Below are 144,179 nucleotides of genomic sequence, written 5' to 3'. Positions count from 1 at the left end.
GTCCCACATCGGGCTCCTTGCTCAGCGGGGAGCCTGCTTCTCCCTCTGCCTCTGCCTGACATTCTGTCTGCCTGTGCTCGCTCTCTCTCTCCCTCTCTCTCTCTGATAAATAAATAAAATCTTAAAAAAAAAGAGTTATTTTCATAGGGATTTCATTAAATGTGTAGATTACTTTGGGTGGTATAGACATTTTTAAAATATTTGTTCTTTTAGTCTATTAGGAAGGAATGTTTTTCCATGTCCTTGTGTCATCTTCAATTTCTTTCATAAATGTTCTATAGTTTTTCCAAGTATGGATCTTTTACCTCTTTGATTAAGTTTATTTCAAGTTACCTTAATAGGTTTGGGTACAATTGTAAATGGAAGTGATTCCTTGATTTCTCTTTCTGCTCCTTCATTATTGGTGTATAGAGATGCAACAGATTCCTGCAACTTTACTGAATTTATGTATCAGTTCTAGCAAGCTTTTAGTGGAGTCTTTCAGGTTTTCTACATAGAGTATCACGTCATCTCTGAAAACTGAAGGTGACTTCTTCTTTGCCAGCTTCGATACCTTTTATTTCTTTGTGTTGTCTGATTGCTGAGGCTAGTACTTCCAGTACTGTGTTTTTATCATTTTTTATTAACATATATATTATTTGTTTCAAGGGTGCAGGTCTGTGATTCATCAGTCTTACACAATTCACAGCATTCCAGGACTATGTTAAACAACCATGGTGAGTGTGGACTTCCCTGTCTTGTTTCTTTTTTTTTTTTTTAAAGATTTTATTCATTTATTTGACAGAGAGAAATCACAAGTAGGCAGAGAGGCAGGCAGAGAGAGAGAGAGGGAAGCAGGCTCCCTGCTGAGCAGAGAGCCGGATGTGGGACTCGATCCCAGGACTCTGAGATCATGACCTGAGCCGAAGGCAGCGGCTTAACCCACTGAGCCACCCAGGGGCCCCCCCTGTCTTGTTTCTGATTGCAGAGTAAAAGCTCTCAGTCCTTCCACATTAAGAATTAGGTTAGTGGTGGTTCTTTCACATATGGCCCTTATGATGTTAAGGTATGTTCTCTCTAACCTTCTTTGTTGAGGGTTTTTACCAAGAATGGATGCTTTACTTTGTCAAATGCTTTTTCTGCATCTATTGAGAGGATCATATGGTTCTTACCTGTTCTTTTATTGATATGTTGATTAATTTTTGAATATGGGACCACCCTTGCAACCCTTGCAACCCGGGAATATGGAACCACCCTTGCAACCCTTGCAACTTGGTTGTGCTGAATGCACTGTTGGATTAGATTTGTCAGTATTTTGTTGAGAATTTTTGCATCCATGTTCATTAGGAATATTGGCTTGTAATTCTCTTCTTTAGTGGGATCTTCATCTGGTTTTAGAATCAAGGTAATGCTAACCTCATAGAAGGAGTTTGGAAGTTTTCCTTCCATTTCTATTTTTTGGAATAGTTTTAGAAGAATAGGTATTATCTCTTCTTTAAATGTTTGGTAGAATTCCCCTGGGAAACCATCCAGCCCTGGACTGGTTACTGATTCAGTTTCTTTGCTAGGTTATCAGTTTGCTTAAGGTTTTTTTTTTTTTTTTTTTTTCCTTCCTGCTTCAGTTCTGCTAGTTTATATGTTCCTAGGAATTTTCCCATTCTCCCAGATTGCCTAATTTGTTGACATACAATTTTTCACAGTATCCTAATTGTTTGTACTTCTTTGGTGGTGATTGTAATCTCTACTCTTTCATTCATGATTTTATTTATTTGGGTCTATTTTCTTTTGAATAAGTCTGGCTAGGGATTTACAAATTTTATTAATTCTTAAAAAAAAAAAAAAAAACCAGCTCCTAGTTTCACCGATCTGTTCTAGTGTTTTTTTGTTTGTTTGCCTCTACATCATTCATTTCTGCTCTATTCTTTATTATTTCCCTTCTTCTGCTGGCTTTAGGCATCATTTCTTGTTCTTTTTCTAACTCCTTTTAGTGTAAGGTTAGGTTGCATATTTGAGACTTTTCTTGCTTTTTGAGATAGGCCTGTATTGGTATGTATTTCCCTCTTATGATGACTTTTGCTTCTTTCCAAATATTTCAGACTATCGTGTTTTCATTTTCATTTGCTTCTGTGTATTTTTTCTTCTTTCTTTAATTTCCTGGTTAACTCATTCATTCTTTAGTAGGATGTTTTTAACCGCCACTTATTTTTGGTCTGTCCAAATTTTTTCTTGTGGTTGACTTCAAGTTTCAAAGTGTGTGGTTGGAAAATATGCATGGTATGATCTCAATCTTCTTGTATTTGTTGGGGCCTGATTAATGACCCAGTACATGATCTATTCTGGAAAATGAGCACTCGAAAAGAATGTGGATTTTGCTTTAGGATGAAATGTTCTGAATAGATCTTTTAAGTCTCATCTGGTTCAGGGTGTCATTCAAAGCCATTGTTTCCTTGCTGATTTTCTACTTAGATGATCTGACCATTGCTGTGAGTAGGGTGTTAAAGTCCTCTATTATTATTGTGCTATTATCAATGAGTTCCTTTATGTTTGTTAATAATTGTTTTATATATTTGGGTTCTCCCAACTCGGGGACATATTTACAAATGTTAGATCTTCTTGCAGGATATACCCCTTTATTATATATAGTGCCCTTCTTCAGCTCTTGTTACAGTCTTTGGTTTAAAATCCAGTGTGTCTGATAAAAGTATGGCTGGCCCAGCTTTCTTTTGACATCTGTTTGCATGACAAATCGTTCTCCATTCTCTCACTTTCAATCTGCAGGTGTCTTTAGATCTAAAATGAGTCTCCTATGGGAAGCATATAGATGGGTCTTTTTTTTTTAATCCATTCTGATGCGCTATGTCTTTTCATTGGAGCATTTAGTCCATTTGGATTCAGAGTAATTATTGATAATATGAATTTAGTGCCATGTTATTACTTGTTTTGTCATTGTTTCTGGAGATTTTCTTTGTTTCTTCCTAGTCATTGTTGCTTTTCATCTTTCTTTCCCAAATATTCCTTCCACTTCATTTTTTTGTAATAGTTTAAGATGTGTAAGGACTACTCCTATTTAGATATTTAGTATAATTCACCTATGAAGCCATTTGTTCCTGAAATTTTGTTTGTGGGTAATTTTTTGATTTTTGGTTGAATTTTATTAATAATAATCAGTCTGTTCAGATTTTCTCTCTTTTAAAGATTTTATTAATTTAGTTGACACACAGAGAGAGGGAGAGCATGCACACACAAGCAAGGTCATCATCAGGCAGACTATGAGGGACAAGCAGGGTCTCAGCTGAGGAGGAAGCCCGTTGCGGGGCTCCATCCCAGGACCCCGGGACCATGACCTGAGCCAAGGCAGCCAGTTAACTGATTGAGCCACCCAGTGCCCCCCTGTTCAGATTTTTTTTACTTTCTCCATTTTGGAAGATTGTATGTTTCTAGGAATTATCTATTTTTTCTAGGCTGTTCCATTTGTTGACATATAATTATAATACCTTTGTATATCTGTGATATTGTTGTAACTTCTTTTCTTTCATTTCTGATTTTGTTTGGGCATGCTTTCCTTTTTTCTTGATAAGTCTTGCTAAAGGTATCTCAATTTTGTTTTTCTTTTCAAAGAACTAGCTCTTAGTTCCATTGATCTTTGTTGTCTGAGTGTGTGTGTTGTAAGTCTCCATTTCATTTATTTCTGCTCTGATCTTTCATATCTCCTTTTTTCTACTAACTTTGGATTTTGTTGTTCTTTTTCTAGCTCCCTTAGGGGTAAGTTTACATTGTTTGTCTGAGTTTTGTTTTCTCAAGTAGGTCTAGATTGCTATAAATTCCCCTCTTTGCACTGGTTTTGTTACATCCCGTAGATTTTGGAACATAGCATTCTCATTTTCATTTGTCTTTAAGATATTTTTTTATTCCCCCTTTGATTTCTTTGTTGACTTACTGGTCATTTAGCAATATATTGCTTAGCCTTCGTGTGTTTGTGGGTTTATTTTTAATTTTTTTCTTTAAAAAAAGGTTGGTTTTTTAAAATAAGATTTTATTTATTGGGGCATCTGAGTGGCTCAGTTGTTAAGCGTCTGCCTTCAGCTCAGGTCATGATTACAGGGTCCTGGGATGGAGCCCCACATCAGGCTCCCTGCTCAGGGGAAACTTGCTTCTCCCTCTCCCACCACCCCCTGCTTGTGTTCCCTCTCTCGATCTCTCTCTCTCTGTGTCAAATAAAGAAATAAAATCTTAATTACTTATTTTTAAAGATTTTATTTCTTTATTTGAGAGGGAAAGAGCACAGAGAGAGGGAGAGGGAGAGGCAGGCTCCCCGCTGCGCAGAGAGCCTGATATGGGGCTCAGTCCCAGGACCCTGAGATCACGACCTGAGCCAAAGGCACACGCTTAACCGACTGAACCACTCAGGTGCCCCTCCAAGTTTTTTTCTTGTAATTGATTTCTAATTTCATACTAGTTGGGTTGGAAAAGATGCTTGGCATGACTTCAGTCTTCTTAGACTTATTGAGTCTTGATTTGTGAGTTAATACGGGATCTGTCCTGGAGAATGTTGCATGTGCACTTGAGAAGAAAGTGTATTCTGCTGCTGTTGGATGGAATATTCTTTATATGTCTGTTAATTTCATCTGGTCTACTATATAATTTAAGTTTAATGTTTCCCTGATGAACACAAATGTAAAAATTCTCAACAACATATTGAAAAACCAAATTCAACAATACCTTGAGAGAAGGTCATACATCATGATCAAGTGGGATGTATTCCAGGAATTCAAAGGTCATTGAACATCTGCAAATCAGTAAATGTGATAACACCACATTAACAAAAGGTTAAAATAAATGAAAAAAAGCGCTTGACAAAATTTGATATCTGTTCCTGAAAACCATTCAACAAACTGGCTATATAGGGAATATACCTCAGCAGAAAAAGGCAACATCACATCTAACATTTCAAGCCCACAGCTAACATAGTTAATGTAGAAAGCTGAAGATTTTCCTTTCAGGCTAGGAATAAAGTAAAGATGTTCCACTCTTGCCACTTTTTGTATTGGAAGATTCGGCCAGTGTAATGAGGCAAGTAAAAGAACTAAATGCATCCAAATCAGAAAGAAAGAAGCAAAATTGTCTTTATTTGCAGATGATGTGATACAATATAGAAAAAAATCTTAAAGCTTCCACCAAAAAGCTATTATTAGAACTGATAAACTAGTTCAGTAATTGTAGGTACAAAAGAAGAAATTATAGCAGTTCCTGGGAAGCTCAGTGGGTTAGGCATCTGCCTTTGACTCAGGACATGATCTCAGGGTCCTGGGATTGATCCGCTGTTGGGTTCCCTGCTCAGCCTGCAGTCTGGTTCTCCCGCTCCCTCTGCCCCTCCCCCCAACTCATGCTCTTTCTCTCTCTCAAATAAATAAGTAAAGCTTTTTTAAAAAAAAAAAAAGAAGAAGAAGAAGAAGAAATCATAAAAACACTTTGATTTATAATAGCATCAAAAGAATAAAAAACTTAAACATAAATTTAGCCAAGGAGATGAAAGATGTGTGCATGGCGCATTGTAAGACTTTGATGAAAAAAAGTAGAGTACACAAATGCAAAGGTATTCTGTTTGTGGCTGAAAAATTAATACTGTTGAAATGTTCATACTGTGCAAAGCAGTCTACAGATTCAGTGCATCCTATCAGCATTCCAACAGCATTTTCCACAGGAATTTTTTTTTAAAGTCCTAAAATTTGTATGGAGCCAAAAGTAGCCAAAGCAATCTTGAGAAGAAACAGAGCTGGAGGCATCCATCACGCTTGCTGATTTCAAGCTATGTTACAAAGATATACCTATGAAAACAGTGTAGTATTGGCATAAAAAGAGCCACATGAATAAATGGAGCAGAAAAAGGAACGCAGAAATAAACCCAGGTATATATAGTCAGGGTTTTGTTTGTTTGTTTGTTTGTTTTAACAGAAGAGCCAAGAATATACAATGGGGAAGGAATTGTCCCTTTGATAATGGTTTTGAGAAAACCACATGAAAAGAATGAAAATGGACGCTGCTTTTTACACAAAACACAAAAAAATAAATTCAAAATGGATTAAAGACTTGAAGAGTAAGACCTGAAGCCATAAAATTTCTAGAAGAAAATATAGAAGGTAATCTTTTTGACGTTAGTCATATTAATGATTTTTTGCATGAGACAATGAAAACCAAAATTAACAGGTGGGACTATATAAAACTGAAAAGCTTCTGTATAACAAGTGAAACATTCAGCAAAATGAGAAAGCAACCTTCAGAGGGAGAAGTATTCACAAACCACATAACCAATAAGGGGTCAATATCCAAAATACTCAAGGAACTAATACAACTCCCTAGCAAAAAAAAACCCCAATTTAAAAATGGACAAAGGGCCTAAATAGACATTCTTACAAAGAAGATATACAAATGGCCAGTGAGTACAAGAAAAGGTGCTCAACATCACTAACCCTCAGAGAAATGAAAATCAAAATCATGAGATACTGCCCATATCTGTTAGGATGTTTATTATCAAAAAGACAAGAGATGAATGCTGCTAAGAATGTGGAGAAAAGAAACACTTGCAAAGTGGTGGTGAAAATGTAAATAGGTATATCCACTGCAGTATGGAGGTTCCTTAAGAAATGCACATATCAAGCAGCCTCAATTCTGGGAATATCGCCAAAGGAAATACAACTGTTGTCCTGAAGAAACATATCCTCTCCCACGTTTATTATAGCATTATTCACAATAGCCAAGGTTTGAAAACAACTTGAGGCATGTAGACAAAATAATGGTAAATTATATTATATTATATTATATTATATTATATATATGTGAATATAATTCACCCTAAAAAATAGGAAGTCCTGCCCTTTGCAATAACATGGAGGACATTATGCTAAATGAAATAAGCCAGAAAAAGAAATACTGAATGCTATCACCTACATGTGATATCTAAAACAAAGAAATAAAAAAACCAAAACCCTTGAAGTTATAGAAACAGAGAGTAGAAGCTTGGTTGGCAGGGGCTCAAAAGTTAGGGGAAATAGGGAGAGATTAGTAAAGGGTACAGATTTTCAGTTATTAGATGAATAAGGTCTGAGAATCGGATGTATAGCATGGTGATTAAGTTGGTAACACTGTATTGAATAATTGAAATTCGCTAAAAGGGTAGGACTTAAATATCCTCACAGAAAAAAGGAAATATATGAGGTAATGGATGTGTCCATTAACTTGATGGTTGGAATTCTTCCCCGATGTACATGTATATCAAATCATCATGTTGTACACTTTCTTTATTTTTAAAGATTACACTTATTTATTTGAGAGAGAGAAAGGGAGAGACTAGGGAGGGGTAGAGGGAGAAGGAGAAGCAGACACCCACTGACCAGGAGGCCCAGTGTGGGCCTCGATCCAGGACCCTGGGGTCATGAGCTGAGCCGAAAGGCAGATGCTTAACCAACTGAGCCACCCAGGTACCCCTATGTTGTACACTTTTAATCTTATAATTTATCAATTATACCTCAATAAATTTGGAAGCAAAATTTTCCCCTTTATTTAGCAGAGAACTCCCTAAGACTACGTGAACTTTTTAGAGTCATGATGTTTTCATGATAGGATGGGAGAAAAACCCCCAAAACCTTTCTTATTCCTTGCCCAACGTATGTGACAAAGCTCTGACTTTGGAGTCTGGAGTCTGTATGAGACCACAAGTACTATGACATTATCTGACATTTATTCTTTATGGTATTTTTTTAAAAATTATAATAACACATGTTTTCCATAGAAGAGATGAAACGGCTTTTTGTTTTTGTTTTTTTTAATTAAAGAAAAGAAAATCTGAGACACCTGGGTGGCTCAGTCAGTGAAGTATCCAGCTTTGATATGGGCACAGGTCATGATCTCAGGGTCATGGAGCCAAGCCCATGGTCAGCTCCAAGATCCATGGGGAGTCGCTTGAAATTCTCGCCCTCTCCTTCTGCTCCTCCGCCCTCTCTTTCTCTCGTTCTCTCTAATAAACAAATAAATAAATAAATCTTAAGAGAGAGAGGAAGGAAGGAAGGGAGGGAGAGAAGGTCAATCTTACATCAGCCCACCACTCAGAAAAGATTTCTATTCATATTTTGGTGCAATGTCTTCCAGTCTTCACTCAGTATAATTCTTTTCTAAACATGTGACCATACCATACAAACAAAAAGTACTATTTTTTAACGCATAAAAATGATTACATACTATTACAATTACAAAAACAAATATACCATTTTTATTGAGGTATGATTTGTATGCCATATGGTTTATCATTTTAAAGTGTACATTCAATAAATCTCAGGATATTTGCAAAGTTGTACAACTATTACCACAATCTAGTTTTAGAAGAGTTTCATCATCCCAAAAAGAAACCTGTACCCGTTAACAGTTATTCTCCATTGCCCCCTTCCTAGCCTTTAACAACTACTAATCTTTGTCTTTGTGAACTGCCCTGTATATTTCATATAAATAGAATCATAGAATCATGTAAATAGAATCACTTCTGTCACGTAGCATAATTTTTCAAAGTTCATCCATCTTATAAGATGGATCAATACTTTATTCCTTTTTACAACAGAATAATATTTAATGTAAAACTATACCACATTGTGTTTATCCATTTTTGAGCTAATAGACATTGGGCTTTTACTTTGGGGCCACTATAAATAATGTAGCTATGAATATTCATGCACAAGTTTTTGTGTGAACACGAGTTTTCAGTTCTCCTATGAGTGGAACTGCTGAGTCATATGGTAACTTTATGTTTAACATTTTGAGGAACTGCCATTTGAGAATGTTTTCCAAAGTGGGTGCCCCATTGTATGTTTCCATCAGCAATGTATGAGTGTTCCAACTTCACATCCTTGCCAATGCCTGTTGTTATCAGTCTTTTTAATTAATGGCATCTAGTGGGTATGAAGTGCTAAGTACCTAATTGTAATTTTGATTTACATTTCCATAAAGGCTATGATGTTGATCATCTTTTCATATGTTTCTTGGCCTTTACCTTCTTTACAGAAGTGTCTATTCAAATCCAATGCTCATTTTTAAAGCTGCATTACTGTACTTTGTTTTTGATTTATAAGTTTTATAAAATATATTCTTTATACCAGATCCTTAAATATACAAATATTTTCTCCTATTCTGGGGTCCTCTTTTAACTTTCTTGATAGTGTCTTTTCTTTTTGGTACTTTTACAAGAAGGAGGGCTTGAATGTCACTTTCCAACAATGTTTTTCTTGTTTCCTCTAAATCTTCACTATTATTCTCTACTGATAGAGACTAAAGGGACCCAGCCTGCAAAGCTGAGTTCTGGCCCAACATCACAATGCAGAGTATTGAAGGGTGGACTTGAATCAGTAAACAACAGCTTAATAAGTGGCACACAGGAAAGTAATTCTTCTAATGGGTTTGTCAATTATATGTGGTTTTGGTTTTTTACCAGAACAATTTTTTTTTTCATTGAGCTTATCTGTTAAATGGTTGTTTTCCATTTTATTGATATCAGTTCTTTGTTATTTCCAGCTTTGTAATCTCTTTGAATTTTTTTTTTGTTATTTCTTGAAATGTATAGATCAATATTTTCAGGTTTTTTTCATCTCTAGTATATGCATTTAAATTTAATATTGCAAAAGAAAGTTAAAATTGCCCTCTAAATATGATTTTAGCTATATCTCACTTGTTTTGATTTTTTTTAAAAATTTTATCTATTTATTTGATAGAGAGGGAGAGAGATCACAGGTAGGCAGAGAGGCAGGCAGAGAGAGGAGGAAGCAGGCTCCCCGGTGAGCAGAGAGCCCCATGTAGGGCTTGATCCCAGAACCCTGAGATCATGACCTGAGTCGAAGGCAGAAGCTTAACCCACTGAGCCAGCCAAGTGCCCCTTGATGCGTATTTTAAGCTGATAAGAACAGATACTATACTTGATCTTAGCCAAAAGGCCAAGAGGTGATTGACACATATTTTAAAATTATTATTCAGTTCAAAATATTTCCTAATTTTCATTGTGATTATTTTCTTTTATCTATGAGCTATTTCCTCATGGGCTATCCATGTATTAACGCATTTCCAAATATGTGGGGTTTTTAAGTTACATTTTGCCATTAATAAGTATATAATGATGTTATATATAATAATTAATGTACAAAATATTATAGTATTCTTATCTTTTTATATCAGGATGTAAAATAGTAATTATATATATATACACACATATGGATAGATAAATAGAAATGTATAAATATATGAAATATATAGATAATTTCATATGGGCATACATATTTGAAATTGCTATATCTTCTTCATAGATTACAGATTGTATTATTATGAAATGTCCTACCATCTTCTCATCTTCTGTTAAAATTTACTTTGTCTGATATTAAAATAGTTACATCAGTCTATTTTGGTTAGTACTTATATAGTGCATCATTTTCCAAATATTTACTTTTAACTTTTCTTTAAATTTATATATGTTTGTCTATAGTAATCATCATGTAGCAAGTGTTGGTGTTTATTAATCCAGTCTGTCAATTATTGTCTTTTTTTTAAAAGATTTTATTTATTTGACAGACAAGGGATCACAAGTAGGCAGAGAGGCAGGCAGAGAGAGAGAGGGGGAAACAGGCTCCCCGCTGAGCAGAGAGCCCGATACAGGGCTCAATCCCAGGATCCTGAGATCATGACCTGAGCCGAAGGCAGAAGCTTAACCCACTGAGCAACCCAGGTGCCCCAATTATTGTCTTTTTAAATGAATAATTTGGTCAATTTACATTTAAATAGTTATCATATTTGGTTTTAAATCTACCATCTTACTATATTTCTCTATTTTTTTCACCTGCTTTGTTTATCTTTCTCTCTTTCCTTCTTCTGGATTCTTTTTCAATGTTCAATTTCCCTCCTCTATTAGCTTTTAATATTGATTTTAGTAGTTACCCAGAGATCATAACAAACATCTTCAAGTTATTTAAGTTATATATGAATTAGAACTTTTTAACATATGCTGGACAACACAAGATTTGAGAATCTCTTAATTCCATTCAGTATATCTTGCCTTTTATGTTATTATTTTGTTAATCCCAAATTATTATTATTACTGCTTTCAGAGTCAATATTTATTTACATGTATTCATGTTGTTCTTTATTCTTTTTTTTATTACTTTAGTTCCTCTATGATCATTTTTTTCTTTGCCTTAGAAAAGGCAAAAAATACTCCATTTGGTATTTCTGTAACTATGAGTCTATAGCTAATCAATTCTTTCAAGATTGGTTTACTCCAGTTTTTATTTCCCTTCTTATGTGAAGGGTTTATTCACCAGGTATATAATTCTAGCTTGCCAATTATTTTATGTTAGCATCAATAAGATGTGAAGATGTCTTTTGGATTCTAAGTTTGCCGTTGAGAAGTCAGCTTTTGGTCTAATTTTGCTCTGATAATGCCAATACCTTTTTTATAGTTGTTCTGGATTCTTTTGAGATTTCTCTTTTTCATTATCTGATTTTCATCACTTTCAATATGACATGTCCAATTTTCTTTTTTTCTTTTTTACTTATCCTGCACGAGTTCCTAGTGTTTCTTGAATGTCTCACTTGATCTTTTTCATTAGTGGGAATTTCTCACCCACTATCTTTTAAAATATTGACTCCTCTTCATTCTCATTTTCCTCTCATTCTGTGGTTTTATTAAGATTTACGTTAGTCTATTCATGTTTCACTTTTATGTTCTCTTTTCTGTATTATCCATTCTTGGTCTCTGTGTTTTATTTCGGAGATTTCTTCTGATTTATCTTTAGCTCAATGGTTTCTCTTTAGCTCTTTTTAATCTCAAGTTAAATTCATTAATTGTTTTTAATTTCATCATTTGTCTTTTCCTATTCTAGAATTTCTGTTTAATTTCCATTTCTTAGTTGGAATCTTCAATATTGTCTGTCAATTTCTTGAACATATTGCTCACAGTGTCTTTGTTGTTGTTGTCTTGGTCCAGTTAGTTCATTTTCTTGATCTCCTGTGGAACTGTTTTGTCTACTTGTTCGTTTTGTCCCTTCCTTTCTTGGAAATACCCTTTTCTGTCTATGTGTTTGATTTGATGCTGGATATTGTATATTAAAAATTAACAAGTTAAGTGTAGAAGATGTCATTTTAATTGAAATAGGATTTAGTTTTGCTTCTGATCAACAGCTAAGCTGAGAGAAGAAACAATCCCAGATTGCCTTTCTCAAATAAGGAACAAAAATATTAAGGACTTTAGTCTTGTGATTTTGACTATTTCAGGTACATTTTTTACTCACAGGTCAGGCTTTTTAGGGTCCCAGCTGAAAACAAGAAATGTTTATTAAGATCCTTCATTTTTTTGTGATCCTTAAATTTCAGTTTTTATTTCCTTGCTTCATGAGTCAAACTTCTCTCATCTTATCAGCTTTTCAGTTGTTTTTCAACAAGTGACTGCTTTGAGGGAGAAGCTCCCCCATGTGACAGGATCATCTCTAGGCTTCTTTTTCTTGCTGATCCTGACATCATAGTTCCCTAAACACAACTTCAGTAGCTATCACATGCATTCAAAACAGAAACTTTGGTTAAAACAGCATTTTGAGCCAAACTGTGGAAGGAGCTGAGATGCCCTTCAACAGATGAATGGATAAAGAAGATGTGGTCCATATATACAATTGAATGTTACTCAGCCATCAGAAAGGATAGATACCCACTGTTTGCATCAACATGAATGCAACTGGATTGAACTGGAGGGGATTATGCTAAGTGAAGTAAGTCAAACAGAGAAAGACAATTATCATATGGTTTCATTCATATGTGGAACATAAGCAATAGCAGGAGTACCAAAGGAGAAGAGAGGGAAATCTGAAGGGGGAGAAACTGGAGAGGGAGACAAACCATGAGAGACTATGGATGCCGGGAAACAAACTGAGGATTTCAGAGGAGAGGGGGAAGAAAGGAGGGGGTAACAAGGTGATGGGTATTAAGGAGATCACATGATGTGATGAGCCCTGAGTGTTTCATGTAAGTAATGAATCACTGAACACTACATTAAAAGCTAATGCTGTACTATGCAGCAGTTAACCAAACATAATTAAAAAAAAGAAAGAAAACCCCCAGCATTTTGACCTAGCAGTTCACAGCAGGAGAACTGGTTTGAGCTACTTAATATATCATTACTAATACTAGAACAACTCCCTGCAAATTTTAAGTTTATGTGGCTAATTTAATAATTTTATCCTTTAATTACTTCTGAATTCTGATTCATGTTTAGAGTGACCCTTCCCTTGCAGTTTGTGTTTTGTTATAGTACTTTTACGGTTTCAGTCTTCACTTTGAAACTTTTGATCTATTTGGAATTTATTTTGATCTGCTGATCAAAATATATATACAACTTTTATTTTTGATGCCCACCTCTTTATCTATTCTCATTTACTTGACAGTCTATCTTTTTTCATAGACTTGAAATTTTACTTTTTTATATACTAAATTCATCTGTGAATCTGAACCTGTGGGTTTTCTGTTTTTCTATTGCTTATTTGTATATCTCTATTCATGTGTCTGACATTACTTGTTTTTTTAATAACTTTATTTATGATTAATTATCATGCAATACTCTGCATGCCTGTAAAGTATATTTTGGTCTGTTATAACACTAGTGAAACCATCACTACAATCAAAATAATGAACAAAATTTTTCTTTTTGTCCTATTTTAATCTAGCACAAACTGACCCCATTTGCTGTAACCAAGCAACAAAGTGATTGGCTTTCTGTCTTTATAATTTACAGTTCCTAGAATTTTGAAAAATGGAATTCTACAGACTTCATTCATTTTGTCTTTTATTCAGTGTAGTTACTTTCAGACTCATCTATGTTAACTTTATCATAAGTTTGTTCTTTTTTATTGTAAAGTAATAGTATTCTATATTTTGAATATATAACTTGTTTATGAAGTCACCTACTGTTGGGCATTTGGGTTAATTCCAGTTTTTGTTAAATTTTGATTCCACTGTAGTTGACATACAGTGTTATATTAGTTTCAGGTGTACAATACAGTGATTCAATAATTATATATATTTCTCAGTGCTCATCATGATAAGTGCACTGTTAATCCCCTTCATGTAATTCACCCGTCCTTTCACTCACCTCCCTTCTGGTAACCATCAGTTTATTCTTTGTAGTTAAGCGTCTGTCTCTTTTTTCTTTGTACATTTTTTTTTTGTTTCTTAAATTCCACATAAGTGAAATCATACTACATTTGTCTTTTTCTGACTGACTGACTTCACTTAGCATTATACTCTCTAGATCCATTCATGTTGTTGCAGATAGCAAGATCTCCTTCTTTTTTATGACTGAGTGAAGTTCCATTGTATTTACATACTACTATTTTATCCATTCATCAGTGGACAGTTGAGCTGTTTTCATAATTTGGCAATTGTAAATAATGCTGCAATAAATATTGGGGTGCATATACATTTTTGAATTAATGTTTCGATTTTCTTGGGATAAACACCCTGTAGTAGAATTTACTGGATCATATGGTAGTTCTATTTATAATTTTTTGAGGAACCTCCATACTGTGTTCCACAGTGGCTGCAGCAATTTGAATCCTACCAACAGTGCATGAGGGTTTTTTTTTTTTCCCACATCCTCACCAACACTTGCTTTTTCTTGTGTTTTTGAAATGAGCCATTCCGACAGGCAGGTGTGAGGTGATATTTCATTGTGGTTTTGATTTGTATTTCCTTGAGGATGACTGATGTTGAACATTTTTTCATGTGTCTATTGACCTTCGGATGTCTTTGAAGAAATGTTTAGTCATGCCTTTAGCCCACTTTTTAATTGGATTATTTATGTTGTCTTTTTTGTTGTTGTTGTTGTTCAGTTATATAACTTCTTTATATATTTTGCATACTAACCCTTTATCATATATGTTATTTGCAAGTATCTTCTCCAATTCAGTAGATTCTCCTTTAGTTTTGTATTGTTTCTTTTGTTGTGCAGAAGCTTTTTATTTTGATGTAGTCTCAATAGTTTACTTTTGTTTCTGTTTCCCTTGCTCAGGAGACATATCTAGAAAAATGTTTCTGTGGCCAGTGTCAGAGACCTTACTGCCTGTGCTCTCTAGCAGGAGTTTTATGGTTCAGGTCTCAGTTTTAGTTCTTTAATCCATTTTGAGTTTAATTTTGTGTATGATATAATAAAGAGGTCCAGTTTCATTCTTTTGTGTGTAGCTATCCAGTTTTTCCAGCACCATTTGTTTGAAGAGTTTGTCTTTTTCCCATTGTATATTCTTGCATCATTTGTCAAAGAATTATTGACCATATAAGTGAGGGTATATTTCTGGGAGCTCTTTTCTGTTTTATTGATATATTTGTCTATTTTTGTGCCAGTATCACACTGTTTTGATTACTACAACTTTGTAGTATGTCTTGATATCTGGGATTGTGACACCTCTTGTTTTGTTCTTTCTCAAGATTACTTTGGCTATTTTAGGTCTGTTGGGTACCACACAAATTTTAGGATTATTTCTTTTGATTCTGTGAAAATTGCTGTTTGTGTGTTTTTTAAAAGATTTTATTTATTCATTTGAAAGAGAGAGAGAGAGCACAAGCAAGGGGAGAGGCGGAGGGGAGGGTAAAGCAGACTCCCCACTGAGCTGGGAGCCTGACATGGGACTCAATCCCAGGACCTGGAGATCATGACCTGAGGGGAAGGCAGACACTTGACTATCTGAGCCACGCAGATGCCCCTTATTGTTGGTATTTTGATAGAGATTGCATTAAGTCTGTAGATTGTTCTGGTTAGTGTGGACATACTAACAATATTTGTTCTTTCAATTGATGAGCATGGAGTGGTTTTCTTTTTCTTTATGCTTTCTTCATTTTCTTTCATCAGTGTTTTATAGTTTTCAGAGTACAAATCTTTTACCTCTTTGGTTAACTTTATTCCTACATATTTCATTATTTTTGATATAATTGTAATTGAGATTATTTTCTTAATTTCTCATTCTGCTACCTCATTATTTATGTATAGAAATGTAACAGATTTCTGTGTATTGATTTTGTATCCTGTGACCTTACTGAATTCATTTATCAATGCTAGTAATTCTCTGGTAGAAACTTAGGGTTTTCTGTGTAGTATCATGTCAACTGCAAATAGTGAAGAGTTTACTTCTTCCTTACCATTTGGATGCCTTTAGTTCTTTTTCTTGTTTGATTGCTATGGCCAGGACTTACAGTACTAAGTTGAAGAAATGTGGTGAAACTGGATATCCTTGTTTTGTTTATGATCTTTGGGGGAAACTCTCAGTTTTTCACCATTGAGGACAATGTTAACTGTGGGTTTTTCTTATAATAGCCTTGATTATGTTAAGATTCGTGCCCTCTAAACTTACTTTGTTGAGAGTTTTTAATCATGAATGGACATTATACTGTGTTTATTGCTTTTTCTGCATCTATTGAAATGATCACATGGGATTTATCCTTTTCCTTTTTGATATGATATATCTCATTGATTGATTTGCAAATATTGAACCCACCCTTGCATCTTGGAGCTAAATCCCTCTTGATTGGGGTGAATTTTTTTTTAATGCATTGCTGGATAATTCCCATTTTTTCACTATTACAACTAGAGTTGCTATGAACTTTTATGTATAAGACTTTATAGATAGAATGCTTTTGTTTTTCTCAGATAAAGATGGAATAGCCAGCTTGTGTGGTTTGTGTAGGTTTAACATTGCTCAACTATTTCCAAAAAAAATGTTTTTATTTTCTTTAAATTTTACATTCCAATGAGAAGTGTATGGGATTTCTGGTTGATCCACATCATCACCAACACTTGGTACCATCAGTCTTTACAAGGTTAGTTATTCTAATGGATATGTAGTGGTATCTCACTGTGATTTTAAATAGCACCCTCTCTAAGATGCAGTGTAAAGATAAAAATAATCTTTCATGTGCTTATCTTCTTTCATGAAGTGTTTGTTCAAAGATTTTGTTTGCTTATTTTATGTGTATTTCCCCTTCTCATTAGTTGCAAACGTTCTTTTTTTTTTAAATTTTGGATATAAGTCCTTAATCAGGTATGTTTTTTAATATCTTCTAATCTGTGAATTGCCTTTTTATTTCCTTGTCTTTGGGGGGAAAAAAGCATTTAATATTGATGAAATCCAATTTAATGATGTCTTTAAATCTACACACAAATTTGTGGACAATTGACATCTTCACAATATTGATTCTTCCAATCTATGAATATGGCCTCTTTCTTCAATTATTAGGTTTTCTTTAATTTTTCTGAGGTATGTTTTAGGGGAAAGGCTCAGAAAACAATGGCCAATAGGTCAAATTCAGCTCATGGCTTGTTTCTGTATGGTCCATGAGATAAGATTAAATTTTACATTTTAAAGAGTTGTCAAGAAAATAAGGAATAAAATGGGATAGAGATTATCTGTAGCTTATAAGCGTAAGATATTTAATACATGGCCCTATACAGAAAAAAATTTGTCAGCCGTGTTGTAGAGAATTGTGTATAATGGTCTTGAACATAACTCACTAGATTAATTCCCAGGTATTTTATATATATATATATTTTTTTTAATGCTGTTGAAAAACATCTTTTTATCATTAAGTTTACTTAAAATGTTACATTCTTGGTACATGTTAGTTCAATGGATATTCAATGAATAAATGAACAAAAACATTTTCACTTTCTCGCATAAACTAGTGAAACAGTCTGTTAAAGGATATTGATTTAAGACCATGACAGATGAGCAAAAGGAAAACACAGGGAAGAGATTCTGGAGGGTGTAGGTTTCATTTCTTTTGTGATTTTCTACTTTTGCTCTTTCCTCATGGGCTCTTTTCCCAACATCTACTTCCTCTGAACTTCTGACACCTTGGAGAAATGGCAGTTGGTGCTATATATTTGAGGAAATTTAAAAGGCATTATTTTTAAATTTTTTATTTCTTTATTATTCACTGCTGGTCTATTGGTCAGGGTTCTCCAAAGAAATAGAAGCAATAAGATAAATGTTTTAAGAAATTGGCTTATGGAAACAAAACAGAGGATTATAGGGGAAGAGAGGGAAAAATAAAACAAGATGAAATCAGAAAGGGAGATAAACCATAAGAGACTCTTAATCATAGGAAACAATGTGGAGGGAGGCAGGACATTAATTAATGATGGACATTAAAAGGGCATGTGATAAAATGAGTACTGGGTATTATATAACACTGAAAAATCACTGACCTCTACCTCTCAAACTAGTAATATATGTTAATTAATTGAATTTAAACTTAAAAACAAAGTAATTGGCTTCATGTTTGATTGTGGCTTTTGTTAAGTTTGAAACCCATAGGGCAGGCCTGTGGACTAGAAGGTCAGGTAAGAGTTGATGTTCCACTTGAGTCCAAATACCTCAGGGCAGTAAGCTGGAAACTTGAGCAGAGTTTCTACGTTGAAATCTCAGGGAAAATTGCTTCCTTTGGGAAAGCTCAGTCTTTGCTCACAAAGCCTTCAACTGATTAGATGAGGTCTAACAAAGATTCTTTCTTTGACCAAACTTTAATGAGGCTCCTCTAAGCTGTCCCTCAACCAGGACCTGATTTTGAGCTTCTGAGTTGATTTCCTCATTGTTCAATTTTAGCAAGAACCCACTAACTCAGCTTAGCCAAAATCCCTCACTTTTACTCTCCACTATTTTTCTCATCCTCCATCACATCCCAAGTGATGACTGAACATGATGGCTTGCATTCAGCAAGATCCTGTCAGGTCTGTTTAGCCAAAATCCCCCCACTTAACCCTGAGGTTTCCTCCTAATAATTTTCCATCCACTGACATGCAATCTCCCTTAGCCTATAAATTCCTGCTATTCTTTGTATGTGAAATTAAGGCCAATATCTGTCTCCCACCACAAAGCCCCATGGAGGTAGACCTCCTAAATAAAGTCTACATTACTGTTCATTAAGAAGTGTCAGTAATAATGTCTCTTTAACAGGCTCATCCACATTATGGAGGATATTTACTTTAAGTCTACTGAAATGAACATAAGTAACATCTAAAAAATACCTGCACAACATCTAGAGGGGTATTTGACCAATTTGACTACACTGACAGATATGATCATCTCATATAGTATAATCTCTATACTCATCTCATACTCATATAGTATAATACTATTTTATTTTCATATTAACTTTTGTTGTATAATTTTTTGTATTAATTAATAACATATCCATAGTTTTTTCCCTAAATGTCTAATCATGTCTTCAGTAAATAATAATTTTATTTTTCCATTCCAAGCCTCAGATCTTTCATTTCTTTTCCATGGTTATTTCTTCTGGGTAAAATCTCCATTAACATGTCAAATTAGGGGCGCCAGGGTGGCTCAGTCATTAAGCATCTGCCTTCAGCTCAGGTCACGATTCTATGGTCCTGAGATTGAGGCCCGCATAGGGCTCCCTGCAAAGCTGGAAGTCTGTTTCTCCATCGCCCACTCCCTCTGCTTATGTTCCCTCTGTCACTGTGTCTCTGTCAAATAAATAAATAAAATCTTTTCTTTTAATGTCAAATTAAAGTGAAGACAAAAGGCATGCTTCGTGCATTCTCAATCTCTGTGGATATCTTGACTTTTTTCTTTTGGTCAAATATGGTATTTGCTGACTTTCCATTTATCGTACCGAGAAGATATTTTTATTTCTAGTTTGAGATTTTTTTTTAAGTCAGGACTACATGTTTAATTTATTAAATATTTTTCTGCATCTGTTGAGTTGGTTTTTCTTTTATTCAGTTTATAAGAATTATATTAGTTCATTTCCAAATTTAAATAATTTGTGTATTCCTGTATTAAATCCAATTTTTTAAAAAGATTTTATTTATTTACTTGACAGAGATCACAAGCAGGCAGAGAGGCAGGCAGAGAGAGAGGGAGAAGCAGGCTCCCCGCTGAGCAGAGAGCCCAATGTGGGGCTTGATCCCAGGACCCTGAGATCATGACCTAAGCTGAAGGCAGAGGCTCAACCCACTGAGCCACCCAGGTGCCTCCTAAATCCTATTTAGTTGCATTGTAACCCTTTCTCCCTCCCACTCCCACTCCCCATACATATACACACAACACACATATAGAACACTTGGATTTGATTTTGTTTAAGAATTTTGCACCTAAATTTTGAGTGAGTTTCACCTGTAATTTTTAATTCCTGCAATGTCCTTCTCAGATTTTGGTATTATGATTATGCTGGCCTCGTAATGTAAGATATATATTGCTCCCTTCATCTTTTTAAACACATTTTTTGGAAGAGTTGTATAAAATTGGTAATATTTCTTCCTTAAGTGATAGAATTTATTACCTGGAGAACTTTTTATAATGAATTTAGAAAAAAATAAGACAGTTAAACTTTTATTTGATTCAATTTTGATAACTTGTTTTCCTAGGAATTTGTCTATTTTATATAAATTTTGAAATTTGTTGTTGTAATTTGTTTTAATACCTTCTTGTTATGTTTTTAATGTGACTAGAATCTGTAATAATACCTTTTTTATACCTCATGTTGTTTGTTCCTTCTTTTGGTGTTGACTATTCTTTCTGGTAAATATATATCAATTATATAAAGTTAAGTTTTAGATTCTGAATAATTTGTCCATTTTATATTATTGTATTTATTGGAATAACATGCTTATTCACTTTTAATAATTATAGGATGTGTAATGTCTTCCTCCTTTCTTTTTCTGGGGGAGGGGCATAGGGAGAGGGAAACAAACAGAATCCTAGCTGTGCAGGGAGGCTGATGCAGGGCTTGTTCCCAAGAACTTGAGATCATGACCTGAGCTGAAATCAAGAGTCCAGTGCCCAGCTGACTGAGCTACCCAAGGGTCCCTGTCCTCCTCCTTCCTGATATAGGTATATGTGTGTGTACACACACACACACACACACACATACACACGGTCTGTTTATAGTTTGTTTTCCTGAAAGAACTAACATTTGGCTTTGCTGATCTGTAAGAATGCTTCCTTTCTTTTTCATTAATTCCTGACTTATTCTTTTTCTTGCTTTTCTTTGAAATATGTTGATAATTCCTTTATGGCTTAATACCTGATTTTTTTTTACCTGATTGGTTTATATAAGTGCTCCATATGTATACTGTAACTGTTAGATGCCCTATTTCATGTGGGTCATTTAGGTCAATTTTGTTAATAATTTTTTAAAAAATGTTATAGCTCTTAGTAATTTTTATCTTCGGATCTAATTAGTTACTCTAAGTTAGTATATTAATCTAGATTTGCCTTTCTCATTTCAGTTCTGTCCATTTTTAAAGTACAGGTTGATATTTTGTTAGAGGATTACATCCATCATTTTAATTACTATTGCATTCAGTTATATTCTCTTTACGTTTCTAGGATTTGGCCATCCATCAAATAGATTTTAGCTCATTCAGTTAAGCATGCAGGGAATAACAGGTTAAAGACTAGCAAATTACATCAGAACAGCTAAACTCTTTTACATATTTAGATATTAATAATAACGGAATGTTTGGATTTTTTAAGGTATATTCTAAAGAACTCATCTCAATGTCACTTTGTTAACAGTGACGGTATGTGCATTCCACACGATTTACAAAACTATTAAAGAAAATAAACTCTTGGGTTTATATTTGTATTTTCTTTTTCCTTTAATAACCATATCTTCCCAGAAATGTCTCAATTTTTCAAGTATTCTAATAGTCAGATTTTTGTTCTGTTGTTTCTCTTCCTTACATTTCAGTAAGGTTTTCTTTTTTCATTTCTTTGGCTATATTCATTTTCTACTTTGTTTTAACCTTTCTTCTGTTTTAATATAAGAATTCATAATTATACATTTCTATCTATGTTCTAAGTACTAGTATAATGATAGCTTTCATATCTAAGTTATTTTCTTAATCTGCTTGGTTATTTTTAATAATTTTTTTGTTCATTTTCCTTTCACTTTTTTTATTGGGTTAGGCCGCTGCCTTCGGCTCAGGTCATGATCTCGGGGTCCTGGGATCGAGTCCTATATCGGGCTCTCTGCTCAGCAGGGAGCCTGCTTCTCTCTCTCTCTGCCTGCCTCTCTGTCTACTGTGATCTCTCTCTGTCAAATAAATAAAATCTTAAAAAAATATATTTTAAATACACTTATTTTGTTTTCTGTTTTTGAAAAATACAGTATCTTCAGGCTTTGTATACACGAAACCTATGGACATTGTTTTTTTTATGTTCTTTTACTCTCTTATTTTTTATTTACTCACTTACTCTCATTTTAGACGGCTGGTTTTTTGTGGGAATGAGTCACCCAGGTGATAGGCATCAGTGTCTGGAATTCGTATGAGTGCTTTTGCTAGGAATTTTCATTAAAAGTTTTAACTATTTTCAAATCAAAGAAAATTTGAGTCAGTCAAGTTTCAAGTTTCCGTTTTCGTAGGCGAAATTTTCCACCCCCACAAGTTCTTCCACTGAGAGCGGTGGCCCTTCCAGATTCCCTGTCAGGGAGAGGGGTGATGGCTGGAGTGGGTAACCAGTTTGGTTACCTATTCTATTTGGCCTCAGTCTCTTGTCTTGCATCTGTAAAGTCACCTGATCCAGGACCTTGCTACTAAAAATGTAGAGTTTAGAGCAGCAATTATCAGCATCTCTTGGGACTCTGTAGAAATGCAAAATCATAGGTACCGACTTCAGAAGTTGTTCTTGTGGATTTCTCTTTTTGTTTTGACTGCCCTCGCTGTCCTAACACGTACATTTTCCAATGTCTTCTGTGTACATTAAGAAGTTAAAATGTAATTTTAGGAGCAACCACGTTAGCCATTTAACGTAGAAACAAACAAACGAAAGGACATCGACATCTGTTCTTTACACGCAGTGTGTTTGCTAAGACGGGCTTATGTCCCTTGGTGCGTGATCGATCACATGCTATTTAAATATATCAGCGAGGATGAAATCCATTCGTGCTTTCGTGCCTCTGCCAGGTTCTACTAAACTCTTAGGTCTCCCCACCCCATCCCCCGCCATTCCCCGGGGAGATTTCCTGCAAAGGTTCGTCTAGTTCAATCACAGTAGGCCACCAAACCACCGCGAAAACCCGGAGTAACGGATTTGGGGCGTAGCTAGGATCCCCTAGGGAGCAAGGAGAGCTTACAGAGCATGCGCAAAGCCGGGTGCGCACACATGCGCAGTGGTCCGCGCAGGGCCGCGCGCCGGTCTCTCCGGGAGGCTTGGAGGCTGCGCGCGGTTGACGTGTTCCGTGGCTGTGGAGGCGGCGAGGCTCTGGGAGGGGAAGGAGCAGAGGGAGGGAGGGTGAGGTGGGGGGCTGAACCCGGAAGTGGGTAGGCGCTGGAGCGAGCGCGCCGAGAGTGGAGCTCAGCGGCTGGGAGCCAGCGGGGGAGCCCTGGGTTCCCGGTAATGGATCTGTGGGGCGTTTGCCCAGGGAAACTGGGGTGGGAAGGGTAGCGCGTTCGCGTCGGCGAGTGCAGTCTTCGCTTGGGCAGGGCCCGGGAAGGCTCTTCTGCTTCCTTTCGTCGTCCCTGTGGTTGACCCTACTCCTCCTGCTCAGCGCCCCTCCTGGGGCCGTCTCCTGCGGGGTGGTTTTGGCCGTGGGACGCTCTCGGTCCCTGAGGAGGTGTGCCTTGCCCGCCCTGGGAAAAGGCAGGTTAATGGAGAGACGTGGATTTCGCGGCCGCGACGGCCTTATTGTCACCAACCCAGCGCCCCTAAACATGAATGTAGCGCGCCTCAGCCTGCACCCTCAGCGATCTTGGAGGGGGTCCTTTCCTTTTTTGCCCCCCCTTTTCCCACCCCGTTCGTGAATCAGGCCTGAAAGGTGTGCCCCGGCTTCCTTTAAAATTATTCTTTTGTTGGCTGTCTTTTATAACCCGGCCCTCCTTGTTCTCCACCCTAAAATCTGAGCCACGAATGAGTAGAACGTGTGACTTTATCCTAATTTAGTTCTGATTTAGAAAGGGTTAGCAGACGAATGCCGCGAATAATTTAGGATTGCTTTGCCATGGAGTTTTTTTTTTTGTTTTTTTTTTTTAACGTGGTGGTTACTCTTTTGCAGACCATGAAATCCTCGGGCACGCCCCTCCAGAAGCTGTTAACCAAGACAATCTAGTTTTTTGTTTTGTTTTTAAATAAATCCTTTAAGACACTTATGAAGTTTCTTGTTCTGAAATTGTTGTACTGCAATGAAGAAAAGGAGAAAGGTTACTTCAAATCTTGACGAGAAGATCCATCTAGGCTATCGCAAAGATTCTTCAGAAGGCAATGTTGCAGTGGAGTGTGACGAAGTAACCTATACTCATTCCACAGAGAGACCAACTCCTGAAGCTCTTCACTGTTACCAGGAACTTCCTCCCTCTCCAGATCAGAGAAAACTTTTGAGTTCTTTGCAGTATAACAAGAATTTGCTGAAGTATTTAAATGATGACAGGCAGAAGCAACCATCTTTCTGTGACTTACTTATCATAGTAGAAGGAAAGGAATTCAGTGCCCATAAAGTTGTTGTTGCTGTTGGCAGTAGTTATTTCCATGCCTGTTTGAGCAAAAATCCAAGCACTGATGTTGTCACCCTGGATCACGTAACACACTCAGTTTTTCAGCATTTGCTTGAATTTCTTTACACATCAGAATTTTTTGTGTACAAATATGAAATACCCCTTGTTTTAGAGGCAGCAAAATTTCTGGACATTATAGATGCAGTTAAGTTGCTAAATAATGAAAATGTTGCCACTTTTCAGTCTGAGCTGGCTGAAAAGTCATCACCAGAAGAAACACTAAGTGAATTAGCTGGAAGACTATCAAATAATCATCAGTGTAAATTCTGTAGTAGACATTTTTGTTATAAAAAGTCTTTAGAGAATCATTTAGCTAAAACTCATAGGTCCCTTTTATTAGGGAAAAAACATGGGTTAAAAATGCTGGAGAGAAGCTTTTCCACAAGAAGATCGAAAAGGAATCGCAAGTGTCCTGTTAAGTTTGATGACACCAGTGATGATGAACAAGAAAGTGGTGATGGGTCAGACAATTTGAATCAAGAAAATTTTGATAAGGAAAAGTCAGACAGAAATGATTCCGAGGACCCTGGAAGTGAATATAATGCTGAAGAAGATGAACTAGAGGAGGAAATGTCAGATGAATACTCTGACATTGAAGAACAAAGTGAGAAAGATCATAATGATGCAGAAGAAGAACCTGAAGCTGGTGATTCTGTAGGAAATATTCATGAGGGGTTAACTCCTGTAGTCATTCAGAACAGTAACAAAAAGATATTGCAATGTCCTAAATGTGATAAAACATTTGACCGCATAGGTAAGAAAAGAAAGCTTGTTTTCTGTCTCTGATAACTTTTCCTGATATTTTAAAGGTGATAATGAAAAACTAAACTTTGAGGTAACTTTTGAAAGGAATGCTTAACTAGGGTAGGTATTTGGTAGTCAATACATATTATATCCTGTTTTTTTAAAATTGTTTCGATTCAGGAATTTATTTTTTATTAGCTTTTATTTTCTCTACCCCATGTCCCATTAAAAGGTGGCAGATCATTAGTTCAGGTATTTGGTATGAAAAAACTCCAGACTTAATAATTATGAATGTAATGTTTTGATTTATATGTTGATTTAATTTCATAGATAAGTGCTATTTTTGAGTGATAGAAAATTGAATTCAATTATATTACTCAGTTTAATGATTTGTGTACTATTTCCCTTGAACCTGGCTGTGTTTGAATTAGAAAAACACAGTCACTTCTCTAGAATCTAGTACTATACAGAATTGGAATGTTTCACAGTTTAGCCTTGTAGTTAAGAATAAAACTGAATTGGATATAATTTATTCTGTAGGTAGAGACTTTAGGAAATGTGTTGACTAGTAGTAGTCATTGGTTATTATAATTAATAAATAGACTTTTCTTTTATTAGAAAAGTATATGCAGGCAATGTGGTCTATAACCTTAAGCTAAAAATATGTCAGTGAACATATAATTTCAAGAGGTCTAATATTTGCTGGTAAAAGAATTTTTAGAGGTGCTTTACATGAGGAGTTCTAATGTGAACTTTTAAATTGCAGCAATTAAGCTGTTTCTGTATAAATCAAAGTTATGAAATTATGAAATATATTCCACCACATACAATGTTAAAAGGAACATTTAAGCGCAGTTTGACCTTGTAACATTATTATGCAATTTAATATATCCCCATGTATTTTGCAGTGTTGAGTTACTTATGTTAATTGGTTTAGGTAGAAATTGATTTAATAAGATACTGGTAATCATTTGCTCTCAAAATATAGGACAGTACACACTACAGCATAAGTGGTAACCGCTTTTTGCTTTTTATTGTGCCTTGGAATCTCCAAATTAGAATTTTTGACAGTCCAATTTAATAATTACTTATCACTGTTTTTACTGTGTTTGAGACTCAAACATGAGTCAAATAACTTTTTATGAGTAATTCACTTGGAAGAGCAGAGGAATACAAGGAACTTGCTAAACTCAGACTAGATAAATACTTTATCTCTCATAGAGCTGAAACAAGTACTGTGAGAAGAGAATATTTTTGGATTCAGACACCTGAGAGCACATTATCTTTTCAATAGGTTCTGCTTCTTTGACTTTATATTCCTAGTACATGCCTCCTCTGTTCTGCCTTAACTTGGCCTAATTTGTCTTGAGATGAATGAACGGGTCAAGGCACAAATGGCATTGTAGGCCCAACACTTAAGATTTCTGAACTGTCCTGTTGAACACTAGGGCTGTGAGATACTTTAAGAGAGAGGATTTCTTTTTCAAGTAAGACTGGAAAAATTATATACTATAATCCATAGTCTATAATAACTGTCAAATTCTCTAGTAAAGAAACTTGGTAATTTGATTTAGTCTGGCATTTCCTCAAATAATTTTATCATAAGACCCTTCTGTGGTACTTACTTAATGTCCAAAAAACCACCACAGTTCTTCGCACACAATTTAGGAAAACTGCGCAAGATTAAGTTCCTGATATACTAAGAGGAAGGTGTTTTGCAGTATCTTTAACCAAGATTGTGAGAATCAATAGGTCACATTGTAGACTTACCTGCAGCCTACCTTTCTGAATGCATTGGACGTTATACCCCTCTTTTATCCACCCCTCTCTTTTGCTTAAGTCTCACACAGGGCTGTTTGCTTTTCAAAACCCAGGACTGAGAGAGAGAGAGAGAGAGAGGGGAAGATTGAAAGTGAGATTATATCATACTGGGTAAAAAAAACCCATGAGCTATAGTGATTTCAGACCATCTGCATTTTTTAATCCAGGTTTTGGGCAGGTTACTTAACCTGTCTGTATTTTTGTTTTCCTCCTAGGTAGAGTGGGATGATGCTAATGTAATGCTAATAGTACCATCTCATGGAGGTTGTTATGAGAATTAAATGGGGTAGTCTTGTGAATCACTCAAAATACTGTGTGAAATTTAGGTGTTCAAAGAATATTAGCTGCTCTTATTGTTAATTAATTGAATATAGTTATTGAGTCGCTCTAATACCAATAAATAGATGGGGGGAAGTTACATTTTCTGTGTTCTCAAGAATGTTCAAGTTTAATGAGTACATGCAAAAACACAATCATATTTCAGTGAAGGTAATCTTACCAGGAAAAGTACAAAGGACTAAAGGAATCAGTAAAGATTTCATAGAGCAGGTAGCATTAGAGCTTAGAAATAAAGAATAGGGAAGAATTTATATGGCAAAAGGACCAACATGTGCAAAGACATCATCAGGGTATGTTGTAATCTGGAAATTGCTGAGGGGTGATTTCAAGATGCATAAGGAGGTAAAATGAAAATGATAGATGAAGATTGGCACCTAAGCAGAGGTCAAATTTTGCATGTTTTTTTATGCTGTATAGAATGTTCAGATTCTATCCAGTGAGTGGTAGAAAAACTTGGACAAAGGAAATGGCAGCCTATTGAAGTTTTAGGAAGGTCATGCTGGCTTCAGCACAGAGAATGAAATTGGAAAGGACCAGAAGGATATTGTAGGCTTGGACTAGTTAGATGAGTAGCACTGAGAATGGGCTGTGGGACTAGGGTAGATCAGAGAGTTGCACTGAATATAGGCTAAGGGGACTGGGTGATGGATAGAATGTAAATGTGGAAGGAGAAGATCCGTGCCGTGTTTCTTAAATGTCCTCCTTTCTCATCTCCATCAGAAGTCTGTTTATTCTTTAAAAACAAACAAAACACAGTTCAAGGACCATTTTCCAGTAAGCCTTATAGCATCCATATTCCTATCATGATTTAAACACGCCTACCTAGATTTTTGGTTATTTATTTCTCATTAGATTTTAAGCCTGAAAATTTTGTGTCTTCTGGTTACTGTCCTTTCTTGATGCTCTAGGTCATTTCACATATTAAGTTTTCATTCAGTAAGCTCCTGTTCAAGTGAACAAAATTGAAAGGTTGGTGTCTGACTTAACTTTGGACTTTTAAAAAGCCAGTTGGGCTTCTTTATGAGCTTCTAACTTTGCTATCTTGGAGTAGGTTATGAGAATTAATGAATAAGCTATGAGACCTGCTGGAACCATTAGCTCCACAATTTGTAGTCGACTAATTTGATTCCATTATTTTGGATCTTTTATCCTTTCTGATATTTTTAATAGTTGCTTGGAGTGGGACTCCAGATCTAGTTATATTTTTCCTAAGGCTACCAGCTGTCTTCCTCTCTGTGTATTCTCATGCAAAAAAAGTCCTTTGACCTTTCCCCTTAAGGTTAAAGTGGGTGAAAAAACCTAGTGGGTGAAAAGGCAAAAATAGGGAAAAGATGACAGATGGGGTGAGAGAGAAAATTTGGATAATTTATCTTTTTTATTGTTCCTCCTGGGAACTAAAATCTTTCCTTGGATTAAATTTATAATCTCTTCTAGAGGTAGAAAATGCTTTATAGCTTTTTTAAAAAATGTGACTCTCTAGACCAACCTGACAGAGATTCCACTTTGTTCTTCATAGAGAAGAGTTACATAACAGTGACACAGTTCTTTAAGATTAAGTATTGTAGTTAAGTATTCTTTAGAGTATGCCATATGAATAAATTCAAGGAATAATAGAAGATTTAGCAATAGCAAATAAATAACGAGCTAATTTGACAATGTTTCTCTTTGTAAAAACTGCTCATGAAATCTGACAATGGTAATTTTGCATAACCCACAGTGGGGGGCGGATAATAAATTCTCAAGTACAAGGTCAAGTGTTTTCATGTGAAAATTTCTTTATTTTGGGATGCAATTCATATTGGGATTCATTTCAGAAAAATTCTGTGGATGAAATTTGTTAGTATTATGCATTTTCTTTTGGTGATCAAGAATGGTTGGATATAATGTATTATCCTCTGAAGGAATATTATTTTTTATTGAAAGTTTATTTGAAATGCACGTTTTGACTTACTGTTGAATCCCCCTGCACCCCATAAAAAATAGAAGAAACAGATTTAGATGTTGACTGTATTTATGCTGAGTACCTTCCACTCTGCTACCAATTTTTTTAAACATGAAATTTCTTTAGAGATTACAATTCTTCCCCACTGGCCCCAGGAGATCTACCTGACTCTTACAGGTTCAGTGTTTCCACAGAAGTTGTGTCTCTTCTGTTGTTAAGAAAATCAAATCCATATAGATAACTGGCCTTGCAATGCTTATGTGCATAAAACTGAATTAATAACTTAAAAGAGTTTTTTCACCTTAGAGATTCTTAATGTCATAATCAGTCATTCAGTTTTATGTTATTTTCATTCATCTCTTTGGACTCAGCTGAATTTATTGAATTTTTTAAAAAATTTTGTCTCTTCTGATTAAAATTGTTTTTCTTGGTTGAATCTTAAGTCTACTTGTCTGTAGGAGAATAGAAGTTGAATAGTTAAAATTGCTTTTGATTTTTAATTTAACTGTCATTTTGATGGTTTTACTATTCAACTACTTGTATCTTAATTTGTATTTGCAACCAAGAAAGAATTTATTTAATTAAAGGGAAAATGTTACTAATGAGAATCTTTTCAGCAAAGACATTTTTATAAAAATTACAAAATTTGGTGAAATATTTTTCTTACTTTTCTTATACTTTAAGATTTTATTAGGTTGCTGTTTTGTTCACTTGGGTATAAAAATGAGATTTAAGCATTAGATGGTTGGTTTTCTTTTAACTAAACGTGCACAGTTAATGCCCAGTTAAATAGAGTGGGCCTAGTCTAAAAAAAGTTTAAGTTAATCACTTAAAATCACACACACACACACACTATATATATATATATATATATATATATATATATGTATGTGTGTATATATATATATACACACACACTCTTGATTTGTTTATACTTTTTTTAACCACAAGTATGTGTCACTTGCATAATTTGAAATTTAATAAAAATGAAATGTGAATACTTTCACAATCAAGGAAAACTTTTTAATTGCATGCAAAGGCCTCAATCTTTTTGAAATTAAAATTGGGATTTTAATACATATTAATAATGTTTAAATTCTATACTTTATATTTAATTGATTTGTGATAAAGGTTAAGGAATCTAACACATATATGCCATATTATGATAATAGAAAATGAATAAAGTCAACTCCCAAAGAAACATTTTCCCAAAGAAAATATTTTCACTTGAGAAAGATTATTATAACAATAATGGTCTGGTTAAACCCTGCAAAAAGTAATATAAATCAGTGTTTTGGATAGTTCAAGGTCGGAGATGCATATTTTATTATATAACATACATATTTACACATGTGCTCATACATAAATTAAAGCAAAAAACTGCACAAAATTAATGTAAATACAAAATTAATGTGAATACAGGCTCCCCGCTGAGCAGAGCCCGATGCGGGACTCCATCTCAGGACCCTGGGATCATGACCTGAGCGGAAGGCAGAGGCTTAACCCACTGAGCCACCTAGGGGCCCCGAAAAGTGAAGTTCTTACAGCGTTCTCAGAGAGTTGAAACTCCACTTTGATCTATTACAATGTATATTCATTAATCAGTTTTATCCATGTTTATATTTGAAGTATACCTACATGTCTGCACTGTGACTAGTAACCACAAAATAATAGTACTAAATGACTAATATTTCTTAGCGCTTACTATGTGCTGGAGTGTCATAAGCATTGTATGTATAATAACTCATGTACTTCTCACAACCCCATGCAGTATTACTAAATTCAGAGAGGTTAAATTGTTAGCTTAATTAAGATCACACAGCTAATTTAACAAGTGACCAAACATTGAGTTTTCTGACTATATGTCTGTAAATAATGCATCAACCATCATCTCTGTGGTCTATACATAAATACCTAATGGATTTTTCATCATACTTCTGTTTTTCTTTGCCTGTAATTGTCAGCCTTCCCCCATCCCTTGAGGAAAATATTTTGTTTCCCTTTCTTGCCTATTCTTTATGTAAGTGTAGTGGAATTAATTTTTAGGTAATATACTATATTTTTATTAAATTTAATCATACATAGATATATGTAATAGATTGGTGAACTCATTTATTTTACTAAGTAGAAAAATAATTGTGATTATCTTTTTTCTTCAGTGGTCTGGAATATTTTGTTTTTTTTCTAATTTCCATGCTATATCTAGAATTTTTTCTAAGTGTATGAAATCCTGCTACACTTTCTACATTAGCTTTGGCCTGAAGAAAAACTTAAACATTTATTTTGCAGAGCGTAGCTAAGCTTTTAATTGAAAACTACTGTTCTTAGCGCTAATATTTTTTTCTTATTTTTCTTGCTTTTTGCTCAGAAGTATCCTTCATTGAAATTTCTACTTTAAACTGCTAGATGTGCACATTCACAGCTTTGACTCCAAAGTAATAATAGCAAACATTAAGTGATAGTTTATAATATGTCAGACACTATTAGAAGTGTTTTTGGTTTTTTTTTTTTTAGAAGTGCTTTAATGTGTATTGATTCATTTATTCCTATAACAGTCCTATGAAGTACATATTTTCATTTCATATTTTCACTTGAGAAAGATTTTAGGCCATAGAAAGGTTATTTGTCCAGGATCCCACAGCCCATTATTAGCATTTATAAGTGCTAGCATTTATATCTAGGTACATGGACCCAGGGTCTGTGCCGTTATCTATTTCCATTCTAAATAATGATGTGAAAAAATTGTAGTCTAAATAAGAAAATAAATAAAAATTAAGTCAATTTTTACTTAATTTTTTATTGTAATTTTTTTCCCTGGAAAGTGCATGTTAAAATTTCTTTATTTTTTCCCCCCCTTGCTGGCGAAACCTGTAACATTTGTATAGGATTTAGATATGTATTCAGATTATAATACAAATATCACATTAATATAACTCTGGGTGTCTATGCATTATACCAGTTCATCATTTCCTTTTCCTGCTTTCTTTGATGCTGCCCGTGTATGTTGGATTTAGCAGTGTAATGTTAAGCATGCACCAAGTACAGGTGTTTTACTTATTTCCTAATATCTTACAAGTTGGAGAGATTTTATGTGACTATGCTGTAGTGAAGTATAGGTTTTGTTGAGTATTCTAGATATGTGGTACCATTTCCAGATTACTTTCTGTAGGAAGATAGATAAAACATACATATAATATACATAAGTATATTATTTTGCCTTTTTAAGGTATTTTTGGAAGGACCATCAAATCTGAAAATTTCTTTCAATTCATGCATATACATAGTAAAAGTGAAGTATAAAAATAGTAAGTCTTAAGTGATGCATAGAACTTTTAGTGAAGGTTAATTTTAAATTAAAAAATACATATATTTTTAAGTTTTATTTACATTCGGAGAATTTGCCAACAGAATTTTAAGCAAATTTACCCAAAGTCTTGATTTTTAAAATGTGTAAACATGAATAACTGGATTTTTTTAATGCCCCAAGTTTTCAAGGAAAGCTGTGAGATCAAAATAATAAGTCTTGATGTTTATCAGAGATACATATTTAGGTAAACTTTTTCTACTTTTGTGTGTAGGTGGGTGTGTGTATTAAATGTGTTATTAATCATGAGATTTTATTCCACTGTCAAATTTCAGTCACTGTGTACTAAGTGTACTGAATTTAATTTTATCTCTTTTTATAGGGAAATATGAGAGCCACACACGTGTTCACACAGGTGAGAAGCCCTTTGAGTGTGATATTTGTCACCAGCGCTATTCGACAAAGTCTAACCTTACTGTTCACAGAAAGAAGCACAGTAATGAAACAGAATTTCATAAGAAGGAGCACAAGTGCCCTTACTGTAATAAACTTCATGCAAGCAAGAAGACTTTAGCCAAGCATGTTAAGAGGCAAGTATTATCTTGCTTCCATAATATACTTTATTGTGCCTTCCAATTTAAATATGGAGTAAGCTAAAAACATCTAAGGAGTGCTTGTCTCCAGTTCTTTCTTTGCTTAATATTTTGTAAACAATTTTGATTGCAAATATATTTCATCAAGAATTTATTAAGAACAGCAAATGTTAGTTTGTTTTTTTTTAAATGCTATTGAGATGGAGAATTTTTTATGTTGAAATGAGAATTACAGAAGTTTAAGGCAGCATTTTGGTTATCCTTTTTTATTTTGGGTTTTGACAAGTATATTTTCAGAGTACATGGTTTTAGAATCCTAGGAACCTTATTCCTCATGCTCAGCTTTGTCTTTAGTGTGTAAAAATTTGTGAAAGAAAGCATGTTTAGTACAATATTGCATATTTAATTTTAAGAAAGGAAGTTTTTTGAAATGTGGGCCAAAAAAAAATCAAGTGATTATCTGTGAATAGCTAGGTTCCTGAATGTATGATTTTCTTTGACTATTTCTGCATAAATTTAGACATCTACATTTTTGAGTGTTAACAATACCTGTATTCTTAAGGTGTTTACATGTGCCTGTCTCTTTATGAAAGAAATCAGCACCTGATTCTTATAATCACTGTTGACAGATCGTAAGGAACATGGACTTAACTAATACATTCTTTTCCTAATAGTCTTTTTTTTTCTTGTAGATTTCATCCTGAAAATGCTCAAGAATTTATTTCCATTAAGAAGACCAAGAGTGAAAGTTGGAAATGTGATGTAAGAGCTTTTCATTTGTAGTAGAAAACCAAAATAAATGTAATGTTACCTTTGGGGAAGGTAATTAGATTTTAGAGTAATACAAAACCTAACATATCTCACTTTTAGAATCATTTTTTTTTTTTATACAAGGTTATCCTAATTTTTGTAAATTAAGCACCATAGAGGTTAGTTTTTAGATGGTGGACCTGATGGAAATCTTAATTTTTATATATAAACTGACATTAGTGTATAAGTAGGGGTTAAAATTTATGTTAGAATCCCTCCCCCGCCCCCCCGCTTCTGGTTATCTATCTCAAAACTTAGTGGTCTTTAACAACTGTTTTATTATATCCCACCATTTTATGGGTCAGTAATCTAAATTTAGAGCACAGCTTTGCTGGGTAATTCTGTTCCACATGGTGTCAGCTGAAATCACTCAGTTGTTTTTGGCTGATACAGGTGATCTGGTTTGGTGTGGATCCACTTCCAAGTGGCTCACTCACATGGCTGGAACTTGGCGTTGGCTGACAACAAGGAGCTCGGCAGGGACAGTTGGCTAGAGACCTTGATTCTTCTCTACAAGTAGTCTGCTCAAGAGGCTACTTAATCTTCTTTCTATCATGGTAGCTAAGCTCCAAGAAGCATAAGTAAAAACTATCAGACTTTTAAAAAAAAAAAAAAAGATTTATTTATTTTTTTTTTTAAGAATTTTTAATTTATTTGACAGAGAGAGATCACAAGTAGGCAGAGAGGCAGGCAGAGAGAGGAGGAAGCAGGCTCCCCGCTGAGCAGAGAGCCTGATGTGGGGCTCGATCCCAGGACCCTGGGATCATGACCTGAGCCGAAGGCAGAGGCTTTAACCCACTGAGCCACCCAGGCGCCCCAGATTTATTTATTTTTAGAGTGAGAACACATACCAGTAGGGGGGGAAAGAGCAGAGGGGGGAGGGAGAGAATCTCAAGCAGACTTCCCACCAAGCATGGAGCCTGATGTGGGGCTCAATCCCACGACACGATAACCTGAGCCGAAATCAAGAGTCAGATGCTTAACCAGTTGAGGCACCGAAGCACCCCAAAACTATCAGATTTTTTAATGGCCTAGCTTCAGAAATTAGACAGCATCACTTTCAGCCCATTCTGTTGTTCAGACAAGTCACTATAGCCAGGTCAGATTTAAGGGGATAGGGATTAGTTTCTGTTTTTTCAGTAGTAGCAAAGAATTTTTAGATAGCCTACCACACCCCCTAAAGTACTTTTTATAGGTACTATTGTTTGAATATAGGTAAATATATAGGTATATAGGTAAATATTGTTTTGAGGGAGTCACAAGCTCTCACTTGTCTTCCTTATTTTCAGGCTTCAGTTTATGTATACAGCAAAATTACCACCATTTCTCTCATTTCAGCTTCTAGGGATTAAAGTTGATTATTAACTATTTGGATCTACATAAGTTGCTTTCTTCTCCTTGCTAAGCTTCATCATCCTCAGCTGTAAAATGATGATAATAATTATATCTACCTCATAGGATTATTGTGAGAATTAAGTAAAATAAACCATGAATTATTTAGCATGGAGCCTGGTGTATAGTACATGCTCTATTACTGTTTTATTGTGGCTGTCATTGTCATCCTAGTAGCCCGTTCTCCTCTCCCCCTTTTAATAAAAAAAAAAAAAAAAATTTAAGACTTTATTATTTTAGAACATTTAAGAGTTTTATAGCATATTTTTTTAGGAAAGTATAATGATTTTTCATATGCCCCCTGCCTCCACAAATGCATAGCCACCCCCATTATCAGCATTCTCCCATCAGTATATCTGTTACAATGATGAACCTGCATTGACCTCCCCCTTTTTAAATCTCATGTCTGCCAGATTTCTTTAAAAAGCTGTATCTCGGGCGCCTGGGTGGCTCAGTGGGTTAAGCCACTGCCTTCGGCTCAGGTCATGATCCCAGGGTCCTGGGATCGAGTCCCGCATCGGGGTCTCTGCTCAGCGGGGAGCCTGCTTCCTCCTCTCTCTCTCTGCCTGCCTCTCTGCCTACTTGTGATCTCTCTCTGTCAAATAAATAAATAAATTCTTTAAAAAAAAAAAAAGCTGTATCTCTTACTTTTGACTACTTTAAGAGATAAATTCTAAAATTATTTTTCTGTGGTTTCTTATTCCTTTGCTAATTAAATATATGGCAACAATAAAATAAACCATTTTATTCATGACATATAAGTGATTTAAAATATAAATTTAATTGATTTTAGAAACACTGACTAGAATTAAGATACTGAGATTACTGTGTAATCCTAGAAATTAGCCTGTTAGAAATGTATGGAGTTGAAATTCAGCTACCTTTAGTACAAATTTAAAATAACCCCATACTATAATTCCTCCAAGGCATTTTTTTCTGTACAATGAGAATTTGATTATACGTTTGGTAACTTTTCTGTTGGAAGCAATTTCTCTTTAATACTTGAATTTATATGTTTATTTTACATCATGAGCGTGGTATTTTAATTTTTCATCCATGTTCCCTTACATTTTGTGTACATTTTATTTTAGATTTGTAAGAAATCCTTTACTCGAAGACCACACTTGGAGGAACATATGATTCTACATTCTCAAGATAAGCCTTTTAAGTGTACCTATTGCGAAGAACATTTCAAATCACGATTTGCAAGGTTAAAGCATCAAGAAAAGTTCCATCTGGGTAATATGCAAATTACTTTTCCTAAGAACAGTCATGGCAATTATTTTTTTAATTTTAAGATTTTATTTATTTTGCGGGAGGGAGAGGCAGAGGGCGAAGGAGACGATCTCAAGCAGACTCTGCATGCCTGACATGCGGCTCAATTTCATAAATCTGAGATCATGACCTGAGCTGAAATCAAGAGTCAAGATCAACAGACTAAGCCACCCAGGCACCCCAGTCATAGTAATTATTGATGATCACATAATGCTCGAGGAGCCTGCTGCTATTGAACCACGTAGGAGAAGGAAGTCAGATAAATTGGGAGGAACAGTGGTCTTGTTGCTGTTCCTGCAGACAACTAAATATGTTTAAGTTCTGTTTTGGTAGCAGATGTGCCTGTGGTCATAAACTATTTTTATTCACAGTTGATTGTTGGATAGGTCTGTGAGTGCTTGAATAAGGCATTTTTGTTTTGGAAAAATCTCATTTCTCTGGAAATGAAATGAACTAGTATATGCGGAATTCCCTATTGTGTTTGATGAAACCTCTGTCTAATGCTATGGCCACGGTGGAAACTTGTGTGCTAGATGGTAGTACAGTTAGGTACATTTATGACAGTTAATACTGATAAGGAATTATTCTAGTCCAAAGTAGAGGCTGTTTGCTCTGCAGCATTTGGTGGTATAGTGGTAAGCATAGCTGTCTTCCAAGCAGAAAGCAGTTTTTTGCCTGTCCTAGTCAATGTTTTTTATTGACAACTTAGATAAAAATATATACTTAGTGCTTATGAAAAATTTGTGGATGACAGCTGGCAGAGGTAGTTGATATGGCAGGAAATAAAAATGTAAAAAAAATCTTGTGCTATAGAAAAGGTTAAAATAAATTAAGTTAAAATTAATTAAGAGTAAATACAAAATCATAAACATGGGAATTATCTGACTTTTACTCATTGAGGATTGCAGAACTATAAAACGGTACAGAAGTCGAACTCCTCTATAGATGGGCTTAAAAGCAGAAGGTTTTTAGGCACAATCTGAACCAAGAAAATTGCTGACAAAAACCACTATAGTTTTAAACTATATTAATAAAAATCTGTTGTTCAAAATCAGGGAGGTAATTATCTCACTGATTTTAATTTCATCTGGAATATTGCATTCATTTCTGAATACTGCATTCAAGAAGGATATTGAGAAGTACATTCTCAAGAGGTGGGTAATTATGGTGACATCGGGTCTTAAACTTATTTGAAAGAGCTTTGCAATAATTTGTCTGGGAAAGGTAGAACAATTGTGCTATAAGGAACCTTTAGTCTTTGCAATTTTATTATATGAGACATGTATGCGGGAAGAGTATTTTCTTAGTACTTTTTGATTGGCCTTTAGTAAGTTGTTCTATCAGAGTATTTCACCTTAGCATTTCTAAGAAGCCATCATATGAAGCAGTTTTTATACTAACTAGAACTGTACTTAGAGACCTATTCATGATCGCATGTTCCATGTGAGAAATTTCTTTATACATTAGTTCTAGGAAAAAGAATTTCTTTTGGGGAATTGGGGACTTCTTCCTTTTTGAGATGAAAACCATAAGTAATCTTTTTGTCCCTTGTTATAGAAACATGCAAAACATAGTAATTTTTATGGTTAACATAGTTGCTTCCACTTCCTTTTTCTGTTCCAGATTTTCTATTTCAACATTTGTTAAATGTATCATTTAGTAAATACATAGACATTATAAGACTATCAAGTGAATATCCTAAGGTATAAGTTTAGTTTCAATTTAGAAATTTTATAAAGTATTGGAACTTATAAATTGAAGTGGCTTATCTTGCACAATAGTTATTTTCCTATCAGTAAAATTATACAAGCAGATCCTTGAACTGATAGCAGTTAGAATTACTGAAGAAGGCATTCCTGAAAAGGTGGTTGAACTAGAACTATGTGCATATGTTTTATATATGTATACTATTTGTACATAAAATTATAATATGTAGTATATACATTTTATGTATACATACATCACACCTCTATGCTTCTGTTTACTTGAGTCACTGTATATTAGGTGAGTGGTTCAAGTCTGGGGGTGCCCAAGAAGCTGCATTGCTAACACGTTTGCAGGTGATGCTGATGCTGATGGTCGTGTATATTACTGTGTATTACAGACAGTGTAATTACTGCTGTGTGTATTACTGCTTTAGGTTATTCAAGGACATACATTTGGATTATATATTCTGTAAATCAGAGGGAGAAATTTCTAAGAAATACAGTCTGAACAGTTAGGGTAGAAGAATATTTACTATATCTCTGTGTATATAAGTATAAAAATCATAGTTGGCTTTAAAGTCAAATCTTCTAATTTTATCCTATTTAGAGGACACGAAAACTGATTTAGTAATTTCTGAGCATAGCTTCATAAATACAAGTTCAAGGAGGTTTAACTGCATGCAAAACTGGGCATTTAATATAGGGGAAAGAGCATCGGTATTTCCTTTGATGGACTGGTAGATAACTGAACATGAAAGAGAATGCTCCTTTCTTTACCCAGCTGGAGCCTTCAGGAATACATACAATTATTTCACTGTTTGCCTAACATACACTTGCCATAATATGCTCATCTCACTTTTATTTGCTACATCTATTTATCTTTTAACTGTGCAAATACAGAATCTCTTTTTTTCCACCTTCTTGGAATTTTTTCTGGGGTGGGAGAGGGTTGTAAGAGGAGGTAGAGGGATTTTCCGTAGCACTCACTACTTTATTTAACCCAGTGCTAGATATGAATTAAGAATCAATAAATACTTGTTGAATTAGTTAATAAATGAATAAAAGGCTCAGACCTCATGGAAGATGAAATATTAGAGATTTTAAATGAGAATATGTTAAAGATACTTAATATATTTTGAGGTCATCTCTCAAAAATATGTTGAAACTCCCCCAAAACTACTGTGGCTACTGAACAATTCTACTTATAGACATGCTTCTGAATTTCAGTGTCCAAATGCCATTTTCTTCCCATTTTTCAGTTACGATTAATTTCTCATTAAAGTTCACAGTAGAGTCTACAATATTTTCAGTCTAGGCAACATCATTAAAAATTTGTGTTTTTGAGGAACAGCAGTTCATTTCCAGTTTATGAACTCTCTAAAGTCCTTTGTTTATTCTTCCAAAGTTTCTCAGTACCACCTTTTCCCAGAAATCTGATATGTAACGTTTTTTACTTTGTTCCAGTCTGATTTCAAACTAGGAATTGGCCATTTCAGGTTATTGACCCATTAGATTATACAGCATTTATTATATTAGATGCCATACCCTAAACTGAGCTCTAGGCATACAGGGATGATTGTAACTTGACTTCTAGGAATAAACAATCTAAAGAGAAGAGAAAACTGTTAAGTGAATAACTGCATTGTGTTATAATACATGCATTTATAGTGGTAGATAAACATCCATAATATACCTATTTAATTTAATTTAGTATCTATTCTTTAAATTTTAAATATACACTTTTCTTTCCTTTTTAGGTCCTTTTCCATGTGATATATGTGGTCGCCAGTTTAATGACACTGGAAATTTGAAACGCCATATAGAATGTACCCATGGTGGAAAGAGAAAATGGACTTGCTTTATCTGTGGAAAATCAGTACGAGAAAGGTGAGGAATTATCTCTACACCCAGAAAAATCCTGGTACCCGTTATATAGAAATAATTAATGAATATAGTTTATAAGGATTAGGGTAATGCCAAATATACTTAAATTATACTTTAATTTGGAATTTAAGGACACAAGAAGAAATAACATAAAATGCTATAGAAGTTGGTATGAAAGGATATGCAGGTATAAATGGTAAATTTTTTCTTTTTTTAAAGATTTTATTAATTTATTTGACAGAGCGAGATCACTGTTAGACAGAGAGGCAAGCAGAGACAGAGAGGGAAGCAGGTTCCCTGCTGAGCAGAGAGCCCAAAGCAGGACTCGATTCCAGGACCCTGAGATCATGACCTGAGTCAAAGGCAGAGGCTTAACCAACTGAGCCACCTAGGTGCCCCTAGTAGATACATTTCACATAGATACCACTTTGTCTCTTTCTGAAACCCCACTAAAACTACGTTAAAGGTTATTGACTGGTAGACTCACTTAAAAGACAGTAAGCTACGAAGACAGGGAGAACAGAACAGAAGTGTGACAAGAGTAACACAGATTGGAAGCTAGAAAGCAGATTGATCAGTGGAAACTGACTTAGCAGATATAAGAAAATAAATCCTAAGGTGGCATTGGAGAAATCAAGAACATGGTTTACATCATAGAATCCACAAAAGGTATAGGAGTGGGCAATATCAGGTACATCTGGAACTAGGGCAAAGGAGAGGCAGAACAGGAACACTAGAGTAAAAACTTCTTAGAAGTTAGATTATTTGGATTTTCTTCTGCCACCCATACAGGTCATTGCTGCTGAGCACCAACACCTATCCCAATTTAAAAGATACCTGGACTGAAGTATACAGTGTTGTTACATGATGAATGTATTCTGAATGCTGAAAGCAGTGAGTCCCAGGCCTTATCCCTGCTGAGATTTTGGATTTTAGATTTTAGCCCCCAGGCAGTAGGTTAGAGAACAATTCCCTGACAATCTGAAAAACCAAAGGGCAAATATATTCCCTAACAAATAGTACACTCAGGTCACCTACTGTGAAGCCTAGTCATCAAGGCCCACTCCTGCATGCTCTTTTATTGTGCCGTCTGCATTTTAGTCTATCACACATAGTCACAGACAGACAGAAGAGTTAAACACAGAAGGAAAACATTTAACACAGAAGCTAGGTTCTAACATAGTCAGGAAGAAGAAGAAAAAAAAAAACCTTGAAGGAAACATTATTCAGAAAGAAGAAAACTAGCAAGAAAATAAGTAAACAACTGGGCGCTTCATGAGAAAAATATTCATATTATGAATAGCCTTAGTTGAAGATCTAGAATCCATTCGACAAGAACAGGATGCTGTAACAGATCAGAGCTCTCAGAAATTCAAGGCATAATAGACAAAGTAAAGACCTTAATGGATTGAAGAACAAAGAATTAAAGAACAAAGTTGAGGGAATCTCCCAAAAGATAAAGAGCAAAAAATTGAACAATTGTAAAATAAGGATTAGAACATTAGAGAACAGTCAAGATGTCTAGAAAGAAAGAGCAAACAATGAAAATAGCAAGGGAAAAATCATCACTGAATAATTCAAGATAATTTCCCAAAACTGAAGGACATGTGTTGCCAGACTAAAATTATCCATCAAATGCTTAGGACATCAGATGAAAATAAACCTACTCCCAGATACATCACTGTGGTATTTCAGAACACTGGGGACAAAGTGAAGCTTCTAATTGTTCAGGGTAAAAAAGTTACATATACTGAGTTACGAATTAGAATTACTTGGACATCTCTCTGAACAGCAACACTAGAAATAAGATGATACAGTGTTACTTTGAAGATTTTCTTTTTTTTAAGATTTTATTTATTTATTTGGTAGAGAGAGATCACAGGTAGGCAGAGAGGCAGGCAGAGAGAAAGGGGGAAGCAGACTCCCCACTGAGCAGAGAGCCAGATGTGGGGCCTGATCCCAGGATCCTGGGACCATCATGACCTGAGCCAAAGGCTGAGGCTTTAACCCACTGAGCCACCCAGGCGCCCCAACTTTGAAGATTCTTTTTTTTTTTTTTTTAAGATTTTATTTATTAATTTGACAGAGATCATAAGTAGGCAGAGAAGCAGGGGGAGAGAGGGTGGGGGTTAGGGAACAGGCTCCCTGCTGAGCAGAGAGCCTGATGCGATGTGGGGCTCGATCCCAGGACCCTGAGATCCTGACCTGAGCTGAAGGCAGAGGTTTTAACCCATGAGCCACTGAGGCACCCCCCACGACTTTGAAGATTCTTAAAGAAGCTTATTTCCAGCTAGAATTCTGTTCTTAGTCAAACTGACAATCAGGTCTGAGGATTATTAAGACATTTTTTATGACATCAGAAAGTGGCCTTTAATGTATTCTTTCTCATGAAGCAGCTGAATTCTCATTCACCAGAATGAGAACATAAACCAATGAAGAGGAAGACAAGGGCTTCAGGAGATAGAAATTCTAATCCTGAAAAGAGGCAAAAGGAATTCATAGGAGGATGGTGCATGAAGTTTCCAAGTTGTCAGATGTGCAACATGTGTAACAATGGAAGACAGTCCACACTAGTAGTAGTAATGCCATGGGACAGACTGAAGTTGTCATTGCTTAGATCCCTGCTGGCATGTGCCTCTTTTAAATAGGGGACAAAATGCAAGAGTAGGTCTGATCCCAAAATTTATTTTTTATTTTCTGTGGTAAGAACATTTGACATGAGGTCTACCCTCTTAACAAATGTTTAAGTGTATAATACAGTATTGTTACTAAGTTATAATATAGTATTAAGTTACTAATACAGTATTATTATTGTGTTATGGCATAATGTTGTACAGCAGGCCTCTAGAATTTACCCATCTTGTGCAACTGAAAGTACCCAATGAATAGCAGTTCCCCATTTCCTTCTCCCTGATTCAAATTGTTATCTGTACTCTGCCACTGTATAGTATGTGCATGCTAGTGAGGTTCCTACTATTGTATTTATTCCTTGCTACTTGATTTAACCATACTTGTTTTATTTCACAGAAATGTTCTTTTTCAGCCTGTCTCTGAAAATTAGACGTAATTCATAGTAAGCTTAGAAGCAAAATATATACAGCAGCCTATTTACGTTGGCTGTATTTCTGTTGGACTTCTAGTACCTGATCCACTCTAGATTGTCAGATGCTCTAATTGTGATGTGCTCTCTTTTCCAGTATTCATTTTTGACCTTACCTGCTGACATGTTGGAAAGGGCTTTTGCCAGTGCTCAGGCAAGCTACAGCCAGACTTTGATACAGAGACACTGTTCATACTATTTCTGTAGGCTCTTTACCTAATAGTAGCAATATTGTTAGATTTGTGCTTGCTACTGTTTTTCAAAAATACGTAGTATATATATACTGCTAGGTAGTAAAACAAAGAAGAAAGGGAATGGTTAACATAAATAGTTATCTCTGAGAAATCAAGGAGGAATATGTAGAGGCATTCTAAGGTATAACAATGTTCTAGGTCTCATCCTGCATTGAAGTGTAATAATAGAAGTCTTTTAAAAATATGTATACATTTTATAGCCTTCATTAAATAAAAGTTCCATAATTTTAAAACATTAGAAGTGCCATGATCTTAAAATATCAAATTGATATGATGGTAAAATAGGAAAATCAGTATGCTATATTTACATGAAAACTTACAGATGGATCTAGTTCATTTTATGCATTATACATTCTTTTTTCTTAAAAGTCTTTCTATAAAAACAAAAAGCAAACCAAAAATTAAAACACTCTATCTTTTCACTTTTAATTACCTAGTAGGTAGGGGTCTGGAATAGTTCTAGGGATAATTTCTACAAAGCAGAATATACCTGCAGATGCTCCTGTCAAGTGTTGATGGGCCTTGTAGAAGAGCACCATCTACTGGCATAGATCTGCCTTCATTTCAGGTTCAGCCTTAATACTCACTAGATGTGGGATTAAAATAAATGCAAGTAGTAGAAACAGTAAAAAGCCTGCCAAAGTCAGACACATTGCCTTTTGCTGTCTTTCCTCCCAAAATAACTTTCCTGTCCTTACTCAGAACTTTACATATGTAGGAAATTTCTGAGTGTTAGAACTATAGGAAATGCTAGCTGTGTGTTTGGAGCAGCAATGGTTGGACAATACCCTGTTCAGAAGTAAAACCAGTGCATCATCAAAGTAGTAATTAGTAAAACCTTATTGTGCATCTATAAAAAGAGAGTTTGCAACTAAGAACACTCCAACCAAAACACAGAATGAGACTCAGGTATGTTGTTTTATGCAGCTTATACAATGAGAAAGCAGTGACTGATTATTCTTTACAGTGGTTGGTTGTGACATCAGGATTTTCTTAAGTGATAGGGAATGGGTTAATGGTTACCTCACATCAGCCTTGGGAAAGGGGTTAGGTTTTGCCTATGGTTTTCAGAGGCGTAAACAAATGACCCAGTGCAAGTTACCCTTGCAAAATAAGCTATGTTAGGCTTTGTTTGTAGAACTTGTCTGCTCGGGGAATTTTCAAGGCTAATCTCTGTTTTTTATTTTAACAAGTCCATCCCAGGTTAGTAGGGCTGGAGGATTTAGGAATGACAGTAATTGTATTCTTTTTTTTTTTTTTTTTTTTAAAGATTTTATTTATTTATTTGAGAGAGAGAGACAGTGAGAGAGAGCATGAGCGAGGAGAAGGTCAGAGAGCGAAGCAGACTCCACATGGAGCTGGGAGCCTGATGTGGGACTCGATCCTGGGACTCCAGGATCACGCCCTGAGCCGAAGGCAGTCGTCCAACCAACTGCGCCACCCAGGCGTCCCAGTAATTGTATTCTTTATATGGTTTTCCTTTTTCACATTGGCATCTGGAAGTTACAAGGACCTGTAAAGCTTTCTTTGCCCTAAAACATTCTTTTCACAGATTACTGAGCACATATTTGAAAGGAATGGTACTGATAAACTGGATTGTTTATATATTATTAAATTCTCTCTGCTAAAATTCACATCAGCTTTACCTAACGCAGTAGTACAGTTGAGCATTTTTTATTGTACTTTTTTTTAACGATTTTATTCATTTATTTGACAGAGAGATCACAAGTAGGCAGAGAGGCAGGCAGAGAGAGAGGGGGAATCAGGCTCCCCTCAGAACAGAGAGTCCAGTGCAGGGCTCGATCCCAGGACCCTGGGATCACGCACGACCTGAGCCGAAAACAGAGGCTTAACCCACTGAGCTACCTAGGCGCCCCTTTTGTTGTACTTCTTGATAGCTGCTTAAGTTGATGGCAAAGGAAGCCAAAGTTAATTTTGTGTATGTGTATGTGTTTTTAAAGGAGAGAGACAAAACAGGCATGATTATGCACTGGTGAGACTAACCCAATAAAAAGTGAAAATACTATAGGAGAAAGGGAAAATTGACATAAGATCTGTTAGCTTGAATATCTTTCTAGTAAGCTTTCTGAAAATCGTGCCTGAGAGAGAATGAAAGCAGGGGTAGGAGCAGAGAAAGGGGGGGAGAGAGAGAGAATCTTAAGGAAGCTCCACACTCAGCATGGAGCCCTATGCAGGGCTTGGTCTCACAACCCTGAGATCATGACCTGAGCTGAAATCAGGAGTCCGATGCTTAAGTGACGGAGCCACCGAGGCACCCCTGAAAACCTCCTTAATATAAATATTGACAATAGAAGTCTTTAGATAAATGTATATTTTTTTAACACAGGACTACTTTGAAAGAACATTTGAGAATCCACAGTGGAGAAAAACCTCATCTGTGTAGTATCTGTGGGCAAAGTTTCCGTCATGGAAGTTCATACAGGTAAGTCAAGCCATTTTCCCCCTATATTAGGTAAGATAAATTATTTTAATTCCATTTTATCATTGCATTAGTTGTTTGTTGAATTAAAACATTTCTTAGCACTTACAATAAATAAAGTTATGCAAAAAAACTTTTCTTACAGACTTTCCCCAACATTACAACTTTTAATAGTCTTTATTCTATAGTGCAAAATATTAAATATTTCATCACCAAGTTTGCTAAATGCTTTACTGTCCAAGTAACTGTCATTTAAATGTTTATTGCATTACTTTTCTTTGAATCAAAGCTCATTAAAACTCTGATATTCTAACCTTAGTATATTTCATTACTCTTGATCATCTGAGAATATTTTGGTATGAAGTATGGCAAAATTGAAAATTCTAGGACTCTAAGTGTTGGAAAATCTTCTGTGTATTAGTTGTAACCTAACTGTTTTTAATAGCTGAATACCTGACCACATTTCCAGTCTATGAAAAGTTGGCTTTTTCCTGAATAAATAAATAACTACCTTCTGTGAAACATGTGTACATTTTACAGGTTTACTAATGCTCTTGGGGCTTTTAATCTTAAGGCTTTAATGTTTGCACTTTCACTTATTATTTACCTCTTTTTAAAAAAATTTTTAATTTTACATGTAGTTAGATGTAGATGAACTACATCTTTTGTTGTGGAATCAGTATCTGTTTTGCAACTTGAATGGGAAAGCTATTCATTTCACTGGGATATTTATAGGTGGAGGATTATGGTGCTAAAAATAATTCAAGTTAATTGAATTTTAATAATTTAAACCTTTTATAATCTATCTTTGGGTGACTATAAAATGAACTACACTATAAAATGACTATAAAATGAACTACAACCAAAGTGAGTAGTGTGAAAAAAGTAACAAAATGTAATTGTCAGAAAGTTGATTACTTATAAAATTTACTAAATTCTCATGTGTTGATTTGTAAGTGGTATCAGTTGTACAGAGAAGGGTTAATTCTTAATTATTTGCTCTATCATGAGTGTAAGTCACTTACCCATTTGTCTGATTCTGATTCCTCCCAGCTCATTCCTACTTTTGCTGTCTCTGAAACTCCACCAGTCAGATAGTGACCCTAGACATTTCGTATGTTCAGTGAAGTAGATTTAGGATCTAGGTCAGGAAGGAAGGTCTTGGAGACATAGTGTATGTGCAGATGTTGAGGTGTTTCTTTTTTTGAAAGAGATGAGTAGAAACCCTGGAGTTAGGTAGTAAGAGAGTGGGGAAAGATGAAAGTCATAGAAGTGGAGCAAATAATGTATGAAGGTGGGTGAGTAAACAACCCAGTTTCCCTTAGTTAGAGTTAATCAAGATTTTTCCTTTGGTGTCACCAGGTTTTATGGTCTTCAACTTTTTCTTTTCTTTATAGGCTTCACTTACGAGTACATCACGATGATAAAAGATACGAATGTGATGAATGTGGGAAAACGTTTATTCGTCATGACCATCTTACAAAGCACAAAAAAATACATTCAGGTACTTTGTAATGATGTTTACAAAATCCTTGAAAAAGCTCCTACATGTTTATGTTGGCTATAATTTTGATAATTTATCATTGATAATGCTGATTCTGAAAACTTTTTTTTAAATATCTGAAAGGAACATAATTTTGTGCCATGTTTTTGTTCACTGTAATTTTAATCATTTGGTTACCTGTTATGACTATAGACTATATTTTGATGTTTATTTTCATCAAATTCTCAAAATTTGCATTTTATATGTTATGTAGATGTCTGCAATAATTTGTTAGCAAAATGTATTTGAAGAGAAATGATTATAGTTGGGTTTTAAAGTTTATGTAAGAGGAATTTTTAAAACCCTGTTTTTGGAAAAGAGTACCTTAATAATCCTGATCAGTTTCAGATCTTTATACCATATTTATAATTTTTATATTCTGGGGCTTTCTTTCAATATTTTTCTCTGGATTGACGTTCAGGAAGTGCTTAGAAAGTCAACTATATGAGCACAATAATGGGAAGGAGCCGTCTATGAGCACAGTAGAACAGGTGATTATTATTATTATAAACATAATCTAAATATAAAGTATGCAAATTATTTTTATTTATTATTATTTATTATTTTAATTATTTTCTTACATGATCTCAGTGAGGTTGCAGGGTGCAGTTGTTATCAATACTTTTAAGAGATGCTAACAGTCTGGTGACCTTTTCACTGAAATTACACATTTTCATTTTCAGGAGGAGAATTCTAAATTCCTAATTCTAGAGATCACATGCTTTAATTGCATACTGGATTAAGTTAAGACAGTGGTTTTTAAAGGCAAGCCTTTGTAACTGAATATAAGAATAGAGATGAGAAGTGAGACTCATCTGGAATTTTACATCATATTTGTATTTTGGCTCATTACAAATAAATGTGTGAAATCCCCACAGATAAAAAATACTTTAAAAATGAAGTACAAAGAGGGGTGCCAGAGTGGCTCAGTTGGTTAAGCATCTACGTTCAGCTCAGGTTGTGATCTCAGGGTCCTGGGATCGAGCCCCTTGTCGGTCTCCCTGTTCAATGGGGAGTCTGCTTCTCTCTCTCCTCCTACTCCTCCATCCTGCTTGTGCTCTCTTGCTCACTGTCTTTCTCAAATAAATAAATGAAATCCTTAAAAAAAAAATACAGCAAAGATCTGAAAATGTTCAGGTCCTTTTTATCAACAGTAAAACAGCCTCTTCTTGATTCACTATATTTTCATTTGAAGTGTTTGACATCTAGACCTACTCTACTCCCAGAAAGTTACTGAGGTTTGAAGTAATTTCATTTATTTTGCTGTGTTATGTTGAAACGTAAGATTTGAAATCTACAGCAAAAATCCAAGTGGTTTCTTTTCCAAGTGAGGGAAAAGGGCTCACATCCATGAAAATAAGCATAGATTCACTGAAGAAAGATACTTGATTAAGAATATAAAGCAAATAGCCCAGAATAAAGGGTGGCTTTACTTTTCTGGTGTATTTCCCACTATGTTATCTTACTGTTTGATAATATTTCTGGAGGTAGAAGTGAAGTGCATATTATAATCAAAATATCTGGGTCTTTAAGGTGAGAAGGCTCATCAGTGTGAAGAATGTGGAAAATGTTTTGGTCGTAGGGATCATCTCACTGTTCATTACAAAAGTGTACACCTGGGAGAGAAGGTGTGGCAAAAGTAAGTGAAAAAGCAATTTGATTACTACATTGGATAAGTGTAAGTTAGAGGAAAGTTATAACTTGCCTCATAGTTTATTTGTTTAGCTGGGGATAAGTTAACTAGCTCTGTTTTTCTGGCTTCTGTTCCTTCTCTGCAGACCTAAAGGAACTGAATGAAACATTTTTGTTTTACTTGTTTTCATTTGACTTAGGCTAAAGGTGGTAGACGTTGAAGTTAATGATTAATATAAAATCTAGAAATTCTTTGGGCATTTCATTTATCTTTGGTTGCTGTGGCTCTTACCTAAAAATATAAGTGTGCTGCCTGTATATTATACTTAATAAGAGCAATTATTGAGACACTTTCTAGTCAGAATTTAATTTCTTTTTAAGCACACTGAGCATTTAAAGTGGTATTTTATTTGAAGGAGGCATGTGCTGTCCTAAACACCAACTTTTTTTGTAATTCCAATATACTTAACATATAATATTATATTAGTTTCAGATATACAATATAGTGATTCAACAATTCTATACATTATTCAGTGATCATCATGATAAATGTACTTCTTTTTTTTTTTCAATTTATTTATTTTCAGAAAAACATTATTCATTATTTTTTCACCACGCCCAGTGCTCCATGCAAGCCGTGCCCTCTATAATACCCACCACCTGGTACCCCAACCTCCCACCCCCCCGCCACTTCAAACCCCTCAGATTGTTTTTCAGAGTCCATAGTCTCTCATGGTTCACCGCCCCTTCCAATTTACCCAAATTCCCTACTCCTCTCTAATGCCCCTTGTCCTCCATGCTATTTGTTATGCTCCACAAATAAGTGAAACCATATGATAATTGACTCTCTCTGCTTGACTGATTTCACTCAGCATAATCTCTTCCAGTCCCGTCCATGTTGCTACAAAAGTTGGGTATTCATCCTTTCTGATGGAGGCATAATACTCCATAGTGTATATGGACCACATCTTATCCATTCATCCGTTGAAGGGCATCTTGGTTCTTTCCATAGTTTGGCGACTGTGGCCATTGCTGCTATAAACATTGGGGGTACAGATGGCCCTTCTTTTCACGACATCTGTATCTTTGGGGTAAATACCCAGGAGTGCAATTGCAGGGTCATAGGGAAGCTCTATTTTTAATTTCTTGAGGAATCTCCACACTGTTCTCCAAAGAGGCTGCACCAACTTGCATTCCCACCAACAGTGGAAGAGGGTTCCCCTTTCTCCACATCCTCTCCAACACATGTTGTTTCCTGTTTTGTTAATTTTGGCCAGATAAATGTACTTCTAAATCCTCAGCCTGTTTCACCTATTCCCCCTGCCCATCTCTCTCTGATAACTATCAGTTTATTCTCTAAAAGTCTGTTTTTTTGGTCTCTTTTTATTTTCAACACCAAATTTTTAATAAGGTTTAGTCGAAGTTTAACTGAGATGAGTTGTTGAGTGTAAAATGTTCAGAGAACCCATGTTCTTGGACTAGATGTTGGAACAAACGCTAAGTAATAGACATGGTCCAGGTGTCAAGAAGCTTAGGTTAATATACTGAGCATGATCAATGAAATATACGTAATATATTTAAATGTAGTGTGTGATAGACCATTTTGAAGAAGAGTAGGAAGTGCTGATTTGTATCTGTTTTTTATATTTCCATATACTGGTTTATATTTTCTTTCACTGATTTTGTTCAGTGATTCACTCATTGAATCAGTGTATTCATTATAGTCTTGAATTCTTGTATTCATGAGATAATAGGAATCTTACTAAGTGCTAGAATAGAAAGATATATATGATGCTGTATCGAAAAGGAAATAAGGGGGCACCTGGGTGGCTCAGTCAGTTAAGCGTCCAGCTCTTGATTTTGGCTCAGGTCGTGATCTCGGGGTCATGGGATCAAGCCCAACGTCAGGTCCCTTGCTCAGTGCAGTCTTCTTGTTCCTCTTCCTCTGTTTCTCCTGTGGATTGGGTGCACTCTCTCAAATAAAAAAAATAAATAAAATATTTTTTTTTTAAAAGAAGGAAATAAGAAATTCTACATATTGTATGAATGGATGGAAAATAGACTGAACTGCAGACTCACTTGCTTCTGAGATTCTATAACTTTTTCTCAACCCCTTTATACTTTTAAAAATTGTTCAGTATCTCAGGAGCTCTTATTATATAAATTACAATATAAAAATTACATTATTTAAGTTATGTAAATGTATTAGAAATTCAGTTGAGAAAAAAATTAAGTACTTATTTATTAATTCACTTAAAAATAGTAATATGCCCATATGTAATATGCCATATAGTAATATGCCCATATGTAAATCTGTCTACTGGCTTAATAGAAGACAGTTGGATTACCATATTTACTGCCATGCATTATTTGATTTGAAGTAAATGAAGAAAATCCAGCCTCTCTCTATACATAGTTGGTAAAAGGTAGAGTATTGATAGCAGTCTTAGATAATTGTGGCTAACAGTCTTTGCTACTACACCAAAACTGTTTAAGTGCTAGTTTCTTCAAGGTAGTTGCAAGGTGCAATCTGAAACAAGATTAATGAAATTGCATACTCTGTTACAGTCTCTTGGTCTTTTACTTGAATGAATTTTTTAACCTATGCATAAGTTGTAATGCATTTGTCATTTGGAAAATATGTGTTCAGTAAGTTATGCCAGTTGTCTAAATGTTAGCACATTTCCCAGCAGCAGATCAACAAATCACGTTGCCTCAGTCTCTCAGAAAGGTGTATTGGGAAGCTGTCAGTATGACAAGGGCAGCCACAAGTTCTCCAAAATCTTTATACTAGCTCGAAAGCTCAAACTTTATCACTGATGACAATACTGAAGTAACAGGTTTACTTCTTTTAATTTTCAAGAAAGTGTCTGCCAAATACTCAAGTCTGTAACCATGGCTTGTCTTTTATTCTTTCAAGCAAAATGGTATTTCATAAAGAAAGTGGTTCCTTCAGCTCATCCCTCAGACACATGTACTTCAGTGTGCAGAAGGGCCTCTTGTGTCCTTGTGCCTTCATGACTGAGAACAGTACAAGGCCACAGTCTGAAAGGTTGAAACTTAGTAAAATTAGTAATTTAACTCTTTTACCACATTTTTCTTTTCTTTTTGTGAGTGCCTGACAGTGAGGAGCACAATGATCATTAGTACATTTTGGTTCCACTGCCTTGTTTAGAGCTCAGATACCAGCACCTTTACCTGCCATGTTTTTTTGTATATATCTTTAGTGTAAATGCCAACACAACGAGAAAGGCAAATAATGTTACAGTATTATTTTGAAAATAACTTTGATCTTGGAAACCTTATGAAAGAATTTTGGAATTCCCTCACTGGTGCAGGAGCCTGTGGGTCTATCTACTGGCCTAGATAATTTTGGAACCAGAACCTGTAGGTTCCACTTTCTACAAGGGCTGGCTAATGGTGGATCTAGAATGTGAAGCCTTGCATATCATTTTATGGAACCAGTACTTATTCCTGTGTAATACAAAGCCATTGGAGATTTTAAACAAGAGGGTGACACAGTTGGATTTCTTTTGGGGTAGATCACTTTTATTGGTGTAGGGAGGCTGGGTTTGTGGTGGATAAATTGAGGGAAATAAATCAACCAGTTAGAAAGTTGTTAGAATCTTGGAAAAAGATAGTGGGCGCCTAGCTAGGGAGTAGCATTAGTAATAAATAGTAGAGGTGCTTATTTGAAAAATACTTAATTTTTTGAGAGAATGGGAGTAGTCATGGATAATTCCTGTTCTCAAGGAATTCCTCTTTTCAATGGATGGTTGATAAATGAGCCACTGAGACAGAGAATACAGAAGATGGACTAAGTTTACAGAGGGAAATGATGAATTGTTTGGTGTGTATTGACTTTGAGATGCTTAATAGAAACTCAAACATAAAATGTGATAGGTAAATCTAAGTCTGAATCTCAGGAGTGAAGTCTGACCTGTGGATAAAGATTTATACATGAATACATAAAAGCCCATTTTCCAGGAAAAGAATGTGGAGTGATGAAGATTAGCACCCCTCCTTTTACCCATTATTTTCTATATTTCTTCTTCCCTTTTAAACATTTAAAAATGGTGTCTCTATTTCAGTATCCATATCTACTTCTCCACTTTCCATTCAGTGTAACAAGCTGTTGTGATGTGATCTCTGACTTTACTATACCTCTTAAATTGCTGTCAGCATAAGTTCCTTATTTCTAACTCAATAGACATTTTTTAAAAATAATTTTATTTATTTGAGAAAGAGGGGGAGAGCACAGGTTAGGGGAGGGCACAGGGAGAGGGAGAAGCAGGCACCCCTTGAGCAGGGAGCTCAATGCAGGACTCAATCCCAGGATCCAGAAATCATGACTTGAGCCGAAGGCAGAAACTTCACCAACTGAGCCACCCATTTTTAAGTCCTTTTCACAGTGGGCATCTCAACTTCATTTGGAACTTTTTATCACTCCTATCTTGAAAACCCATACTCTAACATCCATAAGATAAAGAAGAGTCCCAGATACATGCATAGGGCCTGACCCATTGAGGTCTTTGTAGATTTTATCTTTATCCTGTGTTCACTGTGAGGCACTTAAAGTGTTTGAGCTTATGTATGTTTAAAACGTCACTCTGTTCATAGTATAGACCAAGATTTCTTAGTCACAGCAATGTAGACATTTTGGGCCGGTTAATTCTTTGTTGGGGAGCTGGCCAGTACACTTTAGGTTTATTTATTGGTATTCCTGACTTCTGTCCACCAGATGGCAGTAGCACCTACCTAGCCCCAGTTGTGAAAACCAAAAATGTCTTCCGGCATTACTAAATGTCCTGTGCAGGGCAGAAAAGACCCCTGTGTCTTTCTGTGTGTGCCCCTGTTTGTATCTCTATTTGTACTTACTGTGGATATGAACAGAATAAGACAAAACAAGTATACTAGTTACAAGTCTTTTGCTAAGTTCATCAGTGGCACTCCCAAGTCACTAATTCTAGATTATCTTTTTAAATGTTTCATCAAGTAGAAGTAAGTTTCTGGAAGACAGGACCTTGAATGGAGTTTTTGTAGCCGCTTTGTAAATGTTGAGTTGAATGGCTTGAAAAGTACGAGTGGCATTTGAAACCTTAGGCGTACTGTTGCTGTTGAATATTGGTAACGATATGTGTTAAACATTCCAGTAAGACTCAGTAGGTAGGTTAAAAGCAAACTGTCTTACAGAACATTATAGTAACCTGTGTTTGAGTTAGTTTGGCATATGCTCATCAGATATGAATTACTTCCAAGGTGAGATGATAGGTTTCCTAATAACCACCACTTAAATGCTAATCATTTTACAATGTCTTAATCCTCACAATGAAATTGGAGTCCAGGATTGTTTAAATCACACACACATATTCTTAGGTACTGCACTTTACTGCCTGATCAGGTAGATTTGAGTACCTTGTAGCTTCTTACGTCTATTAATCTGTGATAAAAAGAAAGGTCTGATATTGTGTTCTTTTAAAATTTAAGTATAAAATTTAACTTCAAGTTTGTAATATTTATTATTTGTGTTATTAAGAGAACCAATTGGAGCAGTGTCACCTTTTTGATGGAAGCACATTTTGAGTTGCTGCAGTTTCTCTTCATTCAGCCCCAGCATCTATTTTTTAAATTTGACTAAGGTATACTCTACATACAGAGAAATTCCTTGTTTGTAGTGTATAGTTTTGACAGATATAGTTTTGTGCAGGTTTTGACAGATGCATGTAGTCATATAACCATGACCACAGTCAAGATACAGAATAGTCAAAAAAAAAAAAAAAAAGATACAGAATAGTCCATCACCCCTAAATTTCCACCAGACCTCTTTGTTCAACTCCTTTTTTCTTCCTTGAACCCATAATTGGTTTGTTTCTGTCCCTATAATTTTTCCTTTGATATTTTTAATAGCAAATAATAATAATACAGGAGTTTAGTGATTTAAATCTTAAAATTAAGTGGTTTAAAGTCTAAGGCCTCTTTTTATAGATTTGCTTATTGAATGTAACTGGAGGAGGAAGAGCCAGAAGTAAGTTCGGTACTTTAAAAGTATTTCTACATTCCTTTGGAGTTCTGTGCTGTATTAATGTGAGAATTACATATAAACTTTTTAAGTGTTATAACCTATTTTCATTATATTATTAAAGTTATATTGAAAACTCAACCCTTTTTATGTTTCTTAGATACAAAGCAACCTTTCATCAATGCGATGTTTGTAAGAAAATTTTTAAAGGCAAATCAAGTCTGGAAATGCATTTTCGGACGCATTCAGGTAAAAGTTAATGGGTATTTTATTTATACTTTTGTGTAATTATTCAGGAGTAAAATATGGACTTTTAAACTTGGTCGTTCTTGGTTAAATTTTTTGTCTTTTCCCCATATGATTTTTACTTACTTTATTAAAATTGAGGTCATGGATGAGTAATATTCTGCCCTTCAGTTCTCTATAAGCTTCAATATTTTTGAATATTTGTAAAATTCGGGCAAATTTTTCTCCATGGGGAATTTACTCACCTTTTAGCTCTAATACTCCCCTTTTCTGGATATTTATGTTTGTGCTGTATCTGTGTAACTCTCTGAAGACATTCCTTTTTTTTTTTCCTCTTTTGAATGACTAAATCAGATAGGATTTGATTCTTACCAGGTTACTCTTTTTTTTTAAATTATTTTTATTAACATATAATGTATTATTTGCATCTGGGGTACAGGTCTGTGAATCATCAGGCTTACACATTTCACAGCACTCACCATAGCACATACCCTTCCCAATGTCCATAACCCAGCCACCCTCTCTACCTCCCCTTCCCCCAGCAATCCTCAGTCTGTTTTGTGAGATTAGGAGTCTCTTATGGTTTGTCTCCCTCCTGATCCATTTTTTTTTTTTAAAGATTTTATTTATTTATTTGACAGACAGAGATCACAAGTAGGCAGAGAGGCAGGCAGAGAGAGAGGAGGAAGCAGGCTCCCTGCAGAGCAGAGAGCCCGACGCGGGACTCGATCCCAGGACCCTGGGACCATGACCTGAGCCGAAGGCAGAGGCTTTAACCCACTGAGCCACCCAGGCGCCCCTCCTGATCCATTTTGTTTCATTTTTTCCTTCCCTACCCCAAAAGCCCCAACTCTGCTTCCCAATTCCTCATTATCATTGAGATCATATGATAATTGTCTTTCACTGATGAACTTACTTCGCTCAGCATAATACCCTCTAGTTCCATCCACGTCGTTGCATATGGCAAGATTTCATTTCTTTTGATGCTGCATAGTATTCCATTGTGTATATATACAACATCTTCTTTATCTATTCATCTGCTGATGGACGTCTAGGTTCTTCCCATAGTTTGGCTGTTGTGGACATTGCTGCTGTAAACATTCGGGTGCATGCGCCCCTTCAAATCACTACATTTGTATCTTTAGGGTAAATACCCAGTAGTTTGATTGCTAGGTCATAGGGTAGTTCTGTTTTCAATTTTCTAAGGAACCTCCATGCTGCTTTCCAGAGTGGTTGCACCAGCTTGCATTCCCACCAATAGTGTAGGAGGGTTCCCCTTTCTTCACATTCTTTCCAACATCTGTCGTTTCCTGACTTGTTCATTTTAGCCATTCTGACTAGAGTGAGGTGGTATCTCAATGTGGTTTTGATTTTTATTTCCCTTACCAGGTTACTCTTTTATACTTTCCTTTTCACATAGTGAGTTGTGATTTTAGGTAGTTTATAATAGAATGATTTGTTTCACTGCTTTCCAGAAGATACCATTTTCTAAACCCTTCTTTGTTCCCCCTTGGTAATGCTACCATATTTTGAAATACACACTGTGTTGGATTCTTTCTTAGATGTTGTCATAGCCCTTGTTTGACTTCCCGTAGAAATTAAGAATTCTTTGTTTTCTCATTTTTTTTTATTAATTTCTTTTCAGCGTAACAGAATTCATTGTTTATGCACCAGACCCAGTGCTCCATGCCATATGTGCCCTCCATAATACCCACTACCTGGCTCCCCCCTCCTGTCACCCCCCCCGCCCCTTCAAAACCCTCAGATTGTTTTTCAGAATCTATAGTCTCTCACAGTTCATCTCCTCTTCCAATTTCCCTCAACTCCCTTCTTAAACCTAACCTTTCTTTCTTTAAAAAAAAAAAAAAGACTTATTTGTGCATTTATGGCTGTTTTGTTCTATATTTATTTGGACTTTCTCAAGCCATTGTTCTAGAAGAGAAAAATAATTGATTTCATAAATACCAGAATGGAAAATAACTGGATTTGGGCAATTTCATTTATTACTTGTACAGTGCTGCTATTAAAAATAAAATACACCCCCCAAGGAAAAAGTCATAATTTGGGGGTACATAAATAGGAATATAAAATGAGGAAACCATATTAATGCTATCTTCCATATTATTTATGAATAATAAGCTTAATAAGCTTATGGTTTGAAAGAGATGAACTTACAGGAAGTTAATTCAAGACCATTAATGATTTAAGAATTGTAAAACTGGGGCGCCTGGGTGGTTCAGTGGGTTAAAGCCTCTGCCTTGGCTCTAGGTCATGATCCCAGGGTCCTGGGATTGAGCCCTGCATTAGGCTCTCTGCTCAGCAGGGAGCCTGCTTCCCCTTCTCTCTCTGCCTGCCTCTCTGGCTACTTGTGACCTCTGTCTGTCAAATAAATAAATAAATTAAAAAAAAAAAATTGTAGAACTGCAGGAATTATTTAAGAGGAGAAACTTAATAAGGGCTTCATGATTATATTAAGTTTTTGAAAACATTGACTTATAGTAATTAGTCAGTGACCAGTGACAATGTGGAATTTCCATCTCTGAATGTCTCAATTGGAATTAGGGACAAGTCACTCTGCCCATTGAAAACTGCAGAAATGAACTCAGTTACGGAATAAGATAAAGTTTATGGCAGTTAAGAAACGAGAGGGAGAAATCACCTAAAGCAGAGGTCAGTGAACTTTTTTGGTAAAGAGCTAGATAATAAATGTTTAAGACTGTGGGGCGCCTGGGTGGCTCAGTGGGTTACAGCCTCTGCCTTCGGCTTGGGTCGTGATCTCAGGGTCCTGGGATGAGCCCCGCATAGGGCTCTCTGCTCAGCAGGGAGCCTGCTTCCCCCACCCCACCCCACCCCCCGCCCCTGCACTCTCTGCCTGCCTTTCTGCCTACTTGTGATCTCTGTCTGTCAAATAAAATCTTTAAAAAAAAAAAAAGTTTAAAAAATGTTTAAGACTTTGTGGCCCAGACAGTCTCTATCACTCAACTGTGCTTCTGTAGCATGAAAGCAACTTTGGATAATGTGTAATCAAATAAACATGGCTGTATTCGAATAAAACTTCATTTACAGAAACAGGCAAGAGGCTGTATTCGGCTTTTGGGCCATAGTTTGCCAACTCCTAATCTTAATTTAATCATCAGGCTACCCAGACAGTGTGGCCCTTCCAAAAACTGGTTGCCACATTCCCAAGTCCATTCCTGAGATTTAACTCACTTTTATATTTGTACACAGAGAGTTATAAATACTCTTAGGAGTCTTCATAATAACCACTGGAAATAGATTCATGAGAATGTCAGCTTATTATTATTCACTTTCTAGAGAATGAATAGTGTACTAGCCAAGGTATCCTTTTTCTCGAATCAAGGAAGCAGAGTTGCTAAATTTATTAACTAGAAAAATTGCTAAATACAGTTATAGAGTAAAATTAAGTAGTAATTTTATGGAATAGTTCATCAAGGAAATGGTGAAGGATACTGAATCATCTTTAGTTTTGTAAAGCTAAACTTAGTACCTCTCTTGTGACCAGAATAATTTTGCTCCCCAGATTCCTTTTGCCTAGCCAGGATACCCTTAGTGCATTATCTGTACTGCTTTTTTCAAGAAACAGATTCAGGTTTTTTTGGAATCCCCTTAACTAGATTCCATATAGACCTTTTCTTTTCTGTTAATGTATTCTTTCTCTAGGCGAGCTGTAACTAATGGATTGGTTTCAGTTTTGGCCAGGTCAGTGTACTTAATGGTTCAGATGAGTAGATATGATCAGTGCCTAACCCAGGACTTGCAAATAGTAGGTGCTTAATAGTATTTGTTGAATGAATGAATTTATCATATTTACCCATGACTGACATCTAATCTATCTGATGTTTTCAAACCGCACAATTAGGGAAATAAGTTGGAATTCAGATGACTTACTCTCATCTGTTACGCGTTTTGCTTGTTGTAATTCTCAGAATAGTGATTAGATCTGTTCTCAGCAGTAGTCTTGTTGAAATGTAGTGCATTCATTTAAAACAGGCATTAAAGCTGAAAAATTTAGGGCCTGAATTTAGACTTGGTAGAATTATTTAAACTGTATGTAAAGTACCCAAATCTTAATGACCAGTTCAATGAATTTTTATAAATGAATACATCTGCGTAAACACCACTTAGATTAATATAAAGTATTAATACATTACTAGTACCAGAATTGCAGAAGTATCCTCTTTGGTCCCTCCCAGTTAATAACCTCCTTGAAAAATAATCATTATTATGACTTCTATCACCACTAATGAGTTTTGCCTGTTTGAACTTCATATAAATGGAATCATACAGTATGTACTTTTTTTTTTTTGTCTTGTTTACTTCACTCAGTATGATGTCTGTGATATTCATCCATGGAAATGGTTTATTTCCTTTAATTTTCATAATAATATACCACAGTTTATTTATCCATTGTACTTTGATGGACACTTGGTTTGTAACTACCTGGATGTATTATGAATAAAGCTGCTCTGAAATTCTTGTTCATGATTTTTCATTATACATACACATTTATTTCTTTTGTGTATGCCTGACCAGGATTGTTGTCTGATAAGATATGCATATATGTTCTACTTGAGTAGACATGACTGAACAGTTTTCTAAGGTAATTATGCCAGTTTGTGTTTTTACCAGTGAGTATATGTTTTATGAGAATTCCAGTTGCTCCCTATTTTTCACCAACACTTGATATTGCCTTTTTCTGCGCTATTCTGATGGATATGTAGCACTGTCTCAAAGTGGCTTTAATTTGCATCTCTGTGAAAGTAATGATACTGAGCACCTTCCCATATATTCATTTGAATATCCTCTTTCTTGGAATACCTGATTCATTCTTCTGTTGATTTTCTTAAAGTGGATTGTTTGTCTTTTTCTAATTCATCTTCAGGAGTTATGTCTGTATTCTGGATGAGTCCATTGTTTGATATATAAATTGCGGATTCATTCTACTCTGTGGCTTCCCTCTTCGCTCTAGTAATTGCATCTTTCAGTGAATGAAGTTTTAGAATTTTTTAGAAGTCATGTATCAGGGTTTTTTTTCTAGTTAGTTTTTTACTGTATCCTCTTTGAGAAATTTTTTGCCTATCCCAAGGTTGTTAATATAATTTTCTGTTACCTTCTAGAAGATCTGTTTTAACTTACATATTTAGATTATGAACCTTCTGCAATTTACTTTTGTGTTCATTATTACGTAAAGATCAAATTTCCTTTTTTACTTCTTTCTTTTTGCATGTAGCTCTCTAGTTACCCGAGCACCATTTATCGGAAAGACCATCCTTTCCTTACAGCATTTCATTGGCATATTTGTTTTAAATTAAGTGATGATATATGTGTGGTTTCTTTTTGGGCTTTGCTCAGTTCTTTTGTATTATTTGTATATCCTTGCACCATTGCTATATATCTATATTACTATGACTTGATATCTGGTACTATAAATTATCCAACTTTTTTTTTGGTGTCTTTATTATTCTTGTTCCTTTATGTTTTTAGACAAATTTTGAAATATCTTATTAATTTCCAAACACGAACACCTGTTGGAATTTTATTAGAATGTCCTTGAATATTATATTCAATATTATATTATAATATTACATTATAATTATACTATAATATAGATCCTATAATATATAATAATTATATAACAATTATATAATTATATAAATAAATTATATATAAATATATAATTATATATTTTCTAATATATATTTTACAATGTATTGTTATATATTATATATTTAATATATACTAATTATATAATATAACATTATATTAATATTCTATTCAATTTTCAATTATATAGTCAATTTTTCCTTACTTGATTATCTTTATAATATTGAATCATCCAATCCATGAACAGTCTGTACATTAACTTAAGTTCTTTTAAATGTTTTTCAAAGATGTTATGGTTTTGGGAGTACCTGGTTCATTTGGTGGAGCATGTGACTCTTGGTCTCAGGGTCATGGTCTCAGGCCCTTGGACATGGAGCCTACTTAAAAAAGAAGTTACAACTTTTTAGTGCAGATATCGCGCACATTTTCATTAGATTTATGCCTAGATATTTGATGTTTTTATACAAAATTGAAAACTGTGTTTTTATTTGTATTTGTTTCTGATGTATAAAAATGCAGTTGAGTTTGTATATTGACTTTCTATCCAATGACTTTGCTGTAAGTTATTTTTATAGTTTATCTCTTTTTTGGATTTTTTTAGGCATACAAACTGGCCATCTGTGAATAGAGACAATTTAATTTATCCCTTTCTAAATCCTTTTCTCTCCCTCTTGGCCTTACTACTTTGGTTGACATCACTAGTGGTATATGATTAGAAATACTGAGTAGTGGACATCCTTGTCTTACTCTGAATCTCCAGGGAAAAGCTTTCAATATTTCATAATTAAGTAAGATGTGTTCTGGGGCTCTTGGGTGGCTTAGTCAGTTAAGCTCCTGCCTTTGGCTCAGGTCATAATCCTGGGTCCTGGGATTAAGGCCTTCCATCCTCTCCGCTCAGCAGGGAGTCTGCTTATCCCTCTGCCCTTTTCCCCTGCTCATGCTCTCTTTCTTCTCTCAAATAAATAAAATCTTTAAAAAGTATGATGTTTTCTATATACTGTTTATCAGATAAATTACCATCCATTCCTCATTTATTTAGAGTGTTATGAATAGGTGTTGAATTTTATCAGATTTTTTTTCCTGCATTTATTGAGGTGATCATATCTTTTTCCCTTATTAATAAGATAAATGACATTGATTTTTTTAATATGAGCTCTTGCATTCCTGATTGGTCTCTTTTTTGGCCTACGTTGATTAGATATTCTCCTTTTTTACCCCTCTTGTAATGTCCCTGACAGGTTTTGTTACTATGACTCTGCTGGCCTCAAAAATTATTTGGGAAGTAATACATCTTTTTAAAAGAAATGGAGGAGTTTATGTAAAGTTGGCATTATTTCCTTATTTTTTTAAAAAATATTTTATTTATTTATTTGACAGACAGAGAGCACAAGTAGGCAGAGAGGCAGGCAGAGAGATAGGAGGAAGCAGGCTCTCTGCCAACCAGAGAGACTGATTCAGGGCTCCATTCCAGGACCCTGGGACCATGACCTGAGCTGAAAGCAGAGGCCCAACCCACTGAGCCACCCAGGCGCCCTGCATTATTTCCTTATTAATATTTGGAAGAATTCACTGATAAATCCCTCTGAACTTATTTTCTTTAGAGAAAGACTTCGGTGAAATATTATTTAATATAGAGCTGTCAGATTTTTTATTTTTAAAGGACTCCATGAAATCTGTTCAAAATTAAAGTTATCATATTATGTATCTTTTCAGTAACTGTAGGAATTTGTTATTTTTCCCTTCTTTATGCATGTTTTTTTAATTTCATTTCTGCTTTTTCTTCTTTTAATTTTGTTTGGGTTTAATTTCTGTTTTTCCCTAGCTTTTTAAATCAATGCCTTTCTTACTGAATTTTAGCATTTCTTTTTATTTTTTCTTGTATGTATTTTAAAGTTATAAATTGCCCTCTAAACACTGGTTTAGTGAGATTCCACCCTTTGTTTTATGGTTCCTGTTTTCATCATAGTTCAGTTACAGTATTTTCTTTTTCTTTTTTTTTTTTTTTAAATGGTTTCTTATTCTTTATTTTTGGGGGTTTTTTTTTTGTTTTTTTTTTAAGCTTTTATTATTTTTTTTTCAATTTATTTATTTTCAGAAAAACAGTATTCATTATTTTTTCACCACACCCAGTGCTCCATGCAAGCCATGCCCTCTATAATACCCACCACCTGGTACCCCAACCTCCCACCCCCCCCGCCACTTCAAACCCCTCAGATTGTTTTTCAGAGTCCATAGTCTCTCATGGTTCACCTCCCCTTCCAGTTTACCCAAATTCCCTTCTCCTCCCTAACGCCCCTTGTCCTCCATGCTATTTTCTAATGTCTGTTCTGATTTATTCTCTTATTAATGGTTTATTTTTAATTACATTGCTTAATTCCTAAATATTTGGGACATTTTCTAAGTATTTTTATGTTACTGATATCAGTGGTATATTTTTTCTGTCTTTACTTTCAGTTTTTCTGTGGGCCTCTATTTAAGATGTGTCTCTTTGGAGCCTCGTTTTATTATCCATTATAATCTCTTTTAATTGGGATGTGTTTAGTCATTAAAATTTTACATGATATTTATTTGGGTTTAAATCTGTCATCATGCTATTGGTCTCACGTGTTCCTTGATGCTTTCTCTCTCTTCTCCTCACTTCCCTATAATCATGAAAAATTTTTATTACACATTTTCCCTTCAATTAGCTTGTCAGTTGAATGTTCTTGCATTGTTCTTTAGTAGTCACCCTAAAGATTGCTATCTTGTTAGATAGCACCCTAAAGAGTCTATCTTGTTAGTTCTTTACCAGTTCCTAGACAATGCAAAGACCTTACAATACCTTTACCCTGACCTTTTATGCAGAATGTATTTTAATTCTACATATACTTTAAAACACAAAGACATTATTTTTTGGTTTGTTTTAAATAACCCATATTCTTTATTTATTTATTTTTAAGATTTTATCTATTCATTTGACAGAGAGAGGTCACAAGTAGGCAGAAAGGCAGGCAGAGAGAGAGAAGGAAGCAGGCTCCCCGCTGAGCAGAGAGCCCAATGCGGGACTCGATCCCAGGACCCCGAGATCATGACCTGAGCCGAAGGCAGCGGCTCAACCCACTGAGCCACCCAGGCGCCCCCTCCCATATTATTTATTTTTAACCATATATTTGCCCTTTACTGTTTATTATTTCCTGCATTTGCATTCTTCCACCTGGGATTATTTCCTTTTTTTAAAAAAATTATTTATTTATTTACTTGTCAGAGAGAGAGGAGCGAGAGTGAGCACAGGCAGACAGAGTGGCAGGCAGAGGCAGAGGGAGAAGCAGACTTCCTGCCAAGCAAGAAGCCTGATGTGGGACTCGATCCCAGGATGCTGGGATCATGACCTGAGCTGAAGGCAGCTGCTTAACCAACTGAGCCACCCAGGCGTCCCAGGGATTTTTTCCTTTTGCATGAAGAACTCCTTTGGTGAATATCTGCAGGATAGGCACCAACTTCTCTTAGGTTTTGATTAGCTGAAAATGTTGTTATTGTTGGGTTTTTTTATGGAGAATATTTTTCCTGACTATAGAATTTACATTAGAATTTAATTTTCTTTCAACATTGAAATATGTCATTTTTTTTCCTCATTGAACTTATTTTGTTTTTGTTGAAAAGTATACTGTTGTTATTGTTGCTCATTTAAAGGAAATGTCTCTTTTTAATCGGTTGCTCTTTAAGATTTTTCTAGCTTTGATTTTTAGTAGTTTAATTATAGTGTGCTCAGATGTACTCTTTGGCTTTAGGGGTTTTTTTTGTTGTTTGTTTGTTTTTAATTTTGTGAGGTTTGTAGAACTTACTGCATCTGTGACTTGAGATGTCTTTCTATTGTTTAGTAAGATTCTCAGCCATTTTTTCTTTCAAATATTGACTTTCCTCTGTACTCTCTCCTTTTTCCGGGATTCCAATTTATGTATGTTATAGCTGTCTCTCATGCTTTTTCTGTTTTTTGTTCTGTTTTGTTTTGTTTACAGAGAGAGAAAGAACGTATGTGCTGGTTGGGAGGGGCAGAGGGAGATGGAAAGAGAAAATCTCAGGGCAGGCTCCACGCCCAGCCCTGAGCCCAGCACAGGGCTTGATCTCACAATCCTGAAATCATGACTTGAGTTGAACTCAAGAATCAGATGCTTAACCAACTGAGTCACCCAGGCATATTTCTGTATTTTCTATCCTATTTTTCTATGTGCTTCCATATGGATAATTCCTATTGATCCATTTTTCAATATACTAATTATTCTTTTGTGGTGTCTAATTTGCTACCACATCCATCTACTGAATTGCTCAGTTTTGTTTTTTTTTTACCTGTTCCAGAATTTCCTTTTTTCCCATAGATTTCAATTCTTGAACATGTTACTCATATTCACATTAATATTCTAATCTTAATGTAGTTTTTCTTCACCTTTAGGTATATCTGTTATCTTTTTTTCCCCTCCCTCTTTTGGCATTTGGTCATTTGATTCTGTTCTTGATAGGCCTGACAGCTTTGAATTGAACTTTAGATTTTGTGAATGAAAAATTATAGAAGCTCTTGAAGTTGTATTTTTTCCCAGATATATTTAATTTTCTCACAAGCAGATAGACTGAGATGGCATTGATCTCTTCTGGTCTGTTTCTATTCTACTTTTCTTCTAGTTCATCATCATTCTGGGGTCTCAACTGAAGTATGGTGTTTATACCAAGAGTCTCTCCACTTTGATGAGACTTAAACTCTAATCTTTGTCTCCCTAGTACCCTTGGGATTGCTGCTGTATCTGTTCAAACATTCAGTATCCCAGCCTCTGGTTTTTAGCTATCTCATCCAGCAAATGGTCATCTTGGGAGTTGGAAAATACAGGTATTTTGTTCATTTCTTTGTTCTTTTTTCCAGGCTCTTGACCCCTTAAATTCTTGCTAGTTCCAAACTCCAGCTTTTACCTTCCAGCTGCCACTTGCCCTCTGTTTCCCCATACATTAAATCTGAAAGTGCACTGAGGAAAGAAGACACCTCCATATCTTCTTGTGTCTCCAGAATCTTGGCTTCTCACGTCCTGGGTGCCTTGTTTGTACTTCAGTCCCTTAAAGAGTAGATTGAGTTTTTAAAAATCTTGTGTCTTTTCCCCTTCAGCAGCAAGAGACTTAGTGTGACATGAATTACTCCATTAAGTCTGAATGGAAGTTCTAAGTTATATTTTCATATACTAATTTTTTTAAATTTATTTATTTGATAGGGAGAGATCACAAGTAGGCAAGAGGCAGGCAGGGAGAGAGGGGGAAGCAGGCTCCCTGCTGAGCAGAGAGCCCAGTGCGGGGCTCTATCCCAGAACCCTGAGATCATGACCTGAGCTGAAGGCAGAGGCTTAAGCGACTGGGCCACTCAGGTGTCCCTCATATACTAATTTTTAATATCTAAATATAAAAGATCCACTGGAAGACTGTTTTTAGTTCTAAAGATTTTATTTTTTTTATTTAGAGAGAGCATGAGGGGGGGAGGGGCAAAGGGTGAGAGGAAGAGAGCATCTCAAGCAGCTCTGTGCTGAGCACGGAGCCTGATGTGGGGCTTGATCTCATGACTGAGATGATGACCTAAGCCGAAATCAAGAATGCTTAACCGACTGAGTTACCCAGGTGCCCCAACAATTTTTAATTCTAAAAACTTGTAAGTTTCTGTGGTTTTAGTTGAGAAACAGATTACATTTCTTTGAGCATTGTTTTATCTACTTCTACTCTTAAAAAATAAACTTCTTTCTATATATCTTGTAAGAGACCTTTCCTTTGTTTTCTTAGGTCTCTGATTTATGATCTTGAGATGCATCCAGCTTGAATTAAATATTGTCAAATAGGTAATTTTGCTACAGAAGGACTTGCTGTAGAAAGTATGTTTCTTTGATATGTATTCCTCTTTTCATTAAATTCGTAATTGACCCTTTTCACTATGTTTCTTTAAGCACTCTAGATTTGCTTTTTAAATATGATATTTTTTAAAATATATTTTTAAATATGATATTTCAACATTTCCTTTGTGGATCTTTATCTTTTTACAAACCTAAATTATTTTTCTGTTGGAAAATGATATTTGTTTAAAATGATCATAAAAACTTCTCAAAGAACTTCTCAATATGCCTGTTTGGGTCCCAGTTTCTTAAAAGTATTTGTGGGACACTGGAACTGATTGACTATGACTTTATTAAGTCCTTTATGAAAGCTTTTTAAGGAATGTGCTTAAGAAACTATCATGGCTAATGCTGTGCCAAAGGAGAACACTTAAGACCAATACTTTTATCTTTAAAAAATAAATTCTGTGCTTGGTGGTGGTGTTAATAATGCTGTGCTAGGGTTTTTGTTTTTAAAAAAGTCATAAAAGCTCCTGGTGTGACTGGCTTTGATGCCAGGAATTACAGAAAGAACTTTGTAGTTCTTCTTGCATTTTGGAAGTATAATTTTGTTTTTCAGAACACTCTTTTATGACCTTTTTCATACTGTCCCTGATTCTGGGTATTGCAGGCGAGATCATATGTTGGATACAGTGTTTTCTATACACAGTTGCAAATAGTATCTCTTCAGGAATTTTAACCCTTTATATAATGTGTTACTTCAGGTCTTATTTCTTCTTTAGTGACATCAGTAATGATATCAGTCCAGAAATGAGTAGGAATCTAATAGTGTCAGAAACCAGCATCCCAGTCTATATAAATTTTCTTCACTGGGATTTGAAAGTTCTAATGGTCTACAAAGTAACAATTAAGCAATAATATTTAACAAATAAATAATTGTTCGATATTAGTGGCTCAACTTGAAGATGCAGTTCTCTTAATTTTCTTAGAATTGGCCTTGTTTTAATGGAAGGATAAGGAAAATAGTGCTATCAATAAACCCATCTAACAATATAAAATCTTTTCATTTAGCTTTAAAAATACGTGCCTTTATGTCTGTTGTACAGTTGTGTGTCTTGCTGCTGTAACAAAATACCACAACCTTAGTGGCTTAAACAATACAATGTGTATGATCTTACAGATCTTTTGGTGAGAAATCTGACACAGGCTAAAATCTGTATTTGGGTAGGGCTGCATTTCTTTGTGGCTGCTCTAGGAAAGAATTGGGTTCCTTCTCAATTGTTTTGTTGGTAGAACTGATTCTTTGAGCTGTAGGACCAAGACCCAGGTTCTAGTTTTACTACGTACTGTAAGCTGAGAGTTTCTCCTAGCTTCTGAAGGCCACCACATTTCTTGGTTTCTGGCCCCTTTTTCCCTGTTCAAAGCCAGCTATGCAGGGGTTGAATTCTTCTTAGTGCATCTCTCTGACCCATTCTTCATCGTTCGCCACTTTTGAAGACTTGTATGTTTAAACTGGGCCCACCTGGATAATCCAGTTAATCTCCCCGTTTCAAGATCTTTACTCTTAATCAGATCTGCACAGTCCCTATTGCCAATGGAAATTGCATATTTATAGCTCCCTAGAACGTGTATGTCTTTGAGTGGCTGTTATTCTGCCTACCACTAGAATTTATAATGTTTCATATTAAAAAAAACAAACAAACGTAAAACTACAACATGGAAACCTGACTCAGGGAGAAGTGAAAACCAGTCCAGCTTCCTTGATCTTTACCCTGATCAACTCTCCAGAAGGAGACTAGACTAGACATAAAAATCACTACTTCTTAGTATGATTCTAAGAACCTGGTTAATTGGAGTTGCTGTTTTACTTTCTACCCTTCTTGTGTGGGAGAAAATCAGATGTTTTGGTTTTATAACTTTTTTAGGGGTTGTAGTAGAAATAAAAGAAAGTAATATTAATAGTCTGAGTCCATTAAGTACTTATGCCAGGTACAGATCTAAGCGCTACTCATTTTCTTATTCATTCCATTTACCCATTCTGAGGTAGGTACAATCATTATTCCATATTACTGGCAAAGAAACAATGCTTAGAAACTATTTTGCGGGGCACCTGGGTGGCTCAGTGGGTTAAAACCTCTGCCTTTGGCTCAGGTCATGATCCCAGGGTCCTGGGATGGATCCCTGCATCAGGCTCTCTGCTCAGCAGGGAGGCTGCTTCCCTTCCTCTCTCTCTGCCTGCCTCTCTGCCTACTTGTGATCTCTGTCTGTTAAAGAAATAAAATCTTAAAAAAAAAAAAAAAAAAGAAAGAAAGAAAGAAAGAAAGAAACTATCTTGCTCCAGGTTTGGCTGGTAAGTGGTACAGATAGAATTCAAGCCTGGATCTTTTTAATGTTTGAACCTGTTTTCTTTATTGTGATAACATATAATACCACTGCTTTTATTAAGTTCTTATGAGTATTCATGCAGACAATTTATTACTTTAAATCATTGTCTTACCGAGCGAGTGCATTTTACACTTAATTTCATTTTTGTTCATACAGGTGAAAAACCATACAAGTGTCAAATTTGCAATCAATCTTTCAGAATTAAGAAAACTTTAACAAAACACTTGGTTATTCATTCTGATGCCCGGCCTTTCAACTGTCAGCACTGTAATGCAACATTTAAGCGGAAAGACAAGCTGAAATACCACATTGACCATGTTCATGGCATAAAATCTCCTGACGATCCTCTCAGTACTTCTGAGGAAAAACTTGTATCTTTGCCAGTAGAATACTCATCTGATGATAAAATCTTTCAAACAGAAACAAAACAATATATGGACCAGCCCAAAGTTTATCAGTCAGAAGCCAAGACTATGTTACAGAATGTGTCTGCTGAAGTGTGTGTTCCAGTAACACTGGTTCCAGTTCAGATGCCTGACACTCAGAGCGATCTGGTGCGTCATACAACCACACTCCCACCGTCTTCTCATGAGATCCTATCGCCACAGCCACAAGCGACTGATTATCCCCGAGCAGCTGATTTAGCTTTTCTGGAAAAGTATACTCTCACTCCTCAACCTGCAAATATAGTTCATCCAGTACGACCTGAACAAATGCTAGATCCTAGGGAACAGTCTTATCTTGGAACATTGCTAGGCCTTGATAATGCTACTGCTGTACAAAGTATTTCTAATAACGAGCATCATTCATGAGTAAATCTAAACATTCCACAGACTTTTGATGGTTTTGTGCTAATGGTAGCCTAGACTGATGGCTTTTAAATTAGTAAGGCTGCTATTTTTCATTTTCTCTAGTTTCTCCAGTCCTCAGAACGATTTCAAATCAAGAAAAATATATGTATCTCTGTTTACTGAACAGAATATTGGGACACGTTTTGAGGTATAATATTTGAAATGAACATTTTTATGATTTTTAAAGATAACTTAGTGCTAATTTTTAATGGTTTCTCAAACTTTTCAAAATTATTAGCTGTTGACTTTGTGGTTTTGTTTTTGGGTTTTTTCTTAATTATCCATGGAAATTTTCATTCTTTAGTTTCAGTCTGTTTTTCTCCCTTGACCATCTTCTAAACAAGATTAAGGACTGACCATGTAGCCTTTAAGAAAGAATATAAGAGTACACTGATAATTGCAACTCTTCCTTATTAAGATTCATTATTATTTCTTCCACATTTTAAAAAGCTGAAATTAGGAATTTAAATTTATAGGGAACTCTTGGCTATTTCTGTGGTTTGTTTGTTTGTTTTTAATGTGGCCCTAATTTCAGGTTATTATTAATCCTTCGGTCTTTTCACAAACTCAAAGCAAGGAAGCTAACTTAATGTAAGAACAGTTTGTTAAATGAAACCTAGAAATGAAATAATTATCCAAATAATTGGGTTTTGCCTATGCTTCAATTATTATGAATAAGAAATGCATATTTTTAATGTATAGGCATTAAATTATACACGTTGAAAATGTATTAAAGGCAAATTATGACAGTTTTAACTAGATAGCTTTAAAGATAAGTTCATCTTTTAAATTTTATCATTTAAGAAACATCAGCAATACATCATAGCATGTATCTTCATCTCACTAAAGGAGGGGCAATTATAACTAATCAATGAAATTTAATTAACAACCTACTTTTGGTCTCATTTACTTTGGCTAATAAAATTGTGGGAAATAGAACCTAGATATTTCATATATAATTATAAGGGAAGGTGCCAAAGTATAAAATTCATGTCTAACTAAACTTAATGTTTACTTTAATTAAAGGGAACCACTACTTGTATACAGATTTACATGTAATGTAGATTTTTATTTTGCTTTTCACATAAGCCCAATATCTGTAATTATCCTTGATTTTTTATTTTTGTAGGAGATAAAAGTTGAGGACTTGGTGAAAAGAAATAGCAGTTAGAGCAAAAACCACACTGATAAAAATTAATCGAGGAAAAAAGTCAGTTAAAATTATAAAATACCTTTAAAGATGTGCACTTTCCATATTTTCAAGTCAATTTAAACTTAAACTAGGATAATGTTTCCTAGTAGAGCTGCTTGAAGGATTAGAATAGGCAGGGTTGATTTATTATTAGCATGTCATTTGTATGTAAACTACTGGAAAAGAGCAATTTTAAGAGTTTTCTAGTTCAGTTTTGTTTACACTCCTAATTGCTTTAAGCACTTTTTTTGTGTGTAAACTGTAAAGTCTGGCCCAGCCCTTGTGAAAAAAATCACAAATAAAATAATGAAGTTTTAATGAATAAAATTTAACCACTTAATAATGGGGAAACTTGTTTGCTGAAGCACTTAAGAAATGAAGGTACCTTACAGGAGCATTCACCATACTAGTGGAAATAAAAGAAAAAAAAAATGTTGAGTTTGAGGCAGTTAACCAAAGTAGCTCATATAAGTAACAAAACCAACCTGAGTTTCGCCTCAGTTATCAAGGTTTGGTTGTAATTAATCTAGGACCAGTAGATATAATTAATGTATTCTTCTTTTTAAAAGGTTCTTACTTTTGTGTGGAAATGTTATATGAGGTACTTACATGATTGAACTTGACTATATGAGGTACTATTAGTCTGTTAGTCTTTCAAATTGACTTTTAAAAACGCAGATCTTTATGATTTTTATCATAAAGACCAGCAAGACTTTTAATTAAAAAACTTATTGTAATGAGATGAAATAATACCTAAAAGTATACCCTGCCTTACATAAACCATCGTAGAAAAGTTTGGACTTACAAAAAGGCAGATGGTATGTATGTGTCTGTGTATGGTATATTATATGCTTGGTAGCAAGAAAGAAAGAGGGTGTTGCATTTTCACATTGAAAAGAATACTTTGTTTTTTGAAGGTATTTACTTTAGGATTCTTTTAATAATAATTTCCTAATGCTTTAAATATGTAATTTGATTGTAGGAATTGGTTTACAGTATAAAACTTCTCTGGAACACATTTCTTATATAAAGTGAAATAGAATGATATTTAGTTATTGTTGTAGATAAACTTGAATACTGGCTTAGTCTTTCATAAAATGCTTTCAGTTATCTTGTTTAACCTCATAACCAGCTCTAAAAGAGAAAGGACATGTTATTTCCCATTTTAGAGATGAAGAATCTGAGGTTAAGATAAAGGACTCAGTTAAGCTCACATCATTAATAAATGTCAGAGCTACTAATGGGGAAAGAAAGCTAGCATTAATAAATGCTTACTGTGTGCCAGGCACTACATTTTCTCATGTGATCGTAAAGAGTCTGGGAATTAGATAGTATAACTCTTATGAAGAAATTACTCAGCAGGTGGACAAACACACAAATCTGCTGCCTCTAATTTCCAAAATTAGAATATAGGAAATTTTAAAATTGTGAAAACCTCATGGATTTGGGCAAACTGAATGTATATAAGTTGTTGAAGTTGGCACAAAAAATATGTAATGAGGCCTACTCTTTTCAGTTAACCTTTTATAATATTTAATTTGGAGTATTTGGACAAATGTTCCATTAACTCTAAAATCCATTAATTTTGTAACTATACTTAAAGTTTTGAATCTTGCAACTAAGCTTAGCCTCATTCAGAATTTTTATTTTATGAACATAATTTATTGTTTTAAATTAATTTTTTAGCTGATAGCAGTTAGCACTTAATATGTAAACTGAATAATTTATCAAGTGTAGAAATTTGTTAACCTAATCAGTTTTTACTTAAATGCACCAAAGATTTTTAGTAGGTATTAAAATAGTTTAAGAGAATTAAAATTCTTTGTTGTTTGAATAAATATTTGTCCAAAGAAGCACAGTTGAAGTCCTAGGATTATGGATTTTTTAAAAAAAATCATTAGTTTGAATACTAAGATTAAGTGTTTGTGTTTATATGTATAAAAATAAAAACAGAAGAAAATACTCTGGGAATAGTCATACTGACAAACCAGTTACAAGTAAGAATACTCAGTTTTCCTCAGTTTAATTAATTGAATGTTATCTTTAAGTGGACACTATTAAATGCTAAATAATAAGCTTATTTTTTACACTACACTATTAAAATAATTTTGCCTTAGAATTTTTTTTTAAGACAAGTCAAAGTTATTTTTATAAAAAACCCCACCTATTTTTTGCAGCCTGTAATACCATTTAAGATTAGCATTTGTTCTTCATGCCAGCAAGATTTAACCAACAACTGTAAAGGTAATTATCTTTGCATACTTTTAAGTAATTTAGTCATTTATTGCTGGAGAAAAGGAGTAGAATAAATAGGGTTTTAAACTGGTGCTTTATTAAGTGACTTCCTTTTAAGTGATTGTAGGTCATGAAATAGGTACACTAATAATATTCTGTCAACTTTAAAAGTGTCAAGACATCTTTGCAGAGTGACTATAAACTGTTAAGGGCTAATAAGTAAGTAAATATCATTCATTGCTTTTCACTCTTTAATTTCAAGCAAAAACATAATTAAACTGGTATGTTTGTAAGTTTGAGTTATCTTCCTACCAGATCATTTTAACATATCATTGATGAAAAGTCAGATTTAGAGCATTAGCTCTTTGACAGTGTCCTTTTTAAACCCAGTCTTTTCTGAATTGAATGCTTTGTGCCTTTTCACTGTGTTGTAGTTGCTTCAAATTGATTCTGCTGGCTAGATTGTACTGGTTAATAAATGATTTTGATTTTGTTGTTGTTGTTATGGGTTTTATGTTTGTGCTTCCTGCGGGTCAGGCAGCGCTTTTTTAAGATTATAATTATTTAGGAAAATGGCACTAAGTACTAGTGTGAACATTTGTTTTGTTTTTTTTTTTAATCTCTTTTGTGGCCTTTATAGTTACTGTGAAGCCACTCCAGGGCCTGTCTCTAGATGCTTATTAGAGGAATCTGACAAATAAAATAAAATGAGTAGTGTGTCTGCCTCTCTGTCTTCTCCTCCCACTCACCCTCCTATTCCTTTTTAAAAATATCAGTTCCCATAACTACACAGCTCTACATTGAATGGCTTCTCATTTCAGTTTGCCTAAAACTGAACTAGAGGTGATGGCTTGAGATGAGTTTCTCATTAGGAGCAGCAACATCCCAACCAACATGCAATTTGAGTTGATGAACTCAGGAAAAATCAGGACTTTAACGTCCTATTTGGATTATTCTAAGATTCAGTGCCAAATTTGAAGTGACTAAAAATGTATTCTTTAATAAGGAACAAGTAGCATTTCTAAGATTTTAAGTAGTATTATGATAAATGTTACTTGTGATTAGGGTAAATAATGGATAATGTGAGAATATTTTCTAAATAATTTCTAGGAACTATAGGCAATTCTTCTTTAGATCATCCCCCTTTCTTTTTCACATTCCTCTCTTGGTAAAGTCTGTAGTGTTCTTTTGGGGGACTTACCCCCTTGTTTCCTCTAATGTTATTTCAAGTTAAAGATACTTTTATCCTAGAATATTAGCATGCTTTCTGCCCTTCTCTTTGGAAGTAGCATTAATAAGATAGAAGTAATAGGATTAGCTTGTGTGGAAGATGAGAGAAAGAAGGTCTTGGTAGAGAGAGTGACTATGTTTTGTTTACTCTTCATGTTTCATTCAACTTGCTATGTATTGATCTTAAGTCTATGACTATTGAAGAATCCCAAGACAATTTAAATTTAGCCTCTGCAGCCATTTATACAAAGAGAAAATAATTATATTCAGAGAATAGAGGTTATACAAAGATGGATGTATCTTTTTTTAGATCTTAAGTAAAAAAGTAATTTCAGTGCTTGCATTATTGTTGGAGGTTCTAAAACATTTCTTGAATGAAGAGCATGTATACTTCTCATTGTTATTTTGCCTCTTTGCTTGGTATTCCTGCTTGTGTTAAAGTTGGACAGTGTACTGTGATGTAATTACAAAATTTTTATTCCAACAATTGGACTTTTCTTATCCCTATAGATACAACTGTATTACAATAGATTGAGTGTGGCTGCCAAAAAGAATGAGTACAGAGGTGGGCATTTCGCTGCTCCATGTTGTGTAGTTAAGTGTTATAATTTAGGGGATTTATGATGTACATTAAAGTGGAAAATGCTTTTGAACTTAGCCTTCAGTCTTAAATCATAAGTTTTGTTTTTAATCATTAAAGGACACTTAAAAGCAATTACAAAGAAAAATCTAAAATATCAAAATTCATTATTTTGTCAACTGTGTGTGAAGTATCTTGTGAGTTACATAGATATTTTAGCCGTCTCATGTTTCATAAGTACAAATGTCTTTATAGAAAAATTCAGTTCTCTGTGAAGACTAGGAAGTGTATTGTATATTGAACTAGTTCTTTGTGTTATTTTGATATTTAAAATAAATATAAAATTCTTTGGTCTTAATAACGTATTAGGTTTTATTGAACACCTTTTAACTGCATGGGAATGCAGAACATGCTCTGCATGTCTCCTTAAAAATTGAATGCAAAGACCATAAGCAAATGTAAAATCTGGCTTTCCATACAGTTCCATCCATAAACCAGGCTTTTCCTTCCTTTACGAAATGGTCAAAAGGAAATACCCAATTTTCCCAAGGTGTAGATTGAAAGAGAGGCTGCAAAATACAGTTGACTCTTGAATAATGTGGGTGTTGGGGAAACTGACCCCTGGTGTAGTTGAAAATATGTGGATAACTTTTGACTCATCAATAAGTTAACTACTAATAGCTTATTATTGACCCAAAGTCTTACCTATAACATAACACATTTTGCATGTTATATATGCTATGTACTATATTCCTAACAATATAGTAAGCTAGAGAAAATAAAATGTTATTAAGGAAATCATAAGAAAGAAAAACATTTACAGTACTGTAAAAAGCCATGTAGGTGGGCCAGTGCAGTTCAAAGCCATGTTTTTCTAAGGTCAACTGCATTTGCAAAGATGTGACTGGGATGTAGGGAAACAAGCAATAATGCAATACCCTGGAACTATTAACAACTATGTTATTACCTCCCCCAGATCCAAAAGATTGAGGGGAAAGACCCATGTGGAGAGGACACCTGTTCAGCTGTGTGTTGCTTTTAATGTTGAGATGTAGTCAGCCCAAGGTGGTAGAGGGGAGGAAGTAAGTACCCTCACCTCCCTCTTCTCCCTCAGTGACCTCCCTCTTTGAAGCAGAACAGAAGCCCAAAGTAAAACTATTAATGTAACTTAACACAGAATACAGATCAGAATCCCACAGCAAAGAACAGTCTGGAAAATAGCGGGGAATGGAAGTGGAGGTACAAATAAAATATATCCAGCACAGTTCATAGTGCTTCTTTAAAAATAAAAAATTGTGAGTTAATAGCATTTCTTAATGAAAAACTATGAAGGGAAAACAAGCAAAATGTGCTATCACCATGTTAAAAGAGTTGAACTAAACTATTTCAGTGACTTAAGCTTTAAAAGGGTTTATGTTTGCAATGTTAATTTGATGAATAACATTAACAATATGAAATAAATTAAATGTACTTGAAAGTCATAGTAATTCATATTAACATCTTTTGCTTTAAAAAAAACAGTAGTGTTCTTATTGCGCATCAATCTTAAAGGCTTCCCCTGCCCCAGAAAACAAACAAAACCTAAATAAACAGTTTTGTTTAAAAATTGTTAAGAGATTCAACTTCAGGTTATGTTGGGTGTCCGTGATTATAATTTAATATCTCCCCTTTCTCATTCTTCTACTCAAGACTTTGCTTTCCATATAGTTGTTGTACCCGTACACACATCCATTCATTGTATTTTAGTTTCTTACTACCTTTAGAGGCAGTATGGTATAGTAACAGCAAGACTACAAACTGCCTGGGTACCTATCCTGGCTTTGCAGCTTGCTGTCTGGTATGCCCTGTATTGTTCATCTGTAAAATGCAAATAATAGTAGTTATTTCACAGAGTTGAAGTGAAAGTTGAGGTAAATGTGTAAAGAACTTTAAACAATCCCTGGAATATAGTAATATGCAAGCCATAATCGTTATTATTAGACACCTACAGTTAAAAACCAAGAAGTTGTCGAGGGCACTGGCTGTCAAAACCATGCCTTACGAATTCATGGGAATCTCGGTTTTCTCCATCTACCTTGTCTCCCAGAATCCCAAGGTAAGAACCCGCATGTAAAATTACTGAGCCCTTGTAGGGTCAGTCACTGAAATAAACACGTTCACACAACTAGGAATTTAATTTTCTTCATTTTTTTCTCCCAACTCTCCACAGGAACCCGCAAAAGGAGAGCGAATTAATAGCTTTCTGGGTGGGGTATATTATATTAGTTTTGCCTACCTAACGGTTTTTCCTAGGGTTGTCTCGGGCACCCGCAATGACTGCTACATTTACTGTGGCAGTGCTGTTACTCTCTCCCCTTTAAGCCAACCTGTTTACACATAAAAAAGCTAATTGCGAGTCTAAACCGCGGGTTTCGGGGTGTCGCCAAGATTCCCCCAAGCTTTTCGTCCCCTTCACGCAGCGAGCGGCCGCCCACGGAGTCGTTTAAATAAGGCGCTGCCGTCTCATTGGCCGGAGGCTGCTGCGCGCTGATTGGCCTTCTGAGGAAGCGGCGGCGCCCCGGCGCGCCCATTGGTGGAGGCGAGAAGTTTAAACCGAGGTTAGGGCCACACTTGTTTTGCTCCCCTTTGGAGTCTGCGAATCTGTGGCGTTTGTTTCTTTTTTTCTGGCGTGTCGGTGACTGGGAACGGAAGGGGGGCGAATTCGCTGTCCGACTTCCATAGCCGCCTCCCAGGGGCCGCGGCCGGGGTCCCCGCTCGCCGGCAACCTTGTGGGAGTTGAGCCAGAATCTCCGGGCGGCGTCTCGAAGCTGCCATGGCGACCCGGCGTGTGGGGCGAAGCTGGGAGGTGAGCCCCACCGAGCGGAGGCCGCCAGCCGGGCCCCGGGGCCCCGGGGCAGAGGATGCGGCTGCTTCCCCGCCGGTCCTGTCTCTCAGCCACTTCTGCAGGTCGCCTTTCCTCTGCTTCGGAGATGTGCGCTTGGGAGCCTCGCGGACGCTGCCTCTGGTCCTGGACAACCCTAACGAAGAGGTCGCCGAAGTGAAGATCTCCCACCTCCCGGCCGCCGAGCAGGGCTTTAGCGTCTCTCAGCGCTGGTTCCAGCTGCAGGTAGGTGGTGGGCGGGGCGTGCCCGCGCCCCCGCCCGCGTTCCAGGCTCTCCTGTGCCCCGTGTGGTGGGGGCTTGGGGGTAGGACGACTTGGAAAAGAAACCCACAAACGAAGGACCCCTTAGCTCCTTCTCACTGACTCTGGGCTAGTCCTTATCCCACACGCTCTGTAGATGGGTAGGTAGGCGCTGATTTGGGCGGTGACAGCAATCTCCGCGCGTGCACCGTGCATCTCTAGAGGAATTACAATATATCGATCTATTTATTTTTCGGATTGCTAGGAGTAACCTAGAGCAGCTTTTAAAAGATTATTGCTTTCTATCAGTCATCTTAATATGCATTTTAGTTTCCATATGTATCAGGGAAACTGACTCCACATAGAGTCAGGTAACTACTTTTGCGGGTGAAATAGTGAGCTTTGTTTTGGCTGAATATGTCTACAGCAAAAAACAAAAACAAACAAACAAAAAAAAAACAAGCATGGGTGGTGCATATGCTTTAATATCTTAATCCCCTCCCCCCTTTGCTACAGTGCAGTTTTAATGGTGAATCAAATTTAATTTTACAACTGTTGCTTCAAGAACAACCTGGCTAGCTTTTCTGCATTGCATTGGCCATAGTAATGTTCCCATCCCTCTTACCAAAAGCTAGAGAATTTCTGTTCTTATTTTGACTGCTGTGGCCTTACCACTGAGAACTCTGACAGTCTGAAAATAATCCATTAGCTGAGAGAGTCTGACTAATTGTCTGTACAACTGCTTCATAAGGTAGTGAGAAGAGGCTCTAATCTGAGGTCCACGTAGCTTGTGTGCCAGCTGTGGTCCAGATACACATAAGAAGCGGGGTCTCTCCTCTTCTTCATGAATGCCTGCTTTTCTTTCTATGAGAAGATAGAATTTTTTCCATCTGTATAATACTTTTTATTTTTGTTATGTGGCCTAGAGTTGTTTTATGGTTTTTCAATTTATTTTGTTAGAATTTACTGTTTTATAGAGTAAAAGGTCACTTTTTAAAAAATGTTATCTTTGAAAAGCTAGCCGTTTATGATGTTTTAGGGGTTCTCCTTTAAAACAAAACTTGTCTTTTTTCCCCCAGAAAAACAGTGGATACAGAGTTTGTTTTGTCATTGTCAGGGTTTTGCATTTGACAAATTCCTGCCAGGCTGTGGGGTGTAGATGCAATTAAAATTTCATTATAATTTTTATTTTCTTGTTGAACCTTGTTATTAGTAGTTTTTTCCCTTATAATGAAATTAGATAGGGTAGGAAAATATATTCGACTTTTAAATGTTAATTAGGGTGTAGAGCGTTGGTAACTAATAATTAGTAATCATCTACTGTATTCTAAACTGTATATAATGTTTTGATTATTATGCATCACTACTTTTATATTCATTCAAAATGTGTGCTTTGATTATAGCCTAAAGAAAAAATTGTTATTTCTGTTAACTGGACACCATTAAAAGAAGGCCGAGTAAGAGAGATTGTAATATTTCTTGTAAATGATGTTCTGAAACACCAAGCTATATTACTAGGAAATGCGGAAGAGCAAAAAAAGAAAAAGGTAATAAGTTTTAATCATTCTGTGATTTACTCTAAGAAAGTAAGAATGTGTAAAAATTTTGAGAAGTCTTCTTTGTTTTTTGTTTTTTGTTTTTTTTTTTAAAGATTTTTATTTATTTATTTGACAGAGAGAAATCACAAGTAGATGGAGAGGCAGGCAGAGAGAGAGAGAGGGAAGCAGGCTCCCCGCTGAGTAGAGAGCCCGATGCGGGACTCGATCCTAGGACTCTGAGATCATGACCTGAGCCGAGGGCAGCGGCTTAACCCACTGAGCCACCCAGGCGCCCCTTCTTTGTTTTTTTTTGTTTCAGATTTTTATTTGAATTCTAGTTAGTTAACATATAGTGTAATATTGGTTTCAGGAGTAGAATTTAATGATTCATTATTTACATATAATACCCAGTGCTCATCACAAGTACCCTCCGGAATACCGATCACCCATTTAGCCCATCCCTTACCCACCTTCTCTCCTGCAACCTTCAATTTGTTCTGTTTAGTTAAGAGTCTCTTAAGGTTTGTCTCCCTCTTTTTTCCCCCTTCCCCTATGTTCATCTGTTTTTTAAATTCCACATATGAGTGATATCATAATTTTTATCTTTTTTGTCACTGACTTATTTCCCTTAGCACAATACTCTCTAGCTCCATCCATCTCATTGAAAATGGCAAGATATTCTTTTTCATGATGGAGTAATAGTCCATTGTGTACGTATGCCCATCTTCTTTATCCCTTCATCGGTCAAAGAACATTTGAGCTCTTCCCATAATTTGGCTATTGTTGATAACACTGCTGTAAGCTTTGAGGTGCATGTGCTCCTTTCAATCAGTATTTTTGTATCCTTTGGGTAAATACCCAGTGGTACAATTGCTGGGTCAGAGGGTAGTTATATTTTTAACTTTTTGGGGAACTTCTATACTTTTTTTCTGAGTGGCTGTACCAGTTTGCATTCCTACCAACAGTGTAACAAAGTTCCCCTTTCTCTGCACCCTTGCCATCATCTGTTGTTTTGTGTGCTAATTTTATCCATTCTGACAGGTGTGAGGTGCTGTCTCCTTGTGGTTTTGACTTATATTTCCCTGGTTATGAGTGATGCTGGGCATCTTTTCATGTGTCTGTTAGTCATCTAGATGTCTTCCTTAGAGAAATATCTGTTACGGGTGTTCTTGTCTTCTGCCCATCTCCTGGTTTGTTATTTGTTCTTTGGGTGTTGAGTTTGATAACCTTTTTATAGATTTTTGATACTAACCCTCTACCAGATAAGTTATTTGCAAGTATCTTCTTCCATTCCTTAGGTTACCTTTTTACTTTCGTTGATGGTTTCCTTCACTGTGCAGAAGCCTTTTATCTTGATGAAGTCCCAATAGTTCCTTTTTGCTTTTCTTTCTCTTGCCTTCAGAGACCTGTCTAGTAAGAAGTTGCTACAGCTGGGGTGCCTGGGTGGCTCAGTGGATTAAGCCTATGCCTTCAGCTCAGGTCATGATCTCAGGGTCCAGGGATCAAGCCCCATGTTGGGCTCTCTGCTCAGCGGGGAGCCTGCTTCTTCCTCTCTGCCTGCCTCTCTGCCTACTTGTGATTTCTCTCTCTGTCAAATAAATAAAATAAAACCTTTAAAAAAAAAAGAAGAAGAAGAAGAAGTTTCTACAGCTGATGCCAAAGAGGTTTTTGCCTTTTTTAGGATTTTGATGGTTTCCTGTCTCACATTTAGATCTTTCATCCATTTTGAGTTCATTTTTGTGTATGGTATAAGAAAGTGCTCTAGTTTCCTTCTTCTGCATGTGCCTGTCCAATTTTCCCAATACCATTCATTGAAGAGACTTTTTTCCATTGGATATTCTTTCCTTCTTTGTTGAATATTTGTTGACCATATAGTTGTGGGTCCATTTCTGGGTTTTCTATTCTGTTCTACTGATCTATATGTCTGTTTTTGTGCCAGTACCATGCTGGTGATACTGATGACTACAAAGCTGATGACTACAGCTTTGTAATATAACTTAAAATCTGGAATTGTGATGCTTCCGGCTTTGCTTTTCTTTTTCAAGATTGCTTTGGCTATTCAGGTTTTTTTGTGGTCCATACAAATATTAGGATTGTTTGTTTTAGCTCTGAAAAATGCTGGTGGTATTTTGATAGGGATTGCTTTAAATGTGTAGATTGCTTTGGGTAGTATAGCCATTTTAACAAAATTTGTTCTTCTAACCCGTGAGCATGGACCATTTTTCCATTTTTTGGTGTCCTCTTCAATTTCTTTCCTAAGTGTTCTGTAGTTTTCAGAATACAGATCTTTTACCTCTTTGATTAGGTTTATTTCTAGATATCTTATGGGTTTATGTGCAACTGTAAATGGGATCAATTCCTTAATTTCTCCTTCAGCTCTTTATCAGTATATAGAAATGCAAACGATTTCTGTACATTGACTTTATATTCTGCACCTTTACTAATTTTGTCTATGGTTCTAGCAACTTTATGGTGAAGTCTTTCAGGTTTTCTACGTAGAGTATCATATCATCTGAACATAGTGAAAGACTTCTTCCTTGCTGACTTGAATGCCTTTTATTTCTCTTCGTCATCTGACTGCTGAGGCTAGGATTTCTAGTACTATGTTAAATAACAATGATGAGAGTGGATATCCCTGTCTTGGGTCTGCAGAGGAAAAGCTCTCAGTTTTTCTCCTTTGAGGATGATATAAGCTGTGGGTCTTTCATATATGGCCTTTATGATATTTAGATGTGTTCTATCTATACCTACTTTGTTGAGGGTTTTATCAGGAATGGACGCTATACTTTGTCAGATGCTTTCCCTGAATCTATTGAGAGGATTATATCATTCTGATCCTTCTATTAATGTGGTATATGGCATTGATTGATTTGTGAATACTGAACCACCACCCGCTCCCCTCCACAGCACTTGTGATTCTTTTCTCCCCCAAATCACATGTCCTCACCTCCTACCTTCCACTGTGTGACCTCTTTTATCCCTCTAGTTGTGCATTTTGTTTCTCAGTCATCAGATCAGTTTCTTGGGTGTTCAGAATGATTGTTTATCTAGCTGTGCTTGAGGGACAAGGCAAGCATAGGTTCCCCCTACTACTCCATCATCTTAACTCCTCTGCAAGATTATTTTGGTAAGTCTTAAGGTAACATACATAATGTTGCTAATTTAAAGGTAATATTCAGTAGCTATCAACTTAACCTGTGTGTTTTGCTTATTTTTTGCAGAGGAGTCTTTGGGATACAATTAATAAGAAGAAAATGTCAGCCTCTTCAAGTAATAAGAGGATTTCCTGTATTCAAAATGTTAACAAAACATTTTGTGTTTCACAAAAAGCTGACAGAGTTAGAAACCCACTACAAGCTTGTGAAAATTTGGCTATGAATGAAGGCCATTCCCCAACAGAAAACAATTATTTAATCCTTGAAGAAAATAAAATACCGATATCACCTATTAGTCCCATTTTCAAAGAATGCCATGGTGAGACTTCCTTGCCTCTTTCTGTACGTCGATCTACAACATACACATCTCTTCATGCATGTGAAAATGGGGAACTGTTGAAAGCAGAAGGTGCCAGCATTTTGGAAGATTTTAATTTTAGTGAGAAAGTTGTAAATGAAACTTCCTTTAACTCCACAAATAATATTAATGGCCAAACTGAAGAGAATAGTAAACTTACTCTTACCCCAACTTGTTCCTCCACTTTGAACATTACACAAAGCCAAGGAAATTTTCTAAGTCCAGATTCCTTTGTAAATAACAGCCGTGCAGCTAATAATGAACTAGAGGTAATGACATGTCTTTCATCAGATATGTTTATGAAAGATAATTCAAGGCCTGTGCATTTGGAATCAAAAATGGTACATGAAAATTACCGGACAATCTTAAGTCCTGATTCTTTCATAAATGATAATTATGGACTAAATCAGGATCTAGAATCAGAGTCAATTAATCCAATTCTATCCCCAAATCAATTTGTAAAAGATAATATGGCATATATATGTATATCTCAGCAAACATGTAAATTATCACCATCATCAAATAAAAATTCTCAATTCTCACAGTCTCCTCAAGATCAGAGAACAAATGGAGTTTTACCTCTTATTCCTGAAGGTCAGGGTTCACAATCTCCCAAAGCTATTTTTGAAGAACCCAAAGCTTTAGAAATGAAGTCAAATCATTACAGTTCTACAAAAGATCTACCTAACAAGTCTACAAAAGATCGACCTAAATTTTCTACAATTCAGGATGTTTCTAGTTACAGCAATGATAAGCTTATAAGACGCCCAATACTTTCTGCCACTGTTACCAAACGGAAACCCACTTGTACCAGAGAGAACCAAAAGGAGACTAATAAACCAAAGGCAAAAAGATGTCTCAACAGTGTAGCAGGTGACTTTGAAAAAGTAACAGATAATCAAAAAGAGAAAGATGATTTTCAGTCTTGTCTTCCCGTTATAGATCCAGTATTCAATAAATCTAAGAGTTATAAAAATGTCATAACTCCTCCCTCAAAGACCATTTTAGTTGCCCGTAAAAGAAAGAGTGAGGGACACAGGGATGATGCAAATGTTAGAATTACAGAACATACAGAGGTACAAGAAATCAAAAGAATTCATATTTCTCCTGTGGAATCTAAAACATCAACTATTAAAAAATCAAAAAAAGTGATAATACCCATCTCAAAACATATGAACAGAGAGAAATTAAACCTGAAGAAGAAGACGGGTGAGTCTTGTTTATAAAATCTTTAATGAAAGTATATCTATAGGGTGTGTATTTGCCATTTCTTTAAGTTTAGTAAATTTCCTATTGATAAGCTTGAATTAAGTTGCACTTTTCATTTGCCAGTTTGCTTAGTAGAAGATGGGGCCGAATTCTAAACTAGTTTTGATTTGTTCTTATTGCAACTTTGATATTTTGTTCATTATCTTTTTGCATTAATTTCAATTTTAAAAACTGCATTAAAATATTTACCTTGATTAGAGAGTTATTTGGCACATTCTCAAGTTTTATACATAGGGAAAGTACTTTACTTGTCTCATCTTAGTCCAGGCCCTGACTGGAATATCCAGTGATGTGCCTGGCCTCCATCATACCATCTGAGAAAATGCAGAAGAGGCTTTGCATACCCCGTGTACCTCCTGACATTATTCTCCCTCAGCCTTTACTTAGCTCTTAATTAAGACTGAAGATAGGGCCCTAGATTTCGTCATACCTTGGGGAAAAACATCATTGTTCCTGTTACTCCCAGCATTGCTGTCAAGGCTGCATCAAAAACAGGACTAATTCCATCGTGCCCTTTTAACCCAAATTACCTCATGACAGTCAAGCTCCAGGCGGGAAAACAAATCCCACTACTTATTTAGCAGATAATTTAAAAGAATCCTGTAACTCCCAGGAAGTATCACACATCTCATTTCTGTCATTTATTATCTCATTTCTCTTTGAACATCCCCTAATTTGAAGCATTTTCTCTATCTCTCCAGCTCTTTAAAGTGTCTATGCCCTCTGAACTCACGGTCCTTCATTAGCATTGTCTTTTATAAACATTCCCTCTTTCTGTTACCTTGCTGAAACCTGGCTTTCCCCTGAAAACCTCTGTGTTCACTGCAACCCTCTCAAGTTGTATCTGTTTTTCTTTCCGATTCCTTTGACCGTGGGCCTTTTGATGGGATAGTGGTCCATTTTCCTTCTCACATCTACGTCTAGACTATTTTTTCTTCTTTTTCCTTGAAAACAAATGAAAAGAAAGCAAACAGCAACAGAACAGCTGGAAGTTCATTTTTCACTCTCTTTCACCTATGTTCCTCCTTGTTATAATGAAGGATTACTCTCAAGATTTTTACATTTGGCTCATTTGTCTTCTCCAAAACTACCATCATTATTTTTTACCATTTAAAAATCCTTATAGGATCTTTCCAATATAGGATCTTTCCTTGCCTTTTAGTTCCAACATACTTAGTCCTAAAAATATCTCCATCTCTAATCACCATTTATGATTTTAGCATTTTCTCTACAAACCCAACTCCCAAATTTTTTTTCCCTTTTCTACACATATAATCCTTTAATCTTTCATGGTTTCAGCAGCCTTCACTCTGACATGTCCTTACTTTCCTACTTATATAGCTTGGATTCTATAACTCACATGATCATTCCATTCATCTCTCTTCCCCTCATTGTATTTGTCTAGCAAATTCTAATCCGAATCCAACTCTACCTGCTCTGTGCCTGAATCTTGCTGGTTGGTCTTTAAATTAATGACCATAAATCTCTAGTACATTCTTAACTCTTGGCTGTACTTTGGGATTTATTAACTTTTATCACTTTGCCACAGACTGTCTCTTCCCTCCCTTCTTTTCTCCTGAAACCTCTAGCACTTTTCTTTCCTCCTCTCTGATGATTGAGAATGGTAGGTAATATTTATTGAACAGGTCTTCTGTCAGATCCAGTTGTAAGTGCTTTACTATTACCCCCTCTAATACTCATGACACAAAATATCACACAAGATAATTGTTATCAATACAACATTTTCAAAATGAGGAAACCAGTGCATCCAGAAATTGAATAATTTGCCCAAGATTGCAGAGGTAATAAATGATAAAGCTAGGATTCCACCCCAGGCACTTAGGCTCCAGAGATTGTCCTCTGAACCTTGTCTAAGCTGATGATCTGCTTCCTACTTCATTGAGTCAGTAAAGTATCGAAGAAAACCTTAACACACTCAACATTTACCTCCCGTACTTGTGTTTAGTCCACTACTTTCTTCCCACCTACTAAAACATGAAGTGTCTATGCACTCGATGTAGCTAAACTCTTCACTGGTACGACAGATCCTAGGTCCTTCTACCCAGTGTTTGTCTTCTCTCTCCCATATCTTCCTACTGAGTCATTTCTGATACAAATATGCTGTTATTCCATCTTTTAAAAGTACAGAATCGTATTAATACCATTTATACCTCCTTCAGCCCCTGCTCCATTTTTCTGCTTTCTTTTGAGCAAGACTCCTTTGAAGAACCTAAGTCTTCACTTTGTCATTGAGAGATATGACATATATCTCTGAGATATATATACTTTTATGTGTAAACATGATACTTGAATTAAAAGGTGCTTTTTAATGTAAGAAACTCATTTAGAAAGTTGCTTGAATTAGGCTACTCTGTTCTACTCTGTCTCTTATTTTTTGAACCCACTTCAATCAGGTTTTGACTACTGAAATTTTCTCGTCAAGGTTAATAATACCTCCACACTATTAAATCTGATAAATATTTGTCAATCTTCATCTTGAACTATTAGCAAACTCTTCGATACTTTGAACCTCTGTCTTCTTGGAATACCTGATTCTGCCACCCCCACTTTCTCCTGGTTCTTTTCCTACTTTACTGGTTCCTTCTCAGTTTTCCTTGTGGAGTGCTCTTTATCACCCAACCTCTAAATCTTGGAGTAAGTGAAAGCTTAGTTACTGACTCTTTTTCATACTTTTTCTTTTTTGTTTTTTAAGATTTTTATTTATTTGTCAGTGCAAGCAGGAAGAGCAGCAGGCAGAGGGAAAAGCAGGTTGCCTACTGAGCAAGGAGCCCTATGCGGGATTTGGTCCCAGAACCCAGGGTTCATGACCTGAGCTGAAATCAGCCACTTAACTGACTAAGCCACCCAGGCATCCCCCTTTATCATATTCATACTCTTACTCATTCCCTTAGTGATCTCATTCCATTTCCTAGTTTGCAATGCTACCCATACATGGAGGCCTCCCAATTTTATATTTTAGGATGGACCTCTAATTTATAGACTGATTTCTTCACTGTCTAGTGAACATCTTTATTTAATTTGTCCAAAGTCAAACCTTTGCTGTCCCTTCTCCCATGGTACACCTACCTGGTATGTCATTCCCATCACAATCCTTCCTGTTGGGACCTTTCTTCTCAGGTCCAAACCTTATAAATGTCCTTAAGTATATTTTTCTCCGACCTTTTCAAGTTTAGTCTGTCTGATTCCAAATTCAATCCATCAACAAATACTATCTTCTCTTTCTTCTAAGTACAGCATCTGATCACTTCTCACCATTTCCAGTGGCACCTGATTTAGTCTGTGTCCTTCAGAGCCTACTAATAGATCTTTCTTTCACCTTTGGCTTCTATATAGTCTATTTTCCACATAGCAACGAGGGTAATACTTTAAAAATTAGTTGGATTCTGACATTCTCCAGTTTTGTACACTCTAATGGCTTCCCATTTCACTGAAAGCCAAACTTTTTACAATGATGTACAAGGCCCTGTAAGATCTATATTACCCCCCACATCCCCCCACCCCACCCCTAACATTTATCTCTCTGCCCCTTGGTCACTCTGCTTCTACCACCCTGGCTTCCTTGTTATCCTTGAATCCTCAAACATGCTCTGTCCTCAGAGTATTTCAAGTTTATTGTCCCATCTATTTAGAATGACTTCCTTCTCTAACTCCTTCATGTCAGATTCAAAAAGGCCAATAATTTGCCCAAGATCACAGAAGCCACTAAAATAGAGTTGTAATTTAAACTCAAGTCTCCCTAACTACAAAGTAAATATTTTTTCTACCATATTTTATTATACTGCTATGGTTTAAGAGAAGGAACAGGTAAATATAAGGGTTTTATTTTGGGCATCGACCCATGATAGTGATTGGGATCCATCTGGATTTCCCACTCCCTTGCTCAGGAACCTTCAGTTGCTCTCTGCTATTATCAGATTATTTACAGCCTTGTTATTTTACCATTTAAGGTTGTCTTCTTGTGACCTCTATGTAGCCAACCTGCTAGCTTATATTCTACAACATTCTTTGCCATGCTAGTCCTGTCATTCCGTCCATTTATCTTTTTATTTATTTATTTATTTATTTTTGCTGTTGTTAACCTCATACATAGTTATACAATTTTTTTTCTTGTGATGAGGACTTTTAAGATTTACTTTCTTAGCAGCTTTCAAATAGGCAGTTCAGTAGTATTAACTAATCATCATGCTGTCTATTACATCCCCATAACTTATTTATTTAGTAACTGGAAGTTTATACTTTGACTCCTCTCACCCCCACCATTCTCCACCTTAGGCAATCACAAATCTGTGCTCTGTATTTATGAGCTTAGTTTTTGTTTTTGTTTTAGATTTCACATATAAGTGAGATCATATGGTATTTCTCTTTCTCTGTCTGATTTATTTCACTTAGCATAATCCCCTCAAGGTCTTTCCATGTTGTCACAAGTGGCAAGATTCATCTGTTTTTATCATTGAATAATATTCCATATATATATATAATTTTCTTTATCCATTCACCCATTGGAGGGACTCTTAGCTTGTTTCCATATCTTTGTTATTGTAAGTAATACTGCAATGAACATGGGAGTGCATGTGTCTTTTTGAGTTTGTGTTTCTGTTTTCTTCATAAAAATATCCGGAAGTGGAATTGCTGATATGGTAGCTCTAGTTGTAGTTTTTTGAGAAACCCCATACTGTTTTCCATTGGCTGTACCAATTTACATTTCTACCAACATTGCACCAGGGTTCCCTTTTCTTCTCATCCCTGCCAACACTATTTCTTGTCTTTTTGATTATAAACATTCTAACATGTGTGAGATGATAACTTATTGTGGTTTTGATTTGCATGTGCCTAGTGATGATGAGTGATGTTGAGCATACTTTCATATGTCTGATGGCCATCTGTATGACTTCTTTGGAGACATGTCTATTCAGATCTTTTGCCCACTTTTTATTTGGATTATTTAGGGAATTTTTTTTGTTATTGAGTTGTTTGAGTACTTTTTCTATATTTTGAATATTAACCCCCATCAGAGTTTTCTCCCATTCGGTATGTTACCTTTGATTTGGTTGATGATTTTCTTTGCTGTGCAGAAGCTTGTAGTTTGATGTAGTCTCACTTGCTGTTTTTGCTTTTGTTGCCTTTCCTTTTGGTGTCAATCCCAAAACTCATCACCTAGTCAAGAAGCTTACTGCCTGTGTTTCTTTCTAGGAGTTTTATGGGTTTTGGTCTCACATTCTTTAGTCCATTTTGTGTTGATTTTTGTGCATAATATAACATAGTAGTAGAGTTTCATTATTTTACATGTGGCTGTTCAGTTTTCCCAACATCATTTATCGAAGAGACTATATATTGTATATTCTTACCTCCTTTGAATGTAAAACAATTGACCATGTATGTGTAGATTTATTTCTGGGCTCGCTATTCTGGTCCACTGATCTGTGTGCCTGTTTTTATGTCAATGCCATACTGTTTTATTTACTATAGCATTGTAATACAGTTTGAAATCAGGAAGTATGATGCCTCTAGCATTGTTCTTCTTTCTCAAGATTGCTTTGCCTATTTGGGGGCTTTTGTGATTCCACAGAAATCTTAAGACAATTTGTTCTATTCCTTTAAAAAAAAAAAGCCATTAAAATTTAATAGGGATTTCATTGAACCTGTAGATTGCTTTGGGTAGTATGGACATTTTTAACAACTTAATTCTTTAAATCCATGAGTCTGGAATATCTTTCCATTTATATGTGTCTTCAGTTTCTTTCTTCAATGTCTTATAGTTCTGTGTATTTATTTTAGGTCCTGCATCTTTACTGAATTAACTTATTCTAATAAGTTTTGTGATGGAGTCTTCAGGGGTTTCTATATATAATATTTCATCTATGAATATGACAGTTTTACTTCTTTCTTTCTAATATGGATTCCTTTTATTTCTTCTTCTTGCCCAGTTGCTCTAGTGAGGACTTCCAATACTGTGCTGTATAAAAGTGACAAGAGTGGGCATCCTTGTCTTATTCCTGACCGTGTATCCTCTTGTTAACTTTCTTACCTATTGTTTTCTCACTAATTCAGATCTTCCACTTATTTCAGGTACTATAGTCAACTTTTATTAACTCCCTGATGGCTTTCCCTCGAGGTATGTTCCCTAAGCAAATCTGAGTTCAGTACATATAACATCTCCTATGTTAACACTATTTCTTTGCTTGTATTTCTTGTTTCCTACAGATATTATCTGACTAGATAACAAATTCTTTGAGTATAAGGAACATACCCATACCTGTTTTGATCTCCTACAAGGTGCACAATAAATGATGAATAATGAGTTTGTTTAAGGTGGCCACCTAGTTGGGCTACTTTGCAAGGGTTTAAAGAAAATTGGACACATTGAGTATCTCACTGATGAGCTTATATGAGAGCTTGGTAACACTCACTAAGAATAACTGACTCTTTCTATTCTGGCAAATCCAGGAAATCAAAGAAAGAAGTCCATTTTCCAAGATATATTTATTCAGTATTGGTAAGGTGCCTACCATGTGCTATGCATTGTTTGAAGTTCTGTGAATACAAGGAGAAAAGGTATTGTTCCTATCTTCAGGCAGCATGCTCTCAGTCCTCTGACTGAGCTATGCACAGGGAGTCATGGAAGCACAGAAAGGGATGCACTTTACTTGGCCTTTCTGAGTGAAGAGGAGCTGTGAGATGGTTCCAGGAAAGGATTCCCACAGAATAAAATGATTCCACACAGAGGTACTAGCTTCTCTGGTGTTTCAGAATGAGGACTTTTTCCTCTTATTTTTATTTTTAAATGTTCAAGTACAAAGAAATTATAACCTCATAAATATGTCACAATGTGACCGTGTTCCTTATTTTCACAATTGGTGCAGATTTGTAATTCCTCTAAATCAAAACTAAGCCAACTTTTTCTCTAAAGGTTCAGATAATAAATATTTAGGTTTTGTAAGACAAATGATCTTTATCACAACTACTGAGCCTCCACCACTGTAGAAGGAAAAAGAGCCACAGACAATGTATAAATCAATAAATGTGACTGTTCCAGTACAATTTTATTTATGGACACTGAAATTTGAATTTTCATGTAATTTTCATGTATCATAAAATATGATCATTTGAATTTCTCCCCCAATTATTTACAAATATAAAAACTAGTCCTAGATTGTAGACCATATAAAAATAGTCAGTGGGCTGGATTTTGCCTGTGGATCATAGTTTGCTCTCTTCTGCCTTTTCTTAGCTCTTTGTTTATATGTAGTAAGTGTATCGTGTGGTACGAAACCTGCATTTGAGGGAGTGAACTGCTGTTCTGATATAACCTATATTAACCCATAAAGTATATCACTTGGCCACTGTCACCTTTATTGCAGTTTCCTTTGTAGTTACACATACTGCCTCCTTCAGTCACCTGGGTTGGATACCTGGAAATCCTCCGAAGTTCTCATTCTTTCCCACTTGCCTAGCCAGTGGTTATTAAGGCTTGTAGGTTCTACTATTAAAATAACTCTCCTTTCTAATTTATCTCCACTGCTTCTGTTTTAATTTAAATTCTCATAATAGCTAAGTTGCGCCACTGTGATAACTTCCTCTTAGCTTTCTATCTCTAGTCTTGACCCCTTTTATTCCATTGGCCTCTGTTTTCTAAAATGTAAAATGATAGTGTTATTTCCTGGATTAGATCTTTCACTGGCATACCAGAGACATCAGACTGATGAATAGTGCCGGCTCTAGGAGTATACTACCTAGCTCTGCCACTTACTGGCTTGTGTGACATTGACCAAGTAGCTCAATTTTTCTAAGCCCCTGTAGCCTAATTATATAAAATATGGATAATAATAGTACATTTCTTAGAGGTTTGCTGGGGTGATCACCTGAGGTATTCTACATTAAAAGACTGTGATAGTGCCTGCAACAAAGTATTCAGACATTAGCTGCCACTACCTTTATTATGATTAAATTCTTTTCTACTTTTTTCAACCTCTTCTATTGTTCTTCTGATAGGTATTTTTTATTCCAATCATACTGCAGTTCTGTCAAACAGAACATTCCTCATGCCTAACTTCCACTTTAATAAGAGTCAGCTCAAGTGTATTTGCATTTAGGAAGGCTGTCCTATCCTTCTAGGTGAAGTTAACTCTTCCTTCTTGTTCCAAAGCTGCTTAAATGTACTCCTTTATGCGGTGTATTATAATTTCTTTTAAACATATGTACTAGACTTAGAACTTCCCAGGGCTGGGACCATATCTGCAATTCCGCATTCTCAGCATATAACACAGAATCTGCAATATATACATAACAATAAATGGTGGTTTAGCTTCTGCAGACACAAGATAAAGTGTAGCTTCTGGTCTGTAACTTCCAGATGTAGGTTTTATTGACCCCCCAGTTCATAGCACAGTACCAGGCACTTAGTAGTTATTTGCTAAATGGATGTGATATTGAAGAACTCAAATATAACTATTTATTTATTTATTTATTTATTTATTTTTAAAGATTTTATTTATTTATTTGACAGAGATCACAAGTAGGCAGAGAGGCAGGCAGAGAGAGAGAGGAGGAAGCAGGCTCCCCGCTGAGCCACCCGGGCGCCCCCAAATATAACTTTAAAAGAGTTCATTCATGGAATTTATTTCATTTTTAATGCTATCATTCTGCTTTCTAATTTATTTTAGATTCATCAGTATACAGAACTCCTAATTCTAAAACAAACAAAAGAACAAAACCCATTGTTGCTGTGGCACAGTCTACTTTGACCTTCATAAAACCATTAAAAACAGGTAAGTGTTCATTTTTTTTTCAATTATTTTATTTATTTGACAGAGAGAGAGATCACAAGCAGGTAGAGGTAGGCAGAGAGAGGGGTGAAGCAGGCTCCCCGCTGAGCAGAGAGCCCGATGTGGGGCTCAATCCCAGGACCCTGAGATCATGACCGGAGCTGAAGGCAGAAGCTTTAACCCACTGAGCCACCCAGGCATCCCAGTGTTCATTATTTTTTAAAGTCACTGAAAAACTGACATGGAGTGAAGCATTAACTACATTTCAAGTGGAAATGAATTGATATTTTTTGTTGAATTAAAGCCTTGGAGAATTGTAAATATGTATATTCAAATAACAGGATATTTTCTCAGACTTTTGGGAGATTAACTCATGGTGACTTGGGATTTTTAAATAACCAGAAAGTACAGTGGTGCTTTTTCCCTTCAAACTTTGATTACATTTTATACCTAAAATGTTTCCAGTGGTTATCTGCAAGTAGTGGAAAAGCAAATATTGTTCAGTGTTTTAGGTGGTTTTGCTAATAAAAATGGTCTTTTGCTATACATTGCATAATAATTTAAAAGAGAATTTCTCATTTAATAAACCAACTGTATTCTTAGATATTCCTAGACACCCAATGCCGTTTGCTGCAAAAAACATGTTTTATGATGAACGTTGGAAGGAGAAGCAGGAGCAGGGCTTCACTTGGTGGCTAAATTTTATATTAACTCCTGATGACTTCACTGTAAAAACAAATATTTCTGAAGGTAAACATTAATGATTAAATTGAATAAGACTCTTGTTTTAATAGATAGTTCTTAACATAAATTGCCATTTTTAAATTATGCATATATATTATAGTTAATGACATGGTTCACTAACTCATTGACATCATTGCTAAAGATTGTATAGGTAAGAATTTTTAGGGAATTCTTTACTGAAAGTACTCAACTTTGCTCTTTCCTTTTGCTTTCCATTCTTGTTCATCAGCCAATGCAATTCCAGCCTTTCAGGGGAATGAGTTTTATTTTAATATAGATTCAGTCTGTGTTAACAGTGAAACATGGCTACTAAGAAATCCAATTCAATCTTCACTGCATAAATGAAGTATACTATACTGTGAATAAATCTAACAGTCTTGTATGGCAAACATCTCAGTGTGTGTTCTGAGACTCAGGTGTAGAATAAGATGGAAGCATTCTGTCCTTCAGACATGTGAAGGCTTTTTTCCTGAGAGAGAAGGAAACTTAACTTGTGATGCTCTTAAATAGAAATTATAGGGATCAATTCAACTCAAGATAAGGAAACATCATTGTAAACATTTAAATTGCCAAGCCATTATATAAGCTGTCTTTAAAATGATAGTTTCTCCATTGTTACGTGTTCAAAGAGAGGTCTGTCTGTATTTGTTAGAGAATAGTGTATAGCATATTTACATTAAAAGGCCCTTGGCGAGACAGTCTCAAAAGGGAGCTTTTCTTTTTCCCCAGAAGAAAACAAAGCCTGATTTTTAGTTTTCTTCTTGAGAGAAAATGTGTTTTATAATAATTCAAGTTGCACTTCAAAATTTAATTGACTTTTTAAAGTCACATTCTTTAGAGACCTTTTTTAAATTTATTAAAAAGAATGGAAGCAGAGAAACTAGTTGGGAAACTATTTCATAAGCATAGGTTAGAGGATTATAGTGTGTGAACTTGGGTAATAATGGTGGAGGTTATGAGAAATGGTTAGACTTGAGATCCATTTTGTAGGTAGAGCCCCAAGTTGCAACGACAGAATGGTCTAAGGTACAGAGTGAACCAGATGACCCCCATATTTTGAGAAAAGGAAGGAAAGAACAAGCTTGGAAGGGGCAGAATAAAAGACCCTATTTTGGCCATCTTATATTTGCACTTACTGCTAGATCTAAGGATATATGTATATATTGTTTAACCAGAAACATTCTTCCTTTTCTTTTTGCCCAGTAAATGCTGCTACTCTTCTTTTGGGATTGGAGAGTCAACATAAAATCAGTGTTCCTAGAGCTCCTACAAAGGATGAAATGTCTCTCAGAGCTTATACTGCTCGGTGCAGGCTGAATAGATTACGTCGTGCAGCGTGTCGCTTATTTACTTCTGAAAAAATGGTTAAAGCTATTAAGAAGCTTGAAATTGAAATTGAAGCTAGGCGGTTAGCTGTTAGAAAAGACAGACACCTCTGGAAAGATGTTGGTAAGAAGATTATAGAAATCTTTATAGGGGCACCTGGGTGGCTCAGTGGGTTAAAGCCTCTGCCTTCAGCTCGGGTCATGATCCCAGGGTCCTGGGATCAAGCCCCACATCGGGCTTTTTGCTCTGCAGGGAGCCTGCTTCCTCCTCTTTCTGCCTCTCTGCCTACTTGTGATCTCTCTCTCTCTATCAAATAAATAAATAAAATTTAAAAAAAAAAAAGAAATCTTTATAAAGATTCTTTAAAGATGTGATTATTGATATTTTTAAAGATTTATTTATTTAGTCATTTGAGAGAGAGAAAGAGCATGGGTGTTCATGAGGGGGAGGAGGACGGGGGAGAGTGGGAGGGTGGAGGAGAGAATCCTCAAGCAGACCCCCTCACTGAGTGCAGAGCCTGAGACAGGGCTCATCCCAGGACCCTGAGATCATGACCTGCACCAAAATCAAGAGTCAGATGTTTAACTGACTGAGCCACCTAGGCACCACTTGAAATTAATTCCTTAAAAACACTCAACATTTTGTATTTCAGAGTCAAATATATACATGATTTGACTTTGCTGCCTAAAATCTTATGTACTTTAATACAATCATATATATAAGAATGCCATATATTTAAATTAACTGATTTCATATAAGTTATTATCCCTATTTTTTGATGATTTTCCTCCATAAAATTTTATTTATTGTCTCTATTTGAGTAGTGGTCTGAGCTTACTTGCTTTTCACATACATTTCAGGAGAACGGCAGAAAGTCCTGAATTGGCTATTGTCATACAATCCTTTATGGCTACGAATTGGCTTAGAGGTAAGTATATGCTTCAGTTTTTGAAATTTTATCCCTTTCATTATATACTTTTATTGTATACTTCTTTTGTTATATATACCTTTAGTAGGCTTTTTTATTATGTATTTTTAATAGAATATGATTTCACTTATAAAGTCATTTAGTTAGCTTAATTGGTTTTTCAGTATAAAATTTAAGGTCCTGGGGTGCCTAGGTGGCTCAGTGTGTTAAGTCTCTGCCTTCGGCTTGGTCATGATCCTCAGGGTCCTGGGATAGAGCCCCACATCAGGCTCTCTGCTCAGCGGGGAACCTGCTTCCCTTCCTCTCTCTCTGCCTGCCTCTCTGCCTTTGTGTGATTTCTGTCTGTCAAATAAATAAATTAAATCTTTTAAAAATAAATAAATAAATAATAAAATTTAAGGTCCTTTTTAAAATGCTTAGTAGCTAATTAGATCATGCCAATATATATTATTGCCATATCATCACATAGCAAGTAATTTTCTTATTTTCTTAAATATGTATAATTTGGTACCGGATATAATAACAAGTATTGTAAGCTCCTTCTTGAGCTTTTACAAATGATATACTAGACTGTTTGAAATATATTATCTAACTTAAACCTCTTCAAATCCCAGTGAGGTGTGTCTTGTTTTTTTCACTTCATGACAATACTGAAGCTTAGATTTTAAATGACATGCTATATGCCAATTATTAGTCAGGATGAATCTATACTTGTCTGATACCAGAGCCCGAACTTGTAACCATTTTAATGCAACATTTCTTATAAAAATGTTGTCAAATTTGAGTTTTTCACTCAGTGCATGGCTCAATAATACTTAGAATTTTTTTTTAAGATTTTTAAATTTTTTTTATTTGACAGAGAGAGATAACAAGTAGGCAAAGAGGCAAGCAGAGTGAGAGGGAGAAGCAGACTCCCCACCGAGCAGAGAGCCTTATGTAGGGCTCGATCTCAAGACCCTGAGACCAAGACCTGAGCTGAAGGCAGAGGCTTAACCCACTGATCCACCCATGTGCCCCAATACTTAGAATTTTAAAACTAACTGAATGTGGGAGACCTGGGAGGCTTAGTCGTTAAGCGTCTCCCTTAGGCTCAGGTCATGATCCCAGGGTCCTGGGATAAAGCCCTGCATCGGGCTCCCTGCTCTATGGGAAACCTGCTTCTCCCTCTCCCTCTTTCCCGGCTTATGTTCCCTCTGTAGCTGTCTCTCTCTCTCTCTCTCATAAATAAATAAATAATCTTAAAAAAAAAACAAAAACAACTAAATGAAAAAGACAGTAATAGTTGACTATTAAAAATATGATTCTATTTTTAAAATGCTCCCTGTTTCCAGTTTTCTTTTGTCTTTTACTGGTATACTTTTACATTTTCTTTAGGCTTTTTGCCATTGTCATTTGGGATATTCTATTCTTCAGTTTATTCCAGATGTTAGAATACAATGGTCTTTGGGACTGAAAGGAATTATTAACAGTATTTGGCTTTTATTTATCAAGAAATTGAGGCCCAAAGAGAACAAATGATAACCTTTCTGTGGTCACACAGTTTGATAGTATCTTTACTAAGTTTTCTTATTTCAATTTAGTATGCTTTTGTTAATCAGAAAATTACATATCAACTAGCTCTGCTTTCACAGTCAAATAATTCTGGAACCTTAATTGAAGTAGAACCCCTCTATTTGGACTGAGATAAAAAACAAGAGAGTTAGGCAGAAACTTGCAATGCCTTTTACAACTTCTGCTTACGAGCACCTGGGTGGTTTAGTTGTTTAAGTGTCCGCCTTCAGCTCAAGTCATGATCTCAAGACCCTGGGATTGAGTCCCGCATCAAGGTCCTTGCTCAGTGGGGAGTCTGCTTCTCCCTCTGCTTCCCTGGCTTGTGCTGTTTCTCTCACTCACTTGCTCTCAAATAAATAAATAAAATCTTTAAAAATAAACAAAAAATAAAACATCTGTTTAGATGTAGTAGGTATCCTTCCATCTGTATTCCACTGGCCAGAGTGCATTATTTGGCCAAACACAAATGAGGTAGGAATATTATTCTCCACGGACACAGCAAGTCCATGTCAGTTGGTGGGAATGTACACTCTTTTTTAGATAGGAGGTATGAGTACCTGTGAACACCTTAAGGTTCTAGTGGTGGGCATGACCTTTGAGGATTTTAAGAAAACATCAAAGGAAAAAAAGTAGGTAAGTATAAAGTTTTTCTATTTTGACATATATTTACCATGCTTTTATCTCTACAATTGGTCAATGTAAGCTTATAAGATATAACCTGATAAGGTTTTAGTTTTTTCTAATTACTTTAAAAATCACTAATAATAAACATGTTGGTGTTAAGTTAATTTCATATTTAAATCAATTATGTTATACACAACTAATGAATCATTGAACACTACATCAAAAACTAATGTACTATACAGTGGCTAACAGGACATAATAAAAAATATTGTTAAAAATCAGTTATAAACAGGGGCGCCTGGGTGGCTCAGTGGGTTAAGCTGCTGCTTTTGGCTCAGGTCATGATCCTAGAGTCCTGGGATGGAGCCCCACATCGGGCTCTCTGCTCAGCAGGGAGCCTGCTTCCTCCTCTCTCTGCCTGCCTCTCTGCCTGCTTGTGATCTCTCTCTCTGTCAAATAAATAAATAAAATCTTTTAAAAAAAAATCAATTATAAACAGATCTGAACTTTCCAAATTATTATGTTAGATTATTTGCAGATGGGTTTCCACTTGTTAACTATTAAAAAATTTTGGATATTTAAGTTTCTGTTGTACCTTCATGATATACTTAGTAGGATAATTAAAATTGAATTTGAGCAACATGCCTACATTTGACAGTTCTTTAAAGGAAAAAATTAAATGTAAATATGGTTTGTCAGATGATTTTTAAGAATTTAACTTAGTCCTGAGCTTTTGCCTTTTTTCATCGTACATCCTATACACTAAGGAATGCACAAAGCATATGCAGTTTTTTGTTTTTTGTTTTTTTAGCAAATACCCACGTTATTTCCATACTACTTAGAAAATAGAACATTGCCAAATCCTTAGACAATTATAGTCTGCTCGCCCCCTGTTGTATCCTTTTGCTTCGTGAAAGTCACATAGTCTTTAATTTCTTTTCAGACAATTTTTGGAGAACTCCTATCTTTGGAAGACAATAGTGATGTCATGGGGTTGGCTGTGTTCATTCTGAATCGCTTACTTTGGAATCCTGATATAGCCGCTGAGTACAGACACCCCACTGTTCCTCATCTGTATAGAGATGGTGAGTAGTTCTGCCTCCATTGCATTCTTTCCATGCTATGCATAAATGGCTTCTTATTATTATTCTTTCTGGTCTCTGTTTAAATTTTACCTTCTGGGACACCTGGGTGGCGCAGTTGGTTAAACGACTGCCTCTGGCTCAGGGCGTGATCCTGGAGTCCCGGGATCGAGTCCCACATCAGGCTCCCAGCTCCATGGGGAGTCTGCTTCTCCCTCTGACCTTCTCCTCGCTCATGCTCTCTCTCACTGTCTCTCTCTCTCAAATAAATAAAATAAAATCTTAAAAATAAATAAATAAATAAATAAATAAATAAAAATAAATAAATTTTACCTTCTTAGAGATGCCAATATAAATAGTTCCTCTCTCCATTATCCACCCTTTCTTTTCACCCATCATTCCCCATCACTTTCTCCGTCACTATAATTATTTTTACCTTTTTGTTCTCTCTACCCACCCTCTCCTCACAAGTAGGCTATAAGCCCTGTGGAGATCATATTTCTTTTAGCTTGTTAACTATATATGTGGCATCTAGGATGCTGCCTGCATAGAGTAGGTACTTATTAAAAATTTGTTACATGAGATAGACTAAATCACTTTTTTAAGGATTTTATTTGTTTATTTGACAGAGAGGGAGATCACAAGTAGGCAGAGAGGCTGACAGAGAGAGGAGGAAGCAGGCTCCCTGCTGAGCAGAGAGCCCAATGTTGGACTCAAGCCCAGAACCCTGAGATCATGACCTGAGCCAAAAGCAGAGGCTTAACCCACTGAACCACCCAGGCGCCCCAGACTAAATCACTTGATATCTCTGTGCCTCTGCTTCCTCCTCCATGAGCTGGAAATATTGGAAACATAGAGTTTTATGAATACTACATGAATTCATACATTTAAAACACTAAAAAACAAATAATGTTCTATTTGTGCTTACTATTAATTTTATTAGTACATTATCATATTTTAAGGTGAAGCTTTTCTTTCACAGATTAACTTGCTATGTTTTTTGTACTTAAGGTCATGAAGAAGCTTTGTCTAAGTTTACATTGAAAAAGTTATTGCTGTTGGTTTGTTTCCTTGATTATGCTAAAATATCCAAACTTATTGATCATGACCCTTGTCTCTTCTGTAAAGATGCTGAATTCAAGGTATAGTTTTCATTTTCTCTTTTAGAGTTCACATTTAAGACTTTTACTTGTTTTTATTGTGTATTTTCTCTTTTAAAACTTCTAAGTTTCCCAAAGAAGAGTACTCTGGAGTAGAATAGGATAGGAATACTTATCTAGTCTGTCTTATTAAAGTTCTAACCCTGCCTAACTTATTGGTTGACTTTTTACCAACACAATACCCTATCAAGTTTTGTTGATTTGAGAATTCTGAGGAATTAACTGGGTAGAGGGATTGGGATTTCTTTCCTAATGTAGCATACTATCAAATGAAGACTAATTTGGGGGGTCTGCTGTTAATTATGAGCAATTTTTTAAAAGGCCTTAAATTGGAAATAGATGTACATTATTACCATATGATATGAAACCGACTTTTTTTATGCTACCATTAATTTGACTTCATTTCTATATGCGCAGAATAAGAATTTGTTGTTATTATAAACAAAATTATAATCTTGGGATTTAATATCTGCAACTTGTTTCTCCACAGACTAGTAAAGACATTCTTTTGGCTTTTTCACGAGACTTCCTAAGTGGTGAAGGTGATCTTTCCCGTCACCTTAGCTTATTGGGATTACCTGTTAACCATGTTCAGACACCGTTTGATGAATTTGATTTTGCTGTTACAAATCTTGCTGTAGACTTGCAGTGTGGGGTGCGTCTTGTGTAAGTATGAGAAATAAGAATTATTTTACTTAATGGAATAGACTAAAATTTTCCGCTAAACACTTTTTTTTTAATTTACATAGTCTTTCTTGCTCTTCCTTTTTTAAAAAATTTATTTCTTTGAGAGAGAGAGAGAGAGAGTTGGGGGAGGAGGTAGGGGAAGAGGGAGAGAATACTCTTGCAGACTCTGCTGAGCACAGAGCCCAACATGGGGCTCAGTCTCACAACCCTCAGATCATAACCTGAACCAAAATCAAGAGTCAGACACTTAACCTAACTGAGCCACTCAGGTGCCCCTCTTTCTTGCTCTTTCATATGATGCAGTAAATTTTTTTAGGGTAAAAAGGATTGGGACAAGTATGTGCAGCACCTTTGAAAAATAGTGTCAATTTTAGGTCTAGAAACCTTGTCTCCTGTGCACATTTTTTTTTCATGCTGACAGTGACAAAGGTCTGTGAGTAGTAACCAGTGATGCCCTAGAACAGAAGCTGAGACAAGCATGGAACCATTTAAAATATCAAACATTTAAGTAACACGTTATGGTGACAGGGTTTCATAAATACTGTTATTACTTGGGACCAATTCTAGTTGCATTATTAACCTTGTTTTACACAGGAGGAAAAGCAGGCTGGAGAAGTAACAGAATGTTTTATATCATGATATTGAGACATAAACTCAGGATGTCTGGCTTCAAACCATACAACACTTCGTAACAAACCAGAATCATCAAAATTGGCTTTTGTAGGAGTCCAGTGAATTAACAGTTCCTGCTTTGGCAGGAGTGACCATGAGCACTGTAGTACAGTTGGCCTCTTTGGGATATCTGCATTGGAGATATTTGTCTTGTTTCTACGAAAGTCTCTAATTTACATTACATTTGACATATGTGAGGAAGGGATCTCTGGAACTTTATGAATCCCTAGTTCTTCAAAAACAACATACATGTCACTTGCTTCCTTCTAAATTAAATTTCCATATTTTTTTTTCTGATTATATGTTCTCATGACAAAGAGTCTTTTGAACTTTTCTGTAGTTATTTATCACTTGAGTAATTTCCATACAGTCTAGAGAATTTGCTGAAAATGTTTCACATGTTATTTTTATATTTGTTTAATTTGTTCATTTCATACATCCAAGCCACTACATGTGTTTTCTGGCCAATAGGAATTCATGTTTTTAGACTTTCTCCACTTTCCAGGAGGGGCACTGATTGGTTTTATGTTCACTGCTATTTTCCAGAATGGAAGACATTTTTTAGGTTTTTATGAGAGTTACTAAGGGCTTAGCAGTGTTGGATATTGATGCTTTTTTGTTGGTCAGGGATTCTAACTAGTTAAGAGACTTGATTTTTCATACCAGATTTCTACTTTCTTCAGTGTCAGCAAAATGATCATGAATCTTCAGGGTCATTTGAGAATGCTTGAGAATGGTTAATCTACTGATGCCATAGGTAATGGATTGGCCTACTGTTGCAGAAATACTTCATATGTTGATTGAGTGGTTAGTCTGGAATGATCTTGAGTAACTTTCTAATAACCTTTAGAAATTATTGTTATATAAATAGTTCTCCAAATTTCAGTTCTATAAACAATTCTGCCAAATTTTAGCTATCTGCAATAATCCGTTGGGGTTTGCTTTTTCTGTAGAAATACTGATTATTGTCTAGTAGATAAAATACTAGTGATATAGGTGATATTAGAGGTTTGAATTTAAGTTGTAGTATATATGTCTTTTTAAGGTAAGCACTCAAATATTTTTATAATAATCTGGCATAGATATAATGGAATGGCTTCTGAATCTGATAAAACTGAGCTTTAGTTCATATTAATAACTAAGTGACTATAGGCAGTTTACTAAATTCCTTTGGGCTTTGGTTTCTTCATCTGAAGAAAAAAACAACAACAATAATAGTGCCCGATTGTGGGACTTGCTATGAGGACTAAAATAAGAAAAGAAAGCACTTGCTTGATGTGTAGAATATAGTAGTCCCTCCACAAATATACTTTCTCCCTTCCTTTCCCTTTCTTTTCTCCTATAGAACTCTGTTATTTTGTTCATGTGTGTATTTGTATATGTCTCATCTTTTTTTCTTACATTCTGTTCATAAACCTCAAACTGCAGGCTTAAAATGAAAAAATGACTCTTATTTGCTAATTGTGGAGCAAGAGTTTTCAGTTAGTTTTGGGGGATCTTTCTCACCTAAAATCCTTCAGATTAGGGGAATTTATGTGGGTGGTAGCTGTAATTAAATAAAGTTCAACTTGTATTTTTTGTTTTTTAAAGATAAGTTAAGCTTTTCTTTACATGGTAAGAAAATCATACATTGATTTTTAGTGTCTCAGTGTGGGGGGAGGGTAAAGGCAGGATATTTATGATATTTTGGGGTCTGGTTTGAGCCTCACCTTTTGATGCCAGGAGCTTTTCACATATGTTTTTATATGAGAATGTCGTCTGAAAATTTCTTTATTGTTAGGCGAATCATGGAACTTCTCACACGAGACTGGAATCTCTCAAAGAAACTCAGGATTCCTGCAATAAGTCGTCTTCAGAAGATGCACAATGTTGATATTGTTCTTCAAATTCTTAGATCACAAGGAATTCAATTAAATGATGAGCATGGTAAAAATTGAGTAAAAATAAAACTTTTTCTTCTCACCAAAAACTGATATGTACATATATTGTGCTAATAGGCTGTCTTTTCATTTATAGGAAATACAATCCTATCTAAGGATATTGTGGATAGGCACAGAGAAAAAACTCTTGCATTACTTTGGAAAATAGCATTTGCTTTTCAGGTACTGTACATTTGGTCAATGTTATACTTTTTACCAAATTTTTGTCAAATTTTTATACTTTTTATCAAATTTATCAACCAATAATATTGGTTTATAAAAGCCTTTTCATCAAATAGACTAACAATAACTGTTACTTACTGGGGTTTATTCTGTCCCAGGAACTGGAATAATTGCAATTTAATCTTCACAACACCCCTGTAAGGTAGGTGTTGTCACTACTTCATAGTTAAGGAAAGTGAAGCTAGACGTTAGAACATTGATAGGAAGAAGCAATGAGATTAGAATCCAGGCTTGTGTGACCCCAGATCTTACACATGACACACTATACATTAACCACTATGCATTCCATCACTTCTGTATAAATTATGTTTGTGTTTTAAAAAAAATGAAGACAACAATGACTAAATGTGGTTAAAATGGTATATGACAAACATAGAGATATTTATCCTTTTTTGTGTGTGTTTCAGGTGGATATTTCCATTAATTTAGATCAGTTAAAAGAAGAAATTGACTTTTTAAAACACACTCAGAGTATGAAGAAAACAATGTCTGCACGATCTTGTCATTCTGATGCTATTATCCATAAGAAAAAAGACAAAAGAAATAGTGGTTCCTTTGAACAATATAGTGAGAGCATAAAGCTGTTGATGGAGTGGGTAAATGCTGTTTGTGCTTTCTATAATAAAAAAGTAAGTTTCTTTGTTTCTGTTTAAGCTCACTGGCTTAAGTACATTTTGGTTAAAGTCAAACTTTATTCATAAAATATTTTGTTGCATTTCTTAAATAATGTAGTTTATATATAAGCAAAACTTTTCCCCAAATGAGTGAGGGTGTTTACACATACTGTATATTATCTAATCTGTCACCAGTTGTATAATGCACAATTTTCTAATTTATTACTAAGAAAGAAAAAATGCCGTAGTCAGGAGTCTCAGTAGGAGACATTTGTCAGAACGGGGCACCTAAGGAGTACACCCCTATGTTAAAGGTAAAAGCAAATAAACTCACCATGCTTCTAGAAGTGGATGATAGATAGACCACTGGCTACAAGGGGGAGGAAAAAAATGTAAGTTGAGTGTTTTGTAATCATTTGTTAGATTAATACTGGATTTCTGTACCCTTAATGAAGTGTACCCTTAAATGTAAATATGTGAAAATGAATAAAATATCTGGTAAAGAATATGAAGCCAGAAAAATGATAGAGTTCATGTTACTAAATATAGTAAACTGTTATACCTTGAATAGTATGGTTAGTAGAAAATTTTGTCAGATACATGGATAATCTTCTACGTTTTAACTACATACTAGAGAGCTATGGAAGGCTCTAGGGGAGCATGTGTTCCATACCTTTGTCTTAACTCTGGTGTTGCTGGCAATCCTTGGCATTCCTTGGCAATCCTTGGCATTCCTGGGCTTGTGGATCCCTTACTCCAGTCTCTGCCTCTGTCCTCACATAGCATCTTCCTGTATGTCTGTCTCTGTGTGTCTCTCCATATAAGGATACAAGACATTGGATTTAGAATCTACCTTACTCCCTGTGAAAATTAAACCTGCATGGCCCTATATCCAAATAATGTGATATTTTGAGATTCTAGGAAGGACATGAATTTTTTGAGGGACCCCATTTCTCCTAGCATAATAATCAAATTCTATTTTTGAAAGAGTATTTTATAATTGAGAATTTGGCTATAAATAAAGTATTAATTATTCTAGGCACTATTAGCCACTAATGTGATTTTCCTAGCTATTAAAAGGAAATATGCACTACAAAACCATTAATATCTGTATTACTGTCCAATATAGTTCATCATTTTCCTGCTATTTCCAATCAGGTGGAGAATTTTACAGTGTCTTTCTCAGATGGCCGTGTTTTATGTTACCTGATCCATCACTACCATCCTTACTATGTGCCTTTTGATGCTATATGTCAGCGGACTACTCAAACTGTAGAATGCACACAGACTGGCTCAGTGGTGTTAAATTCATCATCTGAATCTGACGGAAGCTCTCTGGATTTGTCTTTTAAAGCATTTGATCATGGTTAGTCCCTTTTGGCTGATTCGCTTTTCAAGTTTTTTCTTTGTCACATCAGATTTTTGACTGGAGCTGTCTAATCTCTTTTTTATTTACATAGTAGAAAACACTTCAGAACTATACAAAGAACTTCTAGAAAATGAAAAGAAAAATTTTCAGTTGGTCAGGTCTGCAGTTAGAGACCTTGGTGGAATACCTGCTATGATTAATCACTCGGATATGTCCAATACAATTCCTGACGAAAAGGTAAGTGTTCTTCAACTAGTAAGAGTCTCAGCAGATGACAGTTAAGATGTGTATTCTCTGGCAAACTTCTGTTTCCATCTCTTCTGTTTTCCTTTAGGTGGTTATCACTTATTTGTCATTTCTTTGTGCAAGGCTATTGGATCTTCGTAAAGAAGCAAGAGCTGCTAGACTTATACAGACAACTTGGAGAAAATACAAACTAAAAACAGATCTAAAACGCCATCAGGTACTCCCCCAAAATGAAAACATTGCAATGTGAATTGCACTTCACAAAATACCAGTTGATTGAGTTTCGTTATGATTTTTACAGTTTACTGATATGTGAAGTTATTGACCTAATTTTAATAATTGTTTGTGTTTTGGGTTAGGGCTGGGTATTTCTCCCTAAACCTTGGTGTTTCTTTCACTGGATGTGTCTTCCAGGCACTGTTCCCTCGCTTGCTCTGGCGGAAGTAGAATAACAGACCCTTTGTAAATTTACAAAAGTAAACTGAGGATACCTGACTCAGTTCTTTTCTCCTTCATGGAATCTAACCTATCCCTTCCTGGAATCTAAACTCTCTCTGGGAGCAGTTTTCCATGAATTTTTTCATGTGGTGTTCTGGGAGTCTTGATCTTGGTGCTGGAGAGTGCCCCTGGAGTCTGGGTGTCTGTCTGATTTTGTAGTGCAGTTAGCCAGCTCATTTTGTTTGTCTGAAAGTGTTTTCCAGTGTATCCTTTATTAGTTTAAAAGTGGAGGGACGCCTGGGTGGCGCAGTTGGCTAAGCATCTGCCTTTGGCTCAGGTCATGATCCTAGGGTCCTGGGATCAAACCCTACATTGGGCTCCCTGCTCTGTGGGGGAGCCTGCTTCTCCCTCTCCCTCTGCTTGCCACTCCCCCTGCTTGTGCTCTCTCTCTCTCTCTCTCTCTGTCAAATAAATAAAATCTTAAAAAAGAAAATTTTTTTAAGTGGAATTTGGTTTCCTTTGTTTTATTTATTGTTTGGGATCTGGGCACAGGGATAGTGATGTTATTTGTCATTTCCTTTTTTGACCCCAACAGTACAAACTTTTTATGTTAATGTAAGCTTTTTTTTTTTATTCTGAGAAAAATGTAATTTTTAACCAACTGTGAAATGGTCTCCTTAATCAAGTTAAACTATTTTAATCCTTTTTTCTCCCTACCCCTTTCACTAATGATCTTATATTCACTTATTTGGAAAATCAAATAAAATAAGCAGCTATGTTTGATAAACTTATCGTGTATTTCAGAAATACTTTCTACTTTATCCTCAATTTTGAGTTACTGTGCATTTATGGTAGAGTTCTTAATAACTCTATTAAACAGCTACATTTTGGCAACTCTTAAACATACCATGTATTTTGTCATAGTTTGTCAGACTCGGAAATAACATAGTAATTGAAATAATTTGCTGTTACCCCACTCAAACTCCTAGTAGTAACTTTTGGGAAACAGGCAGTGGCTTATACTCACACTGGTCTTTTCTGCTACCATATCTATTCCTTGTGCCTTCTTTTGCCCCTTATCTTCTTAGAATCTCCCTCCTTGCCCACATATGTCTTAGAGGATAACTTTGTACTCTGGAAGCTTTTGGAGAATTGCTTTAGGAGAGTTTTCAGCAAAGACTCCTGGCTGGTCCTCAAATTATTTCACTCATTATGTTTATGTGACATTAAATGAGAGAGTAAAAATCCCATGAAACAGATATTTATCAGAATTGGGGGGACTGGTAAGTGAAATCTGCTTTATTTTCTGCTCAAGATGACCTTATACTAATAAGATATAAACTACAAAGATTTCCTAGCTGTTTGCTGGTGAGATCCCTTTTCCTGATTTAGGAAGTAGAAAGTTTCCTGTTTTTTAAAGACAACTGCTTCTATCCTTTCTCCAGGTGACCATGCTCCCTCTCTTATACAATTACATGAATATCCAATTACATGTTTTTGTTTGCTATTTGGAACATTAAGCAGTAGGTTCCCTATATATTGTCGTAGAAATATTATAATCTTATAAACATAAAAATTACCATGGATAGCTAATTTTTCAGGTATTATATTTTACTTCCATCTCATTGTTAGAATTCACATAAACTATCCATTTAGAAAAGACTGGCTCAAGTTTTTGTAGTGATAAGTGAAAATTGACTAATGGCCCAATTCCTAATGAATGAGGTAGGATTATCCAAGGGTACCCTGACACATTAGTTCTTCTGTCAAAGAGTAAGCATGAACTGTAAAGCAAAGTGGATCCCTGTATGTGGCCCATACGCAAGGTAAAATAAAACAAGTTTGTAATAATAGGTTAGCTTAGCAATAGCATAAGATTAAAAATGATAACATGCAGGCTAATTTAGCAAAGAAGCAGTGACTTAACCAGCATTGGAATTTTTACCATCAGTTTATAAATTTTTCAAACAGTTGCTGTTTTGGATTTATCTATTGTCTATCTGTAGCTTCTCTAATGTCACATAAAATTGTGCCATTTTAGTTTGCTTGAGATTGAGATGATCTACAAACTTACCTTAGTCCACTGTATCTAGGAGTGCCCCTTGCCTTGGAACTTTGACTCAAATGCAACTTTTGACAATTTTTTTTTAAGCTAATAGGAAATGCTTATTTTTAACCCAGTTTTTGTTTAATTGTGGTAAAGAACACGTCATAAAATTTACTATCTTAACTCTTTTTAAAGTGTACAGTTCAGTAATGTGAAGTATATTTACATCACTATGAAACAAATCTCCAGAAATTTTTTAACTTGTAGAACTGAAGTTGTGCTCCTTAAATTGTGGCTGGGTGGAGGGATGATTTTAATTTGGATATCTATAGTCCTTTTTTTTTAAGATTTTATTTATTCATTTGATAGACAGAGATCACAAGTAGGCAGAGAAGCAGGCAGAGAGAGAGGAAGAAGCAAACTCCCCACTGAGCAGAGAGCCCAATGCAGGGCTCGATCCCAATACCCTGGGATCATGACCTGAGCCGAAGGCAGAGGCTTTAACCACTGAGCTATCAGGTGCCCGAAAGATAGTCTTAAAGGCCATATGCTCATACAGGGGTACAGACAGAGTTAGATCACTTAATCAATTTGTTGGACATAATTCTACCCCAATTTTAAAATTGTCTAGTCTTTTTCCACTTAGGAGTGATGTAATATATGACTCTCACCATCTCTTAGTATTTGTTTCAATCCATTAACTACATTTTTCCTTTCTTAGAGTGGCTGTTTGATCCCTTCCATAGTTGAATGTGTTCCCATACTGTGCAGTTTCCACTCATAGATCTCAATGCCTGATTATAATTAATTAATAATTAGAATCTAATGTCTATATAGATCCCATCCTTGAATAGTGAGCTGTTCCAGATAGCTACATAAAGTTATAAATAACTATAAATTTATAGCTACATGCTATAAATTGTTCTTTCCACCACAGGGAATAATTTATATTCTAGTTTCCAATTCAGGTAACTGAAATGATAAATCTGGCCTTGAGGGTGTGGCATAGTGATGGCTTCGTTCAAATACTGGTTATCCACCCAGTAGACTGACAGTCTACTTGACTTCTCTGTCTCAGTTTCCCCATAGTCATAAAAGTGGTACCTGTTCATCTGTTCTTATGGTTGTGTGAGATTTAGAGGAAGCATTCATGAACTGTTTAGAATGGTGCCTGATGCCTAGTAAGTATTTGACCTATGTTGTTTTTGCCAGTACTTCATCATTAGAAGTAACAGAAATAGAGGTATATAGGGTATCAGCCTGTGGTGCTCCCAGGGCAGGTAGCTTTTTTTCGGCCACTTAAGCTATCAAGCAGTCCTGCTACCACTTCCCATAATCTGATATTCTGTCATCTTGATTGTCTATGCCTTAAAGCCATAAAGTATTCTGTGCTAAAAGTAAATATTTTGCTGCTTCTCCCTTTTTGTTAATTTCTTTGTTCGAGTTGTTACAAAGCAAGACTACCTAATATTGTAAGGCATTTTGTTTATTTCTGACCTCCTTTTTTCTTTTTTATTTCCTCCCATGGTCCACTGCTTTTTTCAAAATCAAGCATGAATACTCTGGGCTATAATCTGAGAAACATACTTCATTCATTCATTCATTCATTTATTTTAAAAGATTTTATTTCTTTATTTGGCACAGAGAGACAGCGAGAGAGAGAACACAGCCAGGGGGAGTAGGAGAGGGAAAAGTAGGCTTCCTGTTGATCCCTGGACCCCAGGACCATGACCTGAGCCTAAGGCAGGCCCTTAATGACTGAGCCACCCAGGCACCCTGAAACATACCACATTTAAATGGCCTTTATATTGATTATTGAGATGATATTTCAAACATGCCTGTGATCTTTATTTTAGGATTATAGCCTTGGGAATTTTTGTTCCGTTATATAAATACATATATGCATTTCCACCTATCAGACCTTTCAACATTCCTGGAAGTATCTATATTCCAAAGATGAGCATATCTTAAGTCGGGGGGATGTTTTATTTTCAGGATCAGTTTGATTAATATTTAATAGATGATTTTCTTACATACTTAAGTAAGCTTTTTTTTTTTTTTAAAGATTTTTATTTATTTATTTGACAGACAGAAATCACAAGTAGGCAGAGAGGCAGACAGAGAGAGAGAGGAGGAAGCAGGCTCCCGCTTGAGCAGAGAGCCCAGTGCAGGGCTCGATTCCGGGACCCTGAGATCATGACCTGAGGTGAAGGCAGAGGCTTTAACCCACTGAGCCACCCAGGCACCCCAGTAATTAAGCTTTTGATTCATCTTTGCTTTTATGATTCAGCTTTGCCTTTTTTTTTTTTTTTTTTTTTTTTTAGGAGCAAGACAAAGCTGCAAGAATTATTCAATCAGCTGTAATCAATTTCCTAAGTAAACAACGATTAAAGAAGGAGATTAATGCAGCATCGACCATTCAGAAATACTGGCGAAGACTCTTAGCACAGAGAAAATTATTAATGTTAAAAAAGGAAAAACTAGAAAAAGTTCAAAATGAATCAGCATCAGTTATTCAGGTATAGTATCCTGGTTTTTGGAATTTAAAAAGTTTTAATGACTTTTTTTTAAAGATTTCATTTATTTATTTGACACAGAGAGAGAGATTACAAGTAGGCAGAGAGACAGGCAGAGAGTGAGAGGGGGAAGCAGGCTCCCCACTGAGCAGAGAGCCTGATGTGGGGCTCGATTCCAGGACCCTGAGACCATGATCTGAGCTGAAGGCAGAGGCTTAACCACTTAACCTCCAGAGGCTTAACCATTGAGCCACTTAGGTGCCCCTTTTAATGACATTTTTAAGGAAGAAAGTAAAATATGATAAATTTTTCAATTATATTTTAGGCTTTCAAATTTTTCTGGTACTTGAACAAATATTTAATATATTCCTACTACCTCTAAAACTCTTTGCTATATTCAGCATAAGTCTTAAACAAATTGAAATACTTCCTTTTCTCTGAAGTCTAATTCTTTACCTCTTCTGTCTTCTTTGTTTTATAGCAGAGATTTACAGTCTTATGCTCCATGGGACATGCTGACTTACTGTATCATTTTACTTTGTATATCCACACACTCAACCAAGCTCTTCATTTAATCTCCACTGTGGGTTCTGGAACTTATTTTGGGATAAATGTGTGCATGTTTTCCTCTGTATCCCATTTAGTTGGCATATAACAAAATATCACCTATAATCTATAGAATACCTATGTTAGTTTTCTACTTAGTAAAAAAAAATTGAGCATATCTACAGAGCAGACAAATTCTTTATACGTTTTTGATGTTAGGTTCTGTTTTAATAACAGCAGAGGTGTACTATTTAAATTTGCGCTATGTAAGTGTCATTGAAGCTTCACCCCATAATTTTATCTGTTTTAAAAATTTAGAAATTTTTGTGTCTGGCTACTACTATTGATAAGTGAAAGATTCTGATTTAATAAATTCTTTTTTTTTTAACTTTTTTTAATGTGAAATATTACACATGGAAAATGGCATAGAACACAAATGTAAAGCCCAATAGTTTTTCACAAAGTTAATACCAAATTAACCTCTACTAGGTCAAGAAATAGAATATTATCAGCTTCTCAGAAGCCATTTCACAATCCATTAAGCCCCTTACCCGTTCCCATAACCATTATTCTAATATATGCCATTTTTCTAGACATCTTCTCTAAACACTATAATTTTATCTTGCCTGTTATTTGAATTTTATGTAGGTGGGTTCAAACCATGTAAATTCTTTTATTCTACATTATTAAATTTGTGAGATTTATCAGCGTTGAGTGTCACTGTGATTTAACTTCCAGTCTATAATAATTCTATAATTTACTTATCTTTTCTATTGTTGATGGACATTTGGCTTCCAGTTGTGAGTCATTATGAGTAATGAATGCTTCCATGAATGTGCCTTCTTGTGTGAAATGTATTCACTCTGTTTGATGTATACATGAGTACAATTGTTTGGTTTTTGTGTGTATAGATTTCAGTTTTCATAGATAGTGCCAAAAAGCTTATACAGCAACTGTAGCACACACCAGCTGTTTAAAAACGATCATGTAACTCCATGTTCAGGTAAATAAATACCTGGAAATTGTCTTTTTAATTTTAGCCATTCTAGTGGTTGTGTAGTAGCATCATGGGGTAGTTTTAATTTGCATTTTCTTGATAACTAATGATATTGGACACCTTTTTAAACTGGAAATCTTCTCTTGTGAAGTGCTATTTCAAGTCTCTTTTCAGTTTTTCATTTTGATTGTTTGCCTTCTTATGGATTTGTAAGACATGTTGGATATTCTGGTTATTAGAATTTTGTTGGATTTGGGTGTTAAAATACCTTCTCCTTGACTGTGATTTACTGTTTTATGAAATGAAAATTCTTAATTTTCTATGATGGTTAGTGTTTTTTTTTGTACCATAACCAAGGCCTTTTGAAGATACTCTTCTACATTATATTCTAAAAGCTTTAGTGTATTATCTTTCACATTTAGATCTCTCCAGAACTTTTTTTTTTAATGGCTATCCAGTTGTTTTAGTCGTTTACTGAAACAACCATCCTTGCCTTATTACTGTGCCACTTTTAGCATACATCAAAAATCTGTGCTTCTGTTTCTATCTGTGTTTTTTTCTGTTCTATTGTGTTTGTTTTTTTTTTCCTTTCTTTGGGCCTTGTATTCTGACTTTATGTGAAATCTGGATATCTAGTAGATAAGTCCTCCTTTGTTCTTTTTTAAAGAAGTTTTTAGTTATTTTTTTTTTAAGATTTTATTTATTTACTTATTTGACAGAGACAGACAGCGAGAGAGGGAATACAAGCAAAAGGAGTGGGAGAGGGAGAAGCAGGCTTCCCAGTGAGCAGGGAGCCGATGTAAGGCTCGATCCCAGGACCCTGAAATCATGACCTGAGCCGAAGGCAGATGCTTAATGACTGAGTCACCTGGATGCCCCAAGTTTTTAGTTATTTTAATTCTCTGCATTTTCATACATATTTAGAATCTGAAGTTGAAAAGTGTTGGAATTTGAGATTTAATAAATACTGAACATGGTATCTATTCCCTATTTATTTTGGTCTTGTTTAAATGTCTCCTAACTTGGTTTTATGATTTGATGCAAGAGGTCTATCTATATGATACATTTTTAAAAATTTAGTTTAAAAAACATTAAAAATTTAATTTTTAAATTAGCACTCAATAAAATAGACCTTTTTTGATGTGCAGTTCCATAAAGTTAAACACATGTACATATTTGTGTAATCACTATCTCAGTCAGGTTACAGAACAGTTCATCACCCAGAAAAACTTTTGGGTGCTGTATGTTGTCATTCCTCCAGCTACACTCAGCTCCAGGTGGCCTTAACTCTGTTATCTGTTACCATAGTTTGGCCTTTTTGAGAATGTCACCTAAATGGAGCCATATAGTATGTAACCTTTTGAGATTCACGTTTTTTCACTGAGCGTAATGCCTTTGAGACTCCTTTAAGTTGTTGCATATATGAATAGTTTGTTTTCATTGCTGAGTAGTATTCTGTTGTATGGAGGTACCACAATTTGATTTTTTTTTTTAAAGGTTTTATTATTTATTTCACAGAGAGAGAGAGATCACAAGTAGGCAGAGAGGCAGGCAGAGAGAGAGGTAGAAGCAGGATTCCTGCGGACAGAGAGCCCGATGCGGGGCTTGATCCCAGGACCCTGAAACCATGACCTGAACTGAAGGTAGAGGTTTAATCCACTGAGCCACCCAGGTGCCCCCCACAATTTGATTTTACATTAACCTATTGAAAGATATTTGTGTTGTTCCCAGTTTTAGGTAATTTCATTTCTTTTTTTTTTTTTTAAGGTTTTATTTATTTGACACAGAAAGAGAGATCACAAGTAGGCAGAGAGGCAGGCAGAGATAGAAGAGAAAGCAGGCTCCCTGCTGAGCAGAGAGCCCGATATGGGGCTTGATCCCAGGATCCTGAGATCATGACCTGAGCCGAAGGCAGAGGCTTAACCCACTGAGCCACCCAGTGCCCCGGTAATTTCATTTCTTTAAGGTAAAGATTTTTGAGTGGGATTGCTGGGCATTTGGTAAGTGTATGTTTAACTTTATAAGATACTGGCAAACTGGTTTCTAGAGTGGCTCTACCACTTTTCATTCCAACCCTAGTGCATGAGAGTTCTCATTGCTCCACATCTTCCAACACTATGATGTCAGTGTTTTTTAGCCATTGTTTTAGATGTGTAGTGGTATCTAATCTTGGTTTTATTCTTCATTTCCCTAATCACAAATGACGTATATGTTTTCAAAGCTTGATTGTCTTCAGGATATCTTCAAGATATCTGTGAAGTGTCTGTTGAAATCTTTTGCTTATTATTGTAATTGAGTTGTTTATCTTATTGAGGTTTGAGAATTTTGAGAGTTTTAAGAGTTCTTTCCATATTCTGGAGACAAATTCTTTGTGAGTGTTTTGCAACTATTTTCTCCTAATCTTTTACAGGAAGTTTGCTGATCCCTAGTCTTGGTGAATGTTCTGCATACTTAAAAAGAATGTGTATTCTGGGGGCGCCTGCATGGCTCAGTGGGTTAAAGCCTCTGCTTTCAGCTCAGGTTATGATCCCAGAGTCCTGGGATCGAGCCCCGCATCGGGCTCTCTGCTCAGCAGGGAGCCTGCCTCCCCCTCTCTCTCTGCCTGCCTCTCTGCCTACTTGTGATCTCTGTCTGTCAAATAAATAAATAAAATCTTAAAAAAAAAAAGAAAGAAAGAATGTGTTTTCTGTTGGGTAAAGTGTTCTGTAAATGTTAAATCTGTTTGTTTGGTGTTATTTAGTTCTTTTATATCCCGACTGATTTTCTGTTTGCTCTCTCAGTAGAAGAATAGTGTGTAAATCTCTCAACTGTAATGGAATATGTGTTTCTTCTTTCAGTTCTTTTCATTTTGTCATCATGTATATTGACACTCTGCAGTTAGGCACATGCACATTTGAGATGGTTCTATTTTCTTGGTGAGGTGGGTCTTTTATCATTATGTAATGTTCTTTTTTTATCTCTCATAGTTTTCTTTGCTCTGAAGTCTACCTTGCTGGCTGTAATTTAATTACTCCACCTTGGCTGTGGACTTCACGACCATCTGCAGGATATTTTTTTTCTTTCCTTTTACTTGTTAATTACTTACATGATTATGTATGACATGAAGTCTAGACAGCATTTCATTGTGGTTTTTTTTTCATGTATCTCTGTCTTTTGATTGGTGGTTTAGACCATATTTTAAGCATTTATTGATATTTGTGAATTTAGGTCTATCCTTTTATTGTTTATGAATGTTTCCATTCTTTCATTCTTCCCTTTCCCCTTTCCTGGCTTTTCAATTCTTTGAACGCTTGATAGTGTTACACTTTAGTCTGTTTTCTTTCTGACTGTTTCCCTTTGGACAGATTTTTATTGTTTGTTTTGTCTTTTGGTGATTGCTCTAGGGGTTACAGTATATGTAACTTTTAATATACTTAGAATTAATATTTTATTACTTTAAGTTGAATATAGAAAGCCTACCACTATCTAAGTCCCTTTGTGCCCTGTCTCCCACTTTTATGTTTAGTTATCTTGCTTACTACATCTATATGCAATTAAAATCGCATCAGGGAATGTTAATTTTTGCTTAATCATAATAAATATTTTAAACAATACATGAGAATAATATTCTGTGCTGTTAATGCAGATGTTTATCATTTCTGTTGCTTTGCTTTATTTTTTTGTAGTACATTTTTTACAACTTATAAACCCATAGTGATACATTATTATTAACTAAAGTCCATAGTTCAATTAGGGTTCACTTTTTGTGTGGTGTCATTATATGTGTTTGATCAAAATCCTGCCCTGAAAATCCTGTGTACTCCCTTACCCCCCCTCAAAATTCCTGGCAAACCCTGATGTGTTTTTTTTTTACTGTCTCCGTAGTTGTTTTTTGTTTTTTGTTTTTTTGTTTTTTCCCCAGAATGTCCTGTAGTTTGAATCCATCAGTATGTAGTCTTTTCAGATTGGTTTCTCTCCCTTAGCAATATACATTTAAGTTGCTTTAATGTGTTTTTTGGGCTTGATAACTTAACTTGTTTTTATCATTGAATAACATTCCAATGTAGGATTTACTTCAGGATTTTTTTTTTTATCCATTTATCTGTTGAAGGGTATCTTGGTTGCTTCTGATTTTTGGCAATTACGAATAAAGGTATTATAAACATCTGTGTACAGATGTTTTTTTTCTGTGGACCTGTTTTCAGCCTCTTTGGGTAGGTACCATGGAGTGGAATTGCCTGATCATATGATAAAACTAGGTTTGTCAGAAACTGTCAAACTGTCTTTCACAGTAGCTGTATCATTTTGCATTCCCACCAGCAATGAATGAGACTTTCTGTTGCTCTCCTTCCTGGCCAGCATTTGGTGTGAGGTGTTTTAGATTTTAGCCATTCTAATAGATGTATATTGGCATCACATTGTTCCAGTTTGCAATTCCCTAACGCTGTATGATGTTGAGATCTTTTCATATGCTTATTTACCATCTGTATATCTTCTTTTATGATGTGTTCAGATCTTTTGCCAATTTTTTAATTCTTACTGTCCATTTTTTATTTTCTTGTGGAGTTTTAAATGTTCTTTGTTTAAAGGATTTGGATACAAATCCTTTATCAGATATATATTTTGCAAATATTTTCTCCTAGTCTGTGGCTTATCTTTTTGTTCTGTTAACAGTTTTTCACAGAGCAGAATTTTTTAATTTTAATGAAATCGGAGATCAGGTTTTTTTCTTTCATGGATTATACTTTTGACATCATATTTAAAAAGCCATTGCCAAACCCAAAGTCCCTCAGATATTCTGTTGTTATCTTCTAGATGTTGTTCTATGATTTTACATTTTACATTTAGATCTATGATTTATTTTGGTTAATTTTTGTGAAAGGTAAAGAGTCAGTGTTGAGATTCATTTTTTTCTTATGTTTGTCTGCTTATTCCAGCGTCATTTTTTGAAACCAAACAAAATTATCCTTTGTGTACTCACTTGGGTTGTTCCTTTGCTAAAGATCAATTGACTGTGTTGCATAGGTATACTTCTGGACTCCCTGTTCTGTTCTAGTGACCTCTTTGTCTATTAATTTGCCAATATCACACTGTCTCAAATAGTATAGTTTTTTTTTTAAGATTTTATTTATTTATTTGACAGAGAAAGAGATCACAAGTAGGCAGAGAGGTAAGCAGAGAAAGGGGGAAGCAGGCTCCCTGCTGCGCAGAGAGCCCGTTGTGGGGCTGGACCCCAGGACCCTGAGACCATGACCTGAGCTGAAGGCAGAAACAACCCACTGAGCCACTCAGGCACCCCTCAAGTACTATAGTTTTATATTAAGTTTTGAAGTTGGATAATGTTGGTCCTCCAGCTTTCTTTTCCTTTAATATTATGTTTTCCAGTCTGAGTCTTTTGCCTCTCCATTTAACTTTAGAATCAGTTTGCTGGTATCCACAGACTAACTAGGCAAGATTTTTATTGAGATTGCTCTGAATTTATAGACTAAGTTGGGAATAACTGTCAGCATTGAGTCTTCTACCAATGAACGTGATCTCTCTCTCTCCATTTAATTAGATATTCTTTGATTTCTTTCATTAGTTTTATAGTTTTCCTCAGACAAATCCTGTTGGATGTATTTTGAACTGGGTTTTTTTTGTTTGTTGCTACTAATACTAATACTAATACTAATACGCTACAAATTTGTTCTAATTGTTAGTTACAGGAGTTTTTTGGTCATTTCTTTGGATTGTCTACATAAATGATCAGGTCACCTGTGGACAAAGAAAGACTTATTATTTGTGTCTTTTGTATACATATATATATTTGTATGTATACAAATATATATATTGTGTCTTTTATATCCTTTTCTTACTACATTAGCCAGGACTTTTAGTAGATGTTGAATAGGAGTGGTGAGGGTACCTCCTCCTGTTTTTCCAGATCTTAAGGGAAAAGCATCTAGTTTCTCACCATTAAGTTTGATGTTAGCTGTAGGTTTGAATTGATGTTCTTTATCATATTGAAAAAGTTCCTATTTTTAGTTTTTTGAGATATTTCTTCCTTAAATCATTTTTCTTTTTCAACCTAGATTCTTTGTATTGATCTTAAAGTATGTTGATTGTTTTATCATCTTTTTTCTGCTATTGAGCCATTCCAGTGAATTTTTTTAATTTTGGTTATTGTGTTTTTCAGTTCTAATGTTTTCATTTGGTTCTTATATGTATCTTTGATGTTTTAACTGAGACTTTCTATTCTTCCATCAGTTTCAACTTTTGGAACATTTTTACATCTGCTGTTTTTAAGTCTTTGTCAGGTAATTCCAATGTCTAGGTCATCTCCATTGGCATCTATTGATTATCTTTTCCCATGGAAGTTGACATTTTCATTCTGTTTTTATGCCAAGTAATTTTTAATTACATCTTGAATATTTTGAAGTTATGTGAATGTTGATATTTTAGTTTTATGAGATGATCTGCCATGCTGGGTTCAGGCCACAACTTCTTATCAGCCTTCTATGGGTACGGCTTCAACATTGGTTCCTTTTTTAAAGCGTTTACAGTGATACTTGTATCAGTCCCATGTGTATGTCATCGAATGGCCAGTTTGGGATCTAGATGGTGATGATCATTACTCAAAGGCTAGTCTGCTTATTCACTATTAAGTGAACCCAGGAATTCATAACATTAAGGGATTGCATTTCTGAGCTATCCCTTCTCTTCAGTCTCCCTGGGACTTTCCAGGTGTTTTTAGGGCTACCCTGTTTAGTTCTCTGGCCAGAAACCTCTGTAAACCTCTGGTTACACTGGTATGCTGTGTTCTTTCTATGACTACCCTAGCTAAGATCAAGCAGAGACTCTGTGTCTTTAGTAAGAGGACAAAGGTTGTGGAGATAGGGAGAGAAAAAGAATTGGAGCTTTGAAAGCAATGTACTACAAATACCTACGGTGGAGAAGAAAGAGCACCTTCTTTTATATGAAAATCTAGGCCTTAATATCAACTCTTGGTACTTGCTATATGACTTTGGGAAAAGTTTTCCATTGTAAGTTTTCTTTGTTTTTGTGAGAATTAAATAAGTAAATTATACATAATGCTCTGTAGTTAAAGCTACTTAGTTGTTTTATTTTGTTTTGTTTTTAGATTTTTATTTATTTGACAGAGAGACACACAGAGTGAGAGGGAACACAGGCAGGGAGAGTGGGAGAGGGAGAAGCAGGCTTCCCTCTGAGCAGGGAGTCCAACTTGGGGCTCGATCCCAGGACCCTGGGATCATGACCTGAGTCAAAGGCAGACGCTTAATGACTGAACCACCCAGCTACCCCAGAGTGCTGCTCAATATCTACTGCGATGAGAGGGGAAGAACTTACCTTCCATGAGCTATATCAACACTGATTACCATTTCAGTAACAGAGACTGGTAACAGTGTTCAGAAGAAATGATTATCAAAGTATAATAAGTTATCCACACACCCTCTTTAATTTTTGAGTTTGAAGGTTTCACAAATGAACATCTAGAGGAAAGAAAAGAAAAAGAATGACAACTGCAACTCTGAATAATAACTGCTTTACTTTTCCCTACTTTTTTGAGGCGGCTTAATAAAACCCTTCACATTTGCATCAAACTTAGAGTTTTCAATGCCATTTTGCATTAATATGCCTAAATATAGTTGGATAAGTGTTTTAATTACTTATGCATCTCTTCATAGTAATGTGATGTTTCATTATTTCTTATCAGGCTCAAGAGTAGGAACAAAATCACAATTGACACATAGAAAGAATAAGGCAATATCTGTTGGAAGAACATAGAGTGGTCCTAACTCTCCTCTCCCATGGATAGGTGTGCTTGGAACAGGCACAGATGCATAACAATGTTAGTACTTCTAGGAGACAGAAGTACTTAGCCCCTATACTGTTTAGCTTATATGTAAGATAAAGTAGGCTACAATAGGTAATTCTCCCCTCAGTGTTGTCCCAATGAAGGAGTTAGGGAATGTGGGTGGTATGGGAAGAAAGCAACATTGGCTATTCAAGAAACAAATGTTTTTCACTTCTTGTATCTTTTCAGAATTCTACTTTTTGACTGTCCATAATTCTTAAACTTACGAAGAAGTAGTAATTTAATTCTTAATGAAAAAAAATGACTAAGAATGATCTAACTCACTTGTTTCTAACTCTAGGATCCCTCACATAAACAGTTTCCAATCATTACAAGATAGTTTAGCAGCCTTGAGATTAAAGGGAGAAAACAAAATCCAAAAGTATATTCATAGGAAATTACCTAGAATCAATAGATAGCAGAATATTACTATAGTTTATTTAGACTATTTTTTTGTATATTATTCTTTTAGAATATGAACTTGCTTTATATTTCTTTTGTCTTTGGAATACAAATGCAATATAAATACCATTAGGATTGAGACAAGGGTTTCTGAATTGGCTACAGCTCTATCAATATAGAAATTAAACTACAAACAAAAAAGACAAGTATTTTCCAAAAATAATATTGTTTTTTAATTTGTTTATTTTTAAGCCAAATGTTAGAAAAATTAATACTTACAGAGGTTCTAAATATAGAAAGTTATATGTTTTAATTTGTTTCCCTTCTTACCTTTTTCAGAGATACTGGAGAAGATATTCCACTAGAAAACAATTTCTGAAATTGAAATATTATTCGGTTATCCTACAATCTAGGATAAGAATGATAATTGCTGTTACATCTTACAAACAATATCTTTGGGCTGCAGTTACAATTCAGAGACAGTGGCGTGCTTATTTAAGAAGAAAACATGATCAACAGAGATATAAGATGCTAAAGTCATCGTGTCTCATAATCCAGTGTATGTTCAGAAGATGGAAGCAACGTAAAATGCAATTACAGATAAAAGCTGCAGTAACACTGCAAAGAGCTTTTAGAGAGTGGCATGTCAGGAAACGAGCTAAAGAAGAAAAATCTGCTGTTGTCATACAATCATGGTATAGAATGCACAAAGAATTACGGAAATACATTCACATTAGATCTTGTGTCGTTATCATTCAGACAAGATTCCGATGCCTTCAAGCCCAAAAGTTATATAAAAGAAAAAAAGAGGCTATACTAACCATTCAGAAGTACTACAAAGCATATTTGAAAGCCAAGACTGAGCGCATCAACTATTTGCAGAAACGGGCTGCGGCCATTCGACTGCAGGCTGCTTTTAGGAGGATGAGAGCTCGCAATCTACACAGACAAACCAGAGCCGCTTGTGTTATTCAGTCCTACTGGAGGATGAGACAAGACAGATTTCGATTTCTAAACCTTAAGAAAATTACTACCAAGTTGCAGGCACATGTAAGAAAAAATCAACAATTACAGAAATATAGGAAGATAAAAAAAGCTGCCATTGTAATTCAGACTCATTTTCGAGCTTATGTTTTAGCAAAGCAAGTTCGAGCATCTTACGAGAAAACGTGCTTTGCAGTCATCGTTCTCCAGTCGGCATATAGAGGGATGCAAGCCAGGAGAAAGTTTATTCACATCCTCACAGCCATTATAAAAATTCAGTCATGTTACAGAGCTTATATTTCCAGAAAAAAGTTCCTGAGACTAAAAAGTGCTGCAGTAAAGTTACAGTCAATTGTCAAGATGAAGCAAAGCCGTAAACAGTATTTATGTTTAAGAGCAGCGACGCTGTTTATCCAGCAGCAGTACCGCTCCACGAAAATGGCCGCACTACAGAGGCAAGAATACGTGCAGATGCGGGTGTCCTGTGTCAAACTGCAAGCTTCTGTTAGAGGTCACCTGGTTCGAAAGCAGATGCGGTTGCAAAGACAAGCTGCCGTCTCACTACAGTCTTATTTCAGAATGAGAAAGACGCGGCAGTACTATCTGGAAATTTATAAAGCAACTGTTGTCATTCAGAGTTACTATCGTGCATATAAAGCACAGGTCAATCAGAGGAAGAACTTCTTGCGAGTCAAAAGAGCAGTCACTTGTTTGCAGGCAGCTTATAGAGGTTATAAAGTACGCCAGCTAATCAAACAACAATCCATAGCTGCTCTTAAAATTCAGACTGCTTTTAGAGGCTATAGTAAAAGGAAGAAATATCAATATGTGCTTCAGTGTACTATCAAGATTCAGAGATGGTTCAGAACATACAGGACTGCCCGTGGTGTTAGAATGCAATTTTTGAAGACCAAGGCAGCTGTGATTTCTCTCCAATCTGCTTATCGTGGCTGGAAAGTGCGAAAGCAGATCAAAAGGAAACATCAAGCTGCAGTGCACATTCAGTCTGTTTTTAGAATGGTCAAAGCCCGGAAACAGTTTAGATTGTTCAAAGCAGCAGCATTAGTTATCCAGCGACATTGGAGAGCACGGACTGTAGGAAAGAAGCAACGCATGGAGTACATTGAACTCCATAAGGCAGCATTGGTTCTTCAGTCTACATGGAAGGGCAAAACAGTGAGAAGGCGGATTCAAAAGCAGTGCGAATGTGCTGTCATCATACAGTCATACTATAGAACGTATGTGCAACAAAAGAAGTGGGAAATCATGAAAAAGGCTGCTTGTCTGATTCAAATGTATTATAGGGCTTACAGTGTTGGGAGGAAACAGCGTCAGTTGTACTTGAAAACCAAAGCAGCTACAGTCATTTTACAGTCAGCTTACCGAAGTGCCAGAGTAAGAAAAAAAATAAAGGAGTGCCACAAAGCAGCAGTCATTATACAGTCCACATACAGAGCTTACAAAGCCAGAAAAAACTATTCAACCTGCAGAGCTTCGGCTGTTAAAATTCAGAGATGGTATCGAGATATTAAAATTGCAAGCCATCAACGTAAGGAATATCTTAATTTGAGGAAGACAGCAGTTAAAATTCAAGCAGTTTATAGAGGTATTCGAGCAAGAAGACAAATCCAGCACATGCACATGGCAGCCACTGTTATTCAAGCCATGTTTAAGATGCATCAGGCAACAGTGAGATACCATAAAATGAGAACAGCAGCTATCATAATTCAGGTAAGATACAGAGCATATTGTCAAGGTAAAATTCAGCGTGCAAAGTACTTGACAGTTCTGAAAGCTATTACTGTTCTTCAGGCAAGTTTTAGAGGAATGAGAGTTAGACAGACTCTCAGAAAGATGCAAAGTGCAGCCACACTCATTCAGTCATATTATAGAAGACACAGAGAACAAACCTATTTTAGTAAGTTAAAGAAGGTAACAAAAACAGTACAGCAAAGGTACCTCGCAGTGAAGGAAGGACACATACAATTTCAAAGGTATAACAAATTAAGGCATTCGGTGATATGCATTCAGGCTGGTTTTAGGGGGATGAAAGCTAGACAACATTTAAAAATTATGCATTTAGCTGCAACTCTCATTCAGAGGAGATTTAGAACTCTCAGGATGAGAAGAAGATTCCTGTCTCTCAGGAAAACTGTTCTTTGGGTTCAGAGAAAACACCGTGCAACTGTTTGTGCAAAGCATTGCTTCCAACAATTCCTGCAGTTAAAAAAGGCAGTCATTAAAATCCAGTCATTCTACAGAGGACAGGTGGTCAGGAAAAGGGTGCAAGAGATGCACAGGGCCGCTACGGTCATCCAGGCAGCTTTCAGAATGCACAGAGCAAATGTGAGGTATCAGGCCTTGAAACATGCCTCAGTTGTAATCCAGCAGCAATACCGAGCGAACAGGGCTGCACAGCTCCAGAGACAATGGTATCTCCAACAAAGACATTCTGCTCTGATCCTTCAGGCTGCGTTTAGGGGGATGAAAGCTAGAGGATGTCTGAAAAACATGCATTCCTCTGCAACCCTTATTCAAAGCAGGTTTAGATCTTCAGTGATGAGGAGAAGATTCATTTCCCTCAGAAAAGCTGCTGTTTTTGTTCAGAGGAAATATCGGGCCACTGTTTGTGCCAAGCATCACTTACACCGATTCTTGAAATTAAAAAAGGCGGTCGTTACAATCCAGTCGTCTTACCGAAGGCTAGCGGCAAAGAAGAAGATACAGGAGATGCACCGGGCTGCAGTTCTCATCCAGGCCACTTACAGAATGCACAGAACTTACACTGCATTTCAGACTTGGAAACATGCCACAATTCTAATTCAGCAACATTACCGAACATACAGGGCTGCGAAACTGCAAAGAGAAAATTATGTCCGACGAAGACATGCTGCTTTGGTCATTCAGGCCACATATAAAGGAATGAAAGCAAGACAGCTTTTAAGGGAAAAACACAGAGCTGCTATCATAATACAAAGCTCATATAGAATGTATAGGCAGTATCTTTTTTACCAAAAGATTCAGTGGGCTGCAAAAGTAATACAAGAAAGATATCGAGCAAATAAAAAGAAAGTCCTTCAACACGATGCCCTCAGGAAAGCAGCAACCTGTACTCGGGCAGATTTCCAGGACACGATCATAAGGAAAGAGATTCAGAAACAGCACGAGGCTGCCACTATTATTCAGAAGCATTTTAAAGCCTCCAAAATAAGGAAGCGTTTTCTCCACTTGAGAGCAAGAGTAGTTTTTGTTCAAAGACGATACAGAGCACTAACCGCAGCGCGCACCCAAGCAGGCATTTGTGTCCAGTCTTCACACAGAGGTTTTACAGTGCGAACGGATATCCCGCAGATGCACCTGGCTGCCACACTAATCCAGTCGGTCTACCGAATGCACAGGGCCAGACTTGATTATCAAGCAAAGAAAACTGCCATTGTTGTTATACAGAATTACTATAGATCATATGTCAGAGTAAAAATGGAAAGAAAACGATTTTTAGCAGTTCAGAAATCTCTACTAATTATCCTGGCTATTTTCAGAGGCGTGAAAGTTAGACGGAGAAACCTGTCGCAGGTGAACACGGCCGCGGTGGCCCAGCAGTCCGCATCCCGCCTGCACGGAACGGAAACTCAGTGTGGGGCTGGGAGCAGCTCGGCCTGTGGGATTCCGAAGTGGCGCAGAGCTTCCCTAGTGGGGTGTTCACAGGAGGCAGAGTACCCTCGAAGAGAGGCTGCAGGAACAACTCAGAAAGCTTTTTGTGAAATGGTCACAAGGGAATTGGAAACGCAGATGCGTGCGGCCCTCCGGATTCAGTCCTTCCTCCAGATGGCGGTGCAGCAGAGAAGATTCGTTCAGCAGAAAACAGCCGCTCTGACCCTCCAGCGGTATTTCAGGACGTGGCAAACACGAAGGCAGTTCTTATCTTACAGGAAGGCAGCAGTGGTTTTACAGAATCACTACAGAGCCCTTTTGTCTGCACAGCGTCAAAGACAAGTGTATTTACAAATTAGAAGCAGTGTCATCATTATTCAAGCTAGAACGAGAGGATTTATACAGAAACGCAAGTTTCAGAAAATTAAAGATAGCACCATAAAAATCCAGGTAGTTATATATTTAAATATAAAGTTGCATTCTTTCTTTAGCAGTATTTGTTAGAATTTGTAAAATTAACTTAAGCAGATTATAAAGAATAATAATACTTCATTTATGTGACCTTTTCATTTATCTTCTAAAACGGAACTTTTGAGATCTGATAAAGGGCACTAATGATAATTCAGCCAATACAACACAGAACTGGGATTCTTCTGGTCACTCTCTGCATGATGCATTTCAATAGGTGTTAATTTTGAGAATATAGTTTGATAAGTGGGAGTTCTCTGCTGAATAAAAAAAATTTTTTTTAAAGATTTTATTTATTTATTTGACAGAGAGAGATCACAAGTAGGCAGAGAGGCAGGCAGAGAGAGAGGAGGGAACAGGCTCCCCGCTGAGCAGAGAGCCCGATGCGGGCCTCGATCCCAGGACCCCGAGATCATGACCCGAGCCGAAAGCAGTGGCTTAACCCACTGAGCCACCCAGGCGCCCCTGAATAAAAAAAATTTTTAAGTGAGAAATTTAAGCTAAGGTAAAATAAGATTTGGCAAAATTTAGACCAAATTATATAACTTTATTCCTCTACCAATCTGTTAATAAGACCACTTAAGCTAGATAGACATGTACTTTATTCAGATCATTTAGCACTTTTGGTTTCCAAAACAATTTTATGTAATTTTTTCATTATATTATTATTGTTACACATAAATATGTATTCTATATAACATATAAAATTACATCTGCCCTTCTCACACACATACATATATCCATGGGAGAGGAGTGTAGAGTATTATTTTTCTTGAAATATGATGGAACTGCAAAAGGTTAAATAACTTGCTTATGTCGCATAGGGAGAGAGACAGATTCAGGAATTGAATCAGGTACTTCAGCAACGTATTTTCTACCTGTTCATACCCTGGGCTTTGCACCTTAGTGTGGTATGTTGGTATCTTGTTTGTTTGCCATTAAACTTAGATACATTGTTTTCATTCAGCAAATAGATGTCCAGTGGTGACAATGTGCTTAAAAAGCTATTGTGTTTGATTGGCATAGACAGATACAATTAGTTGCTGTCCTTAAAGCACTTAATTGAGCAAGGAAGCTTAATTTTTTTTTTTTAAAGATTTTATTTATTTATTTGACAGAGAGAGATTACAAGTGGGCAGAGAGGCAGGCAGAGACAGAGAGGAGGAAGCAGGCTCCCCGCCGAGCAGAGAGCCCGATGCGGGACTCGATCCCAGGACCCTGAGATCATGACCTGAGCCGAAGGCAGTGGCTTAACCCACTGAGCCACCCAGGCGCCCCGGAAGCTTAATTTTAAAACAAAATGGGAGGTGTATGTTGCTGGGAACATAAAGAAGGGAAACCTAAATTAGTTCCCTTACTCAGAAAAAGCTTCCCAGAACAAGTGGCATTTAAGTTGAGATGTTAAGCCAAAGGATAAGTTAAAAATAGCCCAATAAAATGTATCCAAGGTATGCAACTGTAGGAGATAACACAGAGTTCAAAAATGAGAAAGTGTGTGTGGTGCAGTAGAGAGAATGATAGGAGACCCTGGCAGTACAGGGAGTGGGGTTGTGCATAGCTTTGTAAGACACAGACCCAAGTTTCGTCTTTTCTACTGGATTAAAAGAAGTTCTAGAAGAATTTAAAAAGGAGAAAAGCAGAATCATTTTTAAAATATTTACTCTGGCAGGAATATGGAAGAGGAATTTGAAAGGGAGAAGGGGAACCAGCACAGAGACTATTGGCATTAAGTCAGGTAAAAGATAGTTCAGTAAGGTGTAGTGACTAATGGGATTGTGAAGATTAGTTTGAGTGGAAGGGGTACTGTTTGCATTATATAGAGCGTAAGCAAGCATCCAAGCCATGTGCGTGACTTAAGTAACTCAGATGTTACCGTTTACTGACACGGGGAACGAGAAGAGGAGCAGATTGGAAGATTAGTGATGAGTTTAGTTTGGGGTACTTGATGAAGTTGAAGTACCTAACAGATGTCTCAGTTGAGATGTCTAGCAAGGCAGTTGGCTTGAAGTTTGAAGTTTGAAGAGTAGCATGGCTTTCAGAATTAGACTTCTACATTATTGGTATCCATGTAATAATTGAAGTCGTGGGAGTGATGGAATCATCCAGAAATAATGTAGAAAATGGGTAAAAGAAGAAATTCTGCCTGGGACTTCAACCTTGAAGAACATCAGCATTTGAGAATACTGAAAGGAGGGGCACCTGTGTGGCTCAGTGGGTTAAAGCCTCTGCCTTCTGCTTGGGTCATGATCCCAGGGTCCTGGAATCAAGTCCCACATCAGACTTTCTGCTCAGCGAGGAGCCTGCTTCCTCCTCTCTCTGCCTACCTCTCTGCCTACTTGTGATCCCTGTCAAACAAATTTTTTTAAATTAATTAATTAATTAATTAAAAAAATTTAAAAAGAGAATACTGAAAGGAAAAGCCAAAACATGGTAGTAAGAGAGTACAAGGAAAACTGAAAGATTCATGGTATTAAGAAGCCAAGGATTGAGGGAGGAAAAAAAGAATGCTCAAATTCCAAGCATGAATGCTGCCAAAAAGTTAATGGTTGAAATATGTTAATTGGAAAAAAAAAAAAGGAAATATGTTAATTGGATGTATTACTTAGGGTTATATTCAACTGAAATGACAGAAAAGCCAAAATAACAATTTTGGGAAATTTTGGCTATTTTTCTCATGTATAATTAAATTTAAAAATTGTATTTTGCCCATCTTGTTTTAAACATGTAATCAGTGATCTTAAACTTTAGTGCACATTGGAATCACTTGGAATTTTTAGAAATACTGACGTCTGGCTCCCAGTGTGAATACCAGTATGTTGGTATTCAAGTTTGTTTACATAAAGACCTCATATAATATACTTGGAGTAAATTAAGGACATCACAAGAGTAATTTTAACATTCATATACTTCTTGCTTGCGAGCTAACTTTGAATCCTGATCCCCATGCAAGGCATGGCTACAGTATTTGTTTTAGGTGTTTTGGAGTCCAACAGACTTGGGTTCAGATCTTGACTCTGTTGTCTTCTGGTATAACAGGTCTCTTCTTCCTCAGCATCAATTTCTGTTTTGTAAAATAGAGATCTTAATCATCTCATGAGATATTTGTAAAGAATAAATAAGACACCTTTTCCACTTATTACTGTTGTATCAACAAATTACTCAGTTTCTCCTGATTTACTCATTTCTAAATTAGATAATGATATTATCCATGCTTATTATAAGGACCTACAGTGCTTAGTACAGTGCTAAAGGCTTAGTAAGTCGTATTGTCACTTAAACATTTAGTCAGCCTCAAGGTCACAGAAATTGGAGATGCTGATGGTCCTCTGATCGAGAGTTGCTCTCAGAAGTTTGCTGCAGCCTGGACGCTAAACCCAGGATATAAGCGAGGTGGGAGGCGTTAGGATTCCTTTCCTTCCCAGGAAGTAGAGTAGTCAGTGTTCCTTCTCCTTCTGTTCTTCCAAATGGATTGAGATAGTGAGGACAATGCACATATCTGGCTTTTCAGACACTGTACATATATTACAATTTAGAAAGATTTGTTAGAGTTATATGAGTCTTAGCTCCCAACTGGCCATGGGTTATGTGTGATAAAAGTATATAGGAGGTGTCCATCATGGTTAGCCCCACGGGTTTCAGAGGGCTCATAGCTGTCAGGAGTGAATGAGCCTAAACGAAAAGAGAGTGATTATATGACTATATTTCTGCAGTTCATTTTTGGCTAACCATTCTTATACTAGCTGTTTGTAATCCTGATTTTTTTTTCGATTTATAAGAAAATAGATCTCATCGCATATTTGTTATATTTATGTGTTTCATAGGCTGTGTGGAGGAGCTATAAAGCGAGGAATTATTTACATAGAGTGAAAGCTGCCTGCAAGATTCAAGCCTGGTATAGGTATTGGAAAGCACGTAAAGAGTATCTAGCTGTACTAAAAGCTGTGAAAATCATTCAAGGTTGCTTCTATACCAAACGGGAGAGAACACGGTAATATATGATATTTGTGTCGGGGGAGTATGTGTGTGTGGTAGCCAAGTCTGAATATAAAATAATATTGCTTACTGATTTTTCTTTTAAATATTTGCTATGCTTAACTTGTATGGTTTGTTTTGTTGGTGGTATCTCCATTAAGGAAACAAAGTATACCTCTAAGACTGTCTTATTTTTTGAGATAGAGCCTTCCTATAATTCAGTAAAAAGGACTTAAAGGTGACTTGTTTTCATGGAGATGAAAGTAAGGGGAAGTGAATGAAATAATCTAGTAAAATCTTGGTTTCCTTATTAGTGTATTCATCCATTTTGTTTGTCAATTTAGCTACTAGCAAATTTGTTTTCTCATTCATTTTTCTTTTCTTTTTAACTTAGCTCCCACATTCTTTTACCTTGATGATGAAGAATACCTAATTATCAAATTATTTATGTTCATTGTATTTTCCTATTCCTTGTTCATTTCTTTGAAATACCTTTTCTAAAGCTCTTGTCAGGCTATTGGTGCTATTTTTTATATCACAGCATAAGAATTTTTCTTCAGTTACCAGAACTGATGAATTATTGTATCAGTGGTGGTTTTAGAGATTGTCTTAGGAGAACACTAGTGTTAGAAGAGTTTCTTGATAAATTCCATGGGTAGAAGCCCAGGGCTTACCACATAAAGATCTGTTGCTGCTATCAGCTGTTAAGGACCATTATCTAAGTTTCTTGATCCAAAAAGCTGAATTTTTCTAACATTCAGCTTTGTTTTCTAAGAAATGTGACAACATGATGTAAGTTAAATCCATTCTTAATTTTTATGAACTACACCATGTTGATGCCTAAAGTTTAAAATTTGACCCTCACTTTCTAAGTTTTTCTCCAGTTTTATTTATAAAATATTTCTTTTTAGGTCTTTGTATGATGCCTAGCTTTCCTTTCAATTAAGTGTCCATGCCTCATTTGCCTGATGCTATTCTAATCTCCCAAGTTCTCTTTGTGACCTCGTCCTGTCTGCTTAATGAATCAATTGCAATATGGACTCGGACTTTATACTCTGCCATTATTTCTACCAGCACCTGCTTTATCTAGGCTTTGTCTAGGTCTGGGTAATTGTACTTTCTTTTGATCCTGTTCAGAATTCTTTCTCATTCTAGAAATTCCTATTTCTTATCCCTGGAATATTGCTAATTGCAGAACTTTTTTTTCATTGTGTCAGTTCAGGGTGTGTTTATGTATATGTATAGAATTCTGATTGCTACAATTTAAATATAAATTATACTTTTCCAATTACTTTTATTGTCATTGTCTTTCTTATATTTTCTTTCTCTAGTATTTGAGGGGGGATGTACATAAATTCTTATTGAGTAGATTAAAGACATTTGTAATTGCTTTCCACTAACCACTTTTTAGGTTTCTGAATGTGAGAGCATCAACAATTATCATTCAGAGAAAATGGAGAGCTACGCTTGCTGGAAGAATGGCTCGTGAACACTTCTTAATGATGAAAGTAGGTGCAGAAAGAAAAAAAGAGCTCATTTGCAAAGAACTATTTTATGAAACAAAACAAAAATTATTTTTTGTTAACTATACATTTTAAACATATCACTGAAGTTAATTAAAAATTGTATTTACTCATAAAAATATTTTTTATGAATAGTTGTGTTTGTATATTTATATTTACAAAACATTCTCAAATCCAAGTTTGAAGTAACTAATTTTAGAGTAAATAATTTATTTGGAGGAAGTCCTGATAGATGTAGCAAATTTTATCTATTATATTCTTTAATAATATATTCTTTAAGCTATAATTGGTGATCTATTAAAAATATTTAATATCAAAGTCTAGAATAGCTGCAGTACCTATAGCCTTTTTATTAAAGAAATCAAAACTAAAATTCTGCTTATAAATTTTAATATTCATATAATATTCACTATTATCGTATAGCCATTATTATTACACCTACTAGTGTATATTTGCTGAATGGATCCTCATAATCACCCTGTGAAGTAGTTATTATTAGCATACCTATTTTATAAACAAGTCTAGAGAGGTAAAGGGACTTGCCCAAGGTCATTCAGCCAGTTGATGAGGGAATCTATGTTTTAAAGCAAACCTTGTTCCCATTTAATTTATATACTTCTTCAGGTGTCTTAGAATTTGGTTGTCAAGATGTTATTTATTGAAAAAACTAAGATATGCTGGTTCAAAGATGTACTTTATGGTTCTTGAAGGAACAAACAGCTTCCCTGATAGCTGTTTACAATGCCCATTCTCTTCTTCACATTGCTAGCATCTTTATTAAGTGTGTTTGTCCTGTGGTGACATTATTCCTTTTCTCCCTCACAATGAGAGGTATCAAGAAGATAAGAGGGAAATAGAACCAGATAACTATTGACATTGGCTTGCACATTCATAAAAATTTAATGTTTAGCTGTAGACCTATGTAGGACTAGAAATTATACACCAAAAAGAAAAAAAAAGAAATTATATACCATCACCTTTCTTGTATATGAAATATGACATTTGTAAGCTAAAAATGTAAAGAAAAATCACAATTATACCATCTTATTTTACACTGAGAAATTAAAAAACCTCCAGTGGGTTGAAATTATTAAACCTTTCTATTAATGCCACTTGCATATTTTTCCTTATAGAGACATCGAGCTGCTTGTTTGATCCAAGCAAATTTTAGAAGATACAAAAGAAGGCAGGTCTTCCTTCGGCAAAAGTCTGCCGCTTTGACCATCCAGAGATATATACGAGCCAGGAAGGCTGGGGCGTATGAAAGGATAAAATACCTAGAATTAAAAAAATCTACAGTTGTTCTGCAAGCACTAGTGCGTGGTTGGTTAGTAAGAAAAAGAGTAAGTATTTTCAAGTGGAATATCTCAGTCATGTGAAATGAAAGGATTTGATGTTAAACTGTGTCCAGAAATTTTAGATTTTGGACAATAATTTCAGAGCTAATATAACCAATAACTTGACTTTATTCAGCTTCTGCAGAGCCATGTAACAAGATCACTGGTTGCTATCAATTTTTGTTCTATGAGCCTGTTTCTCATAGATGCTCACCAAAAAGGCACACTAACTTTTCTCTTGTAACGAATCTTAGCAAAGGAACTGAAAGAGTGAGGGAAGAGCGCCACACATGAAGGAGGTTGTAATTCAGGTAGCCCTTTGCTACCACCAAGCAACTCGGAGGTGCTGTGAGCTACCATTCCTGTCATAAGTGCCACGTCATCAGCAAGAGAGAAAATCCCTCTGAGAGAGTTCATGACATTTTTGGCATCCAATATATGAAGCACTGGCAAAGACAAAAATAATTAAATTTGAAAAGAAAAAGAAAATCTTTCATGTTGTGTTCATTAAATATAAGTTGGAAGCCTAAAGGCCACTATGGAGAGGTTCTGCTACAGGAGTCTTGTGCTAGATTTGTGCAAGACTGCCTAATAACTGGAGAAATCAGTTCAGATAATTTTGTCCGACTTACTGTGACCATCTCCAGCAGTTCTGCTTAGAACACTGTAATTTGAAAAAAAAGAATACTATAATTTGTTTTGAGTTTAGTATTCATATATTTCTCTCATTATAGTTAGTATATTCAAAGCTTTTATTAGCTGTTTTTGTGTAGTCAGGTTAAATACTGTTCTTTAGTAAAGTGCCCAAAATCGAGTTTTGCTTCTTATAGCCCAAGTTAGGAGTTACACATGTGGAAATATTGTATAGTAAAGGATTATAATCACTTTGAGTTACAATATAAATAATATTAACAATTCAAAGTTAACTTATGGCTAATTTATATAATTTGGTATTGCGGATATACAAAAATAAACATTGATCAAGTTGTCTTAAGAGTCAAATATTTGGTTTTTTATTTCTCTGTTAGATTTTAGAACAGAAAACGAAAACTAGGCTTCTTCACTTCACAGCGGCCGCATATTATCACCTGTCTGCTCTTAGAATTCAAAGAGCATATAAATTTCACGTGGCTTTGAAGAATGCTAACAAGCAGGTTAATTCAGTCATCTGTATTCAGGTTAGCTTTTCTTTTGCAATAAAACTATGTGGTATAATTTTTGTTAGAAATTTTCTATTTTAATAAATAATTTTCAAATACCTTATGCTAAAGTCATATAACATTAGTCTTTTGCTTATAAGATGATATATTTAGGATGGCTTGATGGGTTAGAAATAGGTTGGTATTTTAAGGCACAGGAATAAAGCTATAAATTATTATCTGAAATAACTGTATTCATTTATACTCTTCTCAAAGACTGAGTGTACCTGTTTCTCCACACTCTTGCCAACACATAGCATTAAAGACGGATTTTTGCTATTTTGATGAATGGCAAATTGCATCTCATTTTTGCTTTGAATTTCCTTTGATTGCTAGCAGTTCTAAAAAATGTTTCTGTTGGCTATTCAAATTATTATCTGTATATTGTGTGCTTTTTCTTAATGTATGCATGTGTGGGGTTTTTTTTTTCCTGTATATGCTGCCCTTTTCTCTTTTGGATGTTCTTTTTTTCTTATGATTTATAGGCATTCTTTATGTATTTTGGATAAGAACTTAGCTTTATATCCATTAACATATACTTATATGTAAAATATTGAGTGAGAAAACAAATTGCAGAATGACACAGGAGACTTGGTAGAATTTGTATAAATTGTGAAATGAAGGCTATGTTGTATAGGGTTAAATTTACATACACACACACCCAGTGAGGACTAGAAGATTTGAACCAAGTGGGATAACTGGGGAAGGTTGAAAGATATTCCATATATGTTGTTTATTTCATTTATGTATGTATGTGTATATATGTATTTATTTGTTTTTAAAACCTGAAGTAAAGAAAATCTCTATGTTTTAAACAGAGATGGTTTCGAACAAAATTACAGCAAAAGAGGTTTGCTCAGAAATATCATAGCATCATCAACAGTCAGCATCAAGTTCAAGAACGTATGAGCCAGCAAAATAGGGCTGCATCAGTAGTACAGAAGGCAGTACGCCGTTTTCTCCTCCATAAAAAACAGGAAAAATTTAATAATGGAATCAGTAAAATTCAGGTAACTGGAAATATTGTGAAGTTATTTCCAGATTTTGGTTTATAACTCACTTACATGCTATCTAACATTTTAAAAAGACAGTAATATACATTTTAAAATGCTGAGGTTCACCAGTTGAATAACTCATAAATACTGTATCATTATTAAGCCCTTCATTTTCAAATTTCCCTAGAGACATTTAGGATTGAGATGAAAAAGTATTTTAGCATTTTGTATAGATTTAGACATCTTTGGTCAATGAATTCAGGTTATATATAGGAATATTATATATATTTCTTTTCAGAAAAATTGCTTGAGCTATTTATTAGAACATGAATTGAGGTTTTATTTGCAAAGTGCTTAAATCCTATAAATTTAGTGAAAATACTTCTTTTGTAGAAATAGATGTAGATATAAGTTCAAAACATTATGACTTGTAAACTTAAAATTACTATGTTGTATCTCTTTAAGGCATTATGGAGAGGATACTCTTGGAGGAAGAAAAATGATTGTACAAAGATTAAAGCTATACGACTAAGTCTTCAACTTGTTAACAGGGAGATTCGAGAAGAAAACAAACTCTACAAAAGAACTGCACTTGCACTTCATTATCTTTTGACCTACAAGCACCTTTCTGCTATTCTTGAGGCTTTAAAGCACCTAGGTTAGTTTGTCTTAATGCTATCTTGTATAAGGTTAGAAATGCATGTTTACCTTTGAATGTACAAAGAATGTTATAATACAGTATTAGCTAAAATTTCATTTTGTTGCTGTGAATTTATCTCTCTCTTTTCCCTCTTTTCAGAGGTGGTTACTAGATTGTCTCCACTTTGTTGTGAGAACATGGCCCAGAGTGGAGCAGTTTCTAAAATATTTGTTTTGATTCGAAGTTGTAACCGCAGCGTTCCTTGTATGGAAGTCATCAGATATGCTGTACAAGTCTTGCTTAATGTGGCTAAGGTAGTTTTCCCTTTTAATAAGGAATTGTTTCTTGTTCAGGAAATCTGACCCGAAAAATTAAGTTCATACTTGCTCACCACTAGAACTTACTAGATCACCCAGTTAGAATTCATTTATATGCAAGAGTCTTAGGAGGAAAACATTTACTCTGATAACATAATTGTACATAGAAACACTAATTGTTTATGATTTTATTTTTTGTCTTTGTGATATTAATAATAATTGCTAACATTTATTGAGTATCTCCTACATGCTAGTGTTTTTCATGCATCATTTAAATTTTCCTAAAATAATAGTCTCAAGCAGTCCATGTTATTATTCCAGTTTTATAGAGAAGAAATAATCATTCTTACAGAAATTAAGTCTCCTGGCCTAAACCCTTGAGTATGTAAGTGGTAGGGCTGAATTCAGATCCTTTGTCTACCTCTAGAGGTGTTGTTCTAATCCACTGCATTGTATCAAAACAATAGAACCTCTTATAATCATGTCTGGCAAAACATGATTAAGATATTGCTATCACTTGGTTACCCTGTATTTAAGACTCTATATAAGGATTAGCATTTAAGTTTTTGGGCTTTGGACTGGTAGCAGATATCTGTATTAAACCATAATGCATGCAGCCAAAAGTATTGAGATGACAAATTTATCTTCCCCACCCTACCCCTCAGCCACAACTCTTTACCTGATCTTTTCTTACTGAGAAGTGGTGGTTAAGAACACAGACGGATGCCATACTGCCTGGGTTTGAATCACCGCTCTGTGGCTTATTACAGGTTACTTAGCCTCTCTGTGCTTTAACTGTAAATGGGTGTAATAGTAGTATCCACCTCACGTTGTTATTGTGAGAATGAAGTGAGTGAACGTACGTATCATGTGCTTCATATATAAAAGTGCCAAATAAATGTTAACTGTTAATATTATTTTGTTATTTTTATCTTAGTATCATTAGCATTATTTGTTTCCACGCAAATTTCCATATGAATCTAGTGATACAATGAGATATACAATTAGGTATATGAGGCAGGAAAAATGTATCCTAATCTTTAGTCTTTATCACTATTTTACCTGTGGTTAACTACCACAGATAAGTTATCTTTTTCCTGCGAGGTCCTCAGTAAAATTGCCTTGTCTTTAAGCTTTTTATTTACTCCAGGGTGTTCATGTTCAAAGATTTTAGATTTGATTCCTATTTTGTGGAACTTTCAATTAAAATGCAGATATGCGTATAAAATGGATCAAAAAATGTCAGTAATATCAAGAAATCATTTCACGAAGTCCTTTGCACTTGCTGTAGATAATCCAAAAAGTTGGTCCTCAGCTTTCTTTTTGCTTGGGCTGTTTCTAAGGCTACATGTGTGCGTTGTAACAGTTGCTTTCCTTCTGTCCTCTTCAAGTATGAGAAAACTACTGCAGCAGTTTATGATGTAGAAAATTGCATAGATACTCTGCTGGACCTTTTGCAAATGTACCGAGAAAAGCCTGGTGACAAAGTCGCAGACAAGGGTGGAAGCATTTTTACAAAAACCTGTTGTTTATTGGCAGTTTTATTAAAAACAACAAATCGGGCCTCTGTAAGTATTCATTATCGTCCTTTGAGGTTCTCTGTCCAGGTTTTTAGGTTTAAGACTTACACTTTTCCTTCAGTAGTTATCACAATTTAAATTTTGTGTATATTTAGACCTGCCTTTTGTGTTGATAAAGGAGGTGTTTGTGTGTTGTGTTGTGTGCTGGGTGTGTTGTGTTGATAGTGGTTTCCTAATGTAGTAAACTGAATTTTAAAAAGAAAGCTTAGGGGCGCCTGTGTGGCTCAGTTGGTTAGACGACAGCCTTCAGCTCAGGTCGTGATCCTGGAGTCCCGGGATCGAGTCCTGCATCGGGCTCCCAGCTCCATGGGGAGTCTGCTTCTCCCTCTGACCTTCTCCTCGCTCATGCTCTCTCTCACTGTCTCTCTCTCAAATAAAAAAATAAAATCTTTAAAAAAAGAAAAAATTAAATAAATAAATAAAAAGAAAGCTTATTACAGCTATGTAAGTAGCCATTTCCCATTTACTTGAGGAAAGTAACAAATTATTGAACAAGGTAGACTGCAACATATATGTGACTCCTCATTTTCCTGTTGTAACCATAAATACATTTCAAGCTTTTCCATGGTGAGAACTCTGTAGGTGTTCCTTACAGTCGACATGGGGGGACCACAGGCTATGATGGGATTCTGGCCCTCATCCTGAGAACAAAACCACTGAACGATTATATACAAGGGAATGTGTTCTAGTTTAAGTTCTAACATGAATTTGGCTCCTGGATGAAGAATGGTTTTGGGAAAGCATATGTGGATATAGTAAGACCATTCAGGAAGGAGGGAAGCATAGATACGTTGGTGGTCTATGCAAAAGACTATACTTGACCTAGGGTTGTGAGAGATACGTAGATAAGTTTGGAAACTTAGAGAAAATTCATAGCACTTGGAAACTGGATATAATAGGCATATTGACTATAATATTTACCTGTATTCAGTATGGAGTAAGGTGTACAGTTTTTGTAATTGTCTTACAAATTAGTTTATAGCTAAAACCTATCTAAGTACTCAACTTGGAAAACATTTTAGATTTTAGATTTTGTTAAAGACTCATAAGTTTACTGTATGGTGTTATTATGGTTGATTTTACTACCATATAAGGGATACAAAATTTGTTTTAGTCTTAATAATTTGTACATTTTCTTTTTTAGGATGTTCGAAGTAGATCCAAAGTTGTTGACCGTATTTATAGTCTTTACAAGCTTACAGCTCGTAAACATAAAATGAATACTGAAAGACTGCTTTATAAACAAAAGATGAATTCTTCTATAAGTACTCCCTTTATTCCAGAAACACCTGTAAGAACCAGAATAGTTTCAAGGTAAGCAGTAAATATACTCTGTAATTTTAAGTCACTGTTCATTCATTCATTTAGCAAACATTTATGGAGTACCTACTATAAGCAAGATACTGTGCTTGACAATGGAGAAACAACATACGAGTAAAAATAGGATCTTTGGCAAATCTAAATTAGACAGTCTCAGTACAGAATAAAGTAATAACACTGTGGCTTTGGGTAGTAATAGTTATTCGATAAATTCTTTGTATTAAATAGTTAAGTGCTAAGTCTAACAGTTAACTTTTTATAAGCTTTGCTGTATAAACTTTCTTTTCTCGCATGAAGAACAAGCTACCCTGTTTAAAAGTTGCCAAAAATCCCCTCCTGGCTACAGTATCAACTTCCAACTCTTCTCCTAATCATCCTGACACTTGAACTTTCTCCTCCTAAAGAAGTCCTTTATGAGACCTTGTACTACTTTCCCTAGAGCTGCTATAACAAATTACCACAAACTTGGTGGCCTTAAATGACAGTAACATCTCTGAGAGTTCTTGAAACCAAAAGTTCAAAATCAGGGTGTCAGCAAGGCCTCACTTTCTCTGAGAGCTCTAGAGCAGAATCCCTCCTTGACTCTTCCAGCTTCTGGTGACTGTAGTGCTCCTTTGCTTGTGGCTGTCTAACTCCATTCACTGCCTCTGTCTTCACGGGTGTCTTCTCCTCCTCCCTCTTCCTCAAAAGGACGTGTGTTGGATTTAGGGCCAGTTCAGATAATATGGGATGATCTGATCTCAAGATACTTTGGTTAAGTAGATCAATGGAGACCACTTTTTCAAAATAAGGTAATATTACAGGTTCTAAGGATTAGGATGTGGATATATTTTAATATATCCTAACATATCCCCACCATATCCTTTTGATAGGGGGTGGCAGACATTCACTCAACAGCAAACCTATAGTGATAATAGTAGTTTAAGTAGCTTAAGACATGTAACTTTAGAAATTTTTTAAAAATGGGTATTAGCTTATCCGGTTAAGCAAGTAGACACCTGCATCAGTGTGAGAACAAGCATAGTATGCAGCTGCGCCCTATGCCTTACGGTGCTGAGCTTGTGGTTATGGCACAGCATGGAGCCACTTAGTTTGGGAGAATGACCGTAAGTAAGCAAGTAAGTGAAGAGAGTAATAAAGATTTTGGTAATTGCTAGGATAGAGAATTAACTTAGAGGACGTGCTCAAATAATGTGACTGGGAAACTGTCTCTGGGATGTAGTTACAAGAAGTACAAGTCAGAAAGGATAGGAGATGATATAGCGGGAAGGGACATTGAATCATGGGTTTTGTTTTGGGAAACTTGAGGTTTCTGTGACAAATTAGAGGAAGAGACAAACAAGCTATTAATCAGGGCTGTGTTTCTAGGCAGAAGTATCAGTCTAAAGGTTTAAATTCAATAATCCTTAGATTAAGGAATCATTAGATCACATTTACGGCTATGGTAATAGATACAGTCCCCCCAGGGGAAGAGAATACCTAGAAAAGAAATTCTCAAACCAGACCTCAAGGTAGCCCCAATTTCTCCAGAAAGAACCAGCCAACGCTCTGAAAAGGAATTTGAATTGGTTAGAAGATATTCCACAGTGGTGTCCCATCAGCAGTGTGGACTGCTGCTGGGAGGTTGTGAGAGGGTAAGAAAAAGGCCCATTGGACTTCGCAAGATGGAGGTTTGTGGTTAAAGTAGTGACAGGGATAGATTATGGAGGATTGAAAAACAGATGGACCAGATCATATGGAAAATTCATCAGCTTTTGATAATACTAAGGGGAAAAAAAAAATCATCGGTTACCCTTAAAGGATGCTAGAAAAACAACTCATGATGCTTACTATTGGTAGAAGGAAAAAAAATCAACCATGTCCCATTTTTCTGATATATAGTGTATCTTAGGGTAACCCAATAGTTGATGTAGGAGTTTTCTATTAAAAAAATTGTTTAATAAATGCAGAAAGAATATAAAACTATCATTATTTGTAGTACCTAATTAAATAATGGGTCTATTCTAAGCCATGATCAGTGCAAGCCTGCTTCTCCCTCTCTCTCTGCCCCTCAGCTTGCTCATGTTCTGCTTCTCTCTTTCTCTCTCAATTAAATAAAATAAAATCTTTAAAACTATGATTAACACGAATTAATAGCTTCCCTTTTTTTCAACTGATACAAAATATTTCTGTCACACCAAAGTTCCCTGGTGCCCCTTTGCAATTAGTTATCTTCTTTTAACCCCTGGATTCTGGCAACTGCTGGTCTTATTTCAATACTTTTGCTTTGTCTTTTTTTACATTATTACACAAATGGAATCATACAGTATATAGCATTTTGTGACTGTATTCTTTTTTTTAGCTTGATTTTTGAGATTTATTTGCATTGATGTATGAATTAGAAATTCATTCCCTTTTATCACAGAGTACTAGTCCATTTTATGGCTATACCACTCTTTGACAATTTACCAACCAATAGATATTTGGATTTTTAACCAAATGGAGAGAATAAGGAGATGGAAATGCAACATAGTAGGGAGTTATATGAGAAAGATGTATGAGCCCCCTCTGATGGATGTTATTTTCTTAATGAAGATGAGATTATAAGCATCAGCTCAGAAGCAGACCAGGGAGGGTATGGTGAGGACATTTGAAAAGAAGAAAGGAATAAAATGGTCATCTTGGGGAAAGAGGAAGGGAGCATACAGTGCAATTTCAAGCAGCCATTTAGTTTTGTAATTATTGACACAAAATCAGTCAGCCTGGTTCTGCAGTCTTTCTTTTCTTCCTGTTCAGCTGTACAGGAATGGAGAAGGCAGATATTTGGATTCAGTTTGGAATCCAAATAGAACTTTACATTTGAATTTAATAGGAGAGAGAAACAATAGCATTAATGAAATTGCCAAGGAGATTTTATTGATGGAGCTAAGCTGGACAAGGAGGAGAGTGAGGTCAGCATTCTGATGGATGATGGGTCGGTGTTGAGGTCAGTGAATTAGAGAGCTCAGTGGGGTGGAGGACGATGTGCAGTAGATGTATGAAATCGAATGACATGGGTGAGTCAGGAGTGGGGGGGGATGGCAGTCTCGAATTGAGATGACAGTGGTGGGGTACTTTCTAATAATGATGAAGGCTATTATGTGATCATGTAAGGAGTTGATTGAAGTAGAACAGAAGGAAGGGAGGGCAGAACTGACAGATGAGATTGTAGGATTTTTTGCTAGCTACATGGATGTTGAAGTTACTGAGAATGGTGGCAGGAGTTGAGCGAAGACCAAGAACCATGGTTACAAAGAACAAAATATCAGGAGTTGGAAAGATGACTGGAAGGCAGTGGTGAACTAAATAGCGTAAGCCTCAAAGGAGGAAGGATGGTGAGGAAGAGCCCGACAGTGGTAAATGGCAGTCCTATGAAACCCTCACCTGTTTGAGAGGGCTGTAAGGGAAGTGATGTGTTCAGGAGGAGCCACATTTTTGTTAAGACAAAACAGAGAAGGTAACTCTTTTAAGAGAAGAACTTGAAGGCGGGGGGGTGGGAGGTTGGGGTACCAGGTGGTGGGTATTATAGAGGGCACAGCTTGCATGGAGCACTGGGTGTGGTGAAAAAATAATGAATACTGTTTTTCTGAAAATAAATAAATTGAAAAAAAAAAGAGAGAGAGAGAGAGAAGAACTTCATTAATCCAAGATTTTTATTCTTTTCACAGACTTAAACCAGACTGGGTTTTGAGAAGAGATAAAATGGAAGAAATCACAAATCCCCTACAAGCTATTCAGATGGTGATGGACACACTTGGCATTCCTTACTAGTAAACATTTTCAGTATGTACAGGAAAAAGGAATATTAAAGTTAATCATGAATGTGTAAAGTGGGTTTGGCTTTCTTTTGTATAACTTCTAAAATCTGATTTTGTATTAAAATTTTAAAAATGTGTATTAACAACTGAACTGTTTTCATATTCTTTATTGTTTCTTTTATTATTTTATGGGTTTATGCATATAAGAAAATACTATGTCATAAAACGATTCTATTCTTCATGTCTTTATCTTAAAATATTAGTCTAAATAAAATCATATTCCAAAAGGAAAAGAATAGCTTATCACTCTCATTTTATAGATAAATTGAAGCATTTTTCTAAACCACATTTGGAAATGTAAGTTCTGCCAACACACTTAGAAGTGACAAAAGGATAAAATAATCTCACAAATGCTATAAACTCTCTGACTGGACCATTCAGATAGGTAAGTGAACTCCTCTAGGGAAATTAAATTCAGCCAGCCCCATTATATTCTAAGAACCCTTAACTTTGAATTGACCAGAGTTATAATTTGACCTGAAAAGAACATGCTGTTACTTATAAGAGAAACTCGTCACTTAGTCACATACATAGACCTGATAATGATTAGGTGTTGAAATCTTTCAACAGCTTTGGGTCACTATTACCAGTACTAAACCAGTGTGGTTTCAGGACTATAGAAGCGTGATTGCAGTGGCTGTTTGAAATTGGATAGCATCCCA

At 35.6% G+C, this 144,179-nt stretch overlaps 2 protein-coding genes and 1 non-coding gene across 9 annotated transcripts; 2 read left to right on the top strand and 1 right to left on the bottom strand.

The window, feature by feature from the left end:
• Nucleotides 1-9,771: 9,771 nt before the first annotated feature.
• LOC122918956 lies at nt 9,772-9,959 on the bottom strand. The gene has a single exon (XR_006386730.1). It is a non-coding gene; the product is annotated as a U2 spliceosomal RNA (small nuclear RNA).
• A 13,363-nt stretch (nt 9,960-23,322) lies between these two features.
• Nucleotides 23,323-75,884, top strand: ZBTB41 (zinc finger and BTB domain containing 41). 4 transcript variants are annotated; one of them, XM_044267538.1, is made up of 12 exons: nt 23,323-23,399; nt 24,058-25,307; nt 33,086-33,293; nt 33,989-34,058; nt 36,590-36,737; nt 40,237-40,366; nt 46,065-46,160; nt 47,555-47,661; nt 49,234-49,339; nt 55,512-55,600; nt 65,972-66,077; nt 69,595-69,678. In XM_044267538.1, exons 2-12 carry the CDS (start codon nt 24,185-24,187, stop codon nt 69,596-69,598), a joined length of 2,187 nt encoding a protein of 728 aa, XP_044123473.1. In that variant the 5' UTR covers nt 23,323-23,399; nt 24,058-24,184; the 3' UTR covers nt 69,599-69,678. The 4 variants fall into 4 exon arrangements, with proteins under 4 accessions (XP_044123473.1, XP_044123472.1, XP_044123474.1 ...); XM_044267537.1 differs by lacking the exon at nt 49,234-49,339 and having other exon boundaries at nt 69,595-75,884; XM_044267536.1 differs by lacking the exon at nt 65,972-66,077 and having other exon boundaries at nt 23,324-23,399; nt 69,595-75,884.
• A 2,251-nt stretch (nt 75,885-78,135) lies between these two features.
• ASPM (assembly factor for spindle microtubules) lies at nt 78,136-143,608 on the top strand. 4 transcript variants are annotated; one of them, XM_044267534.1, is made up of 28 exons: nt 78,136-78,632; nt 80,051-80,194; nt 83,407-83,659; nt 93,649-93,753; nt 94,354-94,500; nt 95,698-95,943; nt 96,681-96,748; nt 99,867-100,008; nt 101,017-101,147; nt 101,656-101,831; nt 104,305-104,450; nt 104,541-104,626; nt 105,094-105,315; nt 106,459-106,666; nt 106,761-106,906; nt 107,004-107,132; nt 111,725-111,919; nt 122,035-126,780; nt 130,620-130,786; nt 132,182-132,278; nt 133,427-133,636; nt 134,659-134,808; nt 135,648-135,839; nt 136,290-136,482; nt 136,624-136,778; nt 138,173-138,349; nt 139,506-139,675; nt 143,368-143,608. In XM_044267534.1, the coding sequence occupies exons 1-28, from the start codon at nt 78,339-78,341 to the stop codon at nt 143,468-143,470; spliced, it is 9,198 nt and encodes a 3,065-aa protein (XP_044123469.1). In that variant the 5' UTR covers nt 78,136-78,338; the 3' UTR covers nt 143,471-143,608. The 4 variants fall into 4 exon arrangements, with proteins under 4 accessions (XP_044123469.1, XP_044123468.1, XP_044123470.1 ...); XM_044267533.1 differs by having other exon boundaries at nt 83,407-84,907; nt 106,764-106,906; XM_044267535.1 differs by having other exon boundaries at nt 83,407-84,907; nt 122,035-124,410.
• The last annotated feature ends 571 nt before the right edge of the window (nt 143,609-144,179 follow it).

This window comes from Neovison vison, chromosome 10 (assembly GCF_020171115.1).
Source record: "Neovison vison isolate M4711 chromosome 10, ASM_NN_V1, whole genome shotgun sequence".
Classification (NCBI taxonomy): Eukaryota; Metazoa; Chordata; class Mammalia; order Carnivora; family Mustelidae; genus Neogale; species Neogale vison.
The sequence above is the reverse complement of the archived record's forward strand: the minus strand, read 5'-3'. Positions and strand labels throughout refer to the sequence as shown.

Coding starts and splice junctions, on each gene's coding strand:
- ZBTB41 (XM_044267537.1), top strand. CDS start 24,185: ATGAAGAAAAGGAGAAAGGTTACTTCAAATCTTGACGAGAAGATCCAT. Junction 34,059..36,589: donor GTGAAAGTTGGAAATGTGAT/GTAAGAGCTTTT, acceptor ATTTTATTTTAG/ATTTGTAAGAAATCCTTTAC. Junction 47,662..55,511: donor GCACAAAAAAATACATTCAG/GTACTTTGTAAT, acceptor TATGTTTCTTAG/ATACAAAGCAACCTTTCATC.
- ASPM (XM_044267532.1), top strand. CDS start 78,339: ATGGCGACCCGGCGTGTGGGGCGAAGCTGGGAGGTGAGCCCCACCGAG. Junction 96,749..99,866: donor GGCTACGAATTGGCTTAGAG/GTAAGTATATGC, acceptor ATTTCTTTTCAG/ACAATTTTTGGAGAACTCCT. Junction 139,676..143,367: donor AGAACCAGAATAGTTTCAAG/GTAAGCAGTAAA, acceptor TTCTTTTCACAG/ACTTAAACCAGACTGGGTTT.